The sequence below is a fragment of the Blennius ocellaris genome (genome assembly GCF_963422515.1).
Source record: "Blennius ocellaris genome assembly, chromosome: 2".
NCBI lineage: Eukaryota > Metazoa > Chordata > Actinopteri > Blenniiformes > Blenniidae > Blennius > Blennius ocellaris.
Window position 1 is genome coordinate 24,476,025 of NC_137651.1, and position 143,702 is coordinate 24,619,726.

At 43.3% G+C, this 143,702-nt stretch overlaps 8 protein-coding genes across 10 annotated transcripts; 4 read left to right on the plus strand and 4 right to left on the minus strand.

Annotated features, from left to right (window-relative positions):
* Window positions 1-2,260: 2,260 nt before the first annotated feature.
* Window positions 2,261-8,058, minus strand: tnfaip1 (tumor necrosis factor, alpha-induced protein 1 (endothelial)). 2 transcript variants are annotated; one of them, XM_080512095.1, is made up of 7 exons: window positions 7,915-8,058; window positions 6,396-6,727; window positions 5,210-5,379; window positions 3,963-4,046; window positions 3,757-3,809; window positions 3,142-3,337; window positions 2,261-2,723 (listed from the first exon to the last, which is right to left on the minus strand). In XM_080512095.1, the coding sequence occupies exons 2-7, from the start codon at window positions 6,616-6,618 to the stop codon at window positions 2,487-2,489; spliced, it is 963 nt and encodes a 320-aa protein (XP_080368221.1). In that variant the 5' UTR covers window positions 6,619-6,727; window positions 7,915-8,058; the 3' UTR covers window positions 2,261-2,486. The 2 variants fall into 2 exon arrangements, with proteins under 2 accessions (XP_080368221.1, XP_080368220.1); XM_080512094.1 differs by having other exon boundaries at window positions 5,171-5,379.
* Window positions 8,059-9,142: 1,084 nt separating this feature from the next.
* Window positions 9,143-13,464, minus strand: bco2b (beta-carotene oxygenase 2b). The gene is given in 12 exon segments (XM_080504498.1): window positions 9,143-9,781; window positions 10,012-10,122; window positions 10,647-10,829; window positions 11,010-11,147; window positions 11,234-11,401; window positions 11,492-11,652; window positions 12,079-12,235; window positions 12,237-12,386; window positions 12,571-12,686; window positions 12,785-12,996; window positions 13,125-13,323; window positions 13,411-13,464. Coding segments are annotated over 12 exon segments (1,749 nt in total). The 5' UTR covers window positions 13,448-13,464; the 3' UTR covers window positions 9,143-9,664.
* A 13,233-nt stretch (window positions 13,465-26,697) lies between these two features.
* On the plus strand, window positions 26,698-33,176 carry LOC308140208 (interleukin-18-like). The gene is made up of 6 exons (XM_080509893.1): window positions 26,698-26,761; window positions 26,894-26,946; window positions 29,122-29,205; window positions 29,820-29,958; window positions 30,279-30,418; window positions 31,413-33,176. The coding sequence occupies exons 3-6, from the start codon at window positions 29,131-29,133 to the stop codon at window positions 31,620-31,622; spliced, it is 564 nt and encodes a 187-aa protein (XP_080366019.1). The 5' UTR covers window positions 26,698-26,761; window positions 26,894-26,946; window positions 29,122-29,130; the 3' UTR covers window positions 31,623-33,176.
* A 1,603-nt stretch (window positions 33,177-34,779) lies between these two features.
* Window positions 34,780-41,181, minus strand: sdhdb (succinate dehydrogenase complex, subunit D, integral membrane protein b). The gene is made up of 4 exons (XM_080508461.1): window positions 41,113-41,181; window positions 38,569-38,679; window positions 37,496-37,646; window positions 34,780-35,503 (listed from the first exon to the last, which is right to left on the minus strand). The coding sequence occupies exons 1-4, from the start codon at window positions 41,159-41,161 to the stop codon at window positions 35,338-35,340; spliced, it is 477 nt and encodes a 158-aa protein (XP_080364587.1). The 5' UTR covers window positions 41,162-41,181; the 3' UTR covers window positions 34,780-35,337.
* Window positions 41,182-41,592: 411 nt separating this feature from the next.
* timm8b (translocase of inner mitochondrial membrane 8 homolog B (yeast)) lies at window positions 41,593-43,252 on the plus strand. The gene is made up of 2 exons (XM_080508701.1): window positions 41,593-41,800; window positions 42,895-43,252. Exons 1-2 carry the CDS (start codon window positions 41,699-41,701, stop codon window positions 43,060-43,062), a joined length of 270 nt encoding a protein of 89 aa, XP_080364827.1. The 5' UTR covers window positions 41,593-41,698; the 3' UTR covers window positions 43,063-43,252.
* Window positions 43,253-44,671: 1,419 nt separating this feature from the next.
* On the minus strand, window positions 44,672-52,089 carry il4i1 (interleukin 4 induced 1; the record flags this gene model as incomplete). The annotated part of the gene is made up of 7 exons (XM_080503030.1): window positions 44,672-45,440; window positions 46,133-46,269; window positions 47,725-47,793; window positions 47,876-48,077; window positions 50,326-50,438; window positions 51,754-51,968; window positions 52,071-52,089. 7 exons carry the CDS (start codon window positions 52,087-52,089, stop codon window positions 44,672-44,674), a joined length of 1,524 nt encoding a protein of 507 aa, XP_080359156.1.
* A 3,515-nt stretch (window positions 52,090-55,604) lies between these two features.
* snx19b (sorting nexin 19b) lies at window positions 55,605-95,764 on the plus strand. Of its 2 annotated transcripts, none has more exons than XM_080502620.1 (14): window positions 55,605-55,698; window positions 64,083-64,368; window positions 64,465-64,659; window positions 65,338-66,564; window positions 67,064-67,262; window positions 67,797-67,897; window positions 67,995-68,114; window positions 68,311-68,432; window positions 69,257-69,350; window positions 69,457-69,616; window positions 71,376-71,505; window positions 92,511-92,695; window positions 92,786-92,873; window positions 93,817-95,764. In XM_080502620.1, exons 2-14 carry the CDS (start codon window positions 64,165-64,167, stop codon window positions 93,938-93,940), a joined length of 2,949 nt encoding a protein of 982 aa, XP_080358746.1. In that variant the 5' UTR covers window positions 55,605-55,698; window positions 64,083-64,164; the 3' UTR covers window positions 93,941-95,764. The 2 variants fall into 2 exon arrangements, with proteins under 2 accessions (XP_080358746.1, XP_080358747.1); XM_080502621.1 differs by lacking the exon at window positions 55,605-55,698 and adding an exon at window positions 56,121-56,147.
* LOC308138959 (cytosolic sulfotransferase 3-like) lies at window positions 59,329-61,789 on the plus strand (the record flags this gene model as incomplete). The annotated part of the gene is made up of 7 exons (XM_080508249.1): window positions 59,329-59,467; window positions 59,726-59,842; window positions 60,007-60,107; window positions 60,576-60,702; window positions 60,802-60,899; window positions 60,982-61,156; window positions 61,234-61,789. The coding sequence occupies 7 exons, from the start codon at window positions 59,329-59,331 to the stop codon at window positions 61,344-61,346; spliced, it is 870 nt and encodes a 289-aa protein (XP_080364375.1). The 3' UTR covers window positions 61,347-61,789.
* Window positions 95,765-143,702: the final 47,938 nt, after the last annotated feature.

Genomic DNA, 143,702 nt, shown 5'->3' on the forward strand with positions numbered 1-143,702 from the left:
ACACACACACACACACACACACACACACACACACACACACACACACACACACACACACACACACACACACACACACACACACACACACACACAGGAGGCTGCTAAATATAGAGCTGAGTGAAGCACATGTCGGTGCTGATGGCGTCCTGGTCCTGCAGCACAATACGTGACGTCACTGCAGCGTGAGACCAGGAGGAGCTCCTCCCCTGACGGCCTCGCCGCAGTTCGGCCCTCCTTCGTGCGCCCCCATGTGGGCCGATCGTGCAGCTGCAGGTCCCTGCTGTGACGCTGATGTCGCGACAGGAAACCTGCTTCAGCAGCAAAGAGCCAAAAGGCCGAGACCAGCAGCTCCTGCAGTTTTCACTCAGTCAGAGACATTTTTTTCCCCTCTCACTTCAGCTGAGAAATGTTGAGAAATAGGAAAAGTCTCAAGAGGTCTTTAATTGATTTTGACCGACGACCTGCTGCTTTACCTGGACAAAAACAGGAACGAACCTAAGAGTTGTGATAAAACCTCTGAAAAAGCTAAAACAATGATAAATAGTTTGCGAAAAATAAAATAGATTAAAAAAAATACCAAAAGCTGCTGAAATTTTTTTTTTTTAAAACAAACAAAAAAACAGCAAAAGAACATAGAATAGTTAAAGCATAAAACGGCTGCAAGTTTAATGTGTAAAATGCCGTTATGAGACTCCTTAAATGCACTTACCATTTTAAATGTAATATAATTAAATATTTGAAGAAATATTGTGATAACATTATATGTTTCATGAAAAAGGTTATTACATTTTATATTTATGAATATAATAATGGGCAAAAATAATGCAATACTTTTTTTTTTTGAGTGTTTAGCAAAAATGGCTACAGTTTAGATGTCATACTCATTCGCCCCAGGTTTTAAAATGGATTTTCTGGATTATTCCGACTGATCCTGCAACTTGTAAAACCATCTGTGACCACTAGATGTCTCTATATGATCACAGGAATATGCTACAGTGCCTTAAAAACACATTTAAAAAAAAAATCTCTTTTACGGCTGGATTTGAGTGACGGAGCAAGAAAAACGTCTCCAAATAGAAAAAAAAAAAATGTCCACATTAGAATGTTTAGGTACCATCTGGTACTTTCCAACAGATTTTAATCAATATAAATCTCATGGGTTGACATTTCTTTATATGGACCTTCAAATTTCAAAATAAAGCACTGGAATGGCAGCTTAAAAGGCATTTGAAAGGGTTAATATCCTATTAACCGCAGCTGCGTTAAAACCGGGTCCATGAAGAGAAAGAGCAACGGTATTTGGGATTTAAAAGTCCTAAAGCGCGACCATTATCACACGTCGGACCAATGATCACAAGCTGCGTGCAACTTCATATGGGCTTCATCGCCTGGCGCTCCGTCTCTCGTCCTCGTCTGAACCCTTCTCGGTTGCCACGGAAACCGTGGCTCCGCAGACAGAAAGTTAGCGCGCACGCCGCAGTCATTTCAAATCCTCGCCTTCACCTCAGACGTCCTACGCTCCGGGAAGACAGCGCGGCGAGGAGAGACACCAGCTTCAGCACGTGAGGTGGAAAATATATATATATATATATGATCCTAAATGATAAAAAGCTATTTATATGGTTAAACCTGGGGGGGGTATGGAATAACTTAAAGCTTGCTGCAGAAGTGATGCTGTAAATCAGGATGGAAACACGTTTGGACTTCAATATCAATACATCACAAATCTGACTCACCTGCGCCCATGTGTCATGAATTAGCCAATGAATTATGACTTCAGCGTTTTAACAAGCTACCTTGGTTTGTTTGTTGTTGTTTTTTTTTGTTGAAGACAAAGGGTACGAGGCCGGTTCAACAGTCATATCAGGAATCTTCGCTGGACGAGGGTCCATTTCCATTTATCCATGTAGATCTTAGTACCGCGGGGTGAGCAGGACTGGACATGAGTCATGTGTGTTTAATTTACCAGTGACAATACCTTTTAATGGTTCTTTCCAGCTGTTTTCCAGCTTCCATGACCTGTACAGAGGTGCTATGATATGATGCAGCGGTGCCATGAGCTCACCATGTGGCCTTTACCCATGACATTCAACCATGAGCAATAAAAATCAATAAAAAATTTAAATAAAAAAACGTCTTAAAAGGCGTGATTTTTCTTGTTTTAGCCATTTTAACAAAGCTCCCAGGTTCACCTTTCCTCATGCAGCCACACAGTTACACACAAACAAGTTTGTTGACACACGAAACTGGACTCGGGACAGAAAGTGGCAGAATAAAACTTTATCTTCACAGCTGGTAACGGGTAGTAAACTGCATCAAAACACCAGGAAGTAGAGAAAGAGAGTGTACAGGAGAGAAAAGTGACTCTATAAATAGGGTACATGATGTGACGGTTCAGATTGTGGGGAGGACAGTCAGTGTCCCGGAGGACAGTCAGTGTCCCAGAGGACATTGTCCCGGAGGACAGTCAGTGTTCCAAAGGACATTCAGTGTCCCAGCGGCCGGTCGTCGTACGTGCTGTACCTCTTGACGTGGATCCGACGCACCCGCTCCCGCAGCTCGGCCCCGCCCCCCCCAGGCCCCTCCTCCTCCTCGCTGTGGGAGCCGCTGTTGCTGTAGCTGCGGCGCGTCGCCTCCAGCAGGGAGTTGTCGGGCAGCGGCAGGGTCTCGTAGAGCAGCGTGTTCAGGGTCTCCTCGTAGATCCGGGCTTCGGGGAACTCCACCTGGGGAGAGAAGGAGAACCACACCCTGAGGGAGAACCACGTCCTGGAGGAGAACCACCACACCCTGAAGAGGAACCACACCCTGGAGGAGTACCACGCCGGATTTGTCAGTTTGAGCCATCTGGGCTTTTTTCTCTCTTTTTTTTTTCCATTTTCCATCTTTTCTATTTTAGCCATTTCATGTTTTCACTGCTTGTTTAACTATCAGTATCACTGATCCCCTGATACCAATAACGCAGCTTAACCATTTACTTCAGCCATTCTTTTTTTTTTTTTCCATTTCTTAATTTGTTTTGCTTCCATTTCTTTCCAGTCGTCGTCGTGGATTTGCCCGTTTTTATCCCTCCAATAGATTTCCAGTGTTTTCAGACGATTCACCCAGTTGGTTGGGAGAGTCGCCAGTGGAGGTGGTCCTCACCTTGGTCTGCTTCTTCTCCGTGGCGTACACGATGGAGGTGCAGCACACCTCGGCCAGCTTGCGGCCCTGGCCGTAGAAGGACCAGCAGCAGATCTCGTCTCCGATCACGTCCTTGACGAAGAGCACGCGGCCGTTGAAGCTGAGCGACAGCCTGTCGAACAGCTCGATGTTCTTCAGCAGGTTGTCGTCCGACGTGCTGCCGGGACGAGAGGAGGGTTTCTTGTTTGGTTTTGTGGTTTTTTTTATTTATTTGGAGTCACTTGACAACAAGTACAAAACGTTCATCTTACGTTTCAACATTTCTATATTTTTTTAAATAAAGTAGAATGAACATGCAGAATATGGGGTGTTTTAGGGGTTGCATAATGTGGACTTTACAAATCAATCAATTACAAAAAAATTAGCAATCTGAGTTTTTTTTTATTTTAATGAATTGAATTAATTAAATGAAAGATGGTCGTTTTGGGGAAATGAACTTTGTCCAATCGTTGAAAGGAGGTTTTACCTCAATCAGAGAGGTGGGAAATAGAAAGGATTGTATGAGTGTGAAGAGGTGGCGGAGGAAGACGTGGAGGTGGAGGAGGAGGAGGAGGAGGAGGAGGAGGGTTTCCTCACCTGGTGTAGGAGTACTTGTTGTTGCTTCTGTTGTACAGCAGCTTCACGACAGGCTGAGAAACAAAGATTCAGTTAGTGGAGCTGTGTGTGTGTGTGTGTGTGTGTGTGTGTGTGTGTGTGTGTGTGTGTGTGTGTGTGTGTGTGTGTGTGTGTGTGTGTGTGTGTGTGTGTGTGTGTGTGTGTGTGTGTGTGTGTGTGTGTCTCACCTTGCTGGAGGACTGGATGAGTCTGTCCTCCTCTTGTCCACAGGTGATCACAGGTATCACACACAGCGGCTGCTCCTTGTTTTCCTGTCCAACACGTCGTCATCCATCAACACACAATATCTCTTTTTTTGCGTTAAAACCGAAGCAGCGAGTTCGTCGTCGCACTACGTTTGGTTCACTTCGGGGTTTTGAGGAGGAGGAATGAGGCAACCTGGACACCTTGTGGAGACGCAACTTCATGTTTGTTGTTTTTTTGTTTTGTTTTGTTTGTTTCTTATTTGAGAGACAAAGATTTTCAACCTCAAGTTTCTACATTTCATTTTCCGGAAAGCTTCACTTTACGCGGCGACATCTTGAATACGACGGTAGGAACGGGGACAGCCGTGTAGTTTTTGTGTCGGGCCACTAGTGGGTGCTGTTGTACGTTATCGTGACGAAATCGCACTTGTGCAGAGAACAATACGGTATAGACGTTAACAATGGGACGTTTGTATTAACAGACGGACGGATGGAAGTTGGATTAAATATTTACCACAGCCCTCGTTTTAAAATACTTTTAGCACTAATGAACATGATGTGAAGCAGCGACACGGGAATTAGTTCACCTCTCAGTAGAAAATGATTCAGATGAGGAAGCTTTCATCACTAATTTAATAATTCTAATATCACTGAACTAATGAAGTGAAGGGCGAGAGAGAGAGAGAGAGAGAGAAAGAGAGCAAGAGAGACAGAGAGAGAGGTGCAAAGAGAGAGAAAGACAGAGAGAGGTGCAAAGAGAGAGCAAGACAAAGAGAGACAGAGAGCGAGAGAGACAGAGAGAGAGGTGCAAAGAGAGAGGTGCAAAGCGAGAGCAAGACAAAGAGAGAGACAGAGAGCGAGAGAGAGAGAGAGCGAGAGAGACAAAGAGAGAGAGTGAGAGACAAAGAGAGAGAGAGAGACAGAGTGAGACAAAGAGCGAGAGCAAGAGAGAGAGACAGACAGACAGACAGACAGACAGACAGACAGACAGACAGACAGACAGACAGACAGACAGACAGACAGACAGACAGACAGACAGACAGACAGACAGACAGACAGACAGACAGACAGAGAGAGAGAGAGAGAGAGAGAGAGAGAGAGAGAGAGAGAGAGAGAGAGAGAGAGAGAGAGCTCCACTGTGATTCTCTGTTAGTGTAGCTCATGTCTGTTAGTGTAGCTCATGTCCTCACGCAGAACATTGGTCTCTGGAGGGTCCAGGAGGAGCTGACCTGCAGGCTGCTCTGGCAGAGCTCCACCAGACCCTGGACCAGGTAGAACCTGGCCTCCGCCAGCAGCTCCTGGACGGCCTGCCGGCCTGGAGGCAGGCTGAGCGAGCCGTCGCGCAGGAAACACAGGATGCTGCCGAAGTGCTTCCCACTGCGGTCGATCAGGATCCATCCTGGGGGGAAACATCAGACACCGTGAAGACTCTCAGTCTGACTTACTCACTCCGCCGCTAGGACCTTAAAGTCCTAGTGAAATGAAAATTCGACCTCCAAAACACTCTGGCTGTCGCTTCTAGGATCCTTTTTATGCCAACTGGTCCAAGGATAAAATGTTCAAACACGGCAATCTGCGAGAAACTAGCCGATAAACAGCGGAATTTCGCTGCTGGGCGGAGCTTCTGACAATAATAGAGTGACGTCACTGGATGTGCACACGGCCAAGTTGTGTTTACATTATGGAGGATCAGAGTTTTGACGACAAAGAGGGCTGAATTTAACGATATTTCATCGTCATCGGGCATTTCAAACCCAGTGATTGATGAGGGAGACACAGAACGGGTCGTTCCGTCTGGAACATGTTTGAGGAAGCAGAAGACTGTTCGTCCTCGTCTCCTCAGTCTCAGCAGCCGCCAGTTTTCAGCGCGGCTTTGAGGCGTCCTGACTTTTGGCAGAACAACCCGGCTTCGTGGATCATGTCGAAGCGCTTTTCCGACTGCGCGGAATCACCGAAGATGAGTCCAGGTATTACTTGATCGTCTACTAGCCGCCCGAGCTAGCGGCTCCCGTTAGCCGCTCCCGCCACCTGTGCTCCTTTTCTCCCCTCTCGGGTCTCTTCCATGCTCAATCTTTCATCAAGGCTCACAAAACGCCGACTATAACTTCAAAACACTGTTAAAACTTCGATATTTAAGATGGAAACAACGCAAGCCAATGTAAACACAACAGATCGAGATCGGCACAACTCTTGACGTCACGCTCACGAAGAAGGATTCCCCCGACTTCCTCGGCTGGTGTTATGTTATGCGACAACAGTGGTGGGACAGAGTTGGAGAAACCTTAGAAGTAGTAGCCCAACTATCGTTTTTTGCAAAGTAGTGTTTTACATTTCACTAGGCCTTTAAGAGCAGAGTCTCTCCCAAAGAAACAATGTCGTCCACTGAACGAGGAAGTCGGCGTCGGCGCAGTTCACCTTCTTTGTCGGTGAACACCTCCTTCTTCCCGCTGAACATGGCCTTCAGCACGGAGTTGTGTCCGGTCAGCACCTGCAGCGTGGTGTAGAACAGCGTCCCGCCCACGTTCAGCCTCACGTACTTGTCCCCCAGGCCCGCCGCACCGCGGCAGCTGCAGACCTTGGTCTTGGGACGGGCCAGCGGGGGGGCCGGGGAGGCGGGGAGGCAGCCGTCCCCGGACATGTCCCTCTGGAGGTAGATGACCACCCTGCAGACGCAGCTCCGGAGGTCCCCCGCCGTGGTGGCAGCTAGTGGTGAGGCCGCCACAACCTGGAACCGCTCCAGATCATGCCTGAGACACGGGAGGGAGTTCAGGGTGAGCCGGAGGTGCTCAGAGGAGGAGGAGGAGACCTAGTGGAGACACGCATCCACTGTACCTAACAGACTTTTCTGGGCCTCAGGTCCCATTAAGTCAGTGGTCAGCTGTCAGCTTTTTGGCGGAAAAAAAAATACAATTTGAGGTTTGCCATAAAAACATACTGTAAATGTAAAGACACAAAGTTTGTGAAGTAAATGTACACATCTGGACTAAACTACCACTACTTTATTCATTTGTAAGAGGACGTTGTCCCTTTTAAGACTAAGATACTACTCCTGTGGTGCGCTTGGTTACAGGTTCAATTCCCTATCAGTCCATGTGTCCTGGAGCAAGACACTGAACCCCAAATCGCTCCCAATGGATGGACTGATCACCTTACAGGAAGCCGTCTCCACTGGTGTGTCAATGTGTTTGTGAATGGGTGAATGTGATTAGCCATGTAAAGCACTTCAGGGACTGTTCAAGCCGTGGAAAAAAGACTAAACTACCCCACATTGTTCTTTTTTAAAACTATTAACACATGCTCACGCGTATTTATAAAGTAAAGACACATTATGGCCTGTAGTTTAGTATATTTATAAAGTAAAGACAGTTTACCTCTAGATTATTGTATTTATAAAGTAAAAAGACTTGATGGTCTGTAGTTTAATGCGTTTATAAAAGAAAATTAATTTATGGTCTGTCGTTTAATGTGTTTCTAAATGAAATACAATTTATGGTCGGTAGTTTAATGCAGTTATGAAATAAAAAGTTTATGTTCTGGAGTTTGCAGTTTTTACAAAAAAAAAGACACTTGTATGCAGAGGAATGTAGTTGTAAAGTAAAAAGAGTTTATGTTGTGTAGTTTGACAAGGTTTAGTGTAGTTTAATGACGTTTATTTCCCTTTACAAAGTGTTTCCGCAGCGTTCTGTGATGCTAACGTTAGCTCGTTAGCTCGTGAGGAATCTGTGTTAAAACTTCAAACGCAAAACTACAAATCAGTGTTAAAGTTGGTTTAAAGTGAGCGAGTGTCGTGTTAAACACACCGCGAACCACTGAAAACCGCCCGGAGGACCAATAAACACATAAACTAGTGAAAACGTTGACCGTTTTCCTGAAGCCCTGTGGCGGAGCTCCATCCCCCGCAGAGGAACGCGCACGAGCCCCGGAAAGTACCTACCGAGCCCCGGGGCTGTCCTCACTGCGCTCCGGGAGACAAACACCGACTCTGTCCAGTTGTCTTCTGTTGCACAAACACGCAGAAAGTCCAGTAATCTAACAGGTCCAACAGCGGTAAAAAAGTGAAACTCCGAGCCCAACTCTCTGCGACACACCGGACACATAGACATACATACGTAGAACCTGACCACCTAGATATCATAGACCTACATGTCAATCTAGTTGTGCACGAAATAGATGCACCTACAGAAGTAGACCCATGAAATACCACATGGACATATAAAAGAGATGCATTGATCTACACATTATAGATAATAAGATACAAATCTAGAGGTAGTATAGATATGTGACATAGACATACAAAAGTAGAACGGGTTTTACAAATAGTTTATAGACATATCAAAGGAGATCAACGCAATAATAAGTAGATCATAGATGTAGTAGACAAAAAGAAGATGCAGACCTGCACAAGTACACCCAGATACAGCGGTAGATCCCAAAGACAGCATAGACATACAGAAGTAGCTCTACTTTTGCGTAAACATACCCAGTCAAAGTTAAGGTAGATCATCAACAGCATAGACATACAGAAGTAGATGAGATAATTTAATGGAGTGGTAATAAATATATGTGTGGAAGTACATACAAACCTTTTAAGAAGTCGATCTTAGACATATAGAAGAAGAACATATGATTGATTGATTGATTGATTGATTGATTGATTGATTGATTGATTGATTGATTGATTGATTGATGCAAAAAGGTATATTTGGGCATAATTCAGTGTTGTGGCCTGGCTCGTCAAAGTACAAAGTGCCTCTTTGTTCAGACAGGAGCCACAGATTTAATCCTTTTCAAAAAGGTCTTTGTTTGAAATGGTCTCGGGCCTAAAGATGTGCAGAAATCGACTGAGGCTCTTGAATTGTGGACATGTGTTAGATCAGTGGCTCCTGGTGTTCAGACCTTTAGGCCTCATTCTGCTCCAGGTCTCTGGTGATGCTGCAAAGGTCAGTTTGTGTTGTCAAACAATGCAGCTGAAACCCACTTAATGCAGCACTGGAAATGTGCTATAGGGGGCGCTGTGGCATAGCTGGCCAAAGTGCTTGTCTCGTAAACAGGAGAGCCCTGCAGTGTCTGACAACCTTCGATCTGACAGGGAATATAAGTCTTCACAATATTCAGAATACGGTTAAAGAAAAAAAATCAAACTTTATTTTTCGTTGCAACTTTATTGTCTGAAAAGTCTCTGCAGTGTTTCCTGCAGACATTAAATACACTTAGTCATTCTTTATAACAATAGATGTTTCTCACCAGCAATATTTCTAATTGCCAATAATCATAATTAATTATTAGATTATTCGTCATTCTTACAGGACAGCATGTAGTTAAAAAAAAAAAGTTCTGAAGTTCAGTTAAATTTATTGCAATAACACAAGGTGCATATGGAATAGTAGATATATCACAGACGATTCAAATCCTTCTTCACAGGACACGTTTTAAATGTGGAAAACTGCAGCAACTGATATATGGGGTATAAAATATAGAAACATTACCTATTTACAACGACTTTCAAAGTTTCAAACACAACAGCAGCAGAAAATAAGAAGACATGGTTGGAGTCAAGAAATACAGACTGATGAACCCTGAAATCAGTATGTGAGTTACGACAAAAGGTGCACAAGAGATACTATCTACATGTTGTTGGCATTATTACACAATATCACATGTTTATGTGAGGTCTGAGTTTTCGCCTATACTTTGGCATCAAATGTGCCGTGGAAGCCGTAGGGGATGTTGACTGGAACCTCGGCCCTGCCCAACTCCTCGAAAGTCGTCGCGTCTAAAACCAGAAGGAAAGTACTCTTGTCCTGCAGAGAGAGAGAGAGAGAGAGAGAGAGAGAGAGGAAAAAGTTACAGCTACATAAGTGTTTCAACACTTCATAGAATTTAAAGTACAATCCAGCTAATGGTTGATGAATTTTAGCAATAAAATGCGCTTCTTCTGAATCAGCGGGACTTTGTTTAACGGCACTGCGCTGTTCATTTGGGGATCATTCGTCATCTCAGACGTCAGTCAGAGTGGAGTAACTTGACTGACCTTGTTTGGAGTGACCACTATGGACATCACAACCCCGTCGTCCTCCCGTGTGGCGTCAGGGGACGGGACAAAGACCGGCTCAGAGGGATACAGGCCAGGATGTCGCCACACCTGAGACAGAAGAGTCACATTCATTATATCACGCAGACATCTGCAGCAGTATGAAGAACAAAGTTATGTTTCCCCCTGGGGAGGAATAAAGCTCTCTACTCTTAAAAAAAAAAAAAAAAAAAAAAAGAAGAGGTACCGCTAATTATTAGGAGCTTGTGTTTGTTTATATTGGATTTGTTGTGATCAGGGACTAAAAGGTAAACATTCAGGGCCTTTTAATAAGACATGTATTCATCATAAACGACAGACACACTGACTATTATGTAGTTTGCATTCCAGGCCACCAGTGGGCGCTGCTTGTTCTTGTAATGAACCCATGCACGGGCAGCAGAGGACAATAATCTATAAACATTAGGTGGGGGACTATAAACAAGGGGACAGAGGCTGAGTGTTTTCAGAAGATTTTGTTTTTCACGACAATGCCACCGAAGTGCTGAAAAGTTCCACCTCGAGAGCGAATTGTCACCACATTCGGCTTTCAGCGGTTCTGAGCGCCGTCATGCTGCAAACGGACTCTCACTTACCTTCATGTGTTTATCGTGGAGATCCATCTTGATCAGGGAGTCTCCAACAAGGTGTCTGAAGCCGCAGCCATAGAAATAGCGATACGGGCGGGTGTTGTATGCGCCATAGTTGATCTGAGGGAACTCCAGACCGCCATACTGATGGAGATCCTCGCCATGAAGGTCCTCGTGGGTACAGAACACCTACACATCCAACAAGAGGTAGGAGTGACCTCTAATGTCTCCCTGATTAAGTTTCAGCCATGCAACCATCTTATTTGGCCTCATGTAAAGATTAATAACAGCAAATGCAGATGTAGATGTTTATCTTCACAACTATAGTCCCATGTTTTGAGATACGTTGAATATATACAACTGACTCACCTTGTTCTTCCCAACTCTGAAGGCGGTGGCTGCAGTGCCGACCCGCTCGGTCAGGTTCTGGCTGTAGGGTGTGTGTTTGTCCACATTGAGGGGCAGAACAAAACGCCGGGGGAAGACTCGACACATGGTGTTATACACCTGCGGAAAAATGCACCTTCTGTCAGCTTCAACCGGCCCAAATGTTTCCGATCTGAACAGATAGAGCTTTGCTTCAGCCTGCGGACCTCGTCCAGAGCATCGCCAGACTGCCGCAGGTTCTGGACGTTGTAGTTGTTGATGGCCTGGCCGTCGTCCGACGCACACAAGTCAATGATCAAGAAGCCGTTCTCCTCGTAGGCGTTGATCTGATGAAGCGCCAAAAGGGGATCGGCAAGATACTTCATGGGTCTTACCTGAAAGGTAGAAAAAGGAATTTAAATTATGTGATCTATATACATATATATCTATGTATATATACATGGGTGTTTGGGCTGAGGGCGTACCATCCCAGTGTGTTTGTTGACCAGGTGGAATGTGGTGCTGAGTTTGGAGTCCCAAAAGAAACTGTCACTGATGCTTTTCCCCGTCAGCTTTCCCGTCACGATCTTCAGCAGGTCCATCTTGATGGGCTGCTCAATGAACACCACGAAGTTCTGGGACATTGCTGGAAGACATCAGGAAGCGCATATTAGTTTTAAATGAAGAATTAGAGGGTGACCTTCTCATTCATCTTCCTCATCCCTTCTTCTATGTCACAATTTAATACTGAACCAGTTGTAAATACCACTTTATTAATCATTGTGGATATTTTGGGGAGCAAATAGAATACCAGTATGTGTCAATCTTTGCTTGACAAGTTATATTTCTCATACTATGACTGAATATCTGCACAATTAGGAATCCCTTGTTCAGATTCAAGACACTTGTTGTTTATTGCCAAATTGGATCGTTTCTCCACTGTGGCAGAATGTGACCGATCTACCAAACACTAAACGTTGTCACATGACTAAAGACACAGTATTTCGTGTGGATGGAGCAGATTTTTACATATCGATGTGAATGTGACCCGGTCAATTGAGAGAAAGCTCACCGAAGCTGTGGTAGTAGGAGGGTTTAGTCTTGTCAGTTGAAGGAATGGAGCACAGCACTGTCGCTCCCTCCAACGTCTCTCCGTCGGCTTCCTTGGTCGGAGGCACTCTGATGATGTTGTAGGAGGCTCCTGTTGGGTCAGGTACAGTCAGACACACGACCCAAACAGACACAAATACAGCCCACATTGTGTGACTTCGGCGTACCTTTAGGCGAGTAGGAATTCCCCATGTTGTACGTCGTTCCGTCGTTCTCAGTGTGAGGGTGCGCCGTGGCTCCGTTTACTGCAACAAACTTGGTCCAGTCCACCTAATATAAACAAAGCAGTCAGTCAGACGTCATCTTTATCACACTTCATTTCCTGTTTTATCGTTTTATTCAGTCGCTACTCAGAACAGGAGCCTTTGAGCTCGTGATAGTCTTTTTTTATGACTCGAATTTAATGATGATGTGTCGATAAAGCAATTCCAAAGCGATATCAAGACTGGGTTACCTTTTGGGTTGCCTGCAGAGTCTCAGGGTCCACCTTGTGCATGATGTTGGTCTCTGTGCTGACGTAGTAATCTCCTTTGTAGGTCACAAAGCTGACATTGGCATTGTCTGTGGGCTCTGGGGGAGCAGAAGAGACAGTTTAATGACACGGAAGAGGATCGAGCTGTTTCAACCTGACATGTTCTTCATACGTCTTTGAAGTTCCAAATACTCACTGGGTAATTCAAATCTGGACAGGAAGCGCTGAAAGAAGTTTTTGCAGGGGTCCGGCATGGTGATCGTCCCAAACTCAGACATGGCGATGCGGTTGTGCTCCTTGTTGGACTTGTAGCTGTCACTGGACAGGAAGCGGCTCTTGTATGTCACCTGTCCATTGGATATTTTGAACTGATGCAGCAAAGCCATACCGTCAAACCAGTGGTTGAACCTGAGGGGGGCAGAGAGTCCGGGTTGCAAAGTCCACCTTGAAAATCTTTGGGTTTTATTAACATCTCCACTCTATTTATTCGTCCTGCAAAACCTAGTTTGATTTTTAATCGATCGTCACCTGCTTACCTTTGGTTTCCGATCTCAAACTTCCCGGGTCCATTCCTCAGGAAGTTCCCCTGGATCCACGACGGGATGGTTCCAGTGATGTCGGTGCTGATGGGCTCGGGCGTCTCCTCCACGGAGCTCACCAGCTTCTCAATGCAAGGCAGTCCGTGCACATCAGTGAACTGGGTGCTGCTCTTGCAGGACTTGTATTTCTGGAGTTCTGTGGTCATGAAACAAATCGAGGTGTAAATCGCGTGATTCAAGTGAATAACTGAAGTGTGCAAAGCAGGTAGAGTTCAAGGCTTACCCGGGGAGTTTCTGAGGTGATGTGTGGTGGTTTCCATGGCTGCAGCTCGGTTTGCTGGAAGCTGGAGTCTCTCTTCTGTGATTCTGCTCTCTGACCGAGCCCGGCACTAACCTTTATACCATCCCTCGACTTGTGACGCCCACAAAACAGTCACATGAGTGTGTGAATAGACCGTGATTCTATGCTTGGGTAAGCATCAGATGCACTGTCTCCTTGAGAGAAGACAAGTGGTGACTTATTTACAGAGACAATCTGAGAGTTTCCCAATGAGCTGTATATTACCGTGTCATTATTTGCCATACTCAAAATACACACATACAGTCCTGAGGGAAGTCGCTGTTCCAGGCTTGTGTGTGGATACACACATTATAATACGTTTATTTTTCAAACGGTGGCTAAAAATAAATGTGACGTTAGCAAATAAGTACAGAAAATGAATTAATTACTTGAGAGAACAGACACACTTAATAGTTATGGCAGACAGATTAGATTAGTGTTTCCTGTGATCATCAAACCAAAGGGTTTGGGTGTGTTTGTGTGTTTTAAATGTTCATGGAGTAAAAAGCCTTTGAAAGGCCCTGTTTTTTGTTTTACTCACATTATATTTACATTAAAATAAACATCAATATATTGTAAATGTTTGTGCATACGTTTATATTCATGCATGTTACATATTTCAGATCATATATTTTATACACATGACACACAATAATAAAACTTACACGTATGCACTTTACCCCTCATTTATGTCATTATAATATATTGTACAAACAAATACACCATCTATGTACTTGTGCAGCAAACAAAGACATCAAATGTTGTATTTTTATTATGTTTATTCCAGTTCTTCCATCTTATAGCTTTTTAATTTTGTTATTTTTAATGTATTGGCTTGAACTTTGCAAATGTTTCTCAAGGTTCCACATTTTTGCATCCACATTAACGGTTTTAAACAGGACATGTATGAAATGTCCACACAGTACAGTTCAGCAGTAAAAAGCTCTGCGGAGTATTTTATGGGTTCGCTGAGGACTTGCTTGGTTTGCAGATACTGTTTACTGATACCGAAGTCGGGTTCCACCTGCACAGGTAGGCAGGCCACCGCCGGGCAAACACACACACACACACACACACACACACACACACACACACACACACACACACACACACACACACACACACACACACACACGTACACCAGTGAAATATTTTTCAAAGTATATGTTGAAAACACACATCATCTTTTATATCTATATTTTCTGTGTAACATGCTTCTCAGAGTAAATTAATAAGAGGCTGAGGACAACTGCATGTACCAAATTGAAATAAATATCAAAACTGCAAAAATAAGATTTTTTTTTTGCCAAACCATGTCATTTGTATGTTAATGAGCCAGATGGAGACAAGCTTTACTCTTGATGAAGTTTCAGAAGCAGCGGTGACAGTCGACAGAGCTAATATAGAATAGAATACAATAGAATTGTTGATATAATGAAATTGCTGCTCGCATTGGCCTCAATATGAAAAAAAAGAAATATATATATATATATATATATATATATATACACACACATATATATATACACAAGTTATACTATAAACAATTTTTTACGTTAAAAACATATTGATAAAACTTGATACCACTAAAAATAGAAAAATATAATCTCAAATCATGATCAGTTCCTGAGTGGCTCTTCAGTTTGAACGGCGCTTCACAACAGAACACGCTGTCGTTTCCTGTCCCTTTTTGTACTCATTATTCCAAAAATCCATATTTTAATTGCTCCGGGTCAAATTTGCACTTTTTCCATCTTGTATCCGAAGATCAACAACATTTGAATGGTGGTTACAATGAAAAACCATTTTGACAGGCTACAGAAATCACTACTGGTCCAAATGTCTCTGCTGATTAAGTCGTTGGCGTTGTAGGAACTATCTTTCACTTCCTCTTGATATTTTTGGCAGAATGTAACTCCAGCCTGTTGTACTTTTGCCATTCTAATTCATATTATAGAATCTCCAAACCAATCACTCGTGCTGTTACAAGTCTACTGTGTAGTACCTGATACTGGTATAGGTGCATCCCGAGTTGATTCATCACTTCTAAATGAAGGAAAAACAAACACAACCCTTTAAATATCCTTCACAATATCCCGGGGGGTTAAAAATGATCAGCAGTGCAAGTATGACTCAGCACAAGTGAAAATAATATTATGAATCAGATGATTTAGCATTATGCAATGTGGAAAACTGGTGTGCTTTTATAATAAACAAAATAACAAAAAAAACAAACAAAAAAAAAACATGCTGCTGAAAGTAAAAAAAAAAAAGCATCGGATATCCAAAAAAAGCATCCGAGTAAGCTCACGCCTCGGTTATGATGGAACTGCGGCTGGGAAATTCCCAGCAAAACACCCCGTGCCCCGCAGCAGGCGCAGTATTAAAGTACATATTGAACACAAGCAGAGGAGTGTACGGCTTTTCCAGCATGCACGCTGTGATGAGTCAGCACAAAAAAAAAACACACAAAAAACGCACCACAACAAGCTGCTGGACGTTCACTTATACCCAGTATGGTGAGAAAGAGGAAACTAAGGTGTCAGCTCAGTCAGTGGAGGAAAAAGTCAAAGCTGTTGACGATCACTGTGTTTGAGTTTTTCCATTCATGACTCGACACCATCAGCCAAATTCCTCTTCGGCCCCGTTTCCACGGCAACGTTTCATCAAGTGAAAAACGCCTAGCTGTGGTGTTTCACACGCACAGCGCAGTATTGGGAAAAGTACGTCTGCTGGACCCAGCATCTCGTGGAAGACGTTTAGCAACTGTTTTTGTAAGAAAATTCTTTATTGAATAATAAAAAAGAAAGTGTCAAAAAAAAGGGATAAAGAAAATGTATTAAAAGCATTTTCTTTTTTGATTCCATATTAAATTATGACAACTTTAAGACAACTTAAAAAAGTCGTCCATTCAAACGTGTTTTTCATGAAGTTGAAAGACCTGATTAGATGTCATAGAATTTGGAACTTGTTTATATTGTGAATAGTGTATTCACTATATGTCCATGTTTGTTTGTTTTTAAATAATTGTTGTTGTCTTAAATATACGAGGATGGACAGTAATAAATAAAGTAATAAAGCAAAGAAAAGCCGGATGGGTTCTGAGGTCCTGGAAAAAAAAAAACACTTTTCGCCACAGCGGGAGACGACGAAGGAGTGAAGTACAACGGAACTTCACCTTCCGGAGAGGAGAGAAGCCTCGTTACGCTGCTGGCTTTAACATACAGGTGATTTCAAATAGCTGGCGTCTATCAGTGACAACATAACGTTTCTTTATCTTATCTGTTGACAGTTATCTGTCAGCCTCAACATGAACCCAGCCATCATAATATACTACTGGTTGGTGTTACTAAATGTTCGCTCTCTGTCGGGAAAGTCACTTTCAATTCACGATCGTATTAACTGAGGAGAAAAATAGATTATGTGTTTTTTTTTAACAGAAACTTGTTGAAGTGACTCGTACAGTAAACCTGCCGGCATTTGAATTATAATTAAGGAATGTTGAATTATTTGCAGCCGGTGAAATCCGGCGTTTCTCCGCCAGGCGTCAAACTGTGACAGAAAGGCCAGACTGATTGTCTTATCTATTAACCAACTAAACTTTTAACGTCAAGGTTTATGGCAATTTTATGACCCTTCAATCGACATCATGTCACTTCCACTTCTACTCTGAGTGAAATCTGAAGAAAGCAAGTCAATAATCCCATTACTCCACTTTTAAAATACTCGTTTTTTGTTTTTTGTTTAAACATTTTTTAATAACTTTCCAAAGTTGCTCCTGTTGTGTGATCATTACACTCGTACACACAGAAACAGAGGAGGGACCAATATTTTAAACGTAACTTCAAGAATCTTTAGTATTTCTATTTGTCGAGGGGAAATAATTTCAATCTCTCTTCGTTTTATTTAGTGCAGCATTATGAATATGACGGCTTTAAGGTTTTAACATGAGCGTGATGTCACGGGATGATGTAATTGAATGTATGACAGGAGATATCTATAATAGAAAAGAATCTATGGAACACCAGGTTATGATTTATAAATCTTCGGGGAGCGGGTGGAGGAAACATCAACAACTTGTTGACCTGTTGGGTTTTTTTTTTTAACATCGATCTGCTGAACCCGAAAAAGAATCACAAACCAACAAGAGTTTTATCGATACGACGCTCATTCTGAGTCTTTATCCCAAAATAGCAAAACAAAAATCATTGTTTAACGATATAAGTGACAATCTACTGGTTATATGACGGCTGCGACAAGAAGTAAGCACGGATTAAAGGACAACAATTTAAAAGAGTGAAAACATTTAAAGAAGGTCTGTTTAAACAGAACTGGACAACACTGATGTGAAACATTTTTGTATACTTCCCACATTTTCATATGCTAGAAATTGTCCAAGAAACACACTGGAATAAATCGATATGGAGACACACCGTGGATCAGGAAGGGATTACAAAGCATTAAACCTAGAACTGAAGCAGCAGAGAATAAATATAGAAAATAGAAATAAAATAACAATTATTTTACGGGTATCAAAACAAGAGTACTACAGCAAACTATCTGATCAGAATTAACAAAACATGGTAGGAATTTGGAATATGCTGAACAATGCCATGAGGAAAAGATCCAGATAAACCAGCCATCTAAAGTATTTTACTGATAACAATGAAAACACTGATCATATGAAGGATGTGGTTAATCTCTGATCCTGGATCTGCTGATGGTTGGAAGAAAAAACCACACATTCATCACTTGCTTAATTAAGTAACTACTTATTTAGTAGAGACAGTTGTTCCTCATCTATAAAATAGAGACTGAGGCCCCGCTTTCACGACGATGTTGTTCGGACCCACTGATGAAGCAAACAAATGTCTGTGTACTTCCATTGTTAAAGTTTCTAGCGTGTGCGCGATTGGATGACTCTAATCCAGAAGTCGTTGATGAACTGAAATGTAATCATTTGGTTTAGCTCTTTACTGTCGGGAGGAACTCTGAACCCCTGGAAATAATCAACACAAGTACAAGAAGAAAATTGAAATTGAAAATTGCCATCACGGCAGATATTCTCGCTGAGACACCAGACGGTGAACCAGTACCACCACTTCGGGGTGTGTTTCTTGCATTCACTTCTAATGAGTTAAATAAAATAAGAAAAGCAATTATTAATTATTCATTGTCCTCAGTCACCAAGCCATTGCAGTGCCTCCATTTATTAGTCCCGTTGGTTGTTTTTTTTTGGCAGATTTGTACTGTGTGGGTATTCATTTTTCATTAATCAATGCTTCACTTTCCAAACAAAATATCCTCTCATTATGTTGTTCCAGTTCTTTTGATATGAGGCAGATTTAGGACCACAACCAATGAATGGACGTCTTCCAGAACCTCAGGCAATCAACCAAACCCAAAACAGAACATCCGTGTGATCATCTGCTTACAAGTTTCCCTCAGTTCAGATATATCTGAAATAGAATAGGAAAGAAAGTCTTTATTATCATTATGTGGTGCAGAACAAAATCTGAGAGCTGCTCCTCACAGTGCAAAAGAACAAAATGTCACATACGTGAATCGTGTAATAAAAGAAAGAATAGTACAATATGGAAAAAAGGGGGAAAAAGAGGGGGGGAAACAATAAATAAGATAAAATAAACTTTGGCGATGTTGTTTAGTGGGCCGGACTGCTTTAGGAACCCACATTTCCGGAGGGGACTCAACACACAACCCTGAGGGACGCCAGTGCTATAGTGTGGCTGTGGAGGACAGATGGACACTTTATCCTGTTACTGTTACTGTGGTTGACCCAATACATGCTGGATTTATCAATCCGAAACACATTTCAAAACCACCAAAACCACCTCCGATTCTGTGTTTACCTCCAAACTGTTTCACCAGTTTGATCTCTCTCTGATTGTGCACGTGGAGGAAGATGTGGCTGCAGACAATGAGATCTAACTTTGGCCGCCGGATGATATTCTCTGCCTGAATCAGGTGGAATGGTACGCTGTCCCTGACAGACTGCTTTCCAGCATCTCTTGAAACCAGATTAAAATCCACCCAGCACTGGTTTCTGACGGAAACGGAAAATTCCTTTGGTTTGTGCAAACCCTAAACCTAAACCTCAACCATTTAGAAAAAAATATACTTGAAGCTGATGAACGATCAAGACAAAGCACACCATTTATCAAAATTTGGAATTGACAGGAAATACACTGTGTTTTAAAATTGTCTTCCACCCTGCAGCGCTGTTACTGTTTATCTGCTGGTTACAGATGTGGCTTGTCTTTGCTCATTCTTCTTGCCCTCGCTCCGGACTGATCGGGAACAAACCGGCGCTCCCGGCAATGTGCTGCACAAACAGCAACTTGGTTTTCTCAGCGACCGCCGTGAAATTTAGAGCCAAGAAGGAGGTCGCGAGCATGTCTTACAAGGTTGTTATGATTGCTCCAAAGAGTCCAGCTCTGTGTTGTTTGCTGCCCTGACTTGGTCTGTTGTGAAGCAGTGTAACTGTACATCATTGCCATTATCTACAAGGTAAAGGTGCTTCTGCCCTCTGAACAGTCACCGAGAGTTCAAAAGTTGCCCCCAGCGGAGCTCAGATACCCAGTCGAGTCCATTGGGAATTCCACGGTTCATGGTGGTGATAAGGCGGAACATTGTTATGAGCTGATTGGAACAAAAGCAGAGGTCACAAAGATGAAGATCGTTGCATTTGGAGGTTTTAAGTGGAATGTTAAGTTTCGGTCAGGACTGAGTGAAAAATTAATACAAGTCGTTGTGATGCCCCAGGAAAGCGTGGAAGCTGGTAATTGGTTGTTTTTTTGGGGTTTTTTTACATTGATGAGGGAAAACAAAAAAATATATACTGTAACTATACAATATTGTACGTAAGGATGGGGGGAAAAAAGGAACAAAACAAAGCATTTGGACGACAATGGGAACCGTAAGACAGGAAAAGGACCTGCAGTAAACAGATCCGCAACTTTCCATTTGTGTTGGGTCTGCTTGGCAGAGGAATCCAAGATGGCTGACATCGGGAAAACCTCTAGCATTTTGGCCTTTTTAGCTCGGCTTGAAATTTGCCGGGAAAACCGGCCCATTGTCCGCGTTTGGTACGTTGTCCTGTCATTGCTAACAGTTAAAACCCTGTCCATGCACACCCGTTTGTCTCCTCAGTACAGGGTGCCCTGGTTCATCTGGTGTCCTCGATGGACAGTGATCGTGCGGGGAGTTCAGGATCAGCTCTTTACTAAGAGACCTGGGCAAGAGGAGGACACTCAGACGCTGAGAGAAACACTCGGGAGAGACCAGAGGACAGGACAAGGTGTCGGCAAGGTCCAGGAAGAAAAGGACAGTTGGACAGGAAAGTCAGGAATGAAGCCAGAGTGCAGTGGGACGAAGGGACACTTGTATCCACCCCCCCACCACTAAAGCCTGGGTCCACGGTTTGACCAGGACAGCGCTCTTGACCTGGCGTGAGGCCGGAGGCGGAGCCAATAAGAGGCGGGGCCAATAAGAGGCGGGGCCTGGAGCTGATGGGCTCGTTGGTATGGCGATGCCCCAATTGAAGTTGAGAGAGAGTTGTCAAACTCTACCTTTTAAAAAAAAAAAAATAATAATAATTACTTTCGTCTCTACTTTTTTTAACCAACAATTTATAATAACAAATTTGTGAACATTTACTCTTAGGCTTGTGATTTGTGAATCTTGGGCTTGTGAAGCCGCAGCCTTTGGGAGTCCCGGGGCTCTGTAATTTTCTAGGTGTTGGTCTTTTAAACCTTTTAAATCTTAAATCTTTTAACCAGTTTTAGTTCATTTCAACTACTTTTGAACTGCTTTTAAATGATAGTTGTTAATAATAATAATAATAATAATAATATATTTTTATTATTATTATTATTATTATTATCTCAGGAGCCATGGGGCTGTTCCGATTGGCTCCACGCCACTCTCAACGCACGCTGGCACACATATCCGTGCCTGTTCCAGATCTTCGTGGCTTTTAAATGACCCGCTGTATAGTTTTCTTTATCTCTCACCATCCAAGTCAGACGAAGTTCACCCACGGTTTGAGAGCCACTTTGAAGTCACAGCAATAATGACGTTTTCCCTCTACACTCACAAGATAATGTATACGTTTGTAAATGTTCTAGGTCAGGAAGAATCTGACCCATTTGTGATTGTTTATCAGTGGCGGGGTTGTTAGAGTAACCTCAAGCTTTATTCCATTGAATCATCACCGACTAAAAGCCATATCATCTTCAGAACCCAAGAGAAGCATGTAAATGTTTTTCTTTGTGTATTTAATGACTTCGAAACTTTGGTGAGAAAATATCTTGAAGCCGTTTGAGTTTTATTATTATTGACTAAGTAATCTTTAAAAAGCCCTTCTCAAACCAGTCCTTCACCTCGCCATCATCTATGTTGAGAGTTCATGATACCAGAGTTTTTTTTTCTGGTTTTACAAGAAGCACAGTGTGATTCCCCATATTAATGCTTGTCCCTTGTGTATTTTTTTTTTTATTTAACCATCATTTCTTTACATTTTCCACTCATTACTTCAAGCAAGGTTTTTATTCTATCCTATCATTCACTGTACAGCGCTGAAAAGTAAGAAATATATAATTTCTCAACCTGACCTATTTACCAATTTATCCCAGTAAAACCTCAAGAGATTTTCTTTCGCAGTGAACATTAATCGAAGTGTATATCTTGATCTGACTCTAACCTGCGGCTCTGGAGTCAGACAAGCTTCTTAACTGAACACATTTTTGAGAGAGAGAGAGAGAGAGAGAGAGAGAGAGAGAGAGAGAGAGAGAGAGAGAGAGAGAGAGAGAGAGAGAGAGAGAGAGAGAGAGTAGTTTGTGTGAACGTCAGGCTTTATTTCATGTGTTAAACCAACCAAAGCCACTTCCCTTTTTTCTCTTTAATGATTCCCTACTTCTGTACTGTTCGTTTAACATTCTCATGCAGAGGGAGAAAGTTTTCTTGGTATAGTTTTTGCATATCTTTTGTTATTTTAATGCCCAGATATTTGAATCCGGTTGTAGACATTTCGAGTGGTAAAACATTGTCCTGTATTTGAAGGGCCAAACCATTGAGGGGAAGGCACTCACTCTTACTGAAGTTCAATTTGGAGCCAGAAAATGTACCGAATCTCTCTAATAAGTTGAAAAACATGGGCAGTGCTTGCGGTGATCATTACCACTTCCTGTTTCAGCTGGCAGTAGCTTAGAGGTGGAGCTGCGCAGCTGATCTTTTCACTATTTTAACTGCTGGAATCTTCACAAACTGCCCTGTAATTCCTAGATTGTTAACACCAGCTTGTCCTCACCAAAGTCCCTTTTCACAGTTTGAACTCCATCTCTAGCTTATCTCGGCCTCACTGGGACTTCTCTTTCCTCTCCACCTCCTCTTGCTCACTGTTTCATGGTTTCTTACACCTCAGCCTCTGTTATTTACGATGCTATCAGTGAGACCATCTTTCATTTGTTTCCCCCCCCCAGGGGCAGGTTAAGGTTAAAACATACCATTCACTGCTTTTCCCTTTCTTTCAGCGCAAAGGAGTATTGATATTATCTGAAATGTTCATTTGGAAGGTACATGTATTTTCGCGGAATCCAGTATAAACAACCTGAAATACCGTGTTAAAAAAGAGCGTTCGGAATGGTCATCTTAATAAAGGGATTCTGTTCAGCAAAAACATGAGAATTGTTCTCAGGCCTTGTGATTTCTGCAGCCGTCACGTTTCACCAATTCACCATCATATAATCATTCATTCCAGCAAAAACATCTTGCTACAACTGAGGACTCGGTTTTAGCTTCTAAGTACTGTTATGTCCACTAGTTTAACAACAGTTTGACCCCTACTGGACACACTGGGGCAAACAACAGCAGTTATTGTTAAAGACGTCATATTATTCAGAATTGACTTCCTAAAGGTTTTCCATCAGTACTGATCGTCCCCATACCTGGAACGACGCCCCAGAAGTGAAGAAAGTGTGTCCTCTCTCCCTGGCTTGTTTCAATTTTTAAAAAGTGTGTTGCTCCAACCAGCCAATCAGAGATCAAACCCTATATAGTGTCATCAGGGGTTTAGCCAATCACAACCGAGGTAGGCTCCTCCCCTTTGACTCCTCCCACAATTAGGCAGTTCTGCTCTGGCACATGCCACCACGAGAGGAAGTACTTCCTCCTCTTCTCATAGATGGGCATGTGCGGGCGGAGCCAGTCCAGCTCACACAGACACAACAGATTCTGAATGCAGCTCCTATGATCCAATATTGAAAATGTAGGAAAACCAAGAAGGAGCTGGAAACTTTGAATACAAGGTTTCTGGACCAGCCAGACCAGGAGGAGGAAGTGAAGATGGAGGAGAAGAGAACTTTTTCTTTTCTTTTTTTTAATCTGCCTTAGTGAGTCTTTCCCCCTCTGGACCGGTGGTTTTGGTCGACAGGCCACATGTTTGTGCAGAACAAACACAATATTAGATTTCATATCTCTGTAAACTCACAGTGAACCACACATCTCTTTAACTCTTTTATCCACCTACATTTTCTTTTCTGTTGTTTGGAAAAGGAAGGAAGAGAAGTACAGATGAAAGCAGAAAAAAAGAAAAGAAAAAAATCTCTTTTTTTTTTGCTGAACAAACTCATCCAACCGGAAGCTGTGAATCATTCCGCAAATGTCTGAAAATCATTTTAGTGTTTCTGAGGGAAGTGACTGCAACTTCAAGAAAGCCCTTAAAGATCTTTAAAGATAAAGGGTTTAAAAAAAGCACAGCGGTGAATTACTTTTCTTTATCTTGTGGTTTCCAGCTTCCCTCTAGTGGCCAACAGTTATATGTTCTGGGACTGAATGAAGAAAGGATCAAGTGTAGTGAACAGACGTTTGTATTTTAAAAATAAAAGAAATTCTGCTGATATGTAATGGGCCATTGCTACATGCAAAAACAGCACAGTGCCTTCATATTAAGAAAGAATGAGTACTTTTGATCTCCTATCTCAATATTATATTGAACTCAAACCGGACTCCAGGTTTTCCCAGGTGGTTTCCATTCCTTCATCTATTTAGCAAATTGTTCAACTATTTGGCAAAGCATTGATTTTTTTTGTAAACAAAAACTCAGCCGGTCCCACATCGTTGCTGGGCAGGAGACTCGGGGGAGACTAACCTCTACTGTGGTTTTTTTTTTTCTTTCTTTTTTTTCTAACAAACAGATCTTCAGAGGTGGGGGCAGTTTCAGTGCAGACTTGGGGATGAAACAGAAAGTAAGAGGGACATTTGAAGAGCAACAGGCTGTTGTGGATAGCGTGGGCGTGGCGAGCAATCGACGGGTGATTGTTGCCAGTGCCCAGCCCGCTTCCAACATAGAACGGTGGGATAGCAAACTGAAAAGGAACGCGTCTGTGGAACGCCCAAGCATCATCAGCCTGTACAACACATTTCTGGGGTGGCGTTGATGCTCTTGATGCACTAATTGCATATTACCGCATCCACATCAGGTCCTCAAAGTGATTTCATTTTGTTAACGTGGTCATTGTGAACAGCTGGTTGTTATATCGGCGTGACAGTGAGTCAATGGGCGTTCCTAGACAGAAGCAGATGGACTTCCTGGCTTTCAGAGCATCCATTACAAAGGCCCTCTGCATGGAAGGGAAAGATCCGACCAGGCCTTCACTGGATGTTGACAGGCAGTTTGAGATAACGAAGCGTCGAGGTCCAGCCGAGGCCATTACGACACAGGAAGTCTGCTAAGATGGTGTGCGGCCACTGGCCATTGGTGGAAAATGGGCGGCACGCTGCAAACTTCCAAATTGTAAGGGCCAGACTATGTACAGATGTGCAACGTTCATCTGTGCCTCAACAAAAACAGCAACTGCTTTTTGGAATTCCACCAGTGACTGAAAAAGTGACAAGCTGAAGTGACTGAAAATAAATACTGAAATGTTTGTGATATCAATCAAATAATCTTCATACCTGAAATGGGAACAGGTGCTTTTTTTTAATTTTTTTTTTATCATAAATGCCTGTTGTTGCTAATTTACAAAATACCTAAATCTATATCTATTTTAAGTGTTATAATCAAATTAACACTCAACTTAATTTAGCATCTACTTGAAAGCAAAACATTTTTTTTCATAACTGGAAATAAATTCAGGCGTCAAGGGTCCTCATTCACAATACATTTAAAGTGAAAATAATTTTTGTGTTTTCATTTCAGAAAAGTTTTGCATTTACATGGCAACGTTCTTGAAATAATCTGTTGTTTACACGACAATGGCAGAGACTGCGTGAAAACGATGCAGTTGGCACGAAAGGCCACAAGTGTAAATCACACACACACACACACACACACACACACACACACACACACACACACACACACACACACACACACACACGCTTGCAGGGAACAAAAAATTAAAAAATTTAAAAAGCGGACATTAGTATGGAGAGATGACCAGGTTGGATTGCTATTCCTGTCATCGTTAATCACTTTCACCCATTCACGTGCCAGCAGAAACTGTTGTCAATCCAGTTGGAGCAGTTTGGGGTCTTGCTCAAGGACACGTTGGCATGTGGAGACAGGAATCAAACCAGATACATTTGGAGCAGCGCTCATTAGTTTAACAGCTCAGTGGATCAAGGATGATTTTACTTGGAGTCGTGCTACATGTTACATGCTGCATGCTACATGCTACATGCTAAAGAGTTCAGGGTTTACACACCAGATGCTGAACATAATTGGACTCGGCCTCAGTCCTTCAGAATACTGTTCAAAGTATTACACATTCTACACATTGCTCTATGCATACTGTAGACATATACTGTAGCTTTCAAGGCTGTTTGAGGTACGCTAGCATCGACGGTGATTCACAGCAAAGCATAGTCTTTCTATTTTAGTACTCATACTTTAAAAAAAGTTCTATTGGTGCACCCCTTGTAGAAAAAAAATCATCATATCAAATTGAGTGGAACTAATAAGTACATCAGGTTACAAAAGTTTATGAGAATTTCTGTCTTTGAATCAACTAAAAATGGGAACAACTTGTTTTCAACATGAAAAAAAAATAAATCATATGTTTCATTTATTAAGAGAAGTGAGAGCAAAATATCCCAAAACATGTTTTCAGTAATATTAAACAGGCGTGGTGGCGTTTTCTCTTCCGCCTCTACGAAGAAGGCGCGCGCTCTGCTCCCGCCTCCTGAGCGCGTTCACGGGGGGAAATAATCCAGCTGTGACAGCGGACGGCTTCACTCACCTTGGGGACCGGCGACGTCACAACACCGCTGCCCGGTAACTCACTCATCGTGCCAAAACAAAAAAAAGCAAAGCACCTCTCCTCGCCATTCGTTTATCTTCTCATCGCGACAGTTTGAGCTCATGTTTGATCGTTTCTTTCTTTTTTTTTTTTTTTTGTTCTCGCAGCGGAGAATCAACTTGTTGGAAAAATACCGAGACGTTAGGACGCGCGCTGACAGGTATGTTCGCTTTACATCTCACCATTCAATCCAGCGTGGGCGGGTACTACGTTCGCGTCTTCAGCTGGAGCGTCGTTAGTTTATCTGTAGGCCATCAGATCGTTTTTTTTACCTTCCGTGATGTCGTTACCGGCAGCGTGACACAACTTGCGAAGTGGACTCGAGGCGGATCACGTCAAGATGATGGCGACATGAAAATCGAACGCACCTCACTGGGACGATGTCCGAGGTTATGTCCTCGATATAAGTCTGAATTTCCAGAGTTTGTGATTATTCCGGTTTTATTTAAATCAGAATTTACCGAGTTTATGATTATTTGGACTTTTTAGTCAGAATTTCTTGTTTTCCTGAATTATTTTTCTACTTAGATCAATTTAGATTAATTTCCCCAATGTTATTTTTCTGCTTCATTTTAGTCAAAATTTCTTGAGGTTTTTTTGTTTTGTTTTTTCATTATTATTATTATTTGTTTTATTTCAGAATATCCTTGAGTTTACAATTTTTGTCTTTTAAGTAAAAAGTTAATGATTTTTTTTGGGGGGGGGGCTTTTCTTTAATAATATCTTGTTTTGGTTTTTTCCGCCTGTGGCATGTTGTGTCAGAAGTTCTTTGAGTTTGTGATTTTTTTTCCTGTTTGTGAAAAATACAAACACACTGTAGTTTTTGCTCACATTTTTCATGAGCTGAACCCAAAGATCCAATACCATTTACTACACAAAACCACAAAAATGTCAATTATATTCGTCTTAGTTTTCATGCCCATGCTTTCGTTTCCATGCAGTTTACGTCTCGTCGGGGTTCAAACGCATCGTCAACAAAAACTATGACGAAAACCTTTCTCTGCTCGAAAGTGTAGTTCGTTCGACAGGGTGGAATAAACGTTCAGTAAGAGGATTCACAAACGAGGTACAGCTTCCTGATGGCGGTTCAGTCTGAGTTCTTTTTTTTTTTTTTGTCATGAAGCCAAGATTATGAAGGCAGAGTTTCTGTTTGGCTGGAGTGCAGCGAGAAAGAGACGCAGCCAAGAAACAATAGGTCATCAGGAGAGAATCGGTATCCAAAACAACGTGAGGGTGAAGAAACAAGGAGCGTGGGAACGCCGTACAGCTGGAGAACGAGTGATTGATGGGGGATTAATAATCCAAACTGAAGCGTCCTCAAAACTGCTTCACTGTGCTGAGGAAGAAAGCATCTAAGCATTTAACTCACTTTATTCATACTGAACCTCAGCTGTACAGGCTCTGGGCTGCAAGGGGTCAAAGGTCATGCTCAGGAAACCAACGTTGTAACCAGAGGGATTCAAACCTCTAAGGTCAAACATGAGGTCCGTGGGCCAAAACCGGCAAACCAGGGGCTCGAATCTGGACGGCGGAACGACATTTTTCCTTTTTCACACAAAGTCAGTCGCTCCGTATGATTAATACGCTCTCTCTGTTTCTTTCTTTTGATTTTTTTTTTTAAGGTACATTTTAATAATTTGCCAATATTTAGATTAATATGCTGTTACTTACAACATGTATTTATAATTAGTTTTTTTTAAATCTCACACTCCTATACTAGAGCAGCCAGTGGATCCACACACTGACCACCTGCCGTACAAAATGTCTGTACGCCACTGAATATCATGTTTTTGTCCATATTAGTATGACAGACCGACGGCAGGTCAACAAAGGGGAGGACCACCACTTGTTTTTTTCCACTTAAAGCACTGGTCTTTAGTGTCCGTTTACCTCTGAGACTGAAAATGCAACTTTTTGAAAACAGCTCCAAGGTGGACCTTTTAGAAAAATACTTGGACTCTGTCGTCAGGCAAAAGTGAGACTTGGTGGCAACGCTCTGGGAAACGCCGCTACTGCACACGTGCGCCACAGTTCTTCTGCACATGCTCAGTAGGTAAACGATGACAATAACTTTTCTCTCCAGAGTGTCAAGACTTTGGTGAACTCTCGCACTTTATGGAACTCTGCAAAGTTCTAGAACCTTGCGACCAATTCCGGACCCCTCAAGAACCACCTGGAGAAATCCTGTAGCCTTTGACAAACATTGAGAAATCTGACCTGTTCTGGAACCTTGGGGCAGAAGTTCCAGAACTTTCAGACGTTCTGGAAACGGTTGGTCTGTGACGATGTGTGTTGTGCTTCCTGACAGAATGACCTTTGTGTGTTTGTACCGCAGAGTTTCCTGATGGCCGACAGACGCGCTCTTATTAAATGTCTTGGTTCATACAATGATTCCATCTACTTCAAAGGTAAAAGCCCTGTGTTCAGGGTAGGGTGGGGGGTTTGTTCAGTTGTGTATACATATAAAAATGGAAACACAGAACTCAACATATGTAAAGTATTGCTGCATTAAGTTAGGGTTTATCGGTTTCTTTCATTCATGTTCTGCGTTTCCTGTTTTGCACGGGAACCGGGGGAACCTTCTCGTCTGGCGGCACGGCACCACCTTTAAAGAACATACAGGTTCGTAAGACGATGCTTCACTTTTGGCTTTGTTCACGCGACGGCGACTTCGAGTGAAATCGGCAAACTGTTGCATTTTAACTTGTAAAATGCAACTTTTTGAAAACACTCCCCAACTCTTGTCGTCGTGTTCGATTGATGAAAAACGACTCCTGTTGTTAACGTTTGTAGAGCACCGCTCTCTGCGCACGCGTGCGTGTTTCCCTCACAACAGCACCAACTAGTGGCTCAACATGAACACTACGTAGTTTTCACTGTTTTGGACACAAAAAAATGACGCGTTTCAAACGTTGAGTAGATGTTTCAGCTTCGTTGAGCGTTAAAACAAGACGTGGAGGCGTTCCAGTGTCGGGCGGCGCTTGGGGCTAACTGGAGGTTTCTGTTTTCCTTCTTTCTTTCTGGGTTCCAGAGTTGGATGCAGATTCTTTCACCTTTTCCCGGCTGGAGGCGAGACACCTGTGTTACAGCCGAGAGAACCAATTCCTCATCCTGAATACTGCAGGACAATTGGAGATCAAGAACCTGACCACAGTGGAGCTGCTCCATCCCGGTAGAGCAGCCGTCGTCTTCGCTTATACGTAGAAATGTTTTGTCTGCATCGTCTTTAATCTGTCATTTCAGCGGTTTTTACCGTCATTTTACTTTTAATTTTCGAGCTGTTATTCGCTCGTTTCTTCTAACTGTCGCCACTAAGCGGTCGAGACGTCTTGGATGCAGAAAAATGAAAATAAGCTGATGTGTTAAAAAAATGAAAGTATTTTTAATTTCCGAGTCGGGTTGAGAAATGTGGGGGGGGGGGGGATTCCACAGAAAGTGGGAGTACTGTATCTGTGTGAACAATGACCAGTGGTCTTCTGGTTCCTCCCCCAGAGAGCAAGTTCAACATTATGATTTACAAAGACTCGTCCAAGGGGCCGAGGCGGGGGCGGCCGGTCATACTGTACGCCAACAGCAACCAAAAGAAGATGGTGGTTTGTTGCAGCAACTCTGAAATCCAGACGGAAGAAATGGTGAGTTGAGAGAGAGAGAGAGAGAGAACGAGAGAGAGAGAGAGAGAGAGAGCTGCTGCTGTAGTACCAGAGGTGAACTACACTATGATGAAAGATTCCGGCTTTAACAGAGTTCAAGGCGATGTCGGTCATATCGGGCAGCTTGAGGCACAGGAACGTTCCGAGTACTCCCCATCATTGCCTCCTGTTCCCCCGATGTCAAGCAGCTCTAGTGTCTGCAAAGCTGATATATTGGATTTTATTTGATAAAAGTCCGGCCTCCTTATTGCGAAGCATGGTGGAGGCATCATCATGCTGCCCGGCTGCCACTGGAGTTATAAAATCTAATCTAGCTGCCAGGACTTCGGGGGAACTCAAAGACACTTTTATCAGCAAAGTGAGCGCAATTTCTAACTTCTGAATAGATTGTTACTTTTTAATTATTATTGCCAGTTTTATTGACACTATTTATGAATAAACTACATCAATGAGAAAAGCTTTTTTGCATTGAGCACATAAAACATGAACCCGTTTTATAACGTGTTTTTTATAACCTGGAGTCTATTTCTTGCAGCAATAAGCAGAAATATTTATCCACTTTAAAAGTAGTGAAACGTGCGTCCAGCTTTATAAAGTGTATCTGCCGTGTTCCCCGGAGGACCTATATTCTGTTCTCCAGAGAACCAACATCCATTATTCCTCACGCTCCAGTGATGAGCCAGGATCCGTAAATCAGTATTTATTAAGATTCTTTTACAGTGAATTAAGATTCCTGCACTTTATTCTAATCTGCCTTTAAAAAGAAAAATTACAATTACGTACTGTTAATTGTTTAAAAAAGATTTTTCAATGTTTTAAATCTGTGGATGCGATGCGTGCTGCGAACCTCTTGGCTTGTAAAGGATCTCTATCTCAATTTTTTTCTTTTCCTGGTTTAAATGAAAGATGGTGGTCACGGTTCGTCCCTCCCTCTCTCTCTCTCTCTCTCTCTCTCTCTCTCTCTCTCTCCCTGCAGGATCCGCCGCTGCACATCGATGAGGGGGAGCACAGGGCTCTGTTCTACCTGGTCAGCTTGTCCCCGTCCTGCACCTACATGTTCGAGTCCACCGTCCACCGCAACAAGTTCCTGGCGTTCGAGCGCGAGAACGGCACGCTCAAGCTGGTGCTGCGTGAAAAACGGGATGAGGTGGACGAGCGCTGCAATATTTCTCTGGGTCCAAGATAGATGCCCCCGGGAGTCAGATTCTAATGCCGACTCGCCTGAAAGCAAACCTGACCATTAAAAAGCACAACAAAACAAAACAAAACACAAGGAAGCAGAACACACTGTTGAATTTATTTAAAGATAAATATCGTAGTTTTTGGACTATAAGAAGAGAGGAAGACTCATTGATATCTAGTCTGGACTTTACATATCACGGTTGCTTGTAGCTACCCATTAGCCACGAGCTAACTAGCCTAAACACCATGAGCTAACTAGCCTAGCCACCATGGGCTAAAGAGGCGAGACATCCTCTTTCCGTCCTGGACCAATCAATGAGCTGTGTTTCTTCTTTACTTCATGTCTAGTCTGTTACTTTCAGGCGACAGCGCCTCCAAACCAGCAGCTGGTGTAACTGCAGGAGGTTTGATCGAGAGTGTGACTAAAGTAATGTAATTAAATCCTTAAACTGTTAAACTCCGGCTCAGGAGGAACTTTCTTTGCTCCAGCACGGTGTCAAGTTACTTCCGTTTACAAGAGGAGGCGGAATGCCATATGTTAGTTCCCACTTCAGAATCAAAGTACCAAAGCGGGTACATGCAATACGAAACAATAACTTAAAAAATAAAGTAAATCGTTTGATCGAACTCTCAAATAAGCAAATGATTAACCTGTGTAACTACGTAAGTGCACATTTAAATTTTTCATCCTTGTCACAACAGGAAGAAAAGCAGAAACGGTAAATTCGGCCGTCTGAGCGTCATTTCCAAGTTTCACTTACAGCGTCAATAACAAAACTAAAATACTTTATCTTCCAGGTCAGTAATATTAAGCGTAACACTTCAGCCCCACGTAAGCTAATCCTAATGACACAATATTAATTTTAAATGAAGTGTGTGCTCTTTAGGACTTTTTTTGCTTTTCGTTAATCGGATAAATTAACAGTTCTCATTTGCAATTCCTTTAGTTTTGGAAAAATGTTCCTCATTTGCTGTTTTTTGCACCAGCGCAACAGTTATACTGAACATTTATAGAATATTAAACTCCCTGCATGTTTGAAATAGTTTGTGTTAAATCTTCATATACTAAAGTCGATTTATATACCTGTGTGTGTAACGTGTTCATCCACTTTTTTCCCCTGAAATGTCTTTGAAATTTCATCCATCCAAAAGATTGTTTTTATTTTTTTTATATAGTTTTGGCATGTAAAGCTTCTATACTCCTCAAGAGACAAACCCTCCCCATAGTAGTAAAACATTCCTGCCATCAAAAACTCTGAAAATGCATTTTTAATTCTGATTCTGATTATGAACATTTAACTCAGAATTCGGACTATTTTTCAACATTTTGATTTGTATCTCAGCGATTTGGCTTTTTCATTTCTCACTTTAATCACAGAATTGATCGTTCTTGTGACTTTATACCCAGGATTTCAATTAAAAATATTTTTTAAGACTTCATTTTGTTATTTCTTTCACAAACAAGTGTTTTGTTTGCCGTTAACGTTTCCATTTCCCACACAATGTTGAAACCTGACAAAAAAAGCCTTGTTAAAAACAAAAAGTGAAATAAAAACCTTTTGCTCCATTGTGACGGTTGTAATATTTGCACGGCACGATAATGAATGACTCCTTTACTTCTTCTCGGGGGGAAAAAGACATCTTGTGCATTTCTACTAATTTTTTTCATATAGATTATTTAAACTGTCAGATTTTAATCCAGCCAAATGGTCAAATCCAGAAATGTCCAGACAGCTTTCACGGTTTGTCTCTGCACGACACAAAATAGATTTGACATGAAGTCAGATGTATTAAATTGAAGGAATTACGACACGCCAATTCATTAAAAATCCCAGTGTTTTATCTCTGTACTGCCTTGGAGCCCGTTTAAAACATCCTTCTCATTTACACACCAATATGTTAAAACAACTCATCACATCATAACTGGACAAAATCACTGGATTCCAGTAAATGCTTGTGTAACTGAGGCCCCGTTTCCACGGCAACAGCGCTTGGAGCCAATGAAATTTTTTTGGGGGGGGAAACTTCTCAAGGTGCAACGTTTGGGAAAACACCGTTCCCGTGTACGCCGCTACCGAACACGCGACAAAACCGGCAGCGCCCACTAGTGGCGCAACATGCGAACTACATCGTTTTCAGCGTTTGTTGCCGCGTGAACGCAAAAAACATGCGTATTATCTCAAAATGTTGTGGTGTAAATGAGTGGATCTAAAGCAGGGGTGTCAAACTGATTTTAGTTGAGGGGCCACATCCAACCTTACCTGACCTCTGGAGGGTCGAACAAGTCAAACATATATTAAACTGCAGATCTGGACAAATGTCAAAGTCTTTCCTGCTTTAAATCCTTTTGTAACTGCAATAATTTGCCAGTCTATTCTGAAATATACATATTAAAGTTAATCAGATATTATATTTGAAAAAGAAAAAAAAAACAATATCTGTATCTGGATATCATATTTTTATTCAGGATTAAAACAATTTGTCATCTGGAAATTGTTTTTGAGTTTACGTGTCTAAAGTATCACGACACAAATTGGACACCTTTATTGTGAAAGGTGTTGCGTTGTGTGACCTCCACAGATGCATTAATTAATTCTGACCAAGGGCGGTTTTGAATGTCACTTTTGCCAATCTAGTGTTTTTAGATCAGCCTCTGTCAGTTTTCATATTTATACTTAAAAAAAAAAAAAAAAATCACATGGTGGGCCAGATTAGATCCTCTGGCGGGCCGGTTCTGGCCCCCGGGCCGCATGTTTGACACCCCTGATCTAAAGGGTACGTATATTTTTCCACTTTAAAAAAAAAAAGTGGGCAATCGATGTTCTGTAAAAAAATTAATTATGAAAGTCTGAACTCAACCTTTTTTTAATCTATTGTCATGTACAGGGGTGAAATGCAAATAAATGTGACCTGTGAACATTTACAGGCCTTGTAGCAACTAATATCGTCTTAAAGGGCCAGTTTCATAATTTTTGGTATTGAAAAAAAAAGCTTGTGACTCATCCACTACAACTATTACATAAACCCTTTCAACAAATGCAGCAAGATATGCGTCGTCACCATTTTGGCTGCAGTTTTTACATTTTCGGCACCTCCTTCAGCCGTCTCCTCTGCTCGGGGGAACTGAATTTACCGCTTTAGAAATCAAACTGAACTGATCCTCGTCTGTAGCAGTTTATTACATCAGACAAAAAGCCCGTTTACAATCCCACTGAAAGCATTTCAACATCAGGTACGACAGATATTTCCTTTAAATAAGTGGACACACGTCTCATTTTCCCCACAGTTATCAGTCCCGGTGTGATTTTTTTTTTTTTTAAACGATTGGACACAAACAGCTGAGCGTGTGAGCGGCGAAGGTGAAGCGACGACGGGGGTCCAGAGGTCGAGTGGCTGAGACGCCTCGTCATCGTCAGCGGCGGTGGCTCCGTTCTCCTTCCGGGTGTTTCTGGCACGAGGGTCCATTCGGCTTCACGGAGAAACCAGCCACGGGAACGTGAAGCGACCGCGGAGGCCCCGCGACTTCGCTTTATAGTCCGAACGTCGCCACGACAGACCCGGACGGCCCCTCTAAGCCTTCGACGGCAATGGCAATTACGCGGAAGTGAATTAACAGAATATTGTCCAAAAATGGTATATTTATAAGAATTTACAAAGAAACACCATAGATTTTTTCGCCCTCCTTTTCTTGTGGTTTCTCCGGAGCGTCACTGTCCCGCTCACTTGCTCCAGAGCAGAGCCACGGCTTTGCAGATGCCCACGTCGCTGTAGTTGAAGTAGCAGAGGCCGGCGAACGTCACCGTGGAGAGGAGGAAGAGACCCGCGTTGGCCATCTTGATCTTCGCGTCCCCGTGGACGTAATCCGTTAACACCTGCCCGATGCCCCTGTCACGCATCGCGGAAGAAACAAGCACAGAAGACACGTCAGGGCGATTTCTTCGGGGGTGTTAAAAGCCTGGAGCCCCGGACGTGTGGGAAGACGACTTCCTTTATTGTGGGTCACATCAGGAAGCTTGAAAACTGGTTTCTACCTTCAAGCCAACGCTTTTTAATTGAGTCAGAAGCTGCCGACGAATGACGTCACATGATTCGCCACGTTGCATCGGGGAGCTTTTAGCGAGTGTGGAGACGAGTGCCACCACGCCACTATGAACTCGGCTCAACACGAGGACTCAGGACATGTAGTACACATGCCAGGCCTTTAGGGGCGCTGTGACTCACCAACCACAACAAAAACGCAGAGGATAGCATACATAGAAATTTACAAGTAGATTTCTGCTCATAAACCTGTAAATACCTCTAGTTCTATAGGTCTATGGTCCTGCTCCTCCTAGCGTCAGTAGCTTCTGCAGCTTGTTGTGGTTATTTGATGACATCACGGACAGCGGTGGGGGGAGGGGGAGGCCATTACCTCATCTTTTTTTCCACAGATGATCGTCTTTGCCGTCCACACCCCCAGGGGGTTGGACGGTACGAGCCGTGGTTTTAGAATTTCCCCACTCTAGGACCCGTGTTAAAAAAAAACCCTGTTTTCACACTTCTTAAAACCGCCTCATGTGGACGACAAGGTCAGAAACAGCGGGTTTAGGTGAACCGGGTTCCTGGTGTGGACGGACCCCTAATTCCCAGAGCGCTGGCCGGATGAAGGAATGCGAGAAATTCCTTCCAGCTCCCAAATCCTATCAGACTCATCACAAAAGAGGAAACCCTCCAGTTGACTCGTACCTCAACCCGCGGCCGGGCTGACCCCGTGGTGGCGGCGGCGTTCGATTCACTGAAGAGGATCCGTGGCGACCCGGAGATCCCTTCCCGCCCCGAAAGCTGCTTATGCAGACTTATGACTGGGATTAGCGGCGAAGCCGTGCCGCGGCGCTCCGTCTGTGCTTTGACTGACCGGAGCACATCGCTGTGACGCTGAGCTGGAACCACCTGCACGAGTCTGCAAACAGCAGTCTGAGGCGGCGCCGCCGCCGCCATGGGGTTTCACTGGGTCCTCGTACTGCCAGGAGACGTTGTGATTGCGACCAAATAACTCAACTTTCAATCCAGATCTGACGAAGAAGAAGACGAAGGCGACATTTTTTTCTTGAATATCTTAAAAATTGGCCAAAATTATTGACTTTCAGTCGTCATCAGCTCATCTTTATTCCTCTTTCTCAAACCTAAATAGATGAAGCTTGTGCCGATAAGCTCGCTGCATGAAGGAGAAGTCAAACACCTCATGAAGCGGTGAAATGTCGATTAAAGTTCTGCGCTCTACTTGCTCGTTTCTCACCAAACCTTCAGTTTGTTGCTGTATATCGATGGTGGCTCTTTTACAAAGCGCTCTACCACCGGCACTTCCGTTGTGTCGTTGAAACACTGAGGCAGAGGCGATGTTCTGACCGAAAAAAAAACACAATCAGAAGGTTACGGGGTGAAAAGATACATGATCGTGAGTGGCGGGGAGTCACTGACGTGGAGTGTGTGGTTCCATAAGTAGGGCACAGGGGAAAGAAAAAAACAAAAAACCCCTGTGGTTTAGAGAGGGGAGATCACGCACGCACGCGCTCTTCCGTGTGCGTTCTTCTCGGCTCTTCCTATCATTGTGAAGCAGAATTCACCAAGCGTTGGTTTGTTCACCCACTAATAGGGAACGTGAGCTGGGATTAGAACGTCGTGAGACAGGTTAGTTTTACCCTACTGATGATGTGTTGTTGCAATAGTAATTGCGCACACACACACACACACACACACACACACACACACACACACACACACACACACACACACACACACACACACACACACACACACACACACACACACACACACACACACACACACACACACACACACACACACACACACACCTTGGGAGTCGTGTTCAATGCTCACCAGTGGCCGTGCAGGGTGAGGGCGGCAGCCAGGGAGTAGTCCACCACGGGGCTGGGGTGGAAGTATGCGGCGGGGCCCAGGGCCAGCAGCGCGATGCTCAGCACGCGCTCTGCCGTCCAGTGCAGCGACGCCGCTTTGGACTCGGAGCCCGCTGCAGGGAAACGACAGGAAGGCATGAAGGAGAAAGTGGCTTTTTGCTTCTTTTTTTTTTAAATCAATGAGCGTCAAAAAATGACCGCAGACCTCAGATACATTGTCAAAAGTGCAACTTTATTGCCGTGCTGGTGCTCAAGAGTTAAAATGCATATAAACAATCCCAGAGTAAAAAGTAAACGAGGCTCAGTCGTTTCAACAAATTCAAAAGCGTTTCTGCTCCAAATTTGATAAATGGATTCGATGGATTTTCCAGTCCGAGTAGAAGACTCGCCAGGTTTGCGTCGAGGATGTTTTACAGAGTACGAGTCCTGCAGTATTGGACCAAGTACTGGTAACCAGGCATCCAGGATAACTATCAAGGGAAAAAAAACAATATAAATGGAATAAAACACAGGACCGAGAACATTTATGAGAAATGTCCTCCACCTTTCCACCGTTATAAATATGACACACAGCGGTAGTACATAGTAGTATTAGCCAGTAGATGGACAACAACAGAGCGTCGTGCCTCCCGTGTTCTCCTGATACCTGGTACTTTCATATCCGGCAGTCACTGGAGTAACAACCTAACTGGGTCGTCCTCGTATACGAATGTCTGTGTTCTCCCACTGTTAGTTCGCAGTATAGTTTTGTGCACACGCGTGTGTGTGTGGTACAAAAACATCACCCACTAGTGGCCAAACTTGAAAACGACATCGTTTTAAAGTGTTTTCTACCATTTCCGTTTAAAACCGACATCGTTTTCAAAAATGTTGTAAAAGTGTGTCAAAAAGCGGCGTCAACAAGGCCAGAGTGTGGTCAGTCAGCGAAACGAGCTGGGTGGTGGAGGAGCGGCTGCCTGCGGCCCCGTCGCCCCGCTCTGGAGGCGCACGTCTAAATGTGGGTCAGAATGCAGCTGCGTGCTTGTGGCCACCGACCGTGGAGCGCCTGCGACGAGTGGATCCTCGCCGTCAGCAGGAACGGCTGCTCCTGGGGTTTGAGCGGTACGGCCAGCGGCCTGGCCAGCACAGAGCTTTGGCAGAAGAGAGCTGAGGAGGAGGAGGAGGAGGAGGAGGAGGAGGAGGAGGAGGAGGAGAGTCGGACAGTCAGTTGCATGCATCATCATCAAATCAACACGTTGCATTTTTTTCATGTTCTATACGCAGCCCTGATGAAAAGCAACTGTCAAACACAAAAAACGAACAAGTCTGAAAACGCAAAAAAACTCCGTATCTTTACACGCAAACAGCCGCGATCAGAGCCACTAAATAAAAATACACAACTTTTTGAAAACCCTCCACCTCCATCACTGTGTAGATCAGTGTTTTTCAACCACTGTGCCGCGGCACACTGGTGTTCCGCGGGAAATTATCCAATTTCACATTTTTTTCAAAAAAATCATTTGCTCTCACAGCCGACAGTGTGTTGAAGAGTAATCATGCACAAATACTCTTCGCCAATAGATGGCAGCACAGAACTTTGCCGGTGAAATCGAAACTGAAATCGTCAGTCTGGTTAATCACCACCACCTGCTGATCCCATCTTGTATCAAAGTACTGTGTCAGTGACAGTGATGGAGAAGTTTTTGAAAAGGAAGAACGTTAACCAGGATATCAGCTCTGTGTTCATCCATCAGGTCCAGGTTTCACACTGAGGGGGTACAAATTAAAAATAGAAATTGGGAAATACTCTTTTCTGTATTTACTTGATTCCTGCTGATAAAACGTTGGTGAGATTGACTTCATATTGTTAATAGAGGCTACAGAGTTTCACATTTTAACATTTTTGGGTGGTGGTGTGACTCCAGATTTTTCCAAACAAAAAAGTGTGCCTTGGCTCAAAAAGGTTGGTGTAGACGACGGTGGAATCGCTGCTGCTGCACCACGGCGGTAGGAAACAGTTACTTCTTCTCGTAAACACCAGTAGAAGGACAATAACAACAACGTCTTCCTCCAGAGTGTCGCGACTCCCGCTAAATATTCCCCTAGGACCCGGCGGTTTTAGAATACAGTCACTGGAACGACAATCCAACTTGGTCGCCTGTGTTCATTTTCAACAGTTTCAGTGTTTCCACCGTCGCCTGAGAGACCCAGCGTTTACAAAAAAAAATCTAGTTTTCGCTCGTTCCCACAGGGCGTTTTTTTTTTAAAGGTTCCACCTTCGTGGCCGTTCTCAAAAAGTTGCGTTTTCAGTGGCTCCAAGCAGCGTTGACGTGTAACCGGACACTCAAACCACAACGCAAGTTTTATGTTTTCAGTTGAAATTGTTCTTTTCTTTCCTCGACGGCACTGCAGGACGGAATGTCTCCAAATACACATTAACATACATCCAACACATTCTAGCAAATGAATAAATTAAGGCAGAACAGTTGTTTTTTTGTTTTTTTTAATAGATGTTCATAATAAGTAGCAGAAACTATGATGAGCCTCTTTTTCCTTTTTGCAAAACAAGTCAACGTGTGAAAAGGAGGCTGGAGGATTCACTGTCTGTGAAGAACAAGACGGTGTCCATTACTCTAAATAAATACTTTTTTTGCACTAAAGCATTTGGAGTTGTGAATGTTTGTGTGTCACTGTGCAGTCATTTCACTGGTCTGACCCCCTTTAGCTTCTCACGCAACTAAAGAGTTTGACAAAGTTCCTGTAAAACCTACAACCAGTTTTTTTTATTGTTTGTTTTTTTTAATGCAGGTGACTTTTCTTCACCATTTTTCTGGCAAATGCACATGTTTATTTTGTACGGCTGGTGATTAAAAACCCTCCAGGGTCATTTAAGTAGGTTGGGCCAAATATATATATATATACACATATATATATTTCTGAGTCTAATTTGTTGGTAAAACGTCTTGGTTTTCAGAGGAGACAAAGCAGAGTTGTTCAGAAACACACACCCAGTGCTATAATAAACTATAATAGTAAACACTGGGCAGGAACCACGAGGAAGGGGGCGCTCGTGAGCGGACTTATCCTGATTTGAACCCTTGGCAATGAGCTCCTCAGGCGGGTCAAATTACACGCAGAGTCCCGGCTTTATAACGAAACGACGCGTCTGAAAGCTTCCGACCTGTACGAGCACGTTAAAGCACAAAAACACGAACTTTCTGGGCGACTTTTTTGTTAATGAACATATGAGCCTGTCGCCGGCACAATAACGTTGGGAGGAGTGACGTCATCCTGAGGGCGCGTGCAGACCGAAGGCTGTGGCAGGAGAAACGAGCATTAATATGAGCTAAAAGCTAACACGGAGCTGGCAGGCGGCCACGGCGGACCGACACGGAGTCAACAGCCGGATAACAGACGGCCACTGGCGGACCCACACACAGGCTTCAGCTCCGGCGGTGAACTTGAAAAGTGCTGTCGGACGTCACCTGTTCGAGCAACCGCTGTCACACCGCCGAGCCCACCTGGTCACACCGCCGCTCGGAGACGAGCTGTGGGTGTTCATAAAAGTCACAGACAGCCATAAGAAACACCTTTACTCACGGTTAACTCCTCTGCGACACACAGAACTCAACCGGACGATAGCCGCCATGATGAACAACCAACCAAGGTCACTACAGTAACCCGGATGGAGTTTTTGCGTCAGAGCTGGCAGTGTTACGGCGGCATTTGCGTCGCTGTTTTGTCGGCATCGCAGCCATCTTGGATGGGTCTCCGCGTCAACTGCGCATTCATTCTTAAAGGATATATATAAAATTGAATTGAATTGAGTAGAAAAAAACGACTAAACTATCACTACGTGCACTTGAAAGTTTGACAGCACGAAGAGTATTTTCTGAAAGGATGTGTATACTTTAATGTAAATAAGGAAAAGGCTCCTTTCAGACGTGAACCACCGCCGTGTGCGTCCCACGTTACGTCACTTCGGCGCGCTGACTTCCAAACGTCGCGCTCGGCAGCCGTCGCGGCGTGCGGCCCCATCCTGTCATTTATAGATCTACAGTGTTTCCTCCGCCTCAGCACGCCGGCGAACGAACGCAGAGGTCACCTCAGCTCCGCTCCGTCCCCTGCAGAAGCAGCTCGCTAACCGGCTGCCAGTGGTGTTATAACCGTTCCACAGGAAAATAAAATGGACAGTTTCGATCAGCTCAACGCGTCGGAGAAAGCGGAGGCCTCCGAGCTTCAGCGTATGATCGCTATCGAGCAGCAGAAGGCGCAGTTCCAGGCTCAGGTTGGTGTGCTCGTTGTGCTCACATGTAGCTGGAGTGTGAGCCTCGATCGCTGTACTAATGTTGGTATAATTCAATTCAACTATATTTATATAGTACCAAATACAACACAGTAATCTCTAATAATCTGCGTCGTGCATGTTTTTGACATTTTGTTGTCGGCCTGAACTATGTGAACATACATGTTCTACCTTGGACAGGTGTGTAAAGTACTCTTTGCTGTCACGTGAGTCCATGAGCAGGGAAGAGTTTTCGTGAGCGGCTTATTTATAATTGTACATGAAATGTAACCCAAAACCTCCAGGTGTTGTAGAGGAGCACACCTGTATGGACTGAATGACCATCTGATAAATGTGCCACCATGCTCAAGATATAAACTATGGTCACTCTGTTTTTTTTAACATTGATCAAGTGCAAATTGTCCCTGTGTATGTGTGGCTTTGCTTTCCAGTTCTTCAGGTTTTTGTTTTTCCAACAATCCGAAACAATGTTTGGTTAAATCATTAATTGGTTAAATGGTTAAATTATTGGTAGGGGGGGGGTAAAGTCTTCCACGGGATAGGGCTTTACCTCAGCTTTAAAATGACGTATGATTTGTGTTGGTAGCTACGAATGTTTTTGTGGATTTTCTAGCCTGGGATCTTTATGTTTAGCGCGATCGGGAGACCTCCCCAAGATGGCGGTGCCCTGGGGTCATCGTGTCAACAAGTGCTGATAGGCCATGCAGCATCTAGTGTTTCTATCTGTGGTCTGATCGTTGTTGAAAAGTCCCATTCTGGAAACAATTTCCAAAAAAGACTTGCGCTTTCAGAGGCTCCAAGCACCGTTGTCATGTAAACAGACCAAAACACACCGAACGCAAAAGGCCTCGACTCAAGCCGTTGCGATCAGCGGAGGCTTTTTGAGGCGCGGGGTTGATGTTCGCCTTCCACGAAGGCATCAAACGTGAGAATCGTTCACGCAGTGCGCACGTCAGCCGCTTTTCAAAGCGAGATGCGGATGAGATCACATTTTGGGAACCCAATTCCTGCCGCAAGCTGGAAGTTTCGACGGGTCGACGACGACTTGTGATGATTTCCTGTGTCCGTCCATGCAGGTGCACACCTTCACGGACGTCTGCTGGGACAAGTGCGTGGACAGTCCCGGCTCCAAGCTGGACCACCGGACGGAGACGTGTCTGGTGAGCTGCGTGGAGCGCTTCATCGACACCACCCTCACCATCACCAACCGCTTCACCCAGATGGTGCAGAAAGGCGCTCACTGACCGTCCCAATTCTGCGTCGAGGCTTTGGACTGATGTTACCGGGAGGGGCGGACGTGTCCCGGTGGGACTCTGGGACCTGAACCCCAGTGCACTGATGCATGTCGGCCCAATGGGGGGGGGGGGTCTCTGTACGGGAGCAACTGGTTTCCTTAAAAGTATTGGGAGCTATTAAAGTGTTTTGCAGTAAATCTTCAATGGTGCCAGACTCGTCGTTTCAGCAGGAATGTACTGCCACATTCAATTGCAGCAGTACTTAGTGCAGTTTTTGCAAATAGTTTGAATCCGGTTGTATTCTGAGGGCCCGTTTCCACGGCAACAATTTCAAATGAAAAGACAAATCTTTCTGCTTTTAATGTCATCTGCTTTCATCAATGATTCAGAATACACGATGGGATTGTTATTAGGGCTTTCCACAACACAAAGTTCACATGTGGTGTTGAAATTATATGAATAACTAATATGGTGGAATAATTATATGACGCTGAATAAATCATCATTTAGTATCGGTGTTAAAAAAAAATTGTTTTAATTCATATTTTGTTGTCATGCTTCTCAGTTACTCGATTTTTAAATTCCCCCTGATGTGGAATTTCTAATAAAGTTATGCAGTATGATGTACTGGTGAAGATACTCTGATTGAAACATAGGACTCGTGAAGGTTCAGCTGTTTATTAATTGAGATTTTATTGACATTCAGTGAGAAATGCCAGCACAAACATCCATCTATAATCCTGTTTAAAACAATTATCTTATAGAATGACAATGAAATATCTCAGATAGCACTTGTATTAATTTCCCGTTATGCATATACTGTATTATACCTTATACTATTTCGTCCCGTGGTTGTGAAGTTATCACTGCATGGACATGCTTCGGGATTTACTTGTACTTGTGAAAGCTCCCCAATGCAACCCAGCGAGTACAACATGAGTGAGAATGGCTAAAGTAAGACGGAAGAGGTGAAAGAGTTCTTTTCTCGGACCTCTTAAAAATGGCTTATATGAATTTATCAAGGGAAGATTTGAAAACTACTCAGTCGCAGTTTACAATAAATATATTCTCGACATAAAATAATGTACAGGATGGTGGCTGGTAGAGCAATATTCAGGCCTCATTATAGACATTTGTACTCTTAATCTGTTTGTTATTGTGACTGAGAGCAAGTGGAAGAAAAAAAAACTCAACCAGTATTTAAAAGAATAATAAAAAAATAAAAAAAAACAGTATGCTCTTAAGTCAATAAGAACACAATTGTAAACTTAAATGACTACAAAAATAACACAAATATTTGTTTCTGTTTTTTTGTGTTAAATATTTTTATTAACTTTACTCCTGTTTAAATGATCCGTGATTTAAATGATTTAATTAGATATGTACGGAGGTGGTTCACTGCAATGCATCGCCTTTGTTTGCACACGGAGAACAAAATTAGGCTTCATCTCATTCAATCAAGTACCCATGTCGGTACTCTGTATTGGCAAGTAGCTAAAGGTTACTATTACTACTTGTAATCTTCTTTTGATGACTTCTTCATTTTTGTTGTGGATTTTTTTTTTTTCCAACTTAATGTCTTCAGAGTGTCCAGGGCATCAAACAAAAAAAAATCAGACTAAAGCGTGAGGCTGTTGATGTTTTTCGCCGCCCTGAGCGCCGACTTCATGGCGGTTTCGATCCAGCCGTGAGGGGTGGCCGTGTGCTCCCCCGCGAAGAAGACGCGGCCCTCACTCTGGAACAGGTCCCGGGCGTAGTGCCCCTGCTGGTAGGGCGTGAACAGCGCGAACGCCCCCAGACTGTACGGGTCCAGGCCCCACTTCTTCACCAGGCCGCCCGTCCACAGGGGCCGGATGTACTCCCCGTGGATCTTCACCAGGTCCTCCAGCACCACGCCCATCAGCTCGTCCTCGCCCATCCCCTGGAAGAGGGTGGAGTCGTCGGAGCAGGTGTAGGACGCCAGCAGGGCGCCGGCGGCGGTGGCGGGGAAGCCGTGGCTGGGGTAGTAGATGAAGCGGGACGGCCGGTCCGTGATGCTCTTCCCCCCCCGGATGCCCTCCGCCTCCCAGAAGCGTTCCTTGAAGCTGAGCACCACCTTGGTGGAGCTGGCGTAGTGGACCGAGCGCAGCGCCTCCGACTTGTCCCCCGAGAGAGGGGGCCGGAAGTCGATGAAGAGGGTGGCTTTGGCCGTGGAGGTGACCAGAGCGTAGTCCACCGTCAGGCTGGCCTCGGAGCCGGGATTCCCCCGGTCCTGGTACGTCAGCGTCACGTTGCCGCCGCCGCTTTGATCCACGAGTCTCACTTTGCTGTTGAGGATGATGGAGGCGTTTAACAGCTGGTAGAAAGCTCTGGGGAGGTGATCGAATCCATCCGTCACTTCAAAGTACCTGGGAAAAAAAAAAAAAAAAACAGCCGTCAGACCCCTTTATTCACAATACTTCAGTGAAGTTACTGTAACGGGATAATGTGAAATGTCGTGCTCACAACGATGAACCGGCAGAAAGTGAATCCCTGACATACTTCAGAAGAAGTCCAGGACGATGTTCGGACAATGTTTTGGTACAAAGCTGCTTGATCCAGGGGTGTCAAATCTATTTTCATTCAGCAGCCAGAACTGACCTGGAGTCAGGCCAGTGACACGACAGCGTCGAGTTTCAGGGACAAGTACACACGTTTTTCTCTCTTGTAATGCAAAATGGTATCAGTACTTTTTTTGGGGGGGGGGTTAAGATATAATTTAATATTTTATTTACAAATCATTAACAAGTTAAACACTGTCAAGATAAAATAAGTGGTTTAAACCACTTTAACCACCACGTCGACGCAAAACACTATGACTAAGATTCTGGTGTGACATTAAACGTGCGTGTATTCATACACTCAGTATCAGTGAGGTGAAGTGAGGCTCCTGGCTGTCGAGGCACCGACTCCTCTGGATTCAGATTTACAATGTAAGAAGTGAAAAGAGCCACGTCAGCTGGTAATCACTTTCTCTGCAGAAACTATGAGGTGTAGCTTTGAAACGAAGCTTTTCTCACAAGGCCACGGCGGCCAAAGCAGTAAGTGTAACTGTACTCACTGTACGTCGTCGTTGATGTCTGACTGTACGTACAGCGTCTCCACCAGCGATGTGTAGAAGAGGCTGTTCTCATTCAGCAGGTCCCCGATCATCTTCAGAGCCCCGCGGCTCAGGTTCCCCTCCTTCACCAGGTACTCCTGTCAGCAGCCACACGAGGAAACTCCATTAAAAACAACAACAACAACAAAAAAAAACTCTGGAGAATACACAATACAGAGCTTCTTCTTTTCAAACCAGACCTCCGTTGAGTCAGGGGAAAATTTTTTGTGATTGAGGAAGTTAAGCCATCTTTATTGTTGGTTAATCCCATGGGTCCAAATGGCAGGTTGTTTTTTTTTTTTTGGCACTTGCTTTATGTGATTTTGCTCGTCTTTTCATTGTTATATAAAAACACACCGTCTCCTGTGCCTTTATATGAACAGTATTCTGTTTCTGCTTCAAGATCTATTTCTGATATCATATGGCATATTGTTTCAGGTGGTGGTAGAAATGCAGATTTCTGTATCTTCTGTCATGGTTTTTCGGATAGAAGTCTTTGTTTTGTTCGTCCGGCCCAAAAGTCTGGTTGTCCAGAATTTTGGGGATCTGGGACTTGTGTGTCGCTATTTACAAATATAGAAAAAAAAAGATAGCGATATACCATAAATGGTTCTTTCTAAAATGATTCTGGATTATAAATACTACATTGTGGTGTAGATTATACTTCTTAACAGTAATATATTTCCTTTTCTCCTTGAGCTTTTTACTGATGCTTCTAATGAACTGAACTGCAAAATAGTTTCTTATCTCCTCTTATTAGTGTTTAATACAATATTAGATCTTATTAGTTCCAACACTTTACAATCTCACAGTCACACTGAATTAAACTGCTGAGGGAACAAGCATGAGTCAATAATTAGATCAAAATCAACATTTTCCCAGCATAGAACATTTTATTTTTCAATGAAAAGCATGAATGATGTGCAGTAATCCAAACGTGTCCACATTTTGGAAATTAAAAATGAGATCGATCATAGGTCTATAGATATTCTGCAGATAGAATTCTAGAGCATCTTGAATAGGAAATTCCTCCTCTGTGCCTCAGCATTTGAACGCACCAGGATGAGTCAAGAATTACGAACCAATCAGAAACCGCCTTTCAAAGGTATAGATCACATGATATGACCTGACCAATCACATTGCTTGTTACTGGGAGTAATACAAACCGGAAGTCAGCTGTGAGTTGTTCACCGAGCCGATAATTCGCTATATTTTGGCGAAAAAAATATTAATTTAAGCAAAGTTGGATGGTGACAAGTAGTGATGGACGGTATTCACATATTTTAGAGGCTTTGAGCAACATGTCTGCTATTTTATCGAACGTCTTTTTCTTTAAATTGGACAGCTCACTACCTGAAACTATGAATGAGAGAGGATCATAGGAAAATCGTGACGTCAGTGCAAACGATCTGTACATGAAACAAGTTAGAAATTGAGGACGGTGAGGCACAATATGTCTCCAAAAGGACTATGATTATAGTTATAATTTACGATTGAGACAATTTTCTGTGTGAGAAATGTGAGTCTGCAGTGAAGCTGTGTCAACAATGTACCTTCACTGTGTAGGAGTCGTATTTGTCCAACATGGCGCTGCAGCCCATCGCCTTCAGGTCGTCCCTCACCTGCGTACACGTGGCATTAGAAGGACAACTGTAACCCTGCAGACCCAGGGGCTCCGAACAGGCCTGAAGATCGTCCACGCACCTTCCACAGTGTCTCGCTGAAGAGTTTGGCAGCAGACTTGCCTCGCTCTCGTTCGGTCAAGCTGTAGTTCAGCACAGCGGGGTCGTTCTCCACGCTGTAGGTCTTGTGTACCGCTCCGTTCACAAAGTAGTACGTGTTGATGTCATCTTGGATGAAGGGGCTCAGGGGGATTTTCAACTTCGAGATGAAGGAAAGCAGAATCCTGAAACAAAGGTGAATAATGATTTTCATCTCCCGAAACAGGAAAACATTTTATGAAGATGCGAGAGTTCCACAGGACTCTGTGTTGGGACCAAAACTATTGTAGTGATCACGGAGTTGGTCGCTGCAGGGCATGATGGGAGTTCAGGTTATGTGTTGCCAGAAGTTGTTGAGGGTTATTGTTGGGTTGTTGTGTGTGTTGATTTGTGCTTATATTGTGTTTTTGTTCCTCGGTTCAGATAGTTAATTATTTCATCTAGTTTAGTTTGGTTTGTTAGATGTTGGTGTGCAACCATGAGTGAGAAATGTGTTGTGTAAAGTGTGATCCTGCTATGAAGTTCCGGTTGCAGTGTCCATGTTAAAATAAAAGCCTCTGGTGATCAGTTGGCAGAAAAGAATCTTAATTCAGAGAAATTCTCCCACGGTGCTTGCCACACTATTGTATAATGGAAATCAATGATTATACGTAAAGTAAGCACACACTCGTGAAATGTGTACTATTTTGCAGGTGATACAAATATTTTATGTACTGGTGAAGATTTGCATCAATGTTTGGAGATAATCACTTCAGAACTAAATACAATTCAATGATGGTTTGACAAAAATAAACTGTCATTAAATGTGTGTAAAACACAAATCATGATCTGTGGTAAATGTGAAATAATCAATCTGGTAAAAGTATTCATAGAGGGTGTAACTATAGAGAGGGTGGATCAGAACAAATAGATAGCTAGAGATCTACTGGACCATAAATCACTGTTTATCACAGCACCGGTGTCTTATATTAACTTACTATGTGCAGGTCTGGGGAAACACATAGGCAACTTTATAAAATAAGAAAACAAATCAGTATTTTACAGAAAAGAGCAATAAGAATTGTCTATAAGGTTATTTTCTGGGAACAACGTTAAAAATCCATGGATCTGATAGAGTTTAAAACCATTCAAGTTTTGTACAAAGCAAAGAATGAGTTATTACCAGGTAACATCCTGGAAATGTTCAGTGAGACAGTGAGTAGACAAGAGTTTATAAGAAAGATACATTTCAAGATTCCTAAAGTGGAACGACTCTAAAAAGCTACTGTGTCTCAATCTGTGGAGTAAAGAGGTGGAACAGATTAAGCATCCAGATTAAACAATCATCAAATATAGTTCAATTTAAGAAAATATATAAGGGATTGATTCTACAGATGTACAGCAGTTTATCTCAGTGTCGGTCTTCTTGTTTAGAGAATACTGAATTAAAAGTAACAGTTTTTCACAATCTTTATTGTTGAGGGGAAGGAATTAATACTTTTTTTTTTTACTTCCTGCTCCTTTTTGACAAACAAATGTGAGCAAGTGGGATTTGATGTTTATAAATTTTTTTTTTGTTTTATCAATTTAAATCTAAGTGTCTCTCTTTTCCTTTATTTTTTATTTGTGTGTTCGAAATAAAGTTTCATTCATTCATTTATTAAAGATCAATGTTAGAGAAGCCCATTTTTTGAGGCTCTGTTTGCACCCAGTTCAATGAAAATGCTTTGCTTTTAGTTTTGCTTTTGCATTTCAGAAAAGTTTCTCTTTTATACAGCAACGTTCTGAAAATGATGTCATATTGGGCAGAATTGTTTGTTTTCATAATGAAACCACAGACATGCGTGCAGAGAACAATACGCTATAATCATTAACAATAATGACATTGACTGTTGACTATAAAACTACAAAGTCCCGGGAGAACATAGGAGTCATGACACTCTGGAGGCTACTGAGCATGTGCAGGACGTCCATCGTCTCCCGCCATGGTTTGCATGCGCAGTAGCAGCATTGTGTTGTTTGGCCCGTTTACACGGTAACGCAGTTGGACCGTTTTCAAAAAGTTGCATTTTCAGGAAGCGGACACACAAAATGCAACGAAAGTTAAGCCTTTTCAATTGAAATCACGGTGGCGTCAACAGGCCCTGAATGGGAGGGTGAGTGCTGAAACTGCTATTAATATTGCAAGAAAAAGTTTAAAATTAGTAAAAAAAAATGGCTTAAAATGCTAAATTGACTAACGAGAGTGAAACTACTTAAATTGCCAAACAGCTAAAACGGTTAAAAACAACAATAACATGGCACTTTTTTAAATTTCTTTTTTTATTCACAAGCTATAAGTTGGATTGTCTTAATTTCGAAGGTTTGAAATGATTTGTTGGAAGTGAGTCTTTTAAGTCCGAAAGATTTCCTGCCTCCAGGTCTGGACGCAGACCCGTCAAGTCTTCAACTCACTTGTGGAAGCTGGGGATCCTCATGGCGCCCACTTCTGCATACCAGCCTTCTTTTCTGTTCCGGAACGTCTCCACACGGCCTCCAATGCGGCCGCTGGCTTCTACGATGGTCACCTGACCGGTGGGGGGGGGGGGGGGGCAAATCTCCGTTCACACAGCAGGCATGTCTCAAAGTTCCCAGATGTCTCAAAGTGGAGTGGACACTATACTTACTATATATATATATATATATATATATATATATATATATATATATATATATATACGTGTATATATATATATACATATATATATATATATATATATATATACGTGTATATATATATATACATATATGTGTGTGTGTTTGCAGATCATACAGTTATAGGTGTAAAAGTTCTCAAAGTAAATATTACATGTTCACATAAAGACTCATATTATTTTCAGATAGTTTGTGTATATATCATATACAGACATAGATAGATTATGCTTTAATAAAAAAAACATAGACGCAAATATGTATAAACAGACGGCCACAAACAGAGATAGAGATTTTTGATAACATGACATGACATTAATTTGCATAGAAATTTTGAAATGATGCAGATATAGTCCTACATAGATATAGGTTATATAGATGCAGTAGGAAGTGTAGACAGCCTCAGATTCATGGATCCACAGACATACATCTGTGCAAATATACATAAGGAAAGATGTATATTTGGTAACCATAGAAATGTGTATGTATAAAAAAAATGTTTTTGTACATACACAAACAGAACGGGGTACATATTTGAAACTAAATGTTCAAGGTTTGATCTTGATCTTGATCTTGATCTTGTCTATTTTAAATAAAAATAACTGCAAAGGTTTTTTTTAACTTAAATATAATTTTTATTCAGGTTTGGAAATATTTTGATATTTTTTGATAAAATCAATAATTTTCATGTTTTATTCTTAACCATATAGTATATATATATATATATAAAGTATATGTATTTATTTTTATTTTTTCAGTTGCAGGCTTTGTTTTCAGACTAGGATCTCACAAAACATTCTTTCACTTTCAGATTGTGTTTCTGTCAGGTTCATATTTTTGGCCTAGTTGTTTTTTTGTTTTTTAAAAATGAACAAACCTTTTGGCCTGGATTTAGCTCCGTATGTATGTATGTATGTATGTATGTATGTATGTATGTATGTATGTGTGAATCAGGTTAAACCATTAAGAATACAATGCGTATAATGTAAAAAAAAAAAAAAAAAGGGTATACTCAGCTTTTTTGTTTTCTTGGTAAGTTTGAGTGTCTGATCATTCAGGATATTTAAGACCATTTCTATCGAGCATCTGCACATGACATGCACGAAAATTGATATTTACACCAAACATGAATGACTTTCCAGTCAGGAGACCACGAGAAGAAGGAGCGGTAACGTCTTCCCGGCCTCTCACCTTGTGTCCGGCGTCCTCCAGGAACTTGGCGGCGGTCAGCCCGGCGATGCCCCCTCCGATGACGGCGACGTGTCGAGGAGCCTTCGTGGCGGGCAGACCTCGCTCCACGATGTCCAGGAGCTCGTTGTAGTCGGTGTCCTGGAGGCAGTCCAGCAGAGGGTCACCGATGCTCCCGCTGATGGCGAAGACCACGACGCCCACCACGACCAGGGGAACTGACGGAGGCACGGAGAGAACAACAACCTCGCCAATCTGAATCGTCTGAAAGCCAATCTGAATCGTCTGAAAGCGTCTCCGGCGTCCTTTGTGGCACTTACAGAATTTGCAGAGCGCCATCTGAGGCATCATCTGGACGACGGAGCTCCACAGCCTCGTCCTTCTGTTCTGGGATGAAAGGGAAACCTGACAAGAGACAGAAATCGCACGAGATCAAAGGCCGCGCAAGTGCTTTCCTCAAAGTGACGAAGAAAGGAAACCGTACAGTCCTTCAACGGACTGGAAATCCCTGGAGCCGACGCTCCTCTCACCTCTGTCACATTCAGAGTTTCGTAAGGCGACACGGAGCCGTACATGGCTCAGGAGCAGTGACCAGGAGCCGGCGGGAAGCTAAAGGACGGTCTATGACCCTCCTCGCCCAAAGGCTGCATGGAGAAAAAAAAACCCCTCTGCGAGTGTGAAGTTCCACACAAGGTGGTTCTAATGAGGCTCCACCAGGTCGTCCAGAAATATTTTCCCACAGCGGCTCCAGAGTCAACCACACTGAACAAATCAGATTAGCCGGCTCCACCAGTCCGTCAAGCATACCTCATTTCCTCCATCTTCATTCATCTCAATAAGACTCCTTCACACTTCTCCCCAATAACCTCCCCTGACAACAGACGTTGATTTTCTCAGACTCACCCAGGTTCTCTCTCTGTCCCGTGTCGCTCCACAGCTCAGACACCGACTGTGGTAAATGAAAGCAAAAGCAAGGAGAGTTGGCATTTCCCGATCAGTTGCTTTGTTGTGTTTTTTCATAAAACAAAACTTAAACGTGACTGACTGTAAGTGAGTCAAGGGGACTTTTAAGGAAGGCCTGTTAACCTTTATGACTCACACACTTTCAGCTGACTGTGCACCCAATAAACATCCCAGAGAGCAAAGTCATCATTTAAATACCAAGCAGTTTTAACAATTGTAATCATTTCAGCAGTCTTAGCAATTTTAACAGTTTTAGCGTTTTTAACAATTTGACAGTTTCAGCAGTTCTAGCAATTTTAACAGTTTTAGCAATTTTAACGGTTTCAGCAGTTTAAACAATTTTAACGGTTTTAGCAATTTTAACAGTTTTAGCAATTTTAACAATTTTAACCATTTCAGCAGTTTTAGCAATTTTAACAGTTTTAGCGATTTTAACAATTTTAACAGTTTCAGCAGTTTTAGCAATTTAAACAGTTTTAGCGATTTTAACAATTTTAACAGTTTCAGCAGTTTTAGCAATTTTAACAGTTTAAACGATTTTAACAATTTTAACAGTTTCAGCAGTTTTAGCAATTTTAACAGTTTTAGCAATTTTAACAGTTTCAGCAGTTTTAACAATTTTAACAGTTTTAGCAATTTTAACAATTTCAGCAGTTTTAACAATTTTAATGGTTTTAGCAATTCTAGCAGTTTCTGCAGTTTTAGCAATTTAACCATTTTAACAGTTTTAGCAATTTTAACAATTTGACAGTTTCAGCAGTTTAAACATTTTTTAGTTTTTAGCAATTTTAACAATTTTAACCATTTCAGCAGTTTTAGCAATTTTAACAGTTTTAGCGATTTTAACAATTTTAACAGTTTTAGCAGTTTTAGCAATTTTAACAGTTTTAGCAATTTTAACAATTTCAGAAGTTTTAACAATTTTAATGGTTTTAGCAATTCTAGCAGTTTCTGCAGTTTTAGCAATTTAACCATTTTAACAGTTTTAGCAATTTTAACAATTTGACAGTTTCAGCAGTTTTAGCAGTTTTAAAAATTTGAAGTTTTAGCAATTTTAACAATTTGACAGTTGCAGCAGTTTTAGCAAGTTCAACAGTTTTAGCAATTTTAACAGTTTCAGCAGTTTTAACAATTTTAACAGTTTTAGCAAGTTAACAGTTTTTGCAGTTTCAGCAATTTTAGCAGTTTTAGCAGTTTCAGCTGTTTCATATACCTTTGTTATGCGATATCTATTTGGGTCTTTCTATGTGGTTGCTTTAAATGTTTAAACTATTGTAGGGGTTTTGAAACCATTTTAAGCCATTTTAGCTATTTTATTGATTTCAGCTGTTTCCGGGGTATTTAGCTGTTTTGGCGATTTCAGTAGTTTTACATTTTTCACAATGTTTTTGTTTGACCTTATTTTACCCATTTTTATTATGGGTATAATTATACTTATTTTTACTGTTCATCATTGAAATCACAGCTTTTTACTTTTCATGTTCTCTGCATCACTTTCGCATTTTTATTTCAGAAAAGGTTTGCGTTTACATGGCAATATATTTTTTAGGTTTTTTTTCTGTTGACATGGAAACGGAAAGGAAAGGATGTAGTTAGCATGTTGGATTAGAGTTCCTTTAAAAGATTGTTCGTCGTACAATCACATGGAATCAAGATTCAGTTTAATTGAGTTTTATTATATAAAGCCACACACAGCATAGTCCTTTCTCTGTGCTTTTAAATATAGAGAAACCCAGCAAGAAGATTAAAAATCTATTGGTGAAAGAACTATGTGTGACCGCATCAAAATATAGGATTTGAACTGATAATAAACCAACGGATCAGAAAAGTTGAACTTACATGTGAAGTCTTTATCGATGCCTGTACCTCCAGTGGATGTTACAGCGAAGCAGCAGAAGCTCCAGTGACAATCACAGGTGACCCACCTGTTCAGCAAGCGCACAGACACACAGTCCAGGGTCAGCTTTTATTTCATGTTCCATTCAGCAGAACGTGGGGTGATGAGGCTTCAAGAATAACGACTTGTGTTAATCAGTAATGTGCAGTGTTGGGTGACTTAGCCTGTTAAAAATCTGTATTGGTATTCTGTATATGGTGCAATTTTCACTTTGCTTTCCATTTTCAATCACACACACACACACACACACACACACACCCACACACACACACACACACACACACACACACACACGGTTTTGTTTTGGTTACATTTGCCAATGAAAGTTGGGAATAGATTAGATTGCAACGAAGTATATGGTATATATGGTATATATTTATTTATGGGGATAGTTTTTTGTGTGTATGTGTATGTATGTATATGTATATATATATATATATATATATATATATATATATATATTAGGATATGTAAAAGTTCGTAGGTTAACTTTGTTTTTGTAACTATATATTTATATAGGTATTTATGAAGTGTATATATGGTATACATTTATATAGCTGTATTAGCTAATTATAAGGATATCTGTGTACAAACTAAAGAATAGGTAATAAGGGGTGGGGAATTAAAAAAGTTCGATTCATTGAAGTCCAATGTTTTCAGCTTCACGTGATCAAATATGGCTTTAACCTAAACCCCAGGCATGTTCCCGAAAGAGACAAATGTCAAATCACAAATACATCAAAATGATCAACTATTTTATTCTATCTATTGGAAATGTGCTCGTTGGTGCCATATACTGCAGCATGATTGCATGTTTGCCTGTTGAAGTGCAGCCGTTCGGCTCGTCATGGAGGCTGAAAGTGACTAAAATTAATAGAGAGTGGAAGCGGGTTCTCTCAGTGACGTCACGAAAGGACAGGAAAGTAAAGGTCAGAATACTTTTCTTAATTAAAATATGATGTTCAGACGAAAGCGCCGTCCTCACGTCATCAGGATGACGTCACCACAAGCAGGAAGTAAACAAGAGGAGCCCAGTTGTCACCGAGAAGCTCACGAGACCTCCGTTTGAGACACAACACCTCGTTCAGGTAATTGTCCCCGCCCCCCCTGGAGATCCAGTCGGTTTGGTAGAAATAATAATAAAAAAGTAAAGTGCAGTTGCAACCTAAAACGCCCAATTCTTCATCTCGCTAAATGCTGCGTGTATGTTTGTACACGCGTGACAACAGTCGATCAGGACGTTAATGCGGACATTTCACACACACTTTTCAACAATTCGGGACGTTTGCAGCGCATCAAAAACCATCAGTTATCATCGCATCCATCTGATACTGATGTGCAGCGGCTCGTCCCGCGTTACTAATTGCCAGCGGAGTGCGGGTCACGTGGCGCCTCCGTTATCGTCATTTCACAGCGATATGTTTTCCCAGACCCACTGACATCGACGCCGAATCCCCGGAAATTGCATTTTGCGAAGTGCGAAGCCCCCGAGAGACCTTGTTTGTTGCGGTTAAGAACGCTATGCAACAACTAAAAGGTAAATCGTCATATTTCTGAACGGGGTCTGGTGTGTGGCGTTTCTGCGGGTCGCGGGAGCGCGCGCGCGCTCCGGGATGAGACGCAGTACTTTTTTCTTATTCTACGGCACAGTACTTCTTGATAACGAAGCGCTACTTTTTGTCGGCTTTATGAGTAAATGCAAAACACCCAAAGTACACCGTATATGGAAGTTTAGATTTCTTTGGCTTCTTCTTCTTGTCAACGAGAACTCTGCGGTTGTTGATCCGTGTTTACAGAGGAAACCTCTGAATAACTGCATCCTTCCATTCTACACCTCCATCCCTCCCTTCAGTTATTAAATGGGTTTTATCTGAATGTACGAGAAGGAGGGGAATACTCCTTGTGGGTGGTAGGTTATTCATAGCCTACAGTTTCAGCTCAGGTCAGACATAAAGAGGATTGTCAACAACATGAAAAATAAACAAGGGACTTCTTGAGGAACCCTTCCAGGCGAGGTAAACACAGTTAGCCATTTTGTTCTGTGTAAAACTGTTTTTTTTATTTATATATATTTTTTTATTTTGACTTCCACCTGAATTTAAGTACATGCACAGTTCTTCAGGTCAGCAGCCTGAGGAACTGTGCATCAAATCTCTGCTATTCTCTTGGACTGTTTCCTTCTCCCGAGGTTCTGTAGTGAGGTTCTGTAGTGAGGTTCTCCAGAAGGCTGTTTGCAATCACACGCTCCTCATGAAGCTCCTCCATAGAGAAGTTTATTCTGCCAATAGAGATGAGAAGTTGAGCCGAGCCGAGGTAGTTTAAAGCGGTGAATAAACAAAAAGGATACATTTTACTGTATATTTTCATAATTTTGTATAGTATTTTAACTAGCTGTAAAGTTTAATGTAGTTATCGTTTGTTTATCCATCCATAGGTTAAATTAAGCATATGAACGGTTTGAATTTGTAAAATGTTGTATAACAGATTGCAGTTTAACTTTTTACAACCACACAGCTTATTTGTCGCCTCAAATGTTTTCAGGAATGCTTTTCTCTGAACTGTTTCATTGCTAAAAGAGAAAGTGTTGGTCTGCAGGAGCCGACAGACCCCCCCGAGACCCGTCGGTCCAATCAGGTGCAGCACGGAACGCCCAGCCGTTGCTACATGCTACATGCTACATGCTACATGCTAAAGCGTTTTGGCGCTCATATCTGGAGTATGAAATGGCCTTTAATGGTGTCGTTGGTTCTTCTGGTTCATGCGGTGCTCCTGCTACTGTGTCAGTCCTTCTACGTCTGGTTCTCATTTAAAAAGCAGCCACTGCCTTGATTGAGTCTGTTTGAGGCTTCGTTTTAACAAGCCTCCTGTATTTATTTGGTCAAATGATCTTGAGGATGATTTTGAGGAAAAAGAATGAAAGAAAGAAGAACAGAATGCCATGAAAGGAAACAAAACTGCACCTTCAAAAAACCCCACATCTGGCTGTTGTTGCATAACCTGCAGCTGAAAACGTGTTCACTGATTTTCAAACATTGTTGTCCTCGTATAACAAACACTTTCAACACTTCATACAAAGTGTTGAAACATTTAATGTAGTGTCAGTTAGTGGAAGAGCGAGGGCAAAGGGAGAAAAGGGAGGAGCTGTAGTCCAAGATCTCAGATTGCAGGAATGTCATCAGGAAACTGACGGCAGCGGAGAGAAAGCGGGAGCTGGAAGGCGACTACACACTGCAGAGGCAAGTTTGATATTCCTCAAATCACTGCACTTTGATTTCCAATTGAGCACGCCATGCAAACTGCTAGCGAGGTTTTTGTAATGCAGACAAGAAAAAAGCACTTGATGTAACTGTAACCTTAAGGACTATTCATTTACATTTTGAGTTCTATTTGAGCTGTTTGTTGTTGCAGGCAGTGATGCCAGTAATGCTTTCTACTCTGATGTGACCACTTTTTACATTAAGCAGTAATCTAACACGTTACAATCTCCAAACCAGTAATCAGATTAAAGTTGAGGTGCGTTGCTATTTTAACATCCCGCAGGACGAGTCTCTTGTCTGTAAAGCCACTTTATTACTAAACAAAACCTTGTTTCCACTGCAAAGACTGCGACGGGACGGTACTGCAACGTGTATCTACACTCAAATCTGATGTGTTTCTAGCACAGAGAATTTGTTTAATCTCAGCTGTGCTGAGGGATCTGACCTGGGGGCCGTATGAATCCTCTGCTGTTGTTTACATACTACCCTTTGCACCAGTTGTCTTGTGATCCTGTTTTTTCCCCCCAATCTTTATTTATTTGAGGTTTTAAAGAAATTGTACAAAACGTATATTTTAATACAATCGTCAAGAACAAGGTCATATTGAGTACCTGTGCAATTCCTTTAAGTAAAAACACAAAAAAACCAAACCAAACAAAACCGAACGAGAAAAATAAAATGACACACCAATCAATCATAAACAAATGAAAAACAGTGTTACAATGAAATAACCACATGTCCAGAATAAAGAAGGTAAGACATACGACAGGAGAGCCTCCAGAGACAAGTTAAAGAAAAACACTACTACTAATCTGGGACAGAGGGGAAGTTTATTTGTTTAACAAGTTGAAGCAATGGAGGCCCAATCTGCATACATTTTTCAGTTGTGATCCTGTTTTTTTTATAAAAATTTTTGCGGCTGCGACTGAAACTCCACGGCTGTAGGTCTGCAAACACAAAACGGCAACAACAAAAAAACGGGTTAAACAGACAGTGCAAAGCAGAGTATGTAAACAACGGAGGATCAGCAGATGGCTGTATTTTGCATCTCTTTATCAGGAACGGTTATTGAGCGCTGGGTGCCCCAAAGAAAGGGTGACGAGAAATCGAGATCCTTTAGTACGGTTTCTTTCAGTATTGTCCACAATCACATTCTGCGCAGTGGAAACGGGGCTATTGGCTGTTCCTCCATTCCTTCTCCTCTGACTGGACACCACGCACGCACACACGTACGCACACACACACACACACACACACACACACACACACACACACACACACACACACACACACACACACACACACACTCCCTCTTCCTTCCTGCAGGACATGTTGCCTGATGTCAGTGTTTCCAACTCTTTGTAACATAAAGGAAACGCTGCAGTTCATGCTGGTATGTTTAGGATGTTCACACGTCACTTTGTGATTCTCATTCAACTTTGATGTTGTTCTTTGAAGAAGATGGAAGCGACTCAGAGACCAGAGTTGTTTGATTTCCACGGAGTCTCGATGACCCATTGTGTCACTGACAACTGGGAAAACGTCCAAAACTTTCAGGCCAGACCAGATGATGTTCTCATCGCCACGTATCCTAAAGCAGGTAAGTTCTGCAGCCTGGGTTATGCCGGGGGGGGGGGGGTCAGTGTGTGTGGATCTGCAATGCTTTTACAAATGTGGGATTATGTAACTTTGTGAGACCAATAAGAAGATTCAGAGTTCAAACTGGTTTATTGAGAGTTATGTTCAAGTAAGGTCAAGAGTGAGGCGTGGATTCACAATCTCGAATGTTGAAACTGTTGTGTCGTCCAAATGGCTGGCCTGAGATGACCTCTCTCTATCTATCATTTCCTCTCCACAGGGACGACATGGGTTTCAAACATCCTGGATTTACTTTACTTTGGTCAGAGAGAGAAGAACATCCCGATATATGAGCGCGTGCCTTTCATGGAACTGTTTCACCCAAACGTTGGTTCAGGTTGAAAACGAGTTTTATATAAACAAAGCCTGTCTAACCTTCACTGTTACACGAGGCTTGTCTTTATTCATTTACTTTACTTAAATCACATTTCCTTTTTTATCACAGTAAAATAAAGTGTTTTACCAGAAAATAATGTTTTTCTTTTTCTTTTTTGGTCACAGGAACAGAGTATGCCGACAAACTGCCCACCTCACCGCGCCTCATTAAAACTCATCTTCCTGTCCAGTTTGTGCCAAAGTCCTTCTGGGAGCAAAACTCCAGGGTATGATATTGATGTTGATTTTGCCCGTAATCTTTGTTATATCTTATCGCGAGACAGTTTAGTTCTTCTTCATCTTTCCACTGCCGGCGTCTCGTTTCTGATCTTGCCTCTTTACACAATCACACACATCCACAATTTAGAAACACTCCCAGACTCAAACACGTTATTGACGAGTAGAAGGAAACTGTACTGACGCACAAGGGAAACATGCAAAGTCGTCACAGAAAGGCTCCTGAACTCGTCAATCCGGCCTCGAGCTGGGGAACTCCTCCCGATGAGGCGAGATACTGACCGCTACAGTACCACACAAGTCATTCTCATTTCCCCTTTATTGACCAAGACTGAACTTCCGAGAGCCTCGGAGGTAAACCGCTCCGGTGGAGGTTTTGTTCTGCTTTTCATAATCCGTCTCTACATTTTACACTCTATTGTTAAAGGGAACTGTCTTTTTCTCCCTTTTCTATCTAGATAGTCTACGTCGGCCGCAACGCAAAAGACAATGTTGTGTCTTTCTTCCACTTTGATCGCATGAACAAGGGCCAGCCGGAGCCCGGAGATTGGAACAGCTACCTTCAGAGGTTCAAGCAAGGAAAGAGTACGTATTTAAACACAAGGTTGATTCATGTGACAAAGCTTCACAGAAGTACAGCGTACTGCTGAGGCACTGCCTTCATGTCTCATTCCGTGGTCTCAGTGCTGTTTGGATCCTGGTACGATCATGTCAACAACTGGTGGAAGAAGAAGGAGACGTATTCAAATCTCCACTACATGTTCTATGAAGACATGATCGAGGTGACGGACTCGTTTAGTTCCTCTATCCTAGTTTAGACGGGCGGTGCGCGTCCAAGCTGAACCTTCCACCGTGTGCTTCCAGGACACGGGGCGGGAAATAGACAAGCTCTGCTCCTTTCTCGGTTTGACACCTTCAGCCCAGGAAAAGAGAAGAATCGAAGGAGAAGTTCAGTTTGATAACATGAAGAAGGATGAGATGGTTAACTACTCAACACTCCCTCTGATGGATTTAAAAATTTCCCCCTTCATGAGAAAAGGTATCGTTGACTCGTTATTCAGATTGCAATGGAATTGAGCAGCACAAAGACCTGACTGATTCTCTGTTGTTTTGCAGGAAAAGTCGCTGATTGGAAGAACCACTTCACTGTGGCCCAGAACGAAGAGTTTGATGAAGACTACGAGAGGAAGATGAAGGATCCCACTCTTCAGTTTCGCACTGCGATTTGAAACGAACCAGTCTTGGCTGGAGAGACGCAGACTGCAGATGTTGGTCGTTTGTCACAAATGAGAAATAACACAGACTAAACATGCGCCGTCGTGAACATTTCTGATTAGACTATGTAGTTTTGGGTCACATCTCGCACTTGAGTGTGGCGGTTCTGGGTTCAACACCCGATCCCAGAAAGTGTGAGGGCATTTGTTAGAAATATTAGAGATATTATGGTAGTCAAACTGTTTGTCGATGCATATAGGGTGTCTGTATTTCAATCTGTCCATCCAAAGTCACAGTATCGATGTGTAAAACAATCTGTCCATGTGAACCTGAATCTGCATAAGTCGTCTTGTAATTTGTCTGTAATTAGGTATTGAAATGTGCGGAAAATCTTCTCATCTGTAAAAGAATATGTACATGTAATAAGATTTAGCAATATGTACAAAGATATTTGTAATTGAAACGTCTGTTTTCAGCTTCGAATCCTGAAAATACAAACAACTCACCCGTTACGAGTTGAGCAGTTTCACAATTGGCAGTTTTTTTTTTTTTTTTTACACATGACCTTTGCTACACTTCAGCTATGACAGGGTTCAAGTTGTAAAGCCTGGGTTTTGCTGCCCTGAGCTGAGGCTCACAGGCTCCTTCATTCGGGCTGCACACCGCTCTGCTGCCCTGTACCTCAGTAGGTGCAAGGCAGGTGGCGCTATGCCCTGGAGTTTTTGATCACGCATGACATTGTGGGTCAGGGTGTAGACGAGTTCAGCCTGGAGAAACAATTGGCACATATCTAAAAATAAACTGTTTGACACACTACCTGTGCCAGTATCTGTCAACGTGTGTTATGAGTGATGAGTAATGTCTCCTCTTCAAAATGTGTCCTCTTCAAAATTACACCACATTTACAGATAATACTCTAATCCTAATGCAGAGGTAACAAACTGGGTAAACCTGTCCCTTGTTATTACAGCTCACAAGATTCTCGTTTCTGTTGCCTTGCTGCAATCCCAGGAATGCTGTGGCCTCATAGCTGATTGGAATAATTTAATAGCCTGATGCTTTGCTTTCAGTGGAAGTTGTCGTGATTGTGTGAATACTGCGACTTGGACTGCACTTGGACTCTCAGCGTTGGCGGACTGCCAGAATGAGGGGGCCTGTGAGCCTGAACTACAGGCAATAAAACCCAGGCTTTACAGTTTCGAATCCTGACATGGCAGAAGTGTTGGAAAAAGTCACATGTTAAAAAAAAAAACCCAGCCAATTGTGAAACTGCTCGACTCATAACTGGTGGGTTGTTTGTATTGTGAAATGGAAACTCCAGATTGAATGGCCCTGCTTGGTAACACAACTCGGTCGGCACACACTACAGGATAATTTTAGCACATAATAAAAAAAAACATTTTAAAAATTCTTTTCACAGTGGAAAAATAAAGATGACAGGAGTGGTTCTGCATTCCATCAATTCATGTTTCTGCAGTTCTGTGAGATTGGACCATCATTATTCACCTCATTATTCCAGATCAAGCCTCGAGGAACTAGACAGACTTGGAACAAATCAAGAACAAGAACCTCCTTCAAAGCCTCAGTGACCAGGACTTATTTTATTACGTCATAAAGATTGTTCTAAACACGGCGCTCTGAGTTCCACAAGTGGGCGGGACAATCCGGGCACCAATCAGGATATTGGGAAAAATAGGCAGGTCAGTTTCTAAGAGATCTGCTTGGTCAGTAGACGACACCTTCATTCTCTCCTCCGGAGTTAAACATTTATCCCAGTCAGAAGTGAATCTGCCGAAATCCCAGAGTTCATCCTGAAGTTTCCTCCATTAAAAGAAAATCCCGAGTCGTAACCGTGACCACAGTTTGATTCGTAGCAGCATGTTTACATCTACAGGCCGGGTTTTACACTGAAGTCACGTTTTGGAATATTGAGCCTGAAGAACATAGACCTATATGTATAGTTTATAGTGTAGAGCCTGATTCTTTCCTGAAGGATCAGGCTCAGAAGAGGAAGATCTTGTGCGATCGGTCTTTTGTCATCAAGTGTGAATCTTTATCTGTGAAGATTTGATCAATCCCGCAGTGTGTGCAAGACCACGCCGCTGTTTGTTACTCACTTTTTCAGTGTCAGAATTTTATATGAATGCTGAAGACACATTATGTGATCCAAATTTTTATTATTATTCCGACTTTTTCGGTAACTCGCTTCTCCTCCTGCAATCTTTAACTGTTAGGAACCATTCAAATGTCAACATGTGCAGCTTTTTCAAGACATTTCTGCTATGCTGCATGTTTTGTTTTTAATATCTTTAACCATTTGTGAATAAATGGCGGACGGGAGAGGCCCTCCATGGAGGAGATCAGAGCAGATCGAATGCGAAAGATGAGCATCTTGTTTTCATTGAGATGCTGAAAGGATGTCGGTGGCAACATTTCTTTTTTAAATGAAAAGGACATGAAGTCTGAAGAGACAAACAGTGAAAATGAAGGTTAGGAATCCATATCAATATCTCTCTGAAACTGCAATCTTTTCTTTCTTATTTGTATAGCTCTAAATTCAACACGGTCATTTCAAGGCCCTTTTACAGGGAGAAGCCAACAATCCCACCTGAACAAGCAGAGGAGACGGTGGGAGCCGCTCTCAGAAAGTTTCCAGAGGCTAAAGTTTAGCATTTTCGCTTGAAATCGTTGCGGCGTAAATGGCCCTATAAGGTCACTCTGAATCTCTCTTATTGTTTGTGTCTCCTCAGGTGTGTCGGCGGCCCGACAAGCATGTGTGACTCCCAGCCTTCACCCTTGACGCAGTGAGGACAGTTAACCCCCTGCGGTGCCATGGCGGAGGTGCTGGGACAGAGGAGCCTGCTTGGTTTGGGCGTGGTGGTGGTGTGGCTGCTGCTCTTCCACCTGCTGGTAAACATCTGGCTGCTGTGTGTGTTCACCAGCCTGCTGGTGGTGCTGGGCGGCTGGCTGGGCTCGCAGGCCGTCCTGGAGTCCAACAGCGTGGTCCACCTGGAGAGGTTCATGACCCTGGAGCAGGTGAAGGCGTTTAACACAGCTCTGATCAGACCTGGGGGGGGGGGGGGGGGAGTAGATCCGGGGCGCCGTTAACTCTTTGTTGTGGGGAAATTTCAGGTTCCACCATCAGTGGAGGACGAGCGTCAGCTGGACCTGGAGATCCACAACACAGTGAGGAAGATCATCCGGGACTTTGTGTCCTCCTGGTACTCCACGGTTTCCTCAGAGCGTGACTTTGAAACAGAGGTTGAAGAGGCCATGGTCTCTATGGCCATGGAGTTGAAACGGCGTGCGAGACGGGTGGACAGGAAGGTACAGAGGTTTGGTTTTTACAAGCTCCTATTTAAAATGCGTTTGTTGTTTTTAATTGCAAGATCAAAAAGGAAAAGGTTAAGAACTAAGCTGGTATTAAAAAAATACTTTGATTTAGGGAAGCACTGATATCACTTTTTTAAAGTACGAGTATAAACCATTAGCTACTTGCTGATACCGAATACCGATACGAGAACTTATTAAATGTGATAAAGCCTAATGATATCCAAATGCAAGTGATAGGTGAACTGTTGCACATTGATTTTTTTTAGTGATTTTTTTTTATTAGTTGGAAATACAATAGTGCACAAATAAGATATTATACACATCATCCCCCTTTTTAAATAAAAGAGAGTCATAAAAAAAGAATGACAAATAATAAGCGAGTATATCAACAAGAGTATGAAGTGGAGAAATGAATGAAGCCCGAAATGAGTCCTGAGTACAGGTGAGTAACCGTGAAGTACAGCACCACGGGTTACATAAGTGTGGTAGAGGGACACCAATGGGATCTGGAAGTCAAACATAACCTAATGTCAGGGGGAAAAAATTTAAATAAATAAAAAAAAACGTAAAATATTATAAAAAAAAAAAAAAAAAAAGCACCTTGATAAGTAAAACGATCATAATGTCTGACCTCTGAAATGGTACCCTGACTGTGGTACTGACGTCTTGCAGGAACTGACCCAGAGGATCCTGGACCTGTTTGGTTCCCACCTGCAGGATTTCATCAGAGCCAAGGAGCAGCAGAACTCTCTGCCAGTTGCTGCCAGCGCTGAGTGTGATCGGCTGTGGGACGCGTATTCCAACATGACCCCGCCTCACCTTGCCACGACCAGCGACCTGGAGGAGGTCAACTACGTCAGGGCAGTGGTGGATTTGTTGCTGCACGTTTTGGTGCCGTTGCCTCACTTGGAGACCCGAACGGGGCGCTTCGTGGTCGGAGAGCTTATAACCTGCAACGTCCTGCTGCCCCTCGTTGATAAACTGTCCGACCCCGACTGGCTGAACCTCCTCATGATAGAGATATTCGGCAAGACCAGCGAACCGCAGGAGACGGGCGCAACGGAGCCGTCAGCTGGATCTCCACTGCTGCCACTGCCGCTGCCGCCGCCAGATCCAGCTACTCTGCAGCCGGTAGAAAACGTCCCTCAGAGCCATGATGTTCCGCAACAGCGAGCGGAAGCCGAAGCGATCAGCCTCATTGAGGTGGCCATGCCTCAACTCGCTGCCTATGACGCAATCGAAGCAGAGGAAGTGGACTTTCCGACCAACAGCGCAGAAGAAGATGAATCCACGCGGCCGTACCTGAGGCACTTCACAAGAGGACGCAAATCAAACCCATTCTACCAGGAATACGACTCGGACCTGGAGTCTCCTTTGACCGACGACAAACGGAGCTCCATGGATTCCTTGGTCACCATAGGCCAAGAGGAGAGTCCATACCACAAGCTGAAGGAATGTAGCACCTCTCTGGAGAGCAACAACGAGGTGGACTTAGAAGACGTTTGTGCCAGTCCCGTGGACGGCTCTTGTCCCAAAGTCATTGTGAACTCAGAACCAGTCCTGCAGCCTAACGGATGCGGTTCCACATCGGTGAGCTCAACAGAGGCCGTGTCCATCGCCAGCAGCCTCCAAGACACCGACAGGGAGGGGGCTTCCTCTGCGCTCACCCCGAACAGAGAGCTTCTTCTAGGGGTGGACCAGACTGGGATGGGGAATCCCAATGAGCTGACTGTGGTCAGTCCCTTACAGGGCGGTTCCCCCATGGGGACGTTCAGCTTCGAGCCGCTCAGCAGCCCTGAAGGACCCGTCATCATTCAGAACCTCCGCATCACCGGCACCATCACCGCCAAGGAACACCGTGGCACCGGCTCCCATCCCTACACACTATACACCATCAAAGTATGGACTGTTATTCATTGATTTGTCTTTCATAGCAGTTTTTTCTGTCAATATTTATTCCTCCTAGGCTGGAGGCTTGATGTCTTGGGGTCGTCTGCTCACTTCTCCCATATTTCCTAACTGAAAACCTTAACGGCTCGGAGTGTTTCTTCACATTTCGTATCCATGTTCGACTCAGATCTGAACAGATTTGGTTTGTTGGCTGGATCTTATGGCTCCAATCTCATATTTGGATAATTTTTTTATCATCGATTCAAGGCATTAAACCCCGTATGGAGGTGCTTGTGTTGCTTAAATGTCCTCACTGGGCAAATGTATGAGTTTGAAATGATGTTTAGACATACAACTCGGTGCTGAGTCAAGTTACTTTTATACACCAGCTTGTATATAAATGACCTCATTAATACAAGAGACATCTGCAACCTTTCCACACACACAAAAAAAATGACCGCAACAATGAATGTTCATAGAAATTCCAACCATTTGTATTGATTTACAGTATGAGACGGCCATGGGCTGTGAGAATCCTGGAGGCAGTCAGCCAAGCTCAGACGATGCTGAAGCGTTGCCGGCGGGTTGTGAGACTCCGTCCTCCATTCAGCCCGTGGCGTATCACATGGTCAACAGAAGGTACAGCGAGTTCCTCAACCTGCAGACACGCCTCGAAGAGAAAGCAGAACTCCGGAAGCTCATCAAAGGTGGGATTTCGACAAAATTGTTGGAACTTGTGCTGATATACACTGGATCAGCTTTAACCTGTAAACCTGTGGCAGGTGAATTCAGTAGCAGTCTCATCATATCCACATTGTAACCAGCAAATAGTGGCTTCAAATATTATGTTTCTATTAAGGATACACAAATACCAGTATCTGGCAGCGGGCCCAGCACTGCATGGAGTACTCGTGAAAGCTCAACCGTGCATCTATTACGTGATGTCATGCGTCGCCCGCTGGTATGCAAGAGGGCAGAAGCGGTTGGAGATTCTTTAATTTTAACGAGAATGACAAAAGTAATACTGCCTGTAAATTATGCTCATCGGAAACATCAAGAGGAAGAGGTAGATGAGTTTGTGCAACAGTAGCAGCCGTCTCATCAATTAGAACGTGGTCCTCAGGTTCTGGCTTATTGGTTCAGAGACCTTGAGATGATTGCAGATTCTCAGTGAGTGAAGCTCTTCTTTAGAAGTCCTCGCATTGGTTGCGATATGATTGTAACCTGTCTGACGATTCCAGGTGTGAAAGGCCCGAAGAAAGTCTTCCCTGACATGCCCTTTGGAAATATGGACAGCGACAAAATAGAAGCCAGGAAAGGACTCCTGGAAACCTTCCTCAAAGTTGGTGGACTTTTTTCTCGACTTGGTCTCCACATTCTTGCTGCTTTTGTTGCCTTGTCGGCTTTTCGGTTTCCTCACCTTCAGTTGTTCATTTCAGCTACTTTGCGCCATCCCTGAAATAGCCAACAGTGAGGAGATGCAGGAGTTTCTCGCCCTCAACACAGACGCCAGGATCGCTTTCGTCAAGAAACCTTTCATTGTGTCACGCATAGACAAGGTTTGACTCGCGGTATTTTCACCACTGGTTAATACTTGACTTGCTATTCATCGACTGGAACGAGATGAAAACAGACTTTTCTCAGTTTGCACATTACTTCTCGACACTGTTGGTATCTGATGTAGGGTGTGTGTGTGTGTGTGTGTGTGTGTGTGTGTGTGTGTGTGTGTGTGTGTGTGTGTGTGTGTGTGTGCAGATTGTGGTGAACGCCATCGTGGACACTCTGAAGACGGCGTTTCCTCGCTCGGAACCTCAAAGCCCCACGGAGGATGAGGCTGAGATCGACGGAGGAAAGATGACTATGGACAAGAAGAGCAAGTATGGAAAACCAGAAAAAGCTTTTATTTCCTGTTTATAAGATAAGATAAGATAAGATAAGCCTTTATTGATCTCACAAAGGAGAAATTTACTTGTTACATTAAGCTCTTAAGGACACTCATGAGTAGGAAAGACAAGAAATGTGCAAACAGTTAGAAACGGTAAGAATAGAGGTATCTTATATACAATGACTATCAAGAACTCTAAGGGCCAAAAGTATTTACAGTAAAAGGTAATAAATCAAATAAAATAGGACTAAAATAAAAAAAATAAGATAAAAATCACAGACTATAATAAAGTATAATAAGTTCTAAGGGGAGCAAAATATACAGTAAGATGAAGTACAAGGAAATTAAACTATGATGGGGGGGGGGTGGCAAAGTGTAGAATAAAAGTACAATAAACATACTATAGTAAAAAATAATACCAGTGTTGGCAGTGCAGGTTCAGTCCTAACAAGTGGTCAATTAAGTGACGTAGGTAAAGTGGCGTAGGTAAAGTGACATAGATACAGGGGTTATTGCACATAGTTTTTTGCAGGTTATTGCATGTTACTTTACAGTCTTGTTGTACAGTCTAACAGCAGTGGGGATGAAGGACTTGCGGTAGCGCTCCGTCTTGCACTGAGGGTGTCTCAGTCTGCCACTGAAAGAGCGGCATTATTTCCTGTGTGAACACTGCACTGAACTCCAGCAGTGGAAACTTCATTTTAAACATCCATCCATCCGTCCGTCCATCCGTCCATCCGTCCATCCACCTATCCATCCATCCATCCATCCATCCATCCATCCATCCATCCATCCATGTTAACTTTGTTCCTCCAGGTCTCGTCTGAAGTTCCCCAGTAAGAACATCTCCTTCATGAATGGTTCTGACATCAGACCACCAGTTCTGTTCAGTTGGGACCAAACTAACACGGTAACTAGTTGTTGTTGTTTGTTTTTGATTACATAACGGTGGTCACTCCAGCATGCAGTCTGACCAAGACACCTGAACGCTTTAGTGATGCTCTGTTCCTCCGCAGGTGTTTAAAGGGACGTCTCTGGAGGATTTGCAGACGTTCGTCAGCGAACAGGAGAAGCTGTCCGTCGGGGCCGAAGCAGAAAGCGAAGGCAGTCCGGAGCAGAGAGAAGTCAGAGGCTTTCTGTGTGGAAACCAGAGGGAGAAGCAGATTGCTGAGCATGGTAAGAAGTGGACACGGTTGTATTAATAGACATCAACGTACCCAGTTCACACAATTAGAATCCTGTCTTCTCACAAATACGAACAACTGCAGTCATTGGTGGACATTCACTCCTGGTTTGTTGGACACAAAGCCTGGCTGGCGTCTGTCCATCACCTCACTGGAGGACAGGATGTGCATGAAGCCATAGTGCAGATGCTTAAAGGAGAATTGAAATAAAGATTATTGGGTCCGTTGCCACTGATGGAGCTGAAGCCATGATCGGGAAGGTGAATGGAGCTAAAAGGGAAGCGTCCGGGTAACTTGTGTCATTTTGCTTTCAGTTAAATGTAAGTGAAAAAATTATGCTGACTGCAAAAAGGCTTCTTTCACTTCTGCTTTTTCACAATTAGTGTCGAAAACCTCATCGCACAGCAGTTCGACCTATAAACATTAATTCTTAAAGTTCCGTAGACATGTGTATGGTTGTGGGTTAATTTAATGTGAAAAATGAGTTCTGTTCTATAAATGAAGTGAGCTTATCAATGTTAATATGTTCTGGACCTTTAACAATCATAAAATATGGACCTTTAGCTTTGAGAAATGTTGAATTACAGTATTAAACCCTGAGTGACATTATTCCACTTGTGAATTTCCAAACAATTGTGTGATTAAAAAAAAAAGAAAAATGAAATGACTTGGAGGAAAAAAATGTAGTACATAAAAAGCAAGAAAAAAAACAGTATTAGTTCTATTGGACCATGCTGACAAAGAACCATCTGCACCAGAGCAATTGTGCAAATCTGCGAACTCCTCGCCCTCACATGGATTTTGTGTTCGAGGCGAGTCGAGGATTCTGTCTGGATAACGAATTCAAAAGAGAGTAGCTCATCCCCCAGTGGAAAAGTGAAGAGGTGGTGGAAATTGAACGTTAACCTCGCTGGTCATCGGGTGTTTCCTGGCTCGTCTGGTTTCCTTTTCCTCTGTCTGACCAGATCAGTGATTCACTGACTCGCTTCCACTTTACAGTGTGTATTTCATCACGACGCCGCGAGACCACGTGACTCACAGCTGTTGGGAGTCGCTATGCTCACATATAAGATTTAAAACACTGAATTGGAGAAGAAAATTACTTAAAACAAGTGAAATTATCCACCCATGCAGGAAGTAAATTTTTACTTGGTAAGAAATCTTGAAATAAGATTTTTACATCTAGATTTAAAATCATACTGTAAAGGGACTAAAAATAAGTACCTCAATTTCTGGACCAGAATATAAGCCGCACCCACCAAATTAAAAAAGTTAAACAGAAAAAGAAATGTCCGAGTTGTGATGCACCTGAACTCATCGCTATATCAGCACATGAAGCTCATTAACCCTTAAATAGCTGAGTCATCCGAGTCATATTTGACTCTGTTTCTGAAACAAATCATTGTTTGACCATTTAAGGAAAAGGTATCGCTCTCATCCCTCGATTTGCCTTATTGTCCCACACTTTCAGAACCAGATCACGTTCTGCAGACCTTGTAGTATCCAAGTCAAACCACATGGGGGCAGTGTTAATTCACACAAGAAGCACTGGTCATCATATGGACTGTATCACTCTCCAGACAGCTTGTTTTTACACATGATTACATAATACAGGCTTTCGTCTGCCAGAGTGCTGACCCCACACTCCACATATTATCAGTATCTGCTCTAATCCTCGCCGGTGTTCAGATCTGAATGTGTGTGTTCTGTGTGTGTGTGTGTGTGTGTGTATTGGCACGTGGCGGCCTCAGGCTCGGAGACGGCGCTGGCTGAGGTGGCGCTGAACATCCTGTGTTTGCTGATGAAGGAGCAGTGGAGCTGGCTGTGCACCGAAAACATCCAGAAGACCATCCGACTGCTGTTCGGGACCCTCATCAACAGGTGACGTCGCTCGACTCCCAGGTGCTCCAGAGAAAAGCACAGCACAGTTTCAATCAGTCAGAGGCCCGACTTAATCACGTTTGCTGCATTCTGACTAAGTCCTCTTACCTAATACAAGGATTTCCACACTTTTTTTTTTTTTCCCTTGAGGGACCCTGATGTTCACAATTCTAAACCTCAGTGGTTTTACACACAATTCTCTTTAGACAGACGCCCCGCCATTTTTCCTCCTGCTGCTTTGGCTTTTAATGAAAACACGTAATAAATCAAATGCAGACCCGTCTTTTGTTTTTTTGATAGCACATTAGAATAACTGCTATACCCCATTAATTCAAACACACTTTACTTTAGCAGCCCAGTTCCATCATGAATGGGCTGGTACAGTAAATCAGTGCCATAATAATCTTTACATTTTAACTTTAATGTTTTTCTTTGTTTTCGTTGAAAATGTTTATGTTTTCACCAAAATCTAACAATTAATACCAGAAACAAATCGAAAGGCCAATTTTAATTAACCCTTTTGTTGCAAAATACAGTGAAATGTCCCAAACCTTTTACCAACCCCGCCAGCATGGCTTTGAGGCTGGGGGGGGGGGGGGTCACACACTTAATATATATGGTGAGATTTGTTTTTAAATGAATTATTAATAAATTCCATTGAATGCTAAATTGTACGACAACTCCTTATACTGACAGCCCACTGAACCAAAAGAAATGGTTTTATTGTCATTCCTTATTAAAGAAAAAGCATTATTTTTAAAGAAAACTCCAGTTGCACCCTCTTTGGCATTAAAAGCCACAACCAACCAGTTTCTGCAGTGACTGAACATCTTGCACAACGTGCTCATTATGAAAGTGGTCCAAAGGTTGTCTGCAAATCGGTATACTTCCAGTATCCCGTATGACTGCTTTTGTATTTAGACGTTGATAATCATGATCCAGTTGCTGACGCTGACATCGCTGCTGCTCACATGCTGGAGGTCCGGAGGATCGTGTTCAGATGATGGTTAACCACGAGCACAGTACAGAGAGCAGCTGAGGCGAAGAATAAAAATGAATGTTTTATTCCCCTTTTAAAGAAAACTCGAAGGACTAATTTGTCTTTTCACATAAATTTCCGAACAAACTAGTATTATTAGTGATGGGGTGGACGGCTCATTGTTCAGCAAGTACTTTCACTCGAAATAATTGTTGTGTAAACATGCCTTAAGAGGTGCGTCGACTTAGAAGGCGACCTTCTAGGAACCCCTGGAAGCCATGAATACCCCTCCTCATCGGCGTGAGCTTCCACTCGCAGGAACATGGCAAGCTGCTGAAGTACGCACAGTTTCTGGCATGTGTCTTTAATGTTGTGTCTGAGAGAGGCTGTGTGTACACAAGCACGTCTGTCCTGAAGGAGAAGGCAGTTTGCTGCCGGGTGGTGTCGCGCCCGCTGCCTGTAAACCACGCAGACGATGTTCTCAGGTTCTAGTGTTTGTCCTGTGACCTCACGCTCCCTGGGGTGTCGGTCCAAGAATACCGCCGCCTCATATTGACACGGGCTTCCTCTATTTTAAGAGTTTGCAGTGTGACAGGCCTGGCGCTTTTGTTTGGCCTGGGCTATATTTGGCAGCACGCCATTGGGAGCGTACCAAGTATCTCCTGCAGCGAGACGTGAGGCGTGAAAAACCACTGCAAAGCCTCAAAACAACAATTGTAAAAATCTTGACCTACAAGCGCAAGTGGACATTGGATGGACTATGAGCGTGAGATGGATTCAATTCAGTTTTATTTATATTGCACCAAATAGCACAGAGTCAAAAAAAGACAACAAACCCTAAAAGTTCCACCCGAGCATGCAGAGGAGATGGTGGGACGGAAATAAAACTCCCCATTTTAACTGGAAGAACTCTTCAGAACCAGAGCCAGAGGTGGAGATGTTCTGCTGTTCTGGTTGTGCTGAGGGGATAGAAGGACTAGAAAACGAAAGGACAGACGATGGGGTGGTATACCACAGGGAAAAATGATTATGTCTCAATCACTTTTCGTGAGCTTGAGCATCAACTCCAGCTTTATGTCGACGTCTCATGCTGTTCTCAAGTGGACTTATCGTCTGCTGAGGCATCCCACTCTTCTTGAAGGGCGGCCCTCCGATCATTGAGGCTCTTGGATACGGGATCATGAGCCTCTGCATGGCAGCTCAGCTCATCCCAGAGTTTCCTCTGAGAAAGTGCAGACCACTCTTTCTGCGGCACCCCACTCTCCGGCGGCCATGGCAATCGAAGGAGCTTTGTTTTGTTCCATCAGGCACAGAGTGACTGGAATAATGGTATTTCTCAGTTAGTGTAGACTTGTCACTGTACTATTGAGAAATTCTCGGGCAGTTCTGTACTGACGAGACGCACCTGCCCACACTGCAACACCATGGCCACCAGAGGCTCGTCTGGTGAAGAAGAACCTCTCCTCGACCTCTCCGACATCGACGGCAGCCATCTTTTCTGGCCAACATGAATGAGCTGTCATCACCGAACAGCACTGGGGTCCACTGGTCCGTTTTCCAGAGTAAATGTTGTGTGTGTGTGTGCATGTTTGTGTGTGTGTGCGTGGCTCTCTGCTCCTATAAATGGCGTCAAAAGGAGAAGCTCTGGTTTGAGGGATGTCTGATTTTTATGGGCTGGAAAGTGGACAGTCTAAGATGAATATAGTCGCTCTGACCGCGGTCTGGATGGAAACACCAGCTGGAGCCAGATTGTTGTCGGCAGCTTGCCTTTACATGGACACAAATAATGAGAATGAAAGAATCAGTAGAATGAAAAAGCTTCAAAAGATTGTGGGTCCATTCAGAGAGAGAGAGAGAGAGAGAGAAAGAGAGATGGAGAGATGGCCCAGTAAACCAGGTGGATGGATGGAGGGGTTGTATAGATGCAGAATCCACCATGATCTCAACAGCGAGCTATTTTGCATCAAGTCAATGTTAATGATATCATCCATCCATCCATCCATCCATCCATCCAGCCATCCATCCATCCATCCATCCATCCATCCATCCATCCATCCATCCATCCATGTAACATATACATGTTATTTCACATCTATTATCACACCTGTACATCCCAATGTTCTTTCTACCAGCCTCCTCGTCGTCCCTCAACCCTTTTTTTATTTCCCCAAACTCCACGTGGCGTCCTTCCTCTGCTTATTTTTCACTGCACCTGTCCTCCATTGACGCCATTCTTTATTTTTACTCCCTAAAAAAAAAAAAAAATGACGTTAATACTTCTATAAACAACTCAAACTGCACCACAAGCCCACGGTGACAGCTTGATGGTGGAGGTGAGGATGAAGAGGAGCACGGAGGATTTAAGCGCTGTCAACAGCTGTCAGACACAAACGCTCTCGCTCTCCGTCTTCGTCTGGTCGCTGCTGCGCCGCTAATTAATACCCGGGGATCTCCGCCTGACATCCAGTGGCCTGCTTGGGTTTCAGCCGTGGCCAACAACAAGTTGTTTGGCTTCAGTCGGAGTGGTTTCTGTCTCTCTGCTGCACTATTTAGCTCATGACCACATTGTGGCATTTGGACAGAACCCTGAAGATGTGGCCAGAGCTTCAACGTTAAAAACCCAGGCTTTTCTAAGCACTCCATTCTGCTCGTCCAGAGACCACTCGCCCGCTTTATATTCAGAGTTTTTTTCTAGTCAAGCTGCTTGTTTTGAGTTGGTGCAGGTGGATCAGTTCACAGCTCAGGAGGACGCTGAGCCCAAGAACAACAGTTCTGCATGCTCAGGTGGTTTTTCAGGTATACCCCCCCCAAAAAAAAAATCGACTATGCAGTTTTTCCAGTTCACATGTCAGAAAGTTGGGATTGTTGTTACGGTGAATCTCAACAATAAGACTAGTCCCAGGAGAATCTGGACCTGGAGTCATCACACTGGAGGCAAGCACTGCTGTTGTTGTCCGTCGCCTCACGCCTGGTCAGAAGAACTGTTTACTGTGGCCGTGGTGCACAAGCTCAGTCGCGGAGTTTCCGCCGTCGACAAGGAGACGGGCTGAGTTTTCAGAAAGTCTCGTTTTCGCCCGCCTATGCGACAGAATCAGAGCACGTTCTCAAAAAGTCGAGTTTTCAGCGGCCCCCGTTGTGTCGTGTAAACGGACCGGAAGTGAACAGAAGGTTTTTGCGTTTCATCTTGAAGTCTTGTGAACAAAGGCCTCGGGTTTCAATTGGATTACTTTTCAAGGTCTTGCTAAAATAGGAAAAGCCCTCTGGCGTGTAATTCACCTCTGAAGTAACCACAGCTGCTGCTCCCAGCTCGAGAATCGTATCTGCTGTCATCTGCTGAGCAGATCCATATGTCAGGGATGTTTACCCACATCGTGCCGATCCTTCGTCTGGTAGTTCGCCGCCAATCGTCTCAACCAGCAAGGCAAAGATTTACTCTGCTGAACTCGGTCAGAACGCTCTGGCCTGCAGGGGTGGACGTGTCGGAGCAGATATTTATTTAATTTAACATATAAGAGTGTAACAGCAAACACGTGTCCTGGTCTGAGGACGGGGCTATTTTTAGGTCTTCTTGCCGCTGCTTTTCCAAAAATGTATTATTTCAGACATGTTTTGTTTGGAACCTCTGGCTGACTGCACACATGTCGGAGTACATTTTTATCTCGCTGACATAACACAGGTTGTTTCGCTTTATTATGTAATAATTATTTATGAGAGTGTTGTGCGGAATCCATGGAGAGGAAGTCTTTCTCCTTTAAAGTGATTGGCCCCTGTGCAGAGATCCCTCTCTGGCTTGTTTTCATAGCGAAGGGACGACATCAACGTCTTCTGGGTTTTTTTTTTCTTCCTTCTTTTTCACTGCTGCTTGACATGTGGGTCCACCGTGAGGTATAAACAGAAGAACCAGCTTCTGTCGGCAGGAATCCAGTCCCACGCCATCAGACATGTTGCTCCTTACAGGACAGATTTGATATTGGTGGGAAAGGGAGGGGGGGTAGGGGGGGGCGGGGGTGCTTTTAAGGGAAAAGATGCCTGTTACATAATGACGTGCGCTATCTATCAGCATGGGTGGAGCTGGAAGAGGTGTGACATCCCTGGACAGGCTGTTCCTGAGATGAATCCAGACGCCGGCCTCGGAGTGGGATCAGGCTGTCTGAGTGGTTTATACCTCACACTGTGTCTCACTTGGACGTCTGCCCCGGGTCCTGTCAGTGTCACGTTTGCCCGGGGCATTATTCCCTTTCTACCGGCCTTTCTGAACTATAAATACCGTCTTGTATTAGTTGTCGGCAGTTGCTTTCCTATTCCGACTGACCTATGTAATCGTCTCAAGGGGCCATTATAGGTCAATGAGACACACCCTTGTCCTATTTACCCTTCTATAGCCATCATTAGTTATTCCAAAAACTGAACTCCATCTTTGGTAGGACATGGAAGAATCTCATGATTGTCAGTAGTTAGATGAAGGGCACGCGGCTCATGCCGTTTGCACGTTTGCAGAATCGACCTGATCAGCCATGAAGTGAAGGCGGTAGCGGGATGAAGTCATGCGATTGACCTCTTGGCCGCTTCACATCTCCCTGGGTGTCTTGTTTCCACCGCTCACCTGAGGCGGGGGGAGATGCTGCTCCAAAGCTTTCTGGTTCATCTTCTGTCTCCAGAGACATACTTGTGCAATGACATCTTGTCTGTCGAAAACTGGCCGTGGGCTTATTTTAGCTGCAGCTGGACCCGGTCGGTCGTGTCTGTGTTTACCTTAAATGGGAAGTAAAACACATCCCGGCTGCAGGCCAACACATGCAGTCGTTCCAGGCTTTGGACTTCGCTGCACCGGTTGTTATTGATCAGATGACAACTATTCAAAGCATCTGGCCTTCATCTTCTCAGCCGACGGATGTTTCTTCACTGAATCAGTTGATTCAGATTCTTGATTTTCGTGAGGCCGTAACAGGCTTTCTTTCACCCAGTGCAGAATACTTGCAGAGACTGAAAGTACACAGAAAATACTCTGCAGGATTCAAGTGGATTCAAGAAGGAATCAATACATAGACAATATTGATCACCTTCTGATATTTTTCAAACGTTGTAACGTCTGGTAAATAGGCCTCTTCTTTGTTTACGTCTACCCATTCTGACCAGCATCTTCGTACGAAACCTGGAACTAGTGGAGGAACGTCGGAAGTTTTTGGAATATAAGTTTTGACACTCGTCCGAGCAGGGGAAAGTTGGTGGAAGGACAAAAACAAAGAGCTATAAACTGAAATGGAAACAGCTATGAATCCCTTGCGCGTGACAAAAACATCTCTTAAGAGATTATTAAACAAAACTTGGAACAGGAATGACTTGTTCTTTGTTTTTTTCCACAAGCTTCTTCCTCATTTGAACTTTTAAACGGCGCTCTTTTAATCCCCTCCACAATAACAACCCCCAAATCTCATCGTGTAGTTCTTTACATATCACTGGAGATCTGATTTGATTAGTGCTCTCTGTGAGGGACGGGACGAAAAGCAGTTTGAGTTTCTAATGTTTGAAAAAAAATACTTCCATAACGTAGCTGAAACAAGAAACTTGTCCAGGCGATGGTGCCATGTCTCCAACCGACTCTGTCATCTCATTTATACATTTGTCAGCAAGCTATTGAAAATCCTCACTGCCTAGGGACTCAGAAGTGTTAACAGGCTGATTTCATATATTTCGTGGGAACCATTCCCACTCGACTGTTTTTCACTTCCAAAAGCCACACGGACAGAAGGGGGGCCTGTCGTTTACTGCAACTCTCATTGGTCGATTTTCCAGTCTGTTCTTTTGCACTACATGCCGTTATGAAAACATTGGTGAGGCTCTAGGAGACACTTTTTTTCAGCAACAGCTTTAAAACCATTTGCCTAATATGACACGATGAAAAGAGCCCCGACCTGTGGAGTGATTTACTCCACTGGACCTCTGAGGGAGTGCAAGGTTGATCTTTTTGAAAACGCTTCAACTCGTCTCTGTGTGGACGGTGGAAGTGCTGTTACTGCGATGTGGCCCTGGTAAATACTGTTGTAAATTACTTTCATCGATCCAAAATCAATATTGGGATTTACAAGTTTTGACTTCATGATTTCATACTTGCGTCATGTTCAATATGGTTATCTCACATTGAGACATTATATGTTTGAGAAAATTCAAGGTTAAAGCTCATGTCTAAAAAAAAAAACATCAAGTCAAATTAAATAATGTATTTTTATTGAATCAGACAGTGCCATCCCTAAGTTGGTAATAGACCACAGATCAAGTTGACAGCATGTCTTTAAGCAATGCCAACCCTCACGTCAGTCAAAAGCCATGAGAAATACTCATCTGGAGATTCTAGTATTAGATTTCCATTCATGATCCTTTAACTTGGTTTATCCTGGGTTTAAAAAAAAAAAAAAAAAAATGGAAAAATATTCTGCATACTGTGGTATCAATTCCCACAAGCTTCTCGATAACTTTAAAGGACTGCTTTTCCATTTTTTTTTAATCACATATATAAATATGTGTTTTAGGCTTTATCTGATTAAACATGGCGGTTGACTGCATACTTCTCTAACTCTTCATGAAAAAGCTCGGGCTGTTCCCTGGTTTGGATTAGCCGATGTCAGCTTGTCTGAGATTTCCAACAAATAGTCACCTACTTTCGAAAGACCAGAAGCTGAAAAGTTGATGAGGCTGGTGTCCAATTACGAGGCACACAAGGTGGCCTGCCAGCACTCAGCGTTGTGAGAGGAATGTTGTTGATCAGAAGACCAACAAGGGGGGGACTTGAGGACACTGGAACGGTTTGTTCCACACATAAGGTGGAGTTCATTTATACAGCTCGGACGCTCGAATGCACCCAACGGGTGATGGTTGCCATGCAAGTTGCTCGCCAAGCTTTAGGAGCAACGTCGGGTTTCACGGCTCGACCGAGGACGTCGTCCAGACAGGGGCAGTTGGAGGTCGCAAAGTTGTTTTTGAGCTCTGAGTGGAGACAATTAATCCCTTCACTGTCCAATGTCTTCCTCAGGAATGTCGTCATGCCGCAGACTGATGGATTGAACGCTTTGCTCAGGGTAGGTGGGGAAGTGTGAGGAAGGTCTGGCAGGTTGTTCACCAGCTACACAAAACTGCAGGACGTCTCAATGTGTAAATGTGTCCCACCCGACAAGTATTTCTTCCATGAGTTGGCTTATTGGGGTAAACAACAGCATTGCCATTTTACTTCAGAGCTTCCTGCTTATTCCTGCCAAGTAGATGAACTGGAAAGTGGAAACTCCTTGTTGACATGAAAACATAATAATAATAATATAATAATAATAACAATACTAATACTAATAGAGAATCTTTTGAACTTCGCAGTGATGTTAGATTATTATCGATGACATTCATGACGCCAGGTGATGTTGACTGATTGGAGGGCTGAATTGTCCCCTTCACCCCAAGAGGACTGAGCGTCAACGCCATTCTAGCTCGGCGTTGTGTTCTGGGACATGCAGGATGAGACCTGCCAGCTGAAAGCAGTGCTCCGTGACGATCTCTCCTAATGTACGAGACTGGATCTCTGGAGGATCTACAGCGCTGCCTCTCCCGGTGATCTCTTTTTCCTCGGCGCGCTCTCTTTTCAGTAAACTGGGAACGAACATCTGCAGGAAGTGTGTAAAGTCAGCAGGCTGCTGGAAGGGACCCGAGGTGATCCGTACTTCTGTTCCGGCGTAGCTCGTAGCTACGCTCACATGTTGTGTTTAATTGAAGCCACATTAAGCCTCCAGGCACAATGGAGAAGGTTGCCTGGGCGCACGCTCCGTTCACCGTTCCCAGCTTGAGAATATCTTGAAAATATCCCTGTGACAGAGCTGGAAAACAACCCTGCTGGTTTTGATGGTGACAATAATGCTGCAGAGTCTGGAGGGTCACATGTCTGTGTTTTCACAAGCCAGAAGGAACGAGGTGCCATGACAGTCCCAACAACAACAACAAAAAAAAACACACAAATGGAGCATCAAGACGTACGTTAGAATCACAAGGTGCTGCTGTGATGATCCCAGTAGCATCTCTACCGTCGAGGCACAGATGGAATTGGAGCATTTTCCAAAATTCTTTGTTTTCAGTGCTGCATCACCGAGTCCGCTGCTTTTTTGCTGACGCATTGCAATCACCAGTGAATGAATCGGAAATGAGAAGAGTCAAAGTTGACATCTCCGTCTTGTCTCCTCGGACCGGCTCCTTGGCCTGCGGGTTCTTTCAGGTCATGTGACCCGCAAGGCGGCCTGGTGAAGTGAAACCTGGAAATGCTCCACCGCCGCAACGTCCACAGAAATATAATTACCCATAAATACGACATGCTGTTTCAGGACAGGATCAGTGGATTAGTAAACATCATCATAGTACTACACTATACCCACAAATAAAGTGTGTTATAATATAAAAAGATAGCATGTTATTCTGAGTGTGTGCAGCCGTTCTGAGTAAGACCTGGCTGTTAACGCTGCACAATTAACACTTCATCGTTTAGACTGAGCTCTAATTTTATCACAACTTCACAGTCTGAGCAGAGCTGCTTTTGGTGACCACCTGGCACTGGCGGTATTTTTACCCCCCCGCTGGGTTTCTCGTAAAACAAACAATGGAATTTGGTTTAATTTTAGTGGCGGACAGATCGTTGACACCTCGGATATATACCAAGGCAGAGAGAAGATCGTTCTCACTCACCTCCAGCTCTGCCCTGGGAACCTTTTTCCAAAATTCGAACGGGCCTCGAGGGCGACGTCGTGCCGCAGCAATGAAACCATTCGTTTCCCTTTGAAAAGTAGATTTAATGCATGAACTCATCAGCAATCTTGGCCTGACTTGCTTTTCTAGTTTTTTTTTTTGGGGGGGGGAGGGATTATCTTACTCCAAATACCGTTTTCTAACTTTAGCTTTTATATTTTGAATAAATGAATGAATGAATTTGTTATTTTTGAACATGTATAAAAAATATAACTATTTGTACATACGAAAGAAAGAAAAAGTAAAAAAACTACTTTTTAATTTCCAACAACTTATTACCTATTCTTTAGGTTGTACACAGATATCCTTATAATTAGCTAATACAGCTATATAAAGATACCATATATACACTTATTATATTTATATAAATATATAATTACAAAAACTAAAATATACTACATACATATTCTTATCAATATACATATAAACAAAGATATACATACATATGCACACATGTAAAAAAAACTATCCCCATAAATAAATATATACCATATATACCATATACTTAGTTACAATCTAACAATCAACACTAATCTATTTAGAGACTATTCTATTAATAGAAACATACTTCCTCTTCTGTATACTTGTTCAAAACTTTTAAGCGTGAAGGTCAACAGTATTTATTTAAGGTTTACTGCTGAGTGGCTCCCTGCTGTGAAGCAGTGTGTCGGCTCAGCGTCGCCGATACGTCGCTGGAGGTGGTTCACGGCCACGCAGAGCCTCCACATATCATTTGCTTACGGTGTAAATGGGGCTTTGTGAGATTTAAAAAAGCACTTGCATCGGTTCTCGGTATCAGCAAGAAGACAACGGTTAGTACTTGTACTTGACCTTTACAAACATTCTACTGGTGTATCCCCAGCAGTTACTTTTATTGCATTGAGGGTGGAAATGTAAAATCCTGCATTTCATTGCATTTTGTATTTTTAAAAGAGCCACATTATTACAATTATTCTTGTTTCTTTTTTGTAAATAGAAACTTATTGGGTTTTTGTTAAATTAATATTTTCAAAATATTCTGATACCTCTTTGCTCTAATACAAAGGAAATCATGGCTAAAGGAAAAGTGCATTTAAAGGTAAACCTTTAAATTTCTTTGTGAGCTGAAAAGGCTGAAACAATTTTTTCTGCAGATTTGGCCCAATATACCACCCAGCCCAGTACAACACCACATGGACTCCCGCCTTCCTGTACGTTCTGACAATGCTACGTTTTTATAGCGTGCTGCTACCACCAGCAGTTAATTAGATGAACAGCATGAGCACACTGTGTGTGCGTACATAGTGTACTTGTCGTTGTACTTTGAGTGCAAACAAAGCAGGCGCTGGTGGTCCTAAAATCATGAAGGAGTAACGAGCGACCTGCTCAAACTGCCCTGAAAACTCAAGATATTCAGGAAGATTGAAGCTCCACTGGATAAAATGAGCTCCTCTGTTAGCTCCTCTGTTAGCGCCGCCGCGGGCGCAGTGTCTCGCACCAAAAGCCGAGGCGACGTGTTCGTTTTAACTGGAGCTCTTTTTGGTCACGGTGTTGCAGCGGAGCTCTTCTCCACATGACTCCGGTCTGCTCCCGCCATCAGTCCCGGTGGCTCCTTCTTGCCACTCGCCTGCGACACGTGAATGACGCCATCCGCGGGCTTGTAAACGACTTCCCCCCGGACATCTGGGTCGTCCCGGTCGCAGCTCATTTACTGACGACGGGACCGTAAGCGGCAATGAGCTAAATGGCAGCGCGTCACAGCTCAGTAGGTCTGTAGCGCAGCAGCAAACTGGAATTAGAACTCTTGTGGTTGGATTCCCTCGCCAAGCAGTGAAGCAGCAGCCGGCGTTGACGAAGGTCCAGAACCTCATTGTGCAGTGTTTCCTACTGGACCGACTGACTGCGGTCCGTGGACTTCACTTCAGAAACATTCATGCTAAATGCATCAGTGCGATGCGCCGACCTGCAGGAGGCCGTTTGCCAAGGAGGTGAGGCAAATTTACAAGAGTGCTTATTAGTGCTGCTCAATATATCTCACATTTATCGTCATCAACAAGTACAGAACCGCATCCAGCAGGACACTGAATCACTACAAATTACTTTTCCACGTATGTTAAAATACCGTCCTCGAGCAGGGCGAGTACTACATGATGACATGCTTCCTCAATGTTTCCTGCAGGTACAGAGATTCTCCAAAAGGAGTATGAATGGCATTTTATGAGTAGTCGCCCTTTAAACAAACGGGTATCGGTGCACCCCTATATGATAACTACATGATGTGCAACACAAACAATTAATAGAATAAATGTTTGTTTCTTTGGGATTTTCACTTCCAAATACCAATGTTCTTTCTCTTGCTCTTGAATGACGACAGTCCTGAGTGAGGCCTGATCCTCCACCCACATGATGGCAGAAGCAGAGCAGTTTGTTGATTTTGACTTTTCCACCAGACACCTTGCTCCATATACGTTTTCCATATGTCAAATCTGCAATTCATTGTACGCCAGAGTTCCGCCCATTGGGTGGATGTGAGTGCATCAAGTCACGGACTGAGCAGGAAGCTTAGTGACGGTGGAAGAGATGGAGCGGAAGCCTGGGAAATGTGGAAATAGAATCATTGCTTCTGTCTGAACCTATTAAAAAAAAAAGTTTCATGAAACCCGTAGTAGTTTTGCTCAACGGTCCATAGCTTTTCTGCACACGGGCCAACAGATTGACAACAGTGCTTGGAAACAGATTGTTCGTCTTTCACATATTAATACTTGGTGGGCCCAGGGCAGGAGTCAGAGGCACAGAAATCATTGAAAAATTACCATATAAAACCCAAAGAAAAATTACTGCACCGCCGAGCAACCGGAAAGTGTTTTCAAGACGCTGTCACGTCGATCTGAAAATTACGTCAAATGCAAAAATGGTGTATTTTTAGTGAACTTCCATTAACAATTGAGTTAAATTAACAACACCCATCATGACTCACCATCTTGTCGGACAATGTTTGTAGCTTATTAGCTTTAAACACCTCCAGGAGAGTTTGTGACGGATCGGTGTATTGTTTTCTTCTTGGTTTTTGATTTACATGTTTTTTTTTCTTTTCTTGTCTTTTTTCCCTTTTTTTCTCTTTTCTTTTTCTTTGTTCTCTTTTTTCTTATTTTTTTCTTTCTTTTTTCTCTGTTTCTTTTTTCATCTTTCCCCTTTTGATAAAATTTTTTTCCTCTTCTTTTTCTTTGTTCTCTTTTTCATCTTTTTTCCTTTCTCTTTTCCTCTGTTTCTTTTTTTAAATTTTTTCCTCTTTTGATGAAAATGTTTTAATAAAACATCATATAGCGCCACCCACGGGTTTGTTGGTATTACAACGACGTGCAATCAGAACTCTCTCTTTCAGCATCAGAGTCTCGATTGAGGCAGTTGAACAAACTGACCACATCTGAAACCAATGATGCATTTTCAAGGTACTTTTCAAGGTACCGATCAGACAGAACTACGGTGCGATGTGATCCAAGATAACGGGACAAGCATCATCGTCTCCCGCGACAATAGAATAAAGCATGAATGTGAAGTGTTTTGAATTGAAGCAGGAGTCTCCTGCAGTGAAAGGAGACTCCTGTTTGGTTTTCCTTCTTACTGTAACGTCTGTCAGACTGCAGACGACTTCACTGTTAATCCCGAAGGTCTATTATGCAACTCTGGAAAGTCTGAAGGCACCAATTGGAAATCAGTCGGTGTAAATCAAATTATTCGGGCCAAACATTTTGGAAAAATATCTTTTTTTCCCAACGACTGAATATTTTCATCACACGTTTGTTGAATCGCCCAAAACAGCTGGAGACCACGGGCTCATAGAGAACCAGCGGCAAGGGACAGCTGGACGTGTTGGACGCTGTTTATTGTCTCCCGTTTCCATGTGTTGAGCTGAAGAGACTCCTGCCCTCAGCGACGACATGCAGAGGTGATTGAAGAAGGACCAGCCTTTACAGATGTGTTTGACTCTGTATTATATCTGGCCTGACGATTTACACCCGTCCTGTTTCAATCTGTAGACGTTTGTCACTGCAGCTCCACAGCTGGCGGGGAAACTTTCCTGAACTTTCCTGAACTTTCAGTAGAAATGAGCTCCAATAAAAACTGATGCTCCTCATTACCGTGAGATTAAACAGGCAGCATGGAGGCCTGAGTTGTTATTTTTTGTTGTTGTTTTTTTGCTTTTAATTGTTGCTACAAACTGTGATTTGTGTGGAAGTGTTCATTGGCAGACGTAAAAGTGAAATGAGCCGTTAAGACTCACGCTCTTCGTCCTGGATACGACCGTGTTCAGATGAATTCTCCTCAGAAACTGAGCAGGTTACATTTCCACAAGCCTCTCCACAACTTGGGAGGTTGAGTTTGAAAATGAAATCGGCAGCAGGAGACAGAAAACCACCAAGAATCCTCTTGAAGTGAGTGCCAGGTGGGAGGAGAACTCACCTGAACGTACCTGGGCTCAGGAGTGAGTCAGGAAGCCTGAAGCTGCTGTGTTTGACATCAGACGGGTTTCGAGCCTGAGTTAGTGACTCTTAAGAGCCTCATTCATGAAGACCCTTCGTAAAACATCCTCAAGTTGGCGAAGTTTGCTGGTGATCGACTGAAAATGGAACCATGATTGACTGAAAGTGATTGAAGTCTTGATGGAGACGCTTTGATGTGATTCACTGCAACTCGTTTGCATGTCGAATATTAGGAAGTTGTTGTGCCTGAACGAGTTCAGCGAATGCATGATCATTAACTCGTTCATATTTTGGGCGAACGTGAACTGAACGTACTGTATTTCCGCCCGATGAACGTGACTGTGAGCATTCGCTCATTCTGGTGTTTGTGAACGGCGCTCTCACGGTTTAACGTTGTTTAAGAGGGTTGCCAGATTTCCAGAGACCTTCCAGTGGAAAACCCGGCTAAAGCACACCGTATACGGGCCTTAACATGTCGGGGAAAACAGCCAATCTGGTAACCGCAGCCACTGCCGCATACATCATCAACATGCGACGCTTCGCGGCAGAAACAAAGGAATGTTGCACTTTGAGGTACTTCTTAAGTTTCTTACCTCAGCCTGGTTCCTACCTCACGTTGTGTTTGTGTTCGTACAAGAAGTATGTCGACATCTTCTGGACTTTGTTGTTAACGGTGTTCTGCAGTTCACAATGGTTTGCTGGAAGGTTTGACCAGTTTAACTTGTAATTTGTTTGTCGAACCTGCCTACTATATTTTCCTTTGCACATTAAGGACGGCTGTCTGTTTTCTTTGTTTTAATAATTCCTCATTAAAAAGACCATTCAAGCAGCATATTTAGGAGACTATACTGTAGGGGTGTGAAGCTGCAGCTGGTTACTAGTGTGACTGAACGGGGGGCAACAAAAGGGAAATGCCAGTATTCTGAGAGTAATAGCTCACAGCAACATATTGAAAAAAAAAAAGAACTATGAACTAGTTCATTTTTGGAACTGATATATGAACTATGAACTGAACTAGTTCATTTTAAAAATTAGTGAACTGAACTTTGAACTAGTTCATGTAGAAACTGAACTTTCCCAACACTGCGTATCAGTACTCTGTATCAGTACTCTGTATCGGCACTCTGTATCGGCCTTCTGTATCGGTGCTCCGTATCAGTACTCCGTATCGGCACTCTGTATCGACACTGTATCGGCACTCTGTATCGGCAAGTAGCAAAAGGTCAGCACTCATACTTGCACTCGTCATTTAGAATAGTGGTATGGGTGCAGCCCTAACTTTCTGGGTTGCCATTGCTTTCATTGCCACTGAGAGAAACTGGAATGAAAATCAGACCCCCCCTCCCCCAGCTGTACTCTGGCGCTCTCTCTCTGGAACGTCTGCAGGAATGGCGCTCGGCATGCTGGTACTATCAAAGCTCTGCAACCGTCCAACTGGCCACGTGCGTCCTTGTAATGAGGACTTGCTGTGCAGCCATGATTAGAACCCAGTTCGTTTGCCTCCAGGTATAAAACTCTCCTGTCCTGGATGACTTTGTTTATGTGGATCAGATTCTGATCAAGTCGAGTGGAAACTGTGACGTGTCTTTAACCGCTGAAGTACACAGTTTGTAAAGTACTTTAGACTTTAGTTTCCTCCCGTGTGCTTTTTAAACCACTTAGAAAAATAAAATCAGTGGCCTCTGATATTTTTACACTGTTAAAGTGTGACTGCACACGGTTACGCCTTCTTCATTTTTAGATGTGCAGCTTTCAGAAAACACTCGGGGATAAATAAGTGTGTTGTGTATTAATGGTGAGACCATATGAGATATGTTTAGGGCTTTATGATGGGATTATTTGGAAAGCCCAGAAATGTATTAACGACCACACAGCACATTACTCGGAGTCCGATTCCTTTTTTTTTTTTTTTTTTTTTTTTTTTTTAGCTGAACGTGATACTCTGATAATCTCTGAAATATCTTCCACAAATGTTCCTCGGGCCTTCCAAGGTAAGAAGGTTCACCTGAGTTTGATTAGTTTAAACCGGAGGTCCACAACATGCTGCATGTCCAGTGCCCCAGAGCAGCGTTGTCATGGAAACAAAAACCACAATAAAAGTTTTGCGTTTTCACAGAGAATGATACTGCCTCCGCTCTAAAAGCTCTTATTGAGTCGAAGAGGTGAAAACTACATCAGGTGCTACTTTATTCCTGCTCTGCTCAAATTCTTAGTCCCTTGTCTTTTGTGTCTTCAGACAGGAACAGAGACAGAGCTTTTATTTTGATGGGAGCCACAGAAACGTCCTGCTCTAGAGTGACAGCTTCTGATTGAGCCCAAAGAACTAGAATGTCTATAAATTCAGCTCATTGTATCTAAATGAATGCGTTTGACAGTTTTCCCTTCAAATTGTTGGTTCTGGATAATTATGGGATCGATAATGTTCATTTGCAGCACCATGTTTTGAAATACTGTTACCTATTTCCAGCTTCTGTACTTCCTGCAATACGCAACAATTAAAAAAAACATGAGAAAAGGTGCATGTTTTTCAGGCAGGTTATATAGTCCTAAATGAATTGAACTTATTTATTTATTTATTTGTTTCGAACGAAGGAACAATTAAAATTAGATGAAACAATGGAGAAAAAAAAATGACGACTCCAATTTCAATATAGAACACATTGCACTCGTTGGAAAAGAGACAGGAAGAAGCCTATAGGTTTGTCAAGTCCTACCCCCATTCTTCACCATTGACAAATGGAAAAAAATCCAATAAAATAACTAAACAGGCACTTCTGTGTTGTCGTTTCGTAACGTGTTGTCGTTGCATAATGTGTTCTTGCATGGCTGTAGAAGAAGACGCAGATTTGCTCCAGTGCAGGACTCCAGCCTTATTTTTCCACTGCGTCCCGTTAGGTAACAGCTGGGATGCGTCGTGAGGAACTTCTGCGATATTTAGTGTAGAATTCACTGTTGAGAGAAACCCTCCTTTAATTCCAGCTGGAGGAAGCAGCACATTATATCACTGCTGAAATGAAGATTTTTTTTTTTTTTTTTTCCTGTCTGACTTTTTGAGCTCGATGAAGTGAAAATAGTGGCATGAGCACAAATTGTTCACAAGATCGTTTGGCTTTTACGAACACCTTTAAAAAAAAAAAAAAAAAGTGTTTAGCATGAAGCGGAGAAGCAGAGATATGATAATATGGGCAAAGTAACAAAGGAAAAAGGAAGAATTGGTTCGCCAGCAATGTTAACAGACTGTAATACACTGATTTGTTTCCCAGAATGAGATTGAATGATTAAAGGTTGGTCCTCTTAATGAGCTCTGAGGGTCCGTCCACACCAGGAACCTGGTTCACCTAAACCAGCTGTTTCTGGCCCGTCATCCACATGAGGCGGTTTGAGAATCGTGAAAACAGTTTTTTTTTTTAACACAGGTCCCAGAGTGGGCAAATTCTAAAACCCCGGCTCGTGCCGTCCAACCCCCCGGGGTGTGGACGGCAAAGATGACAAAGACGATCATCTGTGGAAAAAAGATGAGGTATTGGCCTCCCCCTCCCCCCCCCACCGCGGTCCGTGATGTCGTCAAATAACCACAACAATCAGGAACTACAAGCTCTGGTGGAGCTTCAGAAGCTACTGACGCTAGGAGGAGCAGGGCCATAGACCTATAGAACTAGAGTGATATACAGGTTTAGGAGCAGGAATCTACTCTAACATAGATTCTCTATGTCTCTTCTGCATTTTTGGTGTGTGTTTGGTGAGTCACAGCGCCCCTAAAGGCCTGGCATGTGTACTACATGTCCGGAAGCCTCGTGTTGAGCCGAGTTCATAGTGAGATGTGGACAGAATGTTTCTGGAGAAAGCTGGGGAGAAAAAAGATGTTTCTCTCGTTGTGTGGATGTACCCTAAAGGTCTGGACGTAAATACACTCCAGTCCCCCGGGGACGAGCCTCGGCCGGGAAGCGGCTCGCCAATGTGATCTATGTTAAGAATCTAGGTTTCCCGTCAGTCAGCGTTGGAGTGTAAACGTGTCCTAGAAGCTATTAAAAGGCTTTCGTTTCTTTTAACGGAGCTCGTCGAGTGTTTCTCACGCCTCCGTTAGAGAGTAACATGACATCTTACTTTTGTCACGGAATCTGATTATTATTTATTATCGGTTATACGTTTTGTGCTCCTTACTCAGAAGACTTGCATCGCTTTGTGTTGAGTCTCTAAGGTTCTCGTCACTTTGTTGTTATTCATTTTTTGGGTTTTTTTCTGTGCTCTTTGCGTTTGTTCCAAATATCCACAGTGTTGACTTCAAGTGTTCGGTCTCCTGACTCTACAGCTCCAACTAGTGGTGATATTCAGTCTCTGAGACATGCCGAGCCTCTGTGGTCATTTCAGTTTGTTTTGTTTACGGTTTGGTTTTCTTAATCATCTCTTGGAGTGTCTTTGTGGCTCATTTTAAATTTCCTCTTGTTGTTTTCGAGTCTCTTCCAGAAGTTTCCAGTCGTTTCCAACCTTTTCCTGGCCGCCTTTTCCATCCCTTGGGGTCCTTTTGGGGTTTTTCTTTGATCCCTTGATGAAAATTCTTTCAGGCTCAAAATTCTCCCACATTTTTTCTTTTTTCTTTTTAAATGAAATGTCCTAGAATGAAAAAAGAAAACCCATCACATAGTGAACCATCACATACTTTTCTCCGCCGCGAAGAATCCGCTTCATATTTTCCAGTAATTTACTATTTTTTGCTTTTAAAAAAAACCCTCAAATTGTTACGTCAGCCTTATCTGTGACAGTAATGGAGTCCATAGTATCTCCTACTGATTTTCCAACTGAAAAAAAAATGAGAATCCGGATTGGTATTTATCGTCTGGATTCTTCTTCTGCTGCTGTTACGAAATACCAAAACATTGGCGTGTTTAATACAGTGGAAAGGGAAAATGGTGGCTGGCGCAGTCGCAGCTGAACAGTGTGGCAGAACAAGCTCATGAAATAACTTCATTAGGGCCTCATGAGGTGAGGAACAGAAGCAGAACATTAGGCCTGGAGGGAGGTCGCTGTTTCTCTTTAACGCCACTCTGATGTTGCATAAGAGCGTCTGTGTAGAGTTAAACACTTTCGGGGAGTCAGCGAATCCTTCGAACTTCTCACTGGGCCTGGAATTATCTTTAAACCAGAAACCGTCTTGAAAGCTCCGTTACTTTGCCCATAATTAGTCATTGTTGCTGGGTTGTTGATTTTTTTTTTTCTACCAACGTCTTCTACCGACAGGCTTACTTCTCTGTCCTGGACGAAGCCTGAGCTACACGGCGATGTTGATTTTGGCTTTTATTTGCTGCTTTATCAGTCCGTCTCCAGCCCCCGGAGGCTGAAACGCTGCTGTGAACAAGGTCAATGAATAAAGGGTCACAAAGCCGATTGGGTTGATTCGTCACAAGGTCTCTGAGCTGACGGTGCCGAGGTCAGTCTCTCGTGGTTCCAAGCTTGGACATGAAGGCTTGTCTGAACATCCATCTCCTCTCCTTGCCCCAACGGGCTCCTGGTTTCTCCTCGTCGTCCGCCATTTTTAATTTTTCACTTACGTCAACATTCAGATCGTCACCAGAACGTATTAAGAACTCACTCGACTTCAACACATAAAAACAACTTCAATGGATTAAGTGACGCTTTTGAAAGGTAAAACGACGTAATTTTAAAAATTATTTTGACTTTCTAATCCCGAAGTTTCATATTTTGTATGGTTCAGAAAAAGAGTTGATGGAAGAGGAGGAGAAGGAGGAACAGGGACAGGATTTGATTGTTTATTGACCAATATAATAAAAATACATGACACACATTTACCATGTTGTTAAAACATGTATATGGATAAAAAGTGACTGATACAATACATAAGGTGTGGCAGTAGGTAGTAGTATGGTAGTAGGGTGTGGCAGCTCCAATCTTAATACTATCAAATTTATTTCAGACCAAGAACAAACTTAAAATATAGATTGTTATTCCTTCAGATTGAAGAGTATAAAGGTTCAGATCTGCGCGGGAATGCCGCCTGGAATCAGGTGCATGTCAAAGCTTGCACTGGAGGGTCATGGAGACCCGTCAGGTCGGGCAGGAAGAGGAGGTCACCACACTCTGAACCTGTCAAGTCAGGAGGTTAAACAACTTCTGCCGAGGTCAGAGATCAAGAGGTCTGTCAGAGAGGCTGGTCTGCTTCATGAATACTCAGCTGAGGCCAGTTGGAAGGTGATTTAGGAGGAATCAGGGCAGGACTGTGGCTCCCTGGTGTCTGTTGGAGTTTCTGTTGTCACTCTTGTTGAGAAAGTGAGTTTTAAATCAGCAATGAGAACATCGAATAATGAGAAGTTGTTTCTAAACTATAGTTCCAGCTGCTTCAGGTCAGAAAGGTTCCAGGTTTGGCCAGTGGTTCACCTTGGAAAGGAAAGCTGGGCCTTGTTTTTTTTCAATCATATTGGAAAATGTTATTAAATTGCATCTTTTAGGTGAAATAAAATCTTCCTACACGAAATCAAAAATAGTTGTAAGGAATTTTTGGGTGTTTTTGTGAAACTATTTGTACTAAAACATAATTAATCGTTTCTTTTTTGTGTTTTCTGTCCTTACTTTTCTTTTAATTTTAACAAACATGCAGGCTGACGTCTCAATAGAGGAAGTTAGATTAGAAGACCATCAAACATTTAACCATGAACATAAATATTTCCATCATTTAAAACTCTCTGCTTGTTTTTTTTTGTTTTTTTTTGCAGATTTGACATAGTTTCATAGAAAACGCGACAAGTCGGCCACCAGCTTCAGTCTCACGTCTTGAATCGTTTCAGGTGGCTGGACGTGGGCGTGGCCAACCTGACGTCCCCCGGGTCCTGGACGCTCTACTTGCAGGTGGTCCAGGAGGCGGTGTGGCCCGGGGGCTCGCTGCCCGGCCGCCCCCGGCCGGAGCGCAGCCGGCAGCAGAGAGACGCCACCAGGCAGGAAACCCTCCTCTGCCTGACCCGCCTCCTGCCAGGTGCGAACTCACCCGGTGGCGGGATCCAGATGGTGAAGCTCCGCGGGGACGGGCGGCTCACTGTCCCCATGTGTCTGTCCTCTCCGGTAGATCTGGTGTCAGACGTGTTGGGCTGGGAGAAATCCAGGTGCAGCTGGCAGACGGCTCTGGACTCGCTTCAGGACGCCCGCGTCAACAGGTGAGGACACTCAACTGGTGAGGACACTCCACAGGGGAGGACACTCCACAGGGGAGGACACCCCTCAGGTGAAGACACTCCTCAGGGGAGGACACTCCTCAGGGGAGGACACTCCACAGGTGAGGACACGCCTCAGGTGAGGACACTCCACGGGTGAGGACACCCCTCAGGGGAGGACACTCCTCAGGGGAGGACACCTGGAAAGTCCTCTGGAATAAGAGCTGTTTAAAACCCCAAATATTTCCAAATAATACTTCATAATAGGATAAATAATGTGAGGTTTCTCATATTCCCCAAAAATGTACACTATTTGATGTTAGTAAATAAATAAACAATATCTTATGAAAATATAGTGATACAAAAAAATAGATGATCTATGTTTAATTAGACCCACACATATTTATCATACACACACACACACACACACACACACACACACACACACACACACACACACACACACACACACACACACACACACACACACACACACCTCGTATATATGATTAACATGCCTGAAAAGTGGTAAGAAGAAAACGTATCAAATCCTACCTCTTCTCCAATATGTATTATTTCTGTATTATAATTATCTTTATGTATTAAAAAAAGTATTATACATGTAAATATAGCAGTAAGAATTTTATCTAACATAGAAGACTTATGTATACATATATAAGTACATAATATTCAAACATATATAATTATCACATATATAAACAAAATGTCAAGTTTTCATTCATGTTTTCACTCATGCTCCTCTAATTTAATTTAAAATAAGTATTTGATGAGAACCTCAGAGGACGACAGTAAGTTTGTGTTCTTGGTACACGAATCAGGAGGAAACTCGTCCACAGACGATCCGACTGTCCCCCCAGGTGTTGAAACCCACTGATCAGCACGACTGACGTCCGTCTTCCTCTCCCTGTCCGTCTCGTGTCCTCAGACACTTGGTGTTCTGCATCTTCGACCTGCTGCTGGAGGTCCTGGTCCCTGAAATCCCAGAGGATGACTTCCAGAGGAGCGTGCTGCAGACTCTGTCCCAGAACCCCGAGAAGCTGCTGGCGTGAAGGAGACCCCCCGCTGTCCCGCTGTCACCTGACACCGAGACGTCCCCGCTGAGTCCTCTGTGCTCGCTGAGTCCTCCGTCCTCGCCATGACCTCAGTCCCCACTGAGTCCTCTATGCTCGTTGAGTCCTCCGTCCTCGCCATGACCTCAGTCCCCACTGAGTCCTCTATGCTCGTTGAGTCCTCCGTCCTCGCCATGACCTCCGTCCTCGACCGGCTCGGCATCCTGTTACGTGATGTCACATAATCACGCAGCAGCGTTGATTCCATGGGAGCGCCTGGTTTGTGTCTGATGTCCCAGTCTAAGATAAACGCCGTCCTGTGTCCACGTTGACCATCCTCACTCCTCACGCCTGTTGCTCTCACCCGGAGACGCTTTTAAACCCCACTGGCGCTCAGCTGGCCTTCAGCATCCATCTTCTTCTTCCTCCTCCTCCTCCTTCGCCGTCCCTCCGGCTCCGTATAGAGAAGCACTCACGCCGTCCTGAGGAGCTGCACCGCCGTCTCAATGTCCCGGCGTGGCGGCGAATCAGCCGGCAGAGGTCATACGTCAGTGACTTTCCAAACAACAGGAGCAGAAACAGTCTGTTCACCTGCGGTTTAAAACGTGTTCGTCACCGCAGTCGCTCTTCACCTGTAATTTGACTCCAGCCACATTAAACTGCTGCGGCGCCTCCAGCGTCTCGAAGAAAATCCAAAGCATCACTTCTTTTCACGCAATATTATGATTAGATTTCTTCTTTTTTGCTTAAAATTGCAGTCGTATAGTTTCATGGGGAGCGATTCCAGAGGTGTAACGTCTACATCCTCTGAAATGGTTCCGTTCACACAGCGACATTTTAACTCCGGTGTCAACGGGACCTTGTTTGGTAGAAAGTCAGAAAATGGTTCAGCTTCTTTACCAAGTGGCCGATGATAGAAAAGTGTGTCACGATACGAATCGTTCCTTAAATGAAGAAACTTATTAATCTTTGATTCTGAGGTGTGCAACGGCGTTAACCACAGACGTTCTCATGTCATTCCTCAGAGGGTTGATCTGAAGATCCATATCCTCCCACCTTTCTGATTCAGCCACATATTTATTTATTCTTCCTGATCGTGAAATATGTTACAGATGTGCTGTTGAAGTTGTTTTCCCTGGGTCCAGCCTGACAGGATGACGTGACAAAGTCTGCACTTGCCTTAGTAGAAGATGAGCTTAAAGCTCGGCGTTGTTTTTCCCTGAAGACGTTGTAAAGATCTTTTTTTTTCTTCTTATGTTGATGAAGGAATCCAATGCACTATGACTATGTGTCTTCAATGAATAATTATGAGAATTGTGAGTTTTGTTTCATCTACAATCCTTTTTCCTGCTGTGATTTTGTCTGGCTGTGTCATAAAGTTCTTCTGGATTTGCAGCTTACTTCTTGGCAAAAAATTTTTTGTTTTCGTCTTTAGGTGAAGACACGAAAACTGCAACTGTCTTAATGTTGAGTTTAACAGAATTCTGGAGACAAAGTCCTGCCTCCTGCTGAGCTCTGCAGTGGACCTGGAGGGTGATCAGTGCTCAGTATACGATGAGTCGCATCCAATCACGTCGCCCTCAACTTGCAAAACCGCCCCAATCCCTCAATATTTGAAATTGCTTGAACTAATAAAAGTGCTAAAATAGCTGAAAGTCGCTTAAAGAGTCAAAAAAACTGGAATTGCAAAAACTGTTACATGCAACAATGAGCTTTCACCTGCAATTAATTTAATTTCATAAATTTCATGTTTGTCTTGTTCTTTGGAAACTTGGAAATTTGGTGTAAAATCTGTCGAAATGGTTCATTTAGTGATGAAATAAAACCTCCGTTGGACTCGGCTGTTTCTCATTTCCATCGATTTCTTTGTTCAGACGTGGATTTTTGCGAAAGTTCAACAAAGCGCTAACGTGAAGGAAAAACTGAAAACTCTCCTGCCATATTGTTGAAATGATCCTCGACACTTATTTCTTTCTCATGCTCCTCATCTTCCTCATGCTCCTTGTGTTCCTCATGTTTCTTACACTCCTCGTGTTTCTCATGCTCCTTGTGTTTCTCGTGTTCCTCATGTGCCTCATGCCCCTCATGTTTATCATGCTCCATGTGTTTCTCATGTTCCTCATGCGCCTCATGTGCCTCATGTTTCTCATGCTCCTTGTGTTTCTCATGCACCTCATGTTCCTTGTGCTCTTCGTGTTCTTCATGTTTTTCGTGCTCCTCATGTTCCTCATGTTTCTCATGTTCCTCATGTTTCTAATGTTCCTCACATTCCTCATGTTTCTAATGTTCCTCATACTCCCCGTGTTTCTCATGTTCCTCATGTTTCTAATGTTCCTCATGTTTCTAATGTTCCTCATGCTCCTTATGTTCCTCGTGCTCCTCATGTTCCTTGTGCTCTTCATGTTCCTCATGTTTCTAATGTTCCTCATGCTCCTCATGTTCCTCATGTTTCTAATGTTCCTCATGTTCCTCATGTTCCTGACACCTCGTTGTCTTTTCAATCCTCCCTTCTCATTCCTCAGCACACGTTCAGGACAAAACAACACAAAAACCCAATAAAGTTGCCCAACATGACTTATTAAATCTACAGCTGTTGTTCACACTCATTATGTCGTCGGCCCGCGGTGAGCAGCTGGTTTAACGCGGGGCTGATGAGAGTTTTTATGGGGTTTAGCTTCAGACGGGTCCCAGGCCTGCTGGAAGTGTCTGGAGGTTCTGCGGAGGCCTGGCCAGCCTCTCCGCGATCACACATGAGTTCCATATTATCTTTATTTATGCCACTCCTCTGGCCAAGTCCTGTCGGCTCCCCGCTAATTTGTTTTATCGCCTGCAGTCTGCCGTGAGCAGAAAAGCTCGTAGAGGCAGATGAGATGACGGGGACCAGAAGCACTTGGAGAGTTTCCCACAGAGCTGCTGAGAGCTGCTCTGAAATTGGATTTGCAGACGAGAATGTGAGCAGCAGTCGGGATTAGCTGAGAATTGAGGCGTCAAGATGGATAACTGATGAAACGTGAACGTTTTTTTTGGTTGTAGCATCCTCGTGTCTACTAATGACTTCTGGTTAAATCTGAGATTTCAATCCTCGTCTGACCTCTGACGCGCGTCGCGGACACATGAAACTGGATAAAGTATGAAAACCTCATTTTTCAAGACTTAACAGCGGCAGCGTCTCAGACGGAAGGCGAGGAGTGATGACGGTCTCCGTGGTCTTGTGAGGCAACGTGAGACTGGAGGCTTCGCTCGCGGTTGTTCAGCATTATCATTCTGACGGTGGAGTGTTAATGCCAAACACGGAATCCAACATGGCCGCGGCAGAATCTGACCCAAAGATCAGCAACACCAAAGTAAGAAAGCGACCTTCACCATGGCAGGTTGTGACGGAAGAGAAAAAGCTTTCGGGGATTTTGTCACAGAGCTATGGCGGTAGAAGTGTTTTCTCATCGTATGATCATCAGCATCGCGTCGTCTGTCAAAACTCAGTGAAACATGGTCTTACTCACGTTTATGAATTCCAAGTCTTGGTGGACCCGCAACACTGTTCTTTTTGGCTTTTTTTTAAATAAAATTGTATTTATTGAACCTTAATTTTTACCAGAAAAAAAAACCTTGTTGAATCTCTTTTTCTAAGAGCGTCTAGGCCGAGACGGGCAGCAGGACAGAACAGGCTCTTAAAGCATATAAGAAAAATGCCAATACATAAAAAAAAAAGAAAAGAAAATAATCGCTCACAAATTAAAATGAAGTCCATCATTCAAAATGTCTGCAAGGTGTGAAGCAACTTTTTGAAAGATTCCAGTGAACGGGTGATTCCGATCAACGGTCTTGAACATACGTCCAGTGAATCTGCTCTTTTCTCGGTGGACGTTCAGTCTTGAAATGTCCAGACGGGAATAGACGTCACTGGAATGCTAGGATTTATTCCCGTTCCGGCACTTCGACTTTATCAAGTCTTAGTGGGTCTTAATAGATTGGAGGGCAGGGGGCCGATGGAGCCAGGAAAAGCTCGTCTGTGGAGGATTCCAGTAAGGGGGGGCTACTGACGGACAGCAGACCACTGGCAGGATGTTAGATTCAAGACTCTAAACAAAGTCAGAAAACTGAATTACTGAAGTCATTATTGAGATGAATTATATTCATCGTCGTCATCACAGGACAAATGCTTGCTCATTTTATTCATTTTTGAAGAATTGCTTTCAGGCTGCATAGCGTGAGGACGAGGAAATAAATGATTTGGTTCCCAGCAGAGTCAAGAAACATGAAGGATGATAAATTTAATGGAACACAGTTGTTGTCTGATGAAAGAATGAGGAACTCTTGGATTCCCTGACATGCGAAAGACATTGAAGTGAAGCCAAACACTGTCAGACTGTCCTCAAGTGGCTTATTCTGTTTATATCTGACATGTGAACAGGTAAAGCATTGGGCTGACCTTTGACCTCTGACAGTCGAGCTGCAGGAGGATGTTCTGCAGGATGAACTCTCTCACGGAACCCCAGAGGAGGGTTTATTCAGTTTTTATACCATGCAGTAGCAGCCAACCATGTATATCCACGATCTGATGCAAATAATAGCATAATTCTATTATATTTTATTTTCCATAATGAAATTAAAACAGAATTAATCTGTTATGAGTTTGATGATTCTGAGCACACCAGGCGTAGAATCAATGCTTAGGATTGTTTTATACTCATTCGCACAATATAAATTATGGAAAGAAGAAGAGAAATGATGAAAAAAAAAAAAATAAGAATAAAGACAAAAACCAAGAAAAATAGAAAATGCTCAGCGGCTATAAACAGGTGGAGGTACTAAAACAGCTAAAATGCATAAAAAAAGGTTAAAGCAGGAAATTTCACCAAAAAAAGACTGGAAAAGTTAAACATTTAACAAAATATATCTAAATGAATTATAGTCAGGACATTTCTTGAAGTATCTCAGTTATTATATGAATAGGATTTTTTTTGTGTGTGTGTGGTTTTTTTTTTTGGGTGGAAAATTGTGAAAATGTCTCTTTTGGTCCAAAAAGTTCCAGACCTGTGTAACTGGACGTTTTTTTTTTAAATTCCACAGCTGAAAGTTTTCGTCTGTCCTGCTTTAACCAAGCGAGGCTGGTGGGTGGGTGGGCTGCACCACACTGCCCCCTGCTGGTGACGCTGCTCTGCTTCTAAATCAACTGATTTGAACACTTTTCTATAACACACAGAAGATCCACCTGCAGAGTCAACAGCCTTCACATGCAGCGGCTCGAAAAAAAAAAAAAAAAAAAAAATTACAATTCAGAGTCTGCTGTTAAATAAAGCTTTAAACAGAAACGTTTCAACGTGTGAGTTGCATGTGTGACCACCAGGTGGCGACATGTTGAAAGCGTTGATCTGCAGTCAGTTTGTGAAGCAGCCACAGGGAGGCGCTGCAGGCCAAAGCAACGCTAATACACTTGTCTATTCCTACTGGGACACAAAAGGAGACACTTCAACACATCATGAATGTAAATGTTATTGACTCTGAAATTGCTGTTTTAATTTTTTTTTTAAATTGTCTTCTTCAATATTGTCACATTTCAGGTGTTTCTGTGTGTCTCTGTATGTCATTTTGATATTTTCTTTGTGTAATTTGATTATCAAACTGTGCTTTTGTACCTGTGCCTTTTCAGACCCAGGCCTTCACTGCTGGACCTCAATAACTTCTCTATGGCTACAAAAACATGTTACCATGCAGAAATGCAGCATATAAGCCTTTGTATGACAGATAGATACTCTTGTAGCCAGAATAAATACCTTTAGAATGAAAAATATCTAATAAAATAATAAAATAATATAACCCTGAATCCTGCCATGCAGTTTGTAGTGAGCACAGGTAAATTGCTCTGTGGCTCGGAGTGCTGCGGTGCGTTCAATGACCTCCAGCAAAAGTGACACTTTAATATTTTTTTGACAATAAATCTGCAACCAAGTGTCTTTATCTTCTCCTTCAGTCATTGTAGGTTGACAAAACTGCTATTAAATAAACACAAATACATTTTTGTTCGTGCAGCTCGCTACAGATGCAGCTAGCTAGCGCTGGAGAGTGAACTCTCTTGACGATCTAATCAGAGGGCTTGAATACACTGACATCACGCTAATATTGAAATCTGATTGGTTGAAGCAGCACCATGAGCGACACTAGTTTTACACTGCAAATAATGCTAATGCTACTGCTGCTACTGCTACTGCTGCTGCTGCTGCTGCTGCTGCAACTGCTACTGCGACTGCGACTGCGACTGCTACTGCTGCTGCGACTGCTACTGCTGCTACTGCTGCTACTACTTCTGCTGCTGCTACTGCTGCTGCAACTGCTGCTGCAACTGCTACTGCTGCTGCAACTGCTACTGCTGCTTCTGCTACTGCTATTGCTACTGCTACTGCTATTGCTACTGCTATTGCTATTGCTATTGCTACTGCTACTGCTACTGCTACTGCTATTGCTACTGCTACTATGACTGCTACTGTTGCTACTGCTACTACTACTGCTGCTGCTACTGCTACTGCTGCTGTTACTACTACTGCTATTGCTACTACTACTGCTACTGCTATTGCTACTGCTACTGCTATTGCTATTGCTACTGCTATTGCAACTGCTACTGCTACTGCTATTGCTATTGCTACTGCTACTGCTACTGCTACTGCTACTGCTACTGCTGCTGCTACTGCTATTGCTATTGCTATTGCTACTGCTACTGCTACCTCTACTGCTGCACACCACCACCATTGTCAATAGTTCTTCTGCACATATGCGAGTAAAAGGACAATGTTTTCCTCCAGAGTGTCGTGACTCCAGGAACTCCTGGAACTCCTGGAACTTGGTGGTTGAACAGTTGAGAGTCTCCTCCCTGAGTTTGGATCCAGAGTCTGGTTCTAGAGTTTGGTTCTAGAATCTGGTTCTGGAGTCTGATTCCACCCCGCTCCTCCTGAAACCTTCCCTTCCATGCATGAACATGAACGCAGAGGAGAAAATGATTTGGACGTAGTCCTGCCTGATGTTCGTGAGCAGATCTCAGCGCTCGCGGAGCCGCCGACCACTTCCAGCGCTTCAAGCAACATTAGCTTGGAAATCCGTGCCTCGCTTCCTCCTGTGTGTTCACTTCGACTGCCAGTGCTGTTTGGAAGGATCGTTACCGACGTAATGACTGCTGAAGCCGCCGGAGCAACGCTGCGGTGGAGGATCTGTACGGGTGGAGGAGCACCATGTTGATCCGAATCCCGTGTTGCCTGTTCTTTAGCATTTTAATAGATTATCTCTCCATCTCCCCGCTTCTCCACTTTGCACTGTGGCGTCTCGCCCACGCCAGTGCCGCTCAGGCCTCAGCTGTTCTCTGCCATCATCTAATCATGGGCGAGGGAATAGAGGGAGGCGTGCCGGGAACCTCGATTGAAATGTGCAGATCAGATAATGAAGGGCTGTTTTGTTTTTCTTTTGTGCGGCGGAGCAGGCCACCTCTTCTCTCATCCATCCCACCATCCATTCCTCTATTTGCACACAGTCGGAGCCTCACAACCGTGAACGGAGGCAGCTGCTTTCATCCCTCGACCTATTACACTCGTCTAAAGAAGGGACAGCGGGTTTATTCAGGGTTTTGGTCTTCTTATCAAGCAACTTTTTCACCCCTGGATGGTGAAGTGATGCCTGATTCAAACTGGAGAGCTGAAGATGTCCTTTAAGAGTGAAATAAGACTCTGTCTTCCCACACTCATGTTACATATAGGGAGGTTATTCCTAAATGTACCGTTATGCCCCCCCACCTTTCCACCTTTCCACGGGACGATAAATTGAGCTGCAATGACAAATAAGAAAGAGCAGAACGAGCAACACTGTCTGCGACGGTTGTCTCGTGTCTCGTCCCCTCCCTCTTTCTGCCCTCCACGTTTTACGGTCTTCTTCCCCTTTTCACAGGTGACCATGATAAAGCACATTCCTGACTCGAGGCGGGACGCAGGGGTCACAAAGTCACGTGAACACTCCCGCACCACGTCGGACCTGATCCCTAATTAAAAGATACCAACAGTGATGCTCACTGTTCATGTCAAAACTAAATATCACAGGAGAAGCTTTGCTTCACGTGTGAAACACAAAGCAAGTAGTGATAATTCTCACATCAGATTCAGCCTGAATACAGTCTGTCCCGATATGAAAACTAAAGCCCAATCGTCATCGGGGGTTGGGGCAGATCAGTCACACCGTGGCGTCTTTACCACGTCGCAAAACAGACGAATGATGAAAAGACAACTTCTGACGTCGTGTTCAGTGCTGCCAAGCAGGACCCGAGGCGACGGCAGCAGGAAGAAACAAGAGCGGCGAGAATTCACAGCCGTTAATCAGCAGCTCGTTGTCACCTTCTGTTTGAAGCTCAAGGTCAGTTCATTACTTTAATTTTGTGACGATGGAAGTTGTTTCAGATTCTTATCTCCCCTCCGAGTTTATGAAATCCCTGCAGCAGCGTCCAAAACACAGTGATGCTTCATTACATACGACCCAGAGTGGATTTCATTATTTGATTATCCTGAACACCAGGACATGAGGGGAGGAGATCAGCTTTCTTGGGTTTACCGACTGACCAACCACTAACGTTAGTGGACAAAGAGACGGCAAGCACTGGCCAGGGTGTCGGACGAGCAACCCGGTCTGTCCAAAACTTGAAGCTGCTACAGAACCGACGCAACCGGTGGAGAAGAGGTTATTCTGGAGGTCGAGGAGGGAGACAAGAAAAACAAGAAAAGAGGCTTCCGGAGGCGGTTCTTCAAAAACAAGGGAAAGGGAGAGAAGAAGAAGAAGAAGAAGAAGAAGAAGAAGAAGAAGAAGAAGCAGGCTGAAATGAGCAGATCAGAAGCGCGACAAAATTCCAACGATTTCAAGCGACATTCATCACTGAGTCAGACGGAGCAAAATGCAAATTTTCCTCACAAGAAATAATAATTTGAATCAAATTATTTGCCCGAAAACTGTGGATTCAGAGGACTTGTTTCCAAAAAATATTTGGATAAAATCCGTCCTCTCACACTCTGATGACATCACTAACTGGAGGTCAGAACAGCAGACATGTTGATGTCGATAAACGATGTTCCAGAAAACATTCACCAAACTCAGACAGACGTCTGACCCACTTCAGAACTCCAGCTCACGTGTGGCTGAATGAAGTTTCTGCTCCATCTCTATTGCACGAATTGTGACGATTGAGTGGCGCTGCTGGAGAACGCAGCCCCTCGAAACATTGTCACGCTCAGGTTCACGGGAAAAGGTTTTCATGTCGTCGCAGAAACGACCACACTTAAACCGATTACGGACGGTGGCTTTGAGCCGGCGGTTGTGTGGCATTCGTCTGTCCGTTCGTCCGTCCGTCCGTCCTTCCCGAGAGCAGCTGACGTCTCTCCGGTCCATCTGGAGCCAGGCCAAACGGACGAGGAGGAAAATGTCCCCGCTGGGAGACGAGAGCACTGCAGTTCTTTCCCCCCCCCCTCAAGCAGAATTCCTCGAAGAGAGCAAAGGATTAGTTAATCAGCTGCACCTGTTGCCGACTCTCGGTGGGAACACACACACACACACACACACACACACACACACACACGCACACACGCACACACGCACACACGCACACACGCACACACGCTCTCGAGCGGCGTTGTTCACGTCTCACCAGAAACGGAGGGACTTTCCACAAAGTGTTTAATGCGGCGATGACGTCATCTCTCGGTGTGTCACGGCACATTTGGAAGACGTTAGCGCCCTCCAGCCACAGGTTTCAACACATGCATGACATAGCCGGGGTGCAAATATTCACGGAGATCAGTGTTGCCGACTCCTCAGTACGGAAAGTAGCTATTGGTCCTCAAAGTCGATAAATGACATCATCAACCAATTTGCATAATTGGACATTGGCGTGTCATTGTAAGGCGCGCGATAGGAAAGAGGAAATACATCATGGAAGAGACGAGAAAAAACAAAATGCCCTGGATATGTTTAAAACTGCAAATGAGCTTTCTGCTGCTGATTCTAGTGTTTTTGTTTCTATGTTTGTCACTGAAACAGGCCATCACTTCTCAAAACAACATTAAGCTGAATGCTTTGTTTAGACCACATGTGGTCCGAACGTGGCCCGTGGACCTTGAGTTGAGAATTTGTATTTGTTATTCGAGTAAATTAATGACATTTATGTTAAAATAAACAAAACAAAAAACATTTATATTTACTTGCCGCTCAGCAAAACTCCTGAGGCTCCTGTCAGACTGACCTCAGGTCTGTGAAATGCTTTGTGACGGAGGAGGGGCTCACAGCAGGACCCGCTGCTCGTTGACGACAGCAACTGCAGAACCATACGTGCCTTCAACGTCAGAGTCGCCAAACACATCAGAAAGTCACCAATAACACCAGAAAAAGTCGCGCGACTTGTCGCTAGTTGCTTTTGACAAAAAAAAAAGAAAGAAAAATCGCCAACAGGACCTGAAAAGTCACCAGATTTAGCGAGAAAGTCGCCAAGTTGGCAACAGTGACGGAGATCTCTGGCGAAGGTTGCTGGGAAGATTCCCGCTCGGGGGAGGTGAGGGGGGTGGGGGTGGGGCTTTGGGCATGCCCCGGCTTTGTCTCAACGCTTTAGCTTGGGCCGGAGCCAGAGGAGGAACAGGACAGCCATATGATTTTGATGATAACGTCTCCAAACAGTTGTGGGTTTGTTCACACTCAGACTGAAGGGGCGAATGCGGGGCAGCACCCTCCTGCCCACCCCCCACCCCCCTCTTATTAATCCGATTATCTGATTGGTCATTGTAGTATTTCTCTCATGAGATTAACATTCCTCTTCTGTTTGACTTGATTGTCACCACGGATTGTGGTCAGTGCGTCGGGCCATGTGGGGAGAAGAAATTCCCACAGCGATGCTTCTGCTGACCGACCAGCTGTTACACAGAGCATTAGTGACATTCATACGAACATAAGCATTATGTAACCGCGGTGCCGTATGTATGTAAAGCCTGAGGCTGATGCTCGTTATACGCCATGTTCGGCCCAATAAGACTGCAATTCAATGACGTGTCATCTTGTTTGGTTATGCAATGGAGAACATAAAGACACGATATACAATGCGAGAGTGATTCAAAACAAATGCTGCTGAGTAACTTCAGCAGATCCTGCAGTTGGTTGATCTTGTGTTGTCCCTCCCTTCAAATTAAATTGACAGAACGTTGTTGATATCAGCAGCTCGTTCTCGTCTAAACAAAGTCCAAGACTAGTGATTGTTTCTTTATTATGAATTCTGCACAATGTTTGGATGGAAAATACAGTTACTGTTTAACAGACCTTGAAACGTGTGGTTGTGTGAGCGGCGGTGGGTGCTCTCGTCTCGCATCGGGCAGGGTTGTGGGTTCAAACCCCAGTTCAGGTGTTTGCATGTAGAGCTGGACCTTTCACCATTTCTGTGGCCACATTTGCACGACATTGATAATCAAGTGGCAAAAAACATTGAAGAAGTCTCCACTTTCTGCTGGTATCTTCCTGTTCCTTTCCACCATCTCCTCTGCTTTCTCATGTGAAATTGTTGGTTTTTCTCTATAAAAGTGAAATGACTGTGTTTGGATGTGGAGCTATGGAAATAAAATGGAATTTAAGAAAAAAAAAAAAGAGAACCAGCGTTTTGCTTGACTTCAGAGGATGTGAGTCCACAGATCCCTGACGGCTGCATGTGTCCATCCAGCGGGGGCGCTAGTGAGCGCTGACGATGATGCAGAACATCTGGTTGCCTTTGGCCCGGAGTTTATTGGACACAACATCACTGACGTCGCTGGCTGCAGCAGAGTGAGGCGCGCAGTTGTGCGAGCGTTGCGTCTATATTTGGAGAGCGCCGAGCTGTCGGAGTGAATGAGGATGATGCACTGTGTGTGTGTGTGTGTGTGTGTGTGTGTGTGTGTGTGTGTGTGTGTTCTACTGGCGGCCATTTTTACCTGCAGGTGGGGAGTGATGGAGGCTGGGGGAGAGAGAGAGAGAGAGAGAGAGAGAGAGAGGAGAGGAGAGAGAGAGAGAGAGAGAGAGAGAGGGAGAGAGAGTGAGAGAGAGAGAGAGAGAAAGGGGATTTTGGGTTGCTCTGGGTGTGGTGTTTGGATGACGGTGTCTAACTGAGCATTAAACTCACCGAGGCGTTTCAGCTGTTAGTGTTGGTTCCTCACTACTGTGGTGGGTCTGACCTCTGGAAGCTCTCGCGCTCTCTCTCTCTCTCTCTCTCTCTCTCTCTCTCTCTCTCTCTCTCTCTCTCTCTCTCTCTCTCATTTCAAGATATCTGTGTTCGAAGTGCTTAAACCAAACTTTGAGGTCATTTACATGAGAACATTTTCATTGCTTCTTGGATGAAAATGCATGTTTTTTGGGGAAATGGCTCCCAAGGTGGAACTTACATTTTTTTTTTTTTAAACTCCAAAGATTTGACTTTTCGGGAAACATTTGGTCTCCATGTAGCTGGAAGCTCGACTTGGTCGTTTCAGCACTCGTGGGCAAAAAAAAAAAAAAAAAAGACGACTTCTCAATTATGTCTCAACTATTTGTCCACGTTGACAAATCTTACGTTTACAAATTTTAATACATTAGAAGATTTTGTTTTTGTTGCACATTTGAAACCCCAGTTGCAGAGAAACGTTGACCGAACTTTTATACGTTGACAAGTCTCGCTTTGGACACGTTCAGATTCAGACAGACGCGTCTTCAAAACAAATAGTTTTGCTTCAATAACAGCTGCTGCCATATCTTTTTACTTTGCATAGTCCTTCTTTGTTACTCTGGTTTTGGATGGTGGTTTGGGAAGGATGGATGGATGGATGGATGGATTGATGGATGGAAGGATGGATGGAAGGATGGATGGAAGGATGGATGATGAAAGGATGGATGGATGCATGGTGGATGGATGGATGGATGGATGGATGGATGGATGATGAAAGGATGGATGGATGATGGATGGATGATGAATGGATGGAAGGATGGATGGATAAATGATGGATGGATGGGTGGATGGATGGATGATGGATGGATAGGTGGATGATGGAGAGATGGTGGAAGGATGGATGGAAGGATGGATGCCTTTTCATTTATTGGTAACAGATGATTTACTGACAATCCTTATTGTGATTCTGTACTGATTATAGTTGTAATCCTTGGAATTCCCCCTTCTTTCTAATATTTACTGTACTTTAACTACAATAACATCACATGCACCACACCAGTCCCCCCCTCCCCACACACACACACACACACACACACACACCCTCGCCCTCGCCCTCTTGCACCTGGGCTGCGGTGGGCGCCTCCTGGTGACAGCAGCGCTGACCTCAGCGCCGGGTGATGTCTCTGCTGGTGCTGCCAGATGTGAGGCTGCTGCAGGTTTTCGCAGCTGTGCGGGGACGGCGGCGTGGACGGCGGCGTGGACGGCGGTGTGGACGGTGTCCAGCAACAACCTGTTGTGCTCCCCGGGGACTCGTGTCCATGTGGAAAGACTTTCCCTGCTCCTCAACAGTGTCCGTCCAAAGAGAATCAGCATGGTTTTGTTGCTTTTTTCTTCTTCTTTGCAGTTTAAAGAGGGAAGCAGAGAAAATGTGAGCAACTATTTGTAATGGAAGAATAACAGAAAAAAGAAAATCATCTGAAGGTTGTTTTGCTCTGGTAAATGTGCTAACAGTCAAGCTGCATGTTTTGTTTGTGTGTTTTTTTTGTAGTTTTGTGTAACATCAGGGTTTGTTTCATTCCCGTGCTGCAGAATTTCTAATGATTCCTAGAGGAACATGTGTATGAGACAGGGTGTGAATGAAGCTGATTGCAATGTAAATAATTCACACTGAGGCTAATTACCACAGTGAATATTTGACAAATTTCACGTCCTTTTGCCATTTTTCACCAAATGTGTGTGTTGTGTTTTCAATAGAGGGTGGTGTAAAAGGTTCATGTTTCGTTTTGAAGCGATGGGCTGTGGACCGCACCGTATCAACTTCTATTTAGACAGCTGACTAAAATTATGACACCTCTCCCTCAACTCTACACGACACCATGTGACGGAGGTTGCTGCTTATCTGTGCACGTTTTCTTTCTTCCTTCTACACATGACGGCAAAGTGTCCCTCACCCTGCGACCACTTCAACACCTTGTTACAAAGGTTTACTTTAAAGAGCTCTTATTATGTAAAATTCACTTTCTACTGGTTTTCCATCAGTACTGATCGTCTCCATACCTGGAACGACGCTCCAGAAGTGAAGAAAGTGTGTCCTCTCTCTCCCTAGCTTGTTTCAGATACTAAAAAGTGTGTTGCTCCAACCAGCCAATCAGAAATCAAACCCTAAATAGTGTCATTGGGGGTTTAGCCAATCACAATCAAGGTAGGCTCCTCCCCTTTGACTCCTCCCACAATCAGGCAGCTCTGCTCTGGCACATGGCACCACGAGAGGAAGTACTTCCTCCTCTTCCCATAGATGGACGTGTGGGGGCGGAGCCAGTCCAGCTCACACAGACACAGCAGATTCTGAATGCAGCTCCCAGGATCCAATATTGTAATGGAGGAAAATCAAGGCGGAGTTGAAAACTTTGAATACAAGAGGAGGAGAGGAGGACTTTAATAATGGTGAATGGAATTCACTTGTATAGTGCTTTACATCGTTAGTCGCATTGGCACTCCAATGGAGGCAGTCACGCAGTGTTGGGATCAAGGTGTCTTGCTCAAGGACAGTTTGACGCAAACAAGCACAGATGGGAATCAAACCTGCAACCAGCTGTGATGCTGCAGTCCACCAGCAACGAGGCCAGTAGGAGCTTCCTGGTATGCATCCATCAGAACGAACTGAAAATATAGAGAAAGTTCAAATGTTGTCACAGCAACTATTACTTTTTATTGTACGGCAACTTTATTATGTTGTTGGGATGCCCCGATAAAAGATCACAGTGAGAAATTGTTTCTGAATATCATTTAACTATTCTTTTTTCACGCATTCTGTCGTTACTCACTGAGGGACAAAGACTGTGTTGTCAATGAGGCCAAAGTGCTGCAGGACCTCTGACATGATGACAACGGACGCCTGCAGGAAAGGAACCGTTACTCAGTCGCTCTGTCCCAAGCAGAACGAGGTGTGGACCCGCAGAAAAGCTCTTTTCTATGTGCATAATTAAATGAATGACGACACTGTAAGCATCATAAGCACCGCATGTTCCAGACTTGATGACCTACTGGCCGGGTGAGTAATGGCCAGTGTAACATTACACACATAATGGAGAACATACAGCACGCCGTCGGTCCAGCACGCGGAGCCTGACGCGTCCCAAGTGACAGAACAATATCGGCGTTATACGCGGTCCTCCCGGGACTTGTTAGCCCCCCGGCTAGCATCTCTGAAAAACATTTAGCCGATGTTTCACGGGGTATCGGGTGGCGGTGGCGTTCCAGCCGTCATGTTGAGTCGAGGTGGGCTCCAGAGTTACGTGTTCAATTAAAAACAACAACATAGCAGAGCCGTGAAGTCAGATCGGACCAAACGAAAACATGAGGTCACTTCATGTTTGACCTCCAGTTTCACCATCGGGGATGAAAACACTTCCAAAGATTTTCAAATGATAGTTGCTATAGTAACTTTTGATAAGATGCTTTTCCTTTTCTTTTTTTTTATTGAACTTTATAACAAACATTCTGTAAATAACTGGTTTACAATGGATTTTTGTTGTTTTCTCGATCCTTTTCTCTCTCCCTTTAATAGAGATGAATATTCTATATATATATATACACGTACATACATATACACACATACATGTACATACACTCTCCTGCATACCTGCACTCGCATATCTCCATATATACACACACACACGCATATACCCATGTCCATACATGTAGAATTCAAATTTTAACCAAGATTCATGAATTCATCATTATCACATGTCAAAGCTAATCCTCAGTAAGATACTTTAAAAAAAAATCATAACCGTGGGTATGGGGCAGCGGGGCCTCTGATCCTATGAATTCACCAAGGAAAAATGCCTGGATATCGTTTTGCATTTAATATCTGAAGGGTTATAGAGCTTCTATGCAGCTAAACACCTGCTACCTGCTGAGAACCGGTGTTAAAATGTTAAAGTTGGCGGGCTACTGGCGTGAACGGGCAAAACGCTGAAATCAGACAGAAACATCACTGCGTTTTTCCAATAGGGAGAAAAACAAAACCTGGTAAAGAAACGAAAGTGATTAAAATGTATTATTTTTGAAATTCATTGTGTTTTGAGGTGAAAAAAAGAGGAAAACGTGTCCCCAATTTTTTTCTTCCCGACTGTTTGACGAACTGCTGTGACAGTCGATTATGTCGCGGGCCACGTACTGTATATTGACCAACCGCTTCTTGTTCTGTTCTTGTCTGCGTCAGTCATCATATATTTAACTGGTGACCGGTCCCGGCTTCTTTCCTTACATAACACAGGACTGACACAGAGGATTCAGAGGAACCCTCGCGTGGCCCCGGGTCACCCTGCGTCGGTCCGAACACACTGATCGGGTTTTTGTTGAACGGCCTGCAAGTTTCTCTTGGAAAGAAAGAGAGGGAAAAACATGGAAATAAATAATGAGCAGTGGAGAAACTCACAATAACACAGAATGTGTGGAAAAATATAAATGTTCGGCTCATGCCCTGCTGATGTAATATCTTTTTTTTTTTTAATGTTCATAGAATTTAACACAATGTCGACTCGCTTTTGGCAGCTTTTTGAAGCGTTCGTGGCACAGTGGAACCTGCAGTGCTCACATCTTCTATCAATCACCCTTTTCAATGTGCAACAACGACATAATGTGTTTTTTTCTGCACTGACTGCTTTTGATCTGGACACAAAAAAAACGATGGCTTCAGGCTTTCATGAGGAAATCTAAAAGAATTCCAAAAAAAAAAACAGACTATAAAGCACCACATATCAATAATGATATATAAAACAACTATAATTCCCTTTAATAATAAAAAGTCTCCAAATCGCTGACGTTGCTCGTCTTGGTTTGTTGACCTGCTGCTCTTGGTGACGCTGTGCTGGTACCTGTACCTGTACCTGTACCTGTACCTGTACCTGTACTGGTATTGGTGCGTCTCCAGAATACAGACTAAATGTTAATGCTTCCATTCTTTACTCACGTGGCCTTGCACCTCAACAAAGGAAAACTGTAATGTCACCCATGCGAGGCTTTCAAGACTTGGACTCTTTGCCTGACTGAGCATGTGCAGCAGAAATGTCTTCCCAGACAACGGAGTCGGCGCGTTTTCAAAAAAACAGCCCGCCTCGGGAGCCGTTCTCCTCTGAGCATCACTGCTGTTTCAACGGACACACAAAAAATTATAGTTTAGCATTTTCACCTGAAGACGTTGTCGTGGAAACGGGGCTTTAAACTAACATGACAGTTAAGTTAAGGTCCTGAATGGAGCCAGAAAATTCTCAATAAGAAAGAATGCAGAAAGCTGGATGAGCCTCCAGTGTGTATCGTCAGGCTCTGGATGATTGTTTTCTTCAGGGGGCTGTGACTGGGCAGGTGAGCGCACGCATCAACGTGAAGGACTGTGGTCCTGCATGCATGCAGTGAAACCCCCTCCCCCCCCACATCCCCCCCCTCATCCTGACAGTATCCATCAGCAGGCGATGCCCCGCTCCCTGCCAGGGCTGCAGTCATCGGTACCCCCATGGCGGGTTAGTTACCATGGGGCTGAGATACACTGCAGCGAAACAGTGGCGTCGTCCACACAGCCAAGTGTTTGCACATTCCACAAGAAAGTCCATTTCAGGCACGGGGTATTAACTAAGTCAATACTGAAAGAGAGGAAGACGACAAACTGAGCCTCACATCTTGTTCTCGCTAAGCTTTGTTTGGTTTGAGTTCAACAAAGCGGCGTTCTTTGCCGCACAATGCCTCTTTTTTTTTTTTTTTTACAATTTGAAGAAAATGAGGGAAATGCATGGGACCTACAGTATTGTACCGGGGGAAACACAGCAGGGGGCTTCAGAGTTCCCTTTTTTGAATACTTCGCCTGTGTGTTCTAAAATAGGCAGAAGGGATCAGGACTGCAGTGTTTGGTTTAGACCCCTTTCACAAGACGTTTAACGTTCACCCGACAACGTCCTTAGAAAGATGTCCCGTGTTTCATCTTCGTTTTCGGCCGTTTCCATGGAGACAGAGCTGGTTTTCAAAAAGTTGCGATGTCAGCAGCTCAGAGTCACCCAAAACTTTACAAAGTATTTGCACTGAAATCGTTGCACTGACTTGTAGGTAAAACCACCACAGAAACAATGTTTGCTCTTTGGTCAGTTATACCTTCTCGGTTATTCCACCAGTCATCGGTGATTCATTTCACCTCCGTGCTGATGGTATCTGTTCTTGTCCGTGACAAGTAAATAATGACGTTATCGCTGCCTCACACCTGAATGCTGCTGCTGCAGGTACTTAATAAACCCAGTGAGGGTACAGCTACACAGCCGGGGATACAATCTGTTAGTGTGTGCCAATAATATGGCATAAAAAAACTGAAACCTCGGGGCTCAGTTTTAATTGGTCCATAATGGACGAGGCACCAGCGCTCAGTCCAACACCGACAGCGCTGCATGGATGTTTTCATTTATACTTGATGGGCTATAAAGTTCTGACTACCAGCATATAGAACCACGTAGGTCTGCCTTCCGCTGGATAAACAACCAGGCTTGTTAAGATATGGATTCCACTTCATCTCTACAGGCGTCCTGTGGTACGTGGCTCAGATCCTGGAACCATGCAGATCTGCCTTCTGCTGGAAAAAAACGGGATTTTGCTCTCCAGGCCTTTTCGAGAAGCAGCGTCGTCATGCTTCGGCCGAAGACTCATGTCTCAGGACCCGTCTCCACGGCAACGGGGAGAAAACGCAGAGCATTTTCAGTGTCTGATCACATGACAGTGGTACTCGGAGCCACACAACTTTTGAGAACTTTTGAAAAAGTTCCAATTTTGGACGAAAATGACACTTTCCAAAAACGCTCCGACTCCATCTGCGTGTAGACTACGGAAAAAACTGCTACTGCACATGCATACATCATCCGCAGTTAATAATTCTTCTGCTCGTGTACATGGTCAATAACAATAACTATGATCAAAAAAATATATACATTTATTTTAAAAAAAGAAAAAAGTCATCCATCCATCAATGTCGCTCGCAGGCTCGATGAGCGAAGTGGAAGAATAAAAGTTAAAGAGTTTGAGGGCTCAAACACCAGCGATGCTACAAGATTAAAGTAGGATTAAAGTATGAACTTATTAACTGAAAGTAAAGTCATTACTTGCTATTGTGGAATCTTGTGAGACGGAGCCAGGGATGAGGAGTCGGGGTTCTGACGCACACTGAACAACTCCAAACAGAACCCCGACCTATCGTTGTCATTTCTTAGTCATTTTCTTAGTTTCCTCCAGTTTGTATCGTAGCAACGAGCACCAGAATAACATCTGTTGTTCTTCAGATCAGAGTTTAAACTCTGCTTCACCTCATCCACTGTCAGAGCCGGGAGAGACTCAACAACTCCAAGGGGAAATATTCCTTATCACTTGTAATAATAATAATAATAATAATAATAATAATAATAATAATAATAATAATTTAGAGATACTCAGGCTGCAGTTATTATATTATCAAATATTTATTTGATACTACTTCAGTGATAACCTACCATTATTGACTGCTTATGACTTTATTAAATTCTACATATCTTTGTTGGTATGTGAATGTCGTTTTCCTTGTGCTCTGCCTCACGCTCTTTGTTTGTTTTCTCACAACTAATCCATCCTTCTTCTTGAAGCTCATTCACATACATTTCAGGGCCTGCAGCTGAAGACCAACCGGACTCCATGACGCTGCCACCACCGTGCTTTACAATGGGAATGGTGCACTGCAATGGTTTCTAACCTGCAACTACAATTCACTTTATAAATACTTTCTAACAGTTTCCCCACGGTCTGTCATCTCCCTCACTTTCTTTGCTCTACTTCTCAGTGAATGTGTGGTTCTCCAGGTGAAGCAGAGATTTTCCCTTAATGACATCATGCAGAGGAATAAACCACGCCCTCTGGCAGTGGATATTCAGCATTTAAAGAACACAGAAGCAGCCTGTTCTCAGTGGAGCTCACTGGAGGGACTTTTAGACTGGCTGGAATTCAGAGCCAAGGCTGGATTTGATTAAATACACTTTAAATGTGATGCTGTTGGACCTCGGACACTGATGTGAAATTGTTGAAAAACTATAATATGAGACCTTTAAATAAATATCATATGTAATATATTATTTGATCCAAAATATGACCTCGATCTTGATGAAATAAATCCTTTCACGTGTTTTTGAGTTCTCATGTTAACCAAGGAACCAATGAACAACAATGAAAACTAAAAACATTTTTTTTCCCCAAAGATCCAATCATAATAACAATGATCACATTGTTTTAAATAAGAAATGACACATTTGGACATTTTTAACTTTTATTCATTAGCCAGCTTTTCTTCCAACGTGGAGTCACATGTTTGTTTTGAGGCGTGTGTCATTGTAAAGTTGGGGAAAGAAGAAAGATCCACTTGGATATGAAACCTTTTTTTCTGCCACATCATGCAGCGTGCGGTCGACTCTCAAAGCGCCGGTTACGCAATCGCCGTCCCAGTGACTCATGGTCGCTGGCAGGAGACGGCGTTAGGGACTTTCTGAAATGGAAGTCGTCCCACTAGCGCAGAGAACATGCAAAAGCATCGTCAACTTTACTCAAAGGCACTCCTTCACTCCTCTCAACGTGCTGGTGGGGTTGTTATGCACTCTCATTAATCCGTTTGGATTCGTCCATAAAGCCCCGGCTGCTGGGCCGCCGCCAAGTGCGCGCCGGCAGAATTAGCAGCAGATGTCTTGCTCTGCAGCGGTCGGATGGCGAACGTGCACGCCACGGCGGAGGTAACGTGCATGGGAGTTTCGAGGTTTCACACATGGGAATTAGGAGAGGCAAAGAACATGAATATATGGAGTGGCGTGCCACTGCAGCGGTGTACGAGCTCGTTTCTCCCTATTTGTGGAGGAATGTCCGGAGCGCCGGGCTTCATGGCCTGCAGCTGTGGGAGTCGCTGCCAGCGGCTCTGCTACCCATCAGTCATGCAGCTGGAGGAGGCCAACAGCTGACCCACACACACACACGCACGCACGCACGCACGCACGCACGCACGCACGCACGCATGCGCGCACACACACACACACACACACACACACACACACACACACACACACACACACACACACACACACACACACACACACACACGCACACACACTCGCACAAAAAACGGTGATGTCACTGTGTTTGACAGGACATAACAGCAGAATTGGCCGGGCCTTCCTCTGTGGTTTGAGGAAAACAATCCCCAGCTATATGGGATAAGTAACCCCTCCCCTCCCCTCCCCCTGGCCTTCGTTCTGCTGCATGTTCTCGAGCTGGAACCGAACTCGGTGTTTATATGAGACCCAGTTGAGGGGGGAAAAGAGAGAGTGGGGGGGGGTGAAGTCAAGTGAGGAAAACTGAACAGAGAAAGTGAACAAAACTGTGCAAAGCATGCTCTATTTGCCTTTATTGTGAATACAGCGGTCCTGAAGGGTGACCATTAACCCCTTCACCTCTGGAACCACACCATGCATTCAAGTGTGGTTGAAAAACAGTAAAAAAAAAAAAAAAAAAAATTAAACATGCACTGATACTGATACCGATACCAGTGTCGGGTCCGATAGTGCACGGAGTAGTCGCACTTGTGCTCTTCAGTACAACCTGGAGAGCCGAGCAGAGCCAGGAAATGGTGGTCTGCATTATATGTGGCTCATAATATGGCCAAATGATATGACCAACAACAGAGGCACACTGCTGAATAGAATAACAAATCAAGATGAACAGAATCTGCAATTTCAATATGGGTTTGCGTTAAAAAAAAAAATCCGCAATAAATTAAGAAGTGGGACAAGAATTGCGTAAGTACTCCTCCACGTCAAGTACTGAATAGTTGCACCCCCGGCTGGACAGAGCTCAATAGGTTTTGCACATCTGGACACGGCAGCTTGCCTCCATTCTTTGTTGCAGAAGCGCTCCAGCTCTGTCAGGTTACACAAGGATTGGGCACGAGGAGCCTTTCTCTATTCCAGAAACAAATCCTCTGTTGGATTGCGGCCTGGGCCTCGACTCGGATCGTTCAGCAACATTCTCTTTGTTATGCTCAAGTCATTTCTCTGCTTTTCTGACAAAAGGAACAGGGTTTTTAACGATCCCAATGACGGTCCGGCGTTAAACATCACGTGTTTATGATGTGGATTAGAAATACTTCACAAGGTCAAACTGCACCGAATGTGAGGTCAGTCACCAACTCCTAACAACGCTGGAGCAGTGAACGAGGCTAGAATCACTATAATCACCTCTTCATTTCGGGACGTTGAACTCAACACCTTCATACGTGCAAACTCAGCAGAATTCCATTTTTAATTGGCTTCGTCTTGCAAAATGTATTCTGCCGCCAATATATTTTCTCTTTAAATTCTGATTTAACTAAAAGAAGCAATAGATTATATTCAATTTGTGTCTTTGGCTTGTCCAAATCTGCTAAATGATCAGAACTCCTGGCTGCAACATGATTTCTGCAGCTTTCAGCTGCTACTGAGCAGCAAGAGCAGAGCTCCTGGAGCCGTTTTATTTGATTTTTCTTAGATTTTAACTCTTTAAAATAAATAAATAAATAAATGAACACTAGAAACAGAGGTTAGTCCTGTTAGACATTCTTTTAGTCATTTTTCACTCATTCATGGACCTTTTATTTGGCTGATTTTTAACCCACAAGTCATGTTAGACCCTCCTGTTTTAGTGTATTATTTACTGTACTATGATGAAGAAAACCAGAAAACCTTGAGAATACATTCACTGTTGTCTTCAGCGGAAGGTTTGAATGGTTTATAGTCCGGTTCTTAATATAACAAGGTTTTGTGAAGTATCACTCTACCTGTTGATTTTGGATATTCAGATCGTAATACTTCATGCATATTTCCTTGGAGCTACAGCTGCTTTTTATTTCAGATAAGAAGTATTTTAGCATGCATGACCCCAAAGACAAAGAATACAGAACATTTGTGGAACATTGGGATTTAGAACATCTTGGTCTCTCTATATCAAAGTCATTTTAATAGCGTGGCCACAGGCACCCCGATTTGATATCCGTCAAGAAAGAACATTGAAACGACAACATGAAAACACTGGAAAGTTTCACACCCTGTTTCAGGAAAAAGTTTCCTTCCTGTTCACACTGCAGCATTTTGAAAATTCTGTCTGTTTACTGGGAAAGAGCGGAAATGCTGAAGACACTGCAGTTACCTTGTTAAACCACTCATAGGTGCTGTTTGCGCCGAGCACCGACTCAACGGAGCTCAGGACAAATGGCTGTTGTCTAAACTGGGTCTCAATTTCCCCGGGAAAATAAAAGCACATTATGACATTAGTTCACGATTGACGTACTTTCACTATAACTGTTACCTGAAATTTCAGTCGAAAGGTGATTTTGTTAACTCTCAATGGATAAAGAAAAATGACAATACTGTGCATTTCTCGACGGCATTACGTCGTAAAACAATATTAATCAAGAGCACAAATGTATGTATTTATTTATTTCACTTTTGTTTAAGCAGTTGAGAATCGTTTGTCATTAACAATGAAGACCTGGTTACACAACCTGAAAAGAAAGAACGTGATACGGGGATCATTATTGAATTAGGAGGTGTGCTGAATGGAGCTCGGTAAGCGGAGAGCAGCTTGGTATTTTGAAGTTTTTGAAGCAGATCTGTGGATTCCATTGACATAAACCAGGATTTGGAAAAGTAATTTTTTTTAACAAGAACTGTTTGGCGGAACGTGTGAAGGAGGATTTGCTTCGGTGAAGGAAAGCAAAACGTGATTTGACCATCCTGAGCATTTATGTGAGCTTCAAATGTGAGTTTGCGGTCGATCTCGGAGACAAGGAGGACGTTTTGAGAGCAAAACTGTTGAAAACCATGCATCTTGTTTTACTGCTACATAAACGGTATAACACGAAGACAAAAAGTACATCAGATATCTTGAAAAGTCCTGATGCACTGATTTCACAGTCTACAATTTACAATACCTAGTGTCTCTCTATGCAGTGGTCTTTGCCAGATTGGACCAGGTTGGACCAGGTTGGACCAGGTTGGATCAGATTGGATCAGATTGGAACGCAGGCTTCACCTTTGACTCGTCTGCTGCAGGATGTTTTGCTCTGTACATCCAGAAGATTATTTATGCTCCACTTATAGGCTGGAGAAGACTGTTATTCCTTCAAAGCTTTTTAATATCCTGACTTCGTGGTGCGTCAAATAGTAGAACAGAGTTTTTGATCCAAGAAAAACATGTTCAATTCAATAATTTCCATAGTTTGGGTCAAACTACAGACTTCATGTATGGAGCAATTCCTAATCATAAACAGCCCTTTGGGGTCTGATTGTTTGGACGGCAGACGTTTCCACACGAGGACAAAATGAAACTGGAGCCCAGGCCTGGAGACATTTATTTTTTTCTGTCATCTCAACATTTTGAAATTGTAATTTCAGACGTGCGCCGGAAGTTCCACAACGTTCAGGTTTGCTCGGAGACGTAGAGCGCTCCGGTAGAAAAACAATAACCTTCATACTTTTTCATTCAGCAAGTTAAACACACACTCAGTAAACTGGCTCGACTCTAAAGGTTTAGTATGAGCAATGTTGACCGGTTTCATAAAAATGTATATTTAAAGGGTGCACCGATACCAGCATTGGGTATTAGATCCACTTCTGTACAAGTACTGGTAAAAGCTCCTTGATACATCCTGCTGAGTACTACGTGACATCACTCATCAGCGATGTCATCTATGGATGAAGCTTCATGGCATTCATTACTTTTATTAAGTACTCTTAAGCTGAAGGTTAGAACTCGTACGGACCTTGCCCACTGGACCTACAACGTGTTAGACGTGACCAACGCTCAGCTTTCGGCCTGGTGATACATTAAACCTCAAAGCGGGAATCGAACCACCAACCCGATTGTTAAAGCCGCAGCACAAATGTTCGACGCAATAAATTTGTCCTGGATGGAGCTGTTTTCTGTTCCGTGTCACAGTAACAGCAGCCGACACTTTTATAGCACATAAGTTATGAAAAAGTACAACAATGATTCCCTCCAAGGATATAAAATAGCGAGAGTGTGAAATCAGTCGTAATTTTTGGGTGATTTTGTCAAGGAGACGGTGAATTACGGCTTATAGGGGAAACGTGGTTAATTTGAATTTGGCGTAGTTCCTGTTACTTCAGTGGGTTTGGGGGTCCTGCAGGGGCTTCGTTTGTTGAGTCATGGAAAACAGCCAACTTTGTCCGAATGATTTTCAAAAAGTGACATAACTCTTGACGGCCGCCGCGTTCTCCAGAAGGGACTCGTCTCTCTGCTCCGTCTCGGTCTTTGTGGACGTGGAGGTGGAGGTGGACGGAGGCCAGTCCGGGCACGTGTCGACTTTACGGCTTTCCCCAATCCTCCGGCGAATTGCGTGGCGTCGGACGCCCCCGTCGCAGGAAATATCAAAGAGTAAACATGCGCACAGGCAACATGCGCGCTCTGTGAACGCCACATAAACAACGTCTACTCGCCGCGTGACGGTTAAGGCCCGGGAACGACGCACACCTCGCTGCTGCAGCGGAGACATTCCAGCGCTGATGAGGACATCTTGATAGAAGCTCACAGCCTCTGTTTGCGACACTCGGGGGGGAAAAGGCCAGTCAGATGTCTGGAGAAATGTCTTTTCCAGGTCCCTGGATGAAGAGGATCCGCCGCCATCTCGCCGAGGCTTCGGCCATGGTTTCACCCCCCCCCAACGCCGCTGACGTCAGGGCTTTCCACTGTTGTGCTCGTCGGCTTGCTGACCTCTCATCAATTTACCCGCCGCAGAGTACGTAAAAAAAGTGGAAGGTGTGGACAGATGGAGCCTCGCCTTACCTGCAGTCCCTCCAGGACATCATCCCTCATCCTCACCTATCATTTAGAGAGCAGCCAGTTGAGGGTTTCAGCTGACAAAGTGAGGCGTTGTGTCGTGGTTTTGACAGTACCCTCCTGCCCCGATAACTAATGGAACCGTTCTGCCAAAAACCCTCATGTGCAGCCGGTTTGTTGCCGTCAAATGCGTGTAAGTTGTCTTTGTCTCATTTGCAAAGAATCTAACCAACGTGTCATTACCTTCCTCCTGAACTGGCATTACGAAACAGCCTCATCTTTGAGGTTCAAACACACAGAGGTTTATCAGACAAATGTTTCCATTTTTCCATTTTATTGCTTTTATAAATGTTTGTTCAGTTTGTACAGAGTGTACTCTGTGTTCGCCATAGTTTGCTGGGATAAGCACCACTGGATTAAGTAGTATAGAAGACGGATAGATAAATCATGGTTGGTGGCATTAGTTTTTTCTGGAGGCAAGAATGATAATTAAAAAAAAAATTGCTCTTTAATAAAACTAAATTTATCCAAGTCAGGACAATTATGAAATAATGCATGATTTAAAACAATCAGCAAGGAAGGAGAAGAACGTCCTTCGAATGTGGGAAGAACTTGAAGTATTAAAAAAGAAATCCCTCTCAGAACATGCAAGTTCTAGATCAAAAATGTTTCATGTTGGGTATCTGTTTACCCAGCAACGGTGCTCGGAGTCACTGAAAATGCCACTTATTGAAAACGGAAGTTTTTGAAAATGATCTGACTTCATTGTCGTGTAAACGGTGGAAAATGCAACTTTCTGGAAACGGCTTCACTTGTAGACAGTGGAACCGCTCCTACAGCACATGCATACCAAGGCTGTCATGTATCTAACAGTTTATCTGCACACATGTGAGTGGATGGACAATAACAATAACAACAATGTTTGTCTCCAGTGTGTCATGACTGCCAGAGGAGCAGGGCCATAGACCTATAGAACTAGAGTAATATACAGGCTTATGAGCTAAAATCTACTTCTAAAGTTCTATGTGCTCTGTCTTCTTCTGTGTTTTTGGTGTGTTTGGTGAGTCACAGCGCCTCCAAAGGCCTGGCATGTGTACTACATGTCCTGAATCTTCGTGTTGAGCCGAGTTCATAGTGACGTGTGGACGGAATGTTATTTGAGAGGAGGCTGGGGAGAGAAAAGAGATCGTTTTTCTTCGTGATGTGGATGTGGCCTCAGTCAGGAGACATGTGGCGGAGTGTTACCTGGGGCCGTCACCAGGCCTCTGGACGTCCACTGGAGGTTCGAACTTGACTTCCACTGAGTTTGAAGGCATTACAAGCAGTCGCTCAATCAGTCAGCAGTTCTGGGCTGTCTCGGCTACGACAGGCAGAAATCCAAGCTTTCACAGCTTGTGGCTCCTTCTCAAACTTGTTTTCTTCTCTTGGCTCTGTCACTCAGAGTCCTGGCAGATGATTTAAAAAAAAAAAAAAGGAATGTCAGCGGGATATATGCACACACCCTGCAGCCCCCCCACCTCTAATTGTCAGCTCTGTTGAGAATAATAATTGCTTTGCCTCCAGCTACGCTCCCTTCACTGTCTTCTTCCCACCAACTGAGGACGAGGCAGCTCCTCTTGTGTTTATCTGGAAAAACAAAGACCCCTTTATCCTCATCCTGAAGCATTTTGCTTTTGTTATTTTTCGGAATCCGTACCTGAAATCTGAATTTCACGTACGACACAGGCTCATGAGTTCCCCAAATGGTGATTTCTGGGGAAATTGGATCGAGTATCATTAGAGTTCAATTCCCTCTTGGTGGTCATATTTGTAAGGATTCGTAAGGACATGCAGTTGATTGGCGTACATGAGTTACACCCATGAAAAAATTACAGAATCTCTCATGTCTATCAAGAGAGAGAAAAATAACTATTCCAGAGTAAATATGCCATGCAGAGATGTTTTGAAAAAAAACAACCGCATGCACAAGGTGATCTTGAGGTTGGCGCCATCTTAAGATATTTTCCTGCGACTTGGTGGTTTTATTCTATAAATTCACCTAGCATAACAATCCAACTTGGTCGTCTGTCCATACCAATGTCCTTGTACTGCCGTTGTTACTATTTATTATTGTTATTGTTGTCTGGACCCTTATGTTTAGTTTCATTACAGAAAACGAGCAACAGCACCCACGAGTGGCCCAACATGAAAATTACCTTACCATCCAGCCTGTGACGTGTACATTTGAAGCTTTTCAGAAACAAAAACACAAGAATAATGGTGTCCTTGAGCAAGGCACTAAAGACTAAACCGCTCCTAATGGATGGACTGAGAACCTTCCATGGCAGCCGCCTCCATTGGTGTGAATGGGTGAATGTGATGTGCAGAGCTGTGGGAGTGCTCCAGCCATGGAGGAGCGTTATACAGTATAAGTGAAATTTGGATCACATGTGGAATTTCTTAACACGCCTATTGACATAGAAGAGCGGACTAATCACTGCTGAGGTTCTGCTGAGGTTCTGCTCAGACGGTTCCGGCGATGCCCATTCTCTATAACCCCTTGGCGTGTGGAGTATAAAGTAGGCTTTCTTCTATAGCTGCGTGAGTAAAACATAACACATGAGCAAACACACTCAGCTCCCCCAAACGGGCGACGGAGGTGTGCTGAGTGTAACGCCTGAACGCTCAAACAATAGCCCACCTTGACATGACATCATCTACATGACATCATCTCCCCGGCGTGATGGAGGAATGTTCTGGCTCGATGGATGAGGAATGTGGGATCAGTCATCGGGGCGCGACCAGTAAACCCTCACTCTTCATGCTCACGGCGCGGCCGTACACCGTCGACTTCTGGCCGGCCAGGGGCAGGTGTTCGCCGTTAAAAACCCAGCCGCTGAGGCCCCCTGCTGTTTACTAGCACAGCGTTAGCACTGTGCTAACTCAACATCAGTCCTCCGCCTGGCACCTGGTAATCTCTACCAGCTGCTGTAATCCAAAGGGTACAAAGAACCAGCCTGTGCAACATTATCACACACACACACACACACACACACACACACACACACACACACACACACACACACACACACACACACACACACACACACACACACACACACACACACACACACACACACACACACACAAACACACACACACACACACATGGCTTGCTTCAGTCTGGGTTGCCATTGGAGGAAGTTACACTCTAATTTTTGCAGATTTACGAGGAGCAGTATAATTAATTGACTTAATTTGTACACAGTGTGAGTGGGTCACTGCTCGCTCCATAAAACACTACCAGGTAGATCAGGTGGCAACTTCTTCCCCGGAGTCTTGTTAAAAGAAATAAATAAATAAAAAGACCTGCAGAGAACCTGAAGACTCAAGAACTGAAAGAATGTTTTGACTGAAACAAGCTTCACATTGTCTTGAGTTAATCCCAAAAGTATCTCCTTTAAGAAAGTCAGTCCACTTCCAGATCTAACTTGACCTTTTAGGAGGTAAACGACCTCAACTGGTAACTTTCATGTTTCTTTTATTTCTTATAAATAAGCATCCTGTTAATGCACCTTGTTGGAAATAACACAACATCTTGTTCTGTTCTTATTTGTTTGTTTGTATTTTGGGTGTCTTGATACATGAATGGTGGTCAAAGCCACAACTGAAAATCGAACCTTGTTGAAAATGATCCGACGCCGTTGTCGTTTGAACTGCAGCTTCCTGGAAACTGCAGAGCCAGACTCGGGTGGCGGCTCTCTGCTGAGAAAAAGATAGGACAGACAAGACTCGCTAAAGAAAAGACCTCAAAACGGTTTTAAATTCCCGAGGCTGGATGTTGTAAATAATTTCAAAGAATGCCCTTGAAAAGCTAATTTAACTAACAGTTACTTTTTTTGGCCATCTGTTCTTGGTGTTCCAGCCCTTGCAAGCTGAGTCAAGTATACATATTATTATTAATATTATTATTTTATTCCAGCCTGGTTTGTCCCAGCGGTTGAAAACCTTTCAGTTTCCTGCTATTAAGTTCAAACACGTCTTCCTTCAAGAATCACTTCGAGGGCCTGTTTTTGTTTTTGCTCCACATGCAACTCTTGGGACGGGAAGTCAACATCTGCTTCAATAGTTATGTGTGTTTGGTACCGGTTCATGTTTAAAGGACCGTGGCCTCCAATAAAATGCGATGAGAGTCATGATGAGCTATTCAAACCAGTTGTGAGTCACCCCATTGCTGTAATGGCTATTGAAGTTAAACAAATGTGTCTTGTTGAAATGAAGTTTTCAAAAGGGACATAAGCTGAGTCTTTTAGGATTCTATTGGTACCGAGTGCTGCAAACAACAAATAAGTTGCATCTGAGCATCTGAGTTGCTGATGGAAATGTGAGAAAACATTGCATCCTTCCTCTACAAGCGCTTTATTTTTTTCTTCTGATGAAGCTTATTCAGGTTCAGATTCAGGTTCAGATTCAGGTTCAGATTGAGCCTGCAGCCGCGGGGAACTGGATCTGATCCCCACCACCAGTGAGTGAAGGCAGGTTAGCGCCTGGACAGGCCGTCAGCTCACAGCAGTGGAAACACAGAGAGACAGACAGTCAAACACACACATTCACACCCACCGGCGATTTAGAGTCACCAGTTAAACCCCACATCCATTATTTTGGCCGGTGGAAGGAAAGCGGGGCGCTCAGAGAAACACCAGATCCTGACTGGGTGCTTTGACATGTGATGTGTATGAGCCGACAAATATCTGTGTTCTTAATGTTGGGTCTTTTCTTAATGTGTCTCAAAAGACGCTGCAGAGAAATTTAGCTGGTCGGCCACAAAATCTACATGTTGAGTTTCTGATAGGATGTTTTCAAACATTTCCACCGTGGCTCACCATCTGATTCAGTTTAGTTTTTTTTCAGGGAAAATTAAAGCTCAGTTTTTCACATTTACACAGCAGTATTCTGAAAACGATGTAGTTAGTGCGTTGGGCTCATGAGTTGGCACTGTTGTTTGTTTTTCTAATGAAGTCTCACACACACACACACACACACACACACACACACACACACACACACACACACACACACACACACACACACACACACACACACACACACACACACACACACACACACACACACACGCTCGGAGAACAGTATGCAGTAAACATTAACACTGGGACCACGATCATATGGACAAACTAGTTGGATCGTTATTAACGGTGACTCTCAACTATAAATCTACCAAGTCCCGGTACAATGTGGACTCCGTTTCCACGGAGACAAAGATGAATCATTTTCAAAAAGTTCCACCTGAGGAGCCAGATTCAGTGGCTCTGAGTGTGAGGCTAGGATTACACCATGTTCCTGTTTGCCCCGTTTGCCTGAAATGTAGGGTGCCGTGGGATTTGGGGGAATTGTGAGGAAGGTCTGGCAGGTTGTTGACGTTCTGTCAAGGCTTTCTACGGATGAAATGTGGACATTTGAAGCACGTTTCTGCTCCAAAGGGCCACCAAAAGTGAAGGTACTCATTGTATCCTGAGACTTTTGCTGGGTGCGTACAAACCTCTGGAGTTCTCCTTCGGTGGCAAAGCTTGTAGAAGATGTTCTGTTGTTGATTGCTCAGACTGGAATGAAACTCCCTTACCGGTCCAGCTTGAAGCGTGGCGCGGCGTGATAAAACACCAAGCAACCGTGAAACAGCCGTGACAGAACGCCCACTAAACGTCACTTCCTGTTTAGCTTCCCGTCCCACTACGGACCGCCTCCAAGTTCTATTACGGCCAATCACATGCCGCCACGTGTCGTGACGTTCAACCCGTTTTGCTACAGGCTACTGAGGTTCTCATCCACACCGCGGCCGCCAGGGCAAAGTTTATGACAGATTAAAAATCTGGCATGGCGCCCACGGCAACCACGACCGATTAAGTTTGCACATCCCGTCCCCCTGCGTTGTCTCACGTCCATCCCGTTTGGTCCACGGTGTCCTGAAACTGGGCTGCCGGGGACATTGTGTGAACGTACCCTAAGACTCAGGGTGTTTTTACTTGAAGTTGTTGTGGTGTAAACCGTCCCTAGGTCATGTTCAGCTTCCTGATGGCGTTCTGACATCAGCGCCTTAAAGCGTGACTCAAGCGCTATAAAGCAGAAAACAGCCGAGCGACGGGCGGAGGGAGGAGAGCGCCGATGAGAGAGGAGCGTGGCCGGAGCTGGGTGGAGTAAAGAGGAACAGACGCAGTAAAATAAAGAAGAGAACCACAACAGTGTACGTCAGCATGTTGTTATTGTTCCCAGAAAAAAAGGTAAATAGCTGATTTAACACAGAGGATCAGACTTTATTGCTTGTTCCCATGTTGGACTCACACTCAGTGACGGTGGCAGAAAACTGGAATTAAACTGGGTTTAATGGCCCAAACACTGAAATGATGTTTCAGGCCTGTGAAGGAAGGAGCTGCAGGAAACTAGACCAAACATCAGTCAGACTTTTGTAACTCAAGAACAAATCTGACAGTATTTTACAGTTTATTTATCTTGATCTCAATGAAGTCCAAGAGAGGTTGCAAACTTAAAACACACTGATTACATCATGATTTCTTTGATCCGTTGTAAAGCCAGTTTATTAGAAAACTGGAGGCAGACTTTGATCATCTTTATTTAATTTTTTTTATATATAAAAGCTGGATTAAGTAGATTTTTTTTTTAATTCATTGGTAGTTTATTGCAACTTCAACTAAGTAATGTAAAACATCTTACTGCAGGTCTGAAGAGCAGACGGAGTTATTGAGAAACCACTTTTCAGAAGAATTCTATGTTGTTTTTTTTAATATGCTAAAAATGCTTACATGTTGCATAATATTTTCTGAGTTTGGTCTTTGTTGAGGTCTTTACTGAGGTTTCTATTAAAAATTTCAAGTAAAAGTAATAAATATGAGTTTTATGCTGTAAAAATACTGAGGTGTCTTTACACATACTCCCAGATCTTTCCTTCATTATGAACGGACTTGAAACTCCAGGTTAATGTACGTATGTGTCCATTGTTTATTATCAGTACGAGGCCCCGTTTACACAATGACCATTTCAAGTGAGAACGCAAAACTTTTGTTGTATTTTGGGCGTCTCTTTACACAGAGCCACTGAAAACACAACTTTAAAAAAAACAACAACAAAAAAACTGCATTCAAGGTGGAGCTTTTTGAAAAGACTCCAAGTCCAGAGACTGTTTGCACTTTTGGATTGTAAGTCCAGAGGGTGAAATATATACCACCAGCATAAAATGATCTGTTGGCAGGTTTCAGCATTAGGAGGAATAAAGCATCATTACAGTTTGGAACGGCCTCAATTCACTCGGAGCCTGTTTTTGATTGGGATCAGCCGGCGGCAGGTATTTGTGGGTACATGTAATATTAATTATTGACATTTGAAACCATGTCCTTGTTAAATCTAATAACCCCAATAAGGGTTCTATGAATCCCTTTTATATTCTAAAACTGGCTCCGATTAGAAACACAAAGGCTTTAACTGGTGGTTGTTCGTTTGCTGATTTTCTTGGAGGAACTGCGAAGCGGCGCAGGTTGACTGATGACTTTTACACTCAGGAATGTTGGTCTGAACCACACTGTATGTGTATGTGTGTGTGTGTGTGTGTGTGTGTGTGTGCATTCGCAATCATAAAAACCTCGTGATTTTCATGAGCAAGAACGTTTAAAAAAAAACTACCATAAGTATTTCTCAGGAGTAGAAACTGATTTTGGGGTTAAACGTGTGGAATCATTCGGTTATTCCAAGTCCAGACCTGCTCCTGGTTGAACACATCCACCATAGTTGTTATTGTTTTTATCTACTTGTGCGTGAACATGAACAGAAGAGCTGTTTACTGCAGCCAGCAGCAGAGGCGGAGCCCGAGTTGTGTTTCCAGTGACTCCGACCGCCGTCGTCGTGCAAATTCACGCCCAAAAGGCAGCAAAAGCCGTTCAACTGGAATCGTCTTCATGTGAACGGTTCCTGAGGCCGTCGAGGAGAAGCGCTAAGAAAAGAGGGCCGACACTGTTCTGAGTGGACTTAATGAGAAATGTACAGAAGTATGCAGGTTATCCATCAGAAGCTGTCGGGCCGGGCCTCTCCTCCTCTCCTCTCCTCTCTTCCTCTCCTCTCCTCCTCTCCTCTCCTCTCTTCCTCTCCTCCCTGCAGCAAACACATTCTCCTCTTGGAATCTGAGAATGATGGATGAAGCTGAGGCTGATGTCACGCCCACGTTTCTTCTTCTTCATCTGAACTCCTCCAAGCATCCATGCTCTCTTATCAGTCCACTGACATGCAAGAGCTGCTTTTAGAATTATATGCTGCTAAACTGATCTTTTTTTTTTAGGATTTGACCACAAGTCAACAAAAAATAATTTCTTGATTATAACATTATTCAGTTAAAACTGATGATTTTTCATATCGACTATCGTGTGTTGTCAAGATAAAGTCAGAATTACGTCAGCTTCAGTCCATAATTGTGACTAAATGTTTAGTATTGAGCTGATGTCAATGATTCAAATGGGCCTGTTGGTACCTGAATACTGCCGTTTTCTTATCCACAGTTTTTTTTAATCTGAAACTTTCACGTTTCATCCTCACATCCATTCGCTGCCAAGGTCGGCTTTGCTTCCTCTCTGCTGGGTCTCTATAGGAGCTGAAAGAAGCAGCAGGAATTGTCTTTACACTGCAAATAAATGTATTAAAAACTAATATATAGAAAAAAGGCAAACAGTTGAGACTCCTCCATCCTCCAAGGCGATGAAAACCAGAACACTGGGAATCCTGTTAGTATGAAGGACGAAGTGGATCAGTAAATTCATTGTGCTCAAGGTGTTAGTTCATGCTCTGGATTGTAAAGTGTGAAATCCACTTTTATACCACTGAATACTAGAGAATACCTTCAAGAAGAATAGTGTAGCTTTAAGCATTTTCTCATGACGTTAACATCTTTTCTACATTAGAAGTCCATTCATCATCCCTTTACCAAAAGAACCCCTCACGCTTTGTCACTATTATGTAATCCTGTGCTTTCTTTAAGCGGGCTGTACTATAAAAATATTCAAATAGCATTCATGTGACCTCTCCCAGCATGAATTGAATCATTGCTCATGTCACCTGCGTCCCAGAGAAGCCTGACAAACGGCTCCCGGGAGGCTCTGGTGGAGGTATTCCCACATCGCCGTCAATGGAGCTGATGAATTGGATGTTTAGAACGCGTCTCTGGAAGCTCTGAGATGAATGTCCTGCTTTCAGTGAGGTTCTCATCTGGTAATGTACCTGGGCCTGGGTCGATCGTGGCTCCTTCATGGGGCTGCTCCTTGGTAGGTGGTGATGGATTCCACTGAGCAGGAGCAGATTGGCCATTAGCCTATTGATCGTTGGTTTATCTGAACGGTGAGCTTTAAAAGAAGCTGATCAGGATAAATGATCCAGATGTGTGATAACCAACACACTTTGGAGGATGCACCATCCGCTCTGGATGTTCACATTTCGGGTACGTTTACGCGGAAATGGTTTCAAGTGGAAACGGAAAACTTTTGATGCGTCTTGTAAATCGGATTAAAAACCAAACACAGCCCGGAGCCACTGAAAACACACATTATTGAGAACAGTTGGAAAATCGAAACGAGACTTCCTGGTACTGCACGGTGCACCACGGCAGTGTCCATGTACTCTCGTGTACTACGAGTTTTCACTTGAAACGTCTTTTTGATTCCCGCGATGCATATTTGTACGCCCTCATGTCAGTCGTGGATACACAAAAGAGGCCTTAAAATATTTAGATCTTGTGTAAAACATGATCAATTTTGCAAACGATGGTATTCAATGGAGGTTCTGCTCAATAGTTCCTGATTTTAATCGGGAATAATCTGCTGAAAACTGTATATTCTCTGTGTACTTTGCAGAGATCCAACGCTGAGCCCCCATAAGAACAAATGTGTTGAAAGAAATACCAAACATGTCGGAGCAGCAAACAGATTTTGGGAAAACAGTACCTCATCTTTTTTCCACAAATGATCGTCTTTGCCGTTTTTGCCGAGCCAGGGTTTTAGAATTCCCCCATTCTGGAACCTGTGTTAAAAAAAAAATCTGTTTTCACGCTTCTAAAACCACCTCATGTGGACGACAGGCCAGGAACAGCTGAGTAGACCGGAGGCGTAAATGTGTGTTTGTTCGACCATCAGTCCAGAATTCACCACAGACTTTGTTCAATCTCACCGAGGAACAGTTAATTTGATTTAAATGTCATCTTTGTCTAGGTTGTTGTCACATATGTACCTAATAAATGTGTTTTGTAACTGACGGACCTGTAGAGGGATGACTGTTGGGTGATATCATGGTCGCGGGCCACACCAGATGGTTAGCATGGCGTCGGCACGGGGCTTTGACTTCACCCAGAACAAATAAAGAGCAGGTCTGGCTCTTGTCTCCAGTGGCGAGTCGGTGAGACGCAGCTCATTTTATTCTGGCTTTTCCACAGACGCCTGTGTTGATTTCACTCTCACCTCCAACACCTCTAAATATATTCCTTTCTTGTTTCTCATATATTACAAAGATATTGCCTATTTTCACACGAGAACGGGTGTTTCATTTCACCCGTTTCACAGAGAAACGCACTCGTAGGTCTGCGAGGTATTTTGGACGAAAGCCCTGAGGAAACACTTCATGCAAGTTTTTTTTTTTCTCCCATTTTTGTTTTGTTTTGTTACTTTGGCAATAGAAACCTTTGACACGTTGAGACTTAAATTTTGAGCGCTGTAGTTAAGAGGCTGTCATGGCACCGTTTTTGCGCGTGCATTAGGGAACTGGACAGTAGACGGTGATGAATGAGGACAAACCAACAGAATACGGGCGTGAAGTACTCCAGGCAACATCCTCCCCTTGTTCTTTGGCAGGGAAATATTGGAGGAAATTTGATTCTCACGGTTTGTTCCAGTTGCAGGTTTTGTAACAGCGAGGCAGATGAGGAAAGTGTTAACAAAGATAAGTTACACCGGACAATGTGAACAGAACAAAGAAGAGGCAGCAAATTTCCAGTATGTGCTGATAAATAGAGCTGAACCGGCAGCGTTTCTCGACATTCAGGGTGAAAGATGTTTTTGGGGCCCAGAGGAAGCGGGGGATTTTTACTGAATACGCAATTTTCAAGCAGTTGTGGTCAGGAAAAGTATAAACTGGGAGCTCATTGCTCCTGGTGGAAAGGTGTGCTTCTTCTTACAGCAGCAGCACCAGGCAGAGAGCAACAAACCCCAGGGGGTCCAGTAGGGAGACTCATTGATAACGTCTCTGGAAACCCCCTGAAATGCGCCGCTTGATGAGGGCAAGGTGGGACGCCCATTTTTTACATATCAAGTGAAAACTTCGCAATTTTTGCGTTTTTGCTCACATTGCCTCCTTCGCATACACGACAATGCTCTGAATTCGGTGTCAGTCTCCACTCAGGCATGCAGAAAATTGTGTAATATTCATGTTGGGACACAAGAGGGTGCTGTTGTTTGTTTTAGTAATGAAACTACACCCATGTGCCTGCCTTTGAAAATCACTTAATAATCATACCACAGTTGTAAAGCCATTAAATGCCAGAGATATTTAGAAGTATTTTTATTTGTGCATTGCAATAAAAGTAAGAGCATTTGGTTAGTGAGAAAGATGTAACCAACAATGTGTTGATCAGATCAACTCACAAGAAGGATTACTGTCATACACCCTGTCTGACGTTCAAATGAGGTTTGGAAAACCACAGGACATAATTCACATATATTTAATATGTTTTATAAAGCAATAAGAAAGTCAACATGTTAACAGCTCAAAGCTTTAAATCAGTATTTGTCCCTCAGGATCGTCCTGAAGTGTGAGGGATCATTATTAACTCAGTGAAGACGCCTCTGGTGAGTCATTATAGAAAAATGTCCTTGGATTGTTGCAAAGACGGGATCGTTTCCACAACTCTTCAATTCTATTAGTGATCAGAGTGCGTGAACTAAGAGAAATTACGTTAAAATACCAGATTAAGACTGTAAATTATGTTGCGCCAAAATATCAAGTGAAGGCGAGAGATCGTTCGTACAACAGCAGCAAATGTAATCACTGGAGGCATTTGGATCAGCAGAGTTACCCCATGTTGCTCTTTAGTGTCACTGCTAAACTGGGTTTGAATTGTATAGTAAAGAAGTTTTACCTACAAGTAAATAGACGTTTAGAATTGTTTGGTTTTTTTTCTGTAAATTGCATAGTGCTGGTGGCGCCTCATTTAATTCCACATTTTACCGTTTATGTTCATTTAGATTACAGGAAATCTTTCAAAAACAAAATAATCGACATTATTTGGCTTGAAAATGAGCAACAGCTGCTCATCTGAAGCACTTTAGTCACTTCTGTTGCACTCATTGTGACTGTACGTGTAGATAATTCGACCACCACGCGTTAGAAAGACGCGATTCGCTGAGCGGTTGTATCTGAAGCACAAGTCGGAATTCAAACTGAATCCGGTTTCTGCTATCAAGCTGGGAATTCATCGTGTCTCGTAGTGCAGGTCTGCACGAGTCCGCGCTCTCACGTAACACGTGTCAGACGGAACCGTTACGGACGGCGGGGCATTGGCCTTGACAGTGACATATTGCAGGATGCAGTGGAATGATGAGGAGGGTAACCTGAGAGTTCCCGCACGCAGACGTGCATCAGGACGGCGGCGCATTCGCCTCCAAACGCCTGCTGAGCTGAATCGTCACTCACCATGAGGCTTCAGGATAAAACCATACGTCGGTTGTTGTTCAGAGCAAAGGCATCATTGATTGTTTTCCCTTAGTTTTTTTTTTTTTTTTTTGCAAAAAGCCTCCATGTTTCATTACTATTAGTAAGTTACCAGTCACCAAGAAAAATGCTCTGTACTAACAGGAAGTGGCAAGATCAATTGTTAATACATGCGCTGCAGTGATTGGTTGAATCACATCACACCGCAGTTTAGTTAAAAAAAAAAAAAATACATGTTTTATTGGTGTATTTATTTATTAACCAGGCAACAAATTAAAATCTTCACGCATAAAAAAATAATCTAAATAAACCACAAAAAAAAAAAAAAAAAAAAATCTAGTTTCTTGGGGGTGCTATGGGGGAGCTTTGGCTATCCTAGGGGGCGCTACAGCACACTGAAAGCCCCCTCTATGTGTATGACTAATGTTGCAGAACATTTTCAATTCCTGTTTCTTTCCTTTCATGAAGCAAAACAGACGGGACAAGAAAAACAAAACAGGATTCAATCGCTGGCTGCGCTCCACTGATTTCTTTCTGTCATCAGCGTTTCTCCAACAGAGGGTCTAAAACAACAACAGGTCCGAACCCAAACCGAAGAATTACCACGAGTACAAACATGGAACCAAACAAACTGGCTGGAAGGAAACTTTGGCCAAAGATGTTCACGACAAGACAAAGAACCGCAAACAAACCACTGCTGACACACAACTGAAGACATGAGGAAGAGAAAACAAGACAGATGGGACACATTAACACACACACACACACACACACACACACACACACACACACACACACACACACACACACACACACACACACACACACACACACACACACACACACACACACACACACTGAACTCTGACTGTGAAGCATGTGAACGAAACTTTTTATCTAATTTTGATGATGATGTTATTGATGTTATTTTATGTCAAATATTTGTATCGACTTTTCCATTGGGAAAAGCACAGAAACAGACAAAAGAACATTCAAATGTACGGCTGTGGTCATCTCTCAATTGGATTAAACTTGTTACAGTGGAACATAACCACAAAACCAATGTGCATCAGAGGGTGAGGCTCCCTGCCCTGTTACAGTAAAACAACTCGTTCACTCACAGTCATTCGCACTACAAACAACAAAGTGGACAAGACGACCAAAAGTCAGGAAAGTACAATAATTAAAAGAAAAGCCAGAAAAAAGGAAAAAAAAATATTTTTTTTTCACGTGATTCATTAATGCTTCTCACTGCAGGTGGTAAATAACAAACAAGTAACTGTGTGAGAGCTCCATTGTATGGAAGTGTATTGCATTTACATGAAAAAATAAAAATCAACTGTTTTTTTTATGAATTACTGACATGATTATCTCGGAATTGTGAGATAATTATGTCATCAATTTGGAAAAGCAGAGCCGATTAAAATTTTTTTCATACGCTTCCATATCATAGAGGATCCAAAGACAAACTTGCATGTTTTTCCGCCACATTTGCTCGACTTTTCTCATCCAAGTCCTGCTGCGGTCAAGGGATTTTGTTTCCAATAACCCCCCCCCCCCTCCAGTTTTTCTAGATCCTTAAAGCTAGAACCAACTTTCTTGTCCATTTGCTGCTCCAGAAGTTGTGATTGTGGTTGTGGTTTGCCGTAATCCCCCCGACCACAAACCACCGCCTCCATCAGTAAACTGCTGCTGAAATTGATCCACAGAGTGTCAAACGTTGACGAGTGTTTGTTCTGTACCAAGGCTCCTTCTCCATTTGAGTATTTAGCTTTGATCAGCAATCAGTTGGCATTACTGGAGCGGCTCCAGATGCTCGTGTGAATGTGGATCCTCTCACACTCCCTCAACTGTCGTCTGGCAGTCATAAGCGTCATCGAGAGAAAAGTACGACGTAGATTCAGACGAAAGGAAACCCCCTCTCTTATTGGCTCCAGTGCGTATGGAGGCCGGTTTTCTAAAGCGTTTCCACATTTTACACAAAATGTGGGACATCTTTCACCTGCAGGCCTCAAACGCTTGTGAACTGTGGATCCTGCCACAGACCCTGGTTCTACATGTTGGGTGGGATTGAAGCTGGATTAGATTATATGTGTTCATGAGGTCCAAGGTCATGTATGTGGGTTTTTTTTATTTTTTTTATATAATTTAAAATGAGGTCATCCTGGAAGACATTGGACTTCCACTACAAAATTCAGGGATTTATTTTCCTCAGAAAGGAGGGAACACGTAAAGCCACCGGTGACAGCGGCTTGAATTAGTCTTACATCATGAGTTTTTAGTAATCTGTGGTCTTGGATCAAAATATATGCAAGATTTATTATTTCTTTGTGAAGCATCCAGACCCGTCAGGTCATTCTGAGTGTCTGCAGAACCACAACCGAGCAACGTGAAGCAGCTTCTCGTTAATATTTTCCTCACTTGAGCAAAACACCTGAGATTCAGATTATTTAGCATTCGCATGACTTTAATGCATTACTCTTTGTAATCATTTATTCTATTAGATTCATTTTAATTATTCACTCTTTATTCTCCTGTTTTATTGCCTTTATTTCTTTGAAATGCTTTTATTTTCCTAACATCCTTTCTACAATTTTTTGTATTTTCATACATTCCCTTGCCTTTATGAAGCACTTTGGTTTGTCTGTTGTATGAACGTTGCTATTTACAGATAAACCTGCCTTCCATTACACTGCACGTCTAAATCTGCCACAGTTCTAAAGAATATGAAGCCTTCCTAAGAAACCAGCTGCTTCGAAAACCAGCATCCGTGACGGTATGTTCATTTTTCTATTTTAATTCTGAACATCTATCTGTTGGAGTTTGGGCGATACAGCAAAGTGTTTTCAGTTCATTGAAAACCCTGAAAACACTGAAAACACTGGACACGTAATGGAATAAAACAGCAGAGAAGACAAGGTAACCTTTTGAGCAGCCATTATAACTCCACGGAGCTCTAATGAGAAAGAATTGGACTTTTGAAACTTGTGCATTGGGTTTAACATACCAAAATGCATAAAGGACATTTAAAGAATAAAGATGTGTTGTCTTTACATCATTTGTTTTAAAGTTAACTCTTATGTAATTAGGAAGTGCCTTCAGGTTGCTTCCTGTTGGAGGTGAACGGGGAAAACTACAAGGTCAGCTCAGGACTTCAGTCAGGGAGAATATATGGTTTTGTGAGTGTGGAGGATGGAGAGAAATTCAAATTACTGGAACTCCATCGGAAAGACACTTTCAAGTTCACCCGATTGCGCAACAATCGTAACAACTGCCACACCGTTCTGAGGCCACGAGGTGGCGCTGTCGCTTCCTTTTGTAATGAAACTGCACAAACATGCCGGCAGAGAACAACACACTATAAACACTATGGACTAGTGAGTCTCGGGAGAATCTGGACTGAGAGTGATGATGCTCTACTTGTGCATGTGCAGAAGAAGGCAGAGACAAGTTTCTAACCATAAAGTCTTGTTTCTGCAACTCTTTACATGGCGACAGAGTTGCAGCAGTTCTCCAAAAGTTGCATTTTCAGAGGCTCCGAGCGCCGTCGTCATGTAAACGGACCCCAAAAAACACAAAAACGGTTTAGTGTATTCACTTGAAATCGTGTAAACGGGCCTCATGGCGACTTCCGCACATGTAGATGTGGAGGACAACCTGTCCTTCCAGGAGAACGATAGACGATGCGTCCAGCTGCCAGAATCTCACCAGACGAAAAAAAGAACCGGACTTAAACGTGTGTCCAACTCTTTTTGCCATCGCGTGTGATCGCGTGACGACGGTTAAAAAGTTTGCTCACAACCTGCCAGACAGAACCAGAGCCGAAGTCGTCTCGTATCTGTCAGGGAGTTTCTGTCCGGTTTCACTTTGCTCTGTTCCCTGGAACGCTGCAGCTCGTGGCTTTAGGCTGCTTTGAAGACGTCAGTGATTAATGGTCCGTATGAAATCCTCCGCCGGTGCGGCCTGCTTCATTCTCGACTTCTTTCTCTCTCTCTCTCTCTCTCTGTCTCCCTCTCTCTCTCTCTCTCTCTCTCTCTCCTCGGTGTGACACTTGATACTTTCTCAGAGCAAACAGGTGGTAACAAACCCGAACCCGGCGTCGGAGGCCCGTGTTTCGTATTTCAGAGGTGGCCTGTGGTCCAGCGTCGTCCCATTGAAGAGACGGCATCACATGAGAACCGCTGGGAGGGTTAGTGTACAGAGGCCTGAGATAATGTTTTCTCACTACAGTGTTAAAATGTTATCTCGCACACACACACACACACACACACACGAGGTGCGAGACAAAAATCAGCTCTGCTGCAGCTCGCCCTCACTCACCCTCTGCAGCTCGCCCTCACTCCACCTCTGAGCTCGCCCTCACTCCACCTCTGCAGCACACCCTCACTCCACCTTTGCAGCTCACCCTCACTCCACCTCTGCAGCACACCCTCACTCCACCTCTGAGCTCGCCCTCACTCCACCTCTGCAGCACACCCTCACTCCACCTCTGCAGCTCGCCCTCACTTCACCTCTGCAGCACACCCTCACTCCACCTCTGCAGCTCACTCACCCTGTGCAGCTCGCCCTCACTCCACCTCTGCAGCTCTCCCTCACTCCACCTCTGCAGCTCTCCCTCACTCCACCTCTGCAGCTCGCCCTCACTCCACCTCTGCAGCTCGCCCTCACTCCTCACCCCACTGCTGCAGCTCAGTGCCCCTCATCTGATCCTCATCCTCCTGAATGTCTCGCCCATTCTTCCAACCTCCCGGTTTGAATCCTTGGCAGCCGGCCAGCTGGGAGCGGAGGCCGCCCGCTGGCCCGTCCAGCAGATTCCCGCCTTCCTCCGGCTCCTTCACGCCACAGAGTGAAGCAGTGATTATAAAGTCTAAAGTGTCTCCAGGGACGAGTGAATCAGTCATTGTCAGCGTCTTCGCCCGGATCTGGAGGTGCTGCCCTCTCCTTCTTCATGAACCTGACCCTCGTACTGCAGGATGACTTTGTGACAGCTGAAAGAGGAGCAGTGTACTGGAAAAGCTTGTTAAACTCATGGAGACATGCAGCCTTTCAAGCTAACAGACAACATAAAGACCTGCTGACATTGGGGGCTTTTCTTTTTTCTTTTTTCTTTTTTGTCTTGGTTTTTTTTTTGTAGCTTGCTGCTTTTCATTAAAGCCAAGATGATTGTTGAAACATTAGCGGGGCAGTTAACTCACCCGGCCCTTATTTTGCAGCGTCACCATGGTAACCTAAATCTATGTAGGCTCTGGAAAACCCCCAATTTAGTCCTCATGAAGGTTTTCTTTTTCTTTGTGGAGAGAAAAATGAGAGACAGAGGTCTTTTTTTTCTTTTTTTCTTTTTTATGTCACCACTAAGTTGTTCTCTCAAATTCTGTGTTATAAAGTGTGGCTGGGAAAATGGAAACGTGTGTTTGTGTGTGTGTGTGTGTGTGTGTGTGTGTGTGTGTGTGTGTGTGTGTGTGTGTGTTGTGTGTGTGTGTGTGTGTGTGTGTGTGTGTGTGTGTGTGTGTGTGTGTGTGTGCGTGTGTGTGTGTGTGTGTGTGTGTGCGTGCGTGTGTGTGTGTGTGAGAGAGCAGTAACACAGAGTTACATGTGTTAGATTCTTTAGGCTCATTTAGTTTGGGATGAAATATTGGACACTCGATGAAAGTGTCAGCTTTAATTTGAACAGTGGAGCGTCAGTATGGGAGGTACTGTGTTCTAAACAGCTCGATTCTCCTCTAAAACACAGAACATTTGTTCTGAAGGATAATCTGTGTGTAAAGTCTGTGGCGTGGCTTTAATGTCAACTTCAAACAGTCCAGTCAGACAATCCAGCTTTACATTCCCTCAAGAGCTCCATGTAACTTCCGCCCCATTTACACTTCGTTTCAAGTGAAAACACATTGTTGTCGCATTTTCAGAAAAGTTTTGTGTTTTGTGACGTTTTGAAAAATGTGTCTTTTTCCACGGGAATGACAGAAACGTTGAAATCAAAGTATTGCTGCTCATGATGTTTAGCATGTTACATCGCTGGTGGGTGAGCACCGACACTCTGTAGCATGTAGCATCTAGCATCTAGCATGTAGCACGGCTCGGCGCACACATTGCTCATGCTCTCAGCATCACATTGTACTCACCAGGTCGTATCGGGGAACTTTCACCAGCATGACTTCTCTGATACTGCTATCAGTATCGGTATCGGTATCGGTATCTGTATCGGTATCGGTATCGTATCGGTATCGGTGCGTCCCTGTAAATACATTGTCATTTGGGATTTGTAATGAGAGTCAGTAGTCATCTGTCTTCAGTTTTTTTCCAGAATGATAAAATTCCAGCATCATATGACGTGTTTTCTGTCTGTTTATCAGGAGGAATTGACTTCATGTGAACAATGAATGAACTCTTCGGCGTTCGCCTTGTCCCGCCTCTCACATGTAAAACCTTCCTGAGATACAAGACGTGCATCATCTCTGGACGGACGTGCGTTCCTCAATGTTTTTGCAGAGCAGGCTGCACCGGCACTTCATTCATGCATTTTAATATCTGGAACTTTTAACTCCATTGTAAATCCTCCCAATGAGCTTATCCATGAACGTAGAAATATAGTTAATAGAACACCTGAGCAGCAGGAATCCAGTTCGATTTCGTCGTTAAACATTGAAGGTTTGGTACAGTGAGGTACAGTAAATCCGGTGTATCCTGACCTCCTAAATCCCTTTTCTGTTGAAACTATTGGATCATTACTTGGTTTCCATGTTTGTGGATTAAAACATTTTTTTATTTATATTTTACACATTTACATACTATTTTGAACTAAAACAGTTGCAGCCGCCAATATTTAAAGAGTTTTGAGCATTACTGTCACTGATCTGGGTGAAGTGGCTTCGACCCCTGCAGGGACGTGTTTAAAAATGTAACAAACAACATGTTTGTCCTTTTCCTTTGTCCTGACCTGCATTCATTTAATAAGGCGATAAAAGTTGTTATCGATGTCATCAAATCCTGGTTCTCCTTCTCCAATGTGGGTTAGTTAATCAAAGCCAGACTTGTTGATTTGGTTTGAAATATTTTCAGGGTCACACTGATCAGAAAGAGCTCCGGAGAAGAAGTTGAATTACGAGATGGATTATTAAATGACGGGATAATCTCAATTTATGTGTTTGAAGCCTCAAATAACAGCCCCTTTCCTCCCGAAGCCTCCAAGGCCTCGTCTTCGTGGCTCCACGATCAACGGAAAACACAAAACCTTCATTGCGTTCTGTTTACGCAGGACTTGGAAACCTGAGTTGTTTTTATTTTTTTTAAAACGGCTCCAAAAGTTGGAACTTTTAGAAAATACTTCCGACTCCTTGTAAACAAAGGAAAACACAACTTTCCCAAATCTGTGTAGATTGTTGAAAAGCTGCATATTGCTATAAAGGGTCCAGTTATGGAACAATCTAGACTCAAAATAATCTAAATAGTAATTTTCTTCATAGTCATAGTTATAGTCATTTTATTTATTTGTTTTTAATGTTCAATGGAAAATCATTATTTGAGACAAAGGGGCAGATTATATACATTTAACCTGCTTTCTGCTCTCTTTCATTCAGGAATTAGAAAACCATATTGAATTGTTTATTGATTGATTGATTGATTTATTTTACAATGATTGAAGTAAACTAAACTAAACATCCAGTGCTTCTCAGAGTTTTGGACCACAGTTTGACAGCTAATCTGGGTATCAAGGGAAACTTGCCCTTGTTTCATATTTCGGGTGTAATTAGGATCAGGCTGACTTCTAAATGACCCGAGACAAAAACATCGTCCAAACATGTCTTCTCCCCAAACCAAACAACAACACAAACTAATTCCACAGATTAGATATGATGTTTGTTTCTTTCCCCCCGAAACTTATGTCATCTTGTTTCTTTTTAAAGAATCCAGAGATCTTTTTTTCATTTGGTTCCTTCTCAATGTTTTCTGACTGCTGTTTGGCTTTTTTGGTTTTTTAAGGTTCACTGAGAGTTTATATTGTTGTTTATATTATTGCTTATATTGACGTTGTCCTTTGAAGTTCCTCTGCTAGAAAACATGAAGGGGGGGGGGGGGTTCTTATGCTGTTGGGTATATATATATATATATATATATATATATACATACACACACACACACACACACACACACACAGACACACATATATAGATATAGATATAGATATAGATAGATAGACAGGACAGGACAGGACAGGACAACGCAAGAGACAGACAGGATTTTAACCTTTTTGAAACACATTTTAGTCTCACACTGCTTCTTTTCTGCATTGTGAGTGTTGCTGGGGGTCATTATATATCACAAGTGTTATTTAGTGTCTCGTTTTGGTTGTTTCTTCATCTCCTTTGTGTTCCACTCTCACTCAGTCTGGAAGTCAAATTTATGTCCCCTTGATCTGAGGCCCCCGAATCGACGTGTGTGGGAAGTCCCATTCATGAACCAGTGCACGGGTTCACATGCTTCTCTGCTGCATGCTGCTTGGCCTGAAAGCCCGCTGATGCCTTGATGAGCCACCGTGACGTCCCCGGGGTCCCTGATGGGAACCACTCCGTCTTAAGAATGCAGTAAAGGTCATACATGTTAGTTCGTTGGATTGCCGTTAGCCACTGAGCCAGAAAAGAAGTCTGGTCGGAGTCATCTATCTTTACACTTTGCTAAATTTTGCTCAAATTTGTCAAGTTTTGCTACCTTCGCTTCATTTCTACTGTTGCTCTTTTTCCACGGTAGCTTTTCCTTTGTGGGAGATCATCTGCCATTTCTTTCTTTTTTTCTTTTTTTTTTCTTTGACAAATTCAGATTTATTTGCTCCAATATGTTAAGTAACATCATCCATCCACCCCGACTTCATTTCCACACGAAGGCAGATCGTTGTCATGTAAACACCCTCATTTAAATACAGATGGATGCAGTTTAGCCCACTTTACATATGATCTCAGTAATTACCCGACCCTGACACCAGGGGAACTCCAAACTTTCTGTTCGAGTGAGAAACGATGAGAGCGAGACTCGGTGATCATGTTATCTTTCACCGATTCACAAATCCCGTGTTCTCCTGTTGCAGCTGTCCCACAGATGTTTCTGGATGTAAATGGTGAATTAATTCAAACGTATTTCCATCAAGATCCTGGGTGGCTGTGCTTACAGTCATTGATCAAAGATTTGACTTGTCATCAGATATATTTAATGGTGAAACATACTCTTTTATTAAATCCCATTCATTTAGCTTTGCTCCAAACAAGACTTTCTTTTCCACCTTGCATCCATTACACTGGAGTTTTATTGCCCATGCCTTTTCTAATTCAAGAACAAATCTTGATTATTGTCAGATTAACAACTATACAAAGACTAAACATACTGTTAAAACTGAAAACAAACAACAACAAAGAATTTAGCATCCAGTTCAAATGTTTGCGTCACTTTGTCAATAATGACAAAAATGGCTTTTCCAGTGAAAATAACGGTTTATTTAATAGAATAACAAAGGGAAAGCGTACCACCAAATCAGGTACCGTGAATGAATTGCGTAATCTTGCATTTACAAGTTTTCACCACAAGGCGGTGCACTGATTGACACACAGAAGTTTCAGGAATAGTTTACATCAGCGATTCCGGACATTTTTCTCCACTTGGCTGGACGACTGAGGCAAAACGCTGGAATATAGGAGGCAGATCTCTGACCAGTCCAGACTGGGATCAGTGAAGCAACATTTACATGCACCCAGCTAAAAAAAACCCCAAAAAACAAAAACATTAAAAAAACACGGATATTTCCCTCTCTACGTGAAAAAATTCAATCTTAATTTACACTGACCCACATGCAGGCCCGCCTTAATGTACCCATAGGCCCCGGGGCTTGAACAGAATTGTAGGCCCCCCCCCCTGAGCGCAAACCCTAACCCCGAATCGCATAAAAAAACCCAACCCTGCAACTCCTACATGTGTCAAAAATAAATGTTAAATGACATCTTGCAATGTGTATCAAAATCTCAATCTTTAATTAAAAAAAACAACAACTACAACTCAACTAAAACAGACTGTCTCTTGCAAACAACAGAAAACATGCTTCAAAAATATGGCAGAAATAATAAATATGAGCAAAGCTATACATCTTAAAAGGGTCTTTTTCTTGACTTTCTGGTTGAGAAGTCTTTAATTATGTCCGTAAAGTCCAAGTCACGAAGTATGTCATTTTCAAGTGACATCAGTGAAAGATGGCTAAGTCTCTCTTGGTGCATCCCTGACCTCAGGCGAGATTTGACCAATGAAAGCTTGGAAAAGGACCGCTCCCCAGCAGCATTGGTCACAGGCAAAGTCAGGTATATGCGAAGGGCAATGTCCGTATTGGGAAACACTGTCTGAAGTTGTCGCTTTCTTATGATTTTTAATAAATCTAAGGGCGAAGTGGTGCTGCTGCTGACTGACAGTGTTTTAACGAAGTGCTGAAAATGTGCCACTTCATTAATGAAGTCCTCAGATAGATCCATTTTGTATTTATTGTATAGATTTGTAGCTGCAGATTGAAGGTCTTCAGGAGAAATGGAATCCAAGTTGCATAAAAACCCAAATTTTCCACGTAGGCCATCATATGAGATATATCTTCGGTCCAGCTCTGACACTAGGCGGTCAATAATAGTTATGTACACAAATGAGTGGAATCTTTGTTGTCCAGAAAGCTGAATATCTGGTTCCTGTGTCTCATCAGCTCTCCTCTTTCTTTTTCTTTGACGCCGAGTGTCTGCTTTGTACTCAGGGGACACAGTGGGGGACATAGTTTTTCCAGCTGACTCAAACCTTTCAAAGTGATCTCTCAATCCTGACACATAGTCCCGTAAAGATTTAACTAAGTCAACTGCATTGCATAGGTCTAGGTTGACAGCCTGGAGAGAAGCGCTCACATAATTAAAACGCTGTAAAATGGTGTTCCACACATTGCACAAAATTGCCATTTCCAGGTTGTCCATTTTT

Excerpts from the sequence above, each read along its gene's own strand:
- tnfaip1 (XM_080512094.1), bottom strand. The coding sequence starts at position 6,618 with ATGTCCGGGGACGGCTGCCTCCCCGCCTCCCCGGCCCCCCCGCTGGCC. Across the intron at positions 5,380-6,395 it reads GGTGTTCACCGACAAAGAAG|GATGGATCCTGATCGACCGC; the intron begins GTGAACTGCGCC and ends GTTTCCCCCCAG. Across the intron at positions 3,338-3,756 it reads AACAAGTACTCCTACACCAG|CACGTCGGACGACAACCTGC; the intron begins GTGAGGAAACCC and ends TCGTCCCGGCAG.
- timm8b (XM_080508701.1), top strand. The coding sequence starts at position 41,699 with ATGGACAGTTTCGATCAGCTCAACGCGTCGGAGAAAGCGGAGGCCTCC. Across the intron at positions 41,801-42,894 it reads AGGCGCAGTTCCAGGCTCAG|GTGCACACCTTCACGGACGT; the intron begins GTTGGTGTGCTC and ends CCGTCCATGCAG.
- LOC308140208 (XM_080509893.1), top strand. The coding sequence starts at position 29,131 with ATGGCCGACAGACGCGCTCTTATTAAATGTCTTGGTTCATACAATGAT. Across the intron at positions 29,206-29,819 it reads ACTTCAAAGGTAAAAGCCCT|TTGGATGCAGATTCTTTCAC; the intron begins GTGTTCAGGGTA and ends TGGGTTCCAGAG. Across the intron at positions 30,419-31,412 it reads AAATCCAGACGGAAGAAATG|GATCCGCCGCTGCACATCGA; the intron begins GTGAGTTGAGAG and ends CTCTCCCTGCAG.
- snx19b (XM_080502620.1), top strand. The coding sequence starts at position 64,165 with ATGGCGGAGGTGCTGGGACAGAGGAGCCTGCTTGGTTTGGGCGTGGTG. Across the intron at positions 67,263-67,796 it reads ACTCCGGAAGCTCATCAAAG|GTGTGAAAGGCCCGAAGAAA; the intron begins GTGGGATTTCGA and ends TGACGATTCCAG. Across the intron at positions 92,874-93,816 it reads CAGGACGCCCGCGTCAACAG|ACACTTGGTGTTCTGCATCT; the intron begins GTGAGGACACTC and ends TCGTGTCCTCAG.
- sdhdb (XM_080508461.1), bottom strand. The coding sequence starts at position 41,161 with ATGGCGGCTATCGTCCGGTTGAGTTCTGTGTGTCGCAGAGGAGTTAAC. Across the intron at positions 38,680-41,112 it reads GTGTCGCAGAGGAGTTAACC|CTCTCTTCTGCCAAAGCTCT; the intron begins GTGAGTAAAGGT and ends CCTCCTCCTCAG. Across the intron at positions 37,647-38,568 it reads CTCGTCGCAGGCGCTCCACG|CGGGCTCCGAGTCCAAAGCG; the intron begins GTCGGTGGCCAC and ends GTTTCCCTGCAG.